Source organism: Delphinapterus leucas, chromosome 5 (genome assembly GCF_059928025.1).
Source record: "Delphinapterus leucas isolate spDelLeu-1000000601 "Yukka" chromosome 5, BTC_Dleu_Yukka2, whole genome shotgun sequence".
NCBI lineage: Eukaryota > Metazoa > Chordata > Mammalia > Artiodactyla > Monodontidae > Delphinapterus > Delphinapterus leucas.
This window is the reverse complement of record NC_143133.1, coordinates 69,668,404-69,812,582: the sequence shown is the minus strand read 5'-3', so window position 1 is coordinate 69,812,582 and position 144,179 is coordinate 69,668,404. Positions and strand designations below refer to the sequence as shown.

At 36.2% G+C, this 144,179-nt stretch overlaps 1 protein-coding gene across 1 annotated transcript; it reads left to right on the top strand.

The window, feature by feature from the left end:
• Positions 1–25,441: 25,441 nt before the first annotated feature.
• COX7B2 (cytochrome c oxidase subunit 7B2) lies at positions 25,442–108,579 on the top strand. The gene is made up of 2 exons (XM_022567140.2): positions 25,442–25,499; positions 107,658–108,579. The coding sequence occupies exon 2, from the start codon at positions 107,717–107,719 to the stop codon at positions 107,960–107,962; it is 246 nt and encodes an 81-aa protein (XP_022422848.1). The 5' UTR covers positions 25,442–25,499; positions 107,658–107,716; the 3' UTR covers positions 107,963–108,579.
• Positions 108,580–144,179: the final 35,600 nt, after the last annotated feature.

Here is a 144,179-nt window from a genome sequence, read left to right as displayed (position 1 = left end):
TTTTTCCTCTTTCATTTCTTTTGTTTATTGGGATCCTCTCTCTTTCTTTCTTGATGAGCCTTCCTAAAGGCACATCAAATTTGTTTATCTTTTCAAAAAACCAGCTCTTGGTTTCATTGATCTTTTCTATTTTTTCGCCTCTATTTTATGTATTTCCTCTCTGATCTTTATTATTTCATTCTTTCTGCTGATTTTGGGCTTTTTTTGGTCTTCTTTTTCTAATTCCTTTAGATGATAGGTAACCTTGTTTTCTTTGAGCTTTTTCATTTTTCTTAGAGTAGGCCTGTATCATCATAAATTCTCCTCTTAAAACTACTTTTGTTGCATCCCACAGAATTTGGATTGTTCTGTTTCCATTTTCATTTGTCTGGAGATATTTTCTCATTTCCTCTTTACTTCTTCATTGACCTGTTGGTTTTTTTCATAGCATATTGTTTAGTCTCCATGTGTTTGTGTTTACCCATTTTTCTTCCTGTAATTGATTTCTAGTTTCATACCATTGTATTTGAGGAAAAATGGTTGATACAGTTTCTGTCTTCTTAAATTTTTTGAGACTTGTTTTATGGCATAGCATGTTATCTATCCTGGAGAACATTCCATGTGTAGTTGAAAAGAATGTATAAGCTGCTTTTTTTGGATGCAGTGTCCTGTAGATATCTATTAAGTCCAACTGGTCTAAATTGTCATTTAAGACTAATGTTTCCTTATTGATTTTCTGTCTGGATATTTCCATTTATATATGTGGGGTATTAAAGTCCCCTACTATTATTGTATTATTGTTAATTTCTTCCTTTATGTCTGTTAATATTTGTTTTATATATTTAGGTGCTCCTGTGTTAGGTGCATACATGTTTATGAGTGTTATATCCTCTTCTTGTATTGATCCCTTTATCATTATATAATGTCCTTCTTTGTCTTTTGTTATATACTTTTTAAAAAAGTCTACTTTGTCTCATATACGTATTGCTATCCTAGCTTTCTTGTCATTTCCATTTGCATGAAATATCTTTTTCCATCCCCACACTCTCAGTCTGTGTCTTTAGCTCTGAAGTGAATCTCTTGTAAGCAGCATATAGATGGGTCTTGTTGTTTTATCCAGTCACCCACCCTGTGTCTTTTGATTGAGCATTTAGTCCATTGACATTTACAGTGATTACTGATAGGTATATACTTATTGCCATTTTGTTACTTGTTATGTGGTGCTTTTTGTAGTTCTTCTATGTTCTTTTCTTCTTCTTTTACTTTCTTCCCTGTGGTTTAATGATTTTTTTTAGTGGTATGCTATGTTATTTTCTCTCTAGTTTTTGTGTATGTCTCATATTTCTTTGATTTGATGAACCATGGGGTTTATATGTTGACCTATAACTGTATGTAACTAATTTCAATTTCAATAGCCACATATGTCTAGTGGTTATTGTCTTGAATAGAGCAAATATAGAGTTCAACTATTGGTATTTTTGAATCTGCTGACTATCTTAACCGCTGCTTACTGTTAGAACTTTCATAGATCTGTATTAAGATGTCCTTTCATATATTCTGTGATGAGAAATATCTTTGTTATTCTATTGCAGAGGTTTTACTAAATTCAATAATACTTTTTCAAACTCAGTGTGCTAATTAGGTAGCTAGTTATCTGAAGTAAATGTGAAAACCCTTAAAAACTGTATGTTGATATATACTGATGCATATGTTATTATATAGTACTATATCTTTTACAAATGATTAAGATGAACTTAAAAATTAGTTGTCTAATTATAAAATAATCACTCTACATTCTGCTCAGTGTACCTTACTACTTTTATTTACGTGGTTAAAAGTAGATTAAAAGAAGTAGAGTTTACTTGAATTATTTGAAAATAAGACATTTGATTCTTCTGCCTTTAGATTTTCTAATTTAACCTATATGAACACCTATAGTTATGTAGAACTGCATGTAGCAAACCTAGGTTCTAGAATTGAAATGGAAAACATTTAAATTTGTAATTTGTAAATAACAGAATCAATTCAGTTGAAATATATCATTAGTGACACTAGTGACACTTCTGTGGGTATATCTTTTTGTATAACTCTGATTCTTGGAATTATAGAGTAATATTTTATATATCCCTCAAATAAACCAATATATAATTAAAATTAATGAAGAGGTGGGGGAGAAGGCAAAATAGACCACAAACTAAAAAATTAACCTAACTACATTGCAAGTGAGTATTTTAACCACACTGAAGAGAGTAGTAAAGAAAATAACCATATTTACTCTGGAGAACAGAATCTTAACTGGATACATATGACAAAAACGTGTACATAAATGCTATAATCTAATTAGTAAAAGTGTTCCTAACAGGAATGGGTTAGCAAAGCACATTTTATACACATATTATATATACTAGAATTTTTATGTATATACTAGAATTGAACAAATAGATAGACTAAATAGACTGTAGGTAATGAGAGCTGGGCTCCTCACTGTTTCAGAAAGAAGTATAAATAAAGAAAGGAGGAAAGGCTAAAGTGAATCCTGTGGTGTTGGATTGGAATCAGAGGTATCAATATAAATTCATTGCTTTTAATATATAAACAGATAGATAAAGAAATATAGCCTGTTCTCATTATTCACAATGGTTATAATCTACGAAGTCACCACAGACAGTGAACTAGTGAATACCAAATCATTGCTCCTCTGGAAAATATAGAATTAGTTTCCTGCAAGCCTTTGTTCACAGTATTCTCATCAACTGATCAATATTTAGCCTTGTTTTACATGTGTTTCTGTTTAAAGACACCTTAGTTATTGTTGATTCTTTAACATTACTCTCACAACCAGTGGTCCTATAACTCATTTTTAATGAAGCTTATCTAACACACATGTTTTCTCCATAAGGCACATCACAGCCTTCTTGTGCTTAGAAACACTAGATGGCACTTCAACATTACCCTTGGGAGCCATATTAAACAGTAAAATCACCAACAAAACGCACAAAAATGCAGAAAAAATAGCACTAAATAGACTGCCCCAAAACACATGTTTATACTGTGAAAGCTGAAACAAGAAGGCAAAAGCTTGTCTTGTTTTATTACCTTAGCTGCAAACATGTATGGCAGGTGACTCAAATTTTTCACTGCTCTCCACATGTCTGAGGATGACTGTGAAGGTGCTGCAAATGTTGATGACTGTGAAAGTGCTACAAGTGCTGCAAATAAATTTTAGCCATTAGGTGATTTTATAAATACAGTCAGATCAACTGTGTGTGTGTGAGTTTGTAGGCACACATATATAACCTAGCTATGTATGTTGAGAGAGTCAGAAGCCATGATGCTCAAGTAACAGTGAGTATACTCAACATCTAGATCTTGGTCCTAAACACCATTCTCCAGTAAAAAGGAACCAGGACTCCTTAGAGAAGTGGTTGATTATAGGCATAGGACAAAAAAACCCACAAATTGAGTCTGCAGCATTGTGTGGTTCCAGGAAGTAAGAAAATACCAAAATAATAATAATAATAAGTTGGTTGCTTTTCCAAAGATGATAGGAGGCAACCTGAAAGAGCCTCTAATGGCCAAAGCCATAACAAATAGAATAAGAAAATAAATAATAATAGTATTGAACTTTAACACAAGAATAAAAGAAATATTCATGCATTCTTGCTGATATTAATAAATAACTCCATAAATAAGCAAATACGTGAGGGAGAAGAGATAGCTCTTCCTCACAGTGGAATTTCAATTAAAAAATGTAGAAGAAAATAGAGAAATAAGAAGTTACTATTAGGCAAACACCACAGTAATACATGTTGCAGATAAAACCCTCTAAAGGTAGTGGGGAGACACTGAGGAGAAACATGATTTGCATAGTCTCAAAGTATGTCCCTAAGATACTTTTCAACAAAAAAAAAAACCTGTGAAAAAAACCTGGCTAACACCAACTTAATCAAATGATCACCATAACCATCATTAGTAATATGACATATTGATAGATATCATGAACCTCTTGGTATTATGCACTGGGAAAGTCACAACATTGTTTTTGTGGTATTTTTCCCAAAAAATGCATAACTTATTATAATCTTGAGAAATTATTGGACAAACACAAATTGAGGGATATTTTACAAAGTGACTGATCAGTACTCTTCAAAAATGTCTAGATCATGAAAGAAAAGGAAAGACTGTAGAACTATTAACTGCTAGAGGAAACTAAGGAGAAATAACAACTAAATGCAGTAAGTGATCCTGGATAGGATCCTGGAACAGTAAATGACTGGTGGTGGAAAAATTGGTGAATATCAAATAAGGTTTAGTGTTTAGTAATAATATTGCATCACTGTTAATTTCCTCTTCATAGTAATTGTACTTTTGTTATGTAAGATGTTAACATTAGGGGAAATGAGTGAAGGCTGAAACATCTTTCTCACTAAGTTTGCAATTTTACTGCATGCAAAAATTATTTAAATAAAAAAGCTTTACAAATACTCTTAAAATTTATTGACTCCATGCTTCTGTGCTCATGTCTGATTTGGAGTTAGTTTTGTTATCTGGAAACTGAGATTCTACAAATGTCTAAGAATACTTTTAGAGAAGCTTGGATTACCTTAGATATACAATTGCTCTAGTTTATCATTTCTGGTTCCCAGCAACTAATACTTCCTCATGTTATCTGAAGATAAAGCTGTTTTCAAGAGAGAAAGAAGGCCATTATATCTTATAAAGGGGTCAATTTATCCAACAGATATAACAATTGTAAATATTTATGCATTCAGCATCAGAGCACCTAAATATATGAAGCAAACACCAACAGAACTAAGAGAAGAAATAAACAGCAATGCTATAATAGTAGGGAACTTTTTTTTGAATTTTATTTATTTATTTATACAGCAGGTTCTTATTACTTATCTATTTTATTCATATTAGTGTTTATATATCAATCCCAATCTCCCAATTCATCCCACCTTCACCTCACCACCCCGTGCTTTCCCCCTTAGTGTCTATACGTTTGTTCTCTACATCTGTGTCTCTATTTCTGCCTTGCAAACTGGTTCATCTGTACCATTTTTCTAGATTCCACACATATGCATTAAGAGATGATACTTGTTTTTCTCCTTCTGACTTCACTCTGTATGACAGTCTCTAGGTCCATCCACGTCTATACAAATGAACCAATTTCGTTCCTTTTTATGGCTGAGTAATATTCCATTGCACCACATCTTCTTTATCCATTCGTCTGTCGATGGGCATTTAGGTTGCTTCCATGATCTGGCTATCGTAAATAGTGCTACAGTGAACACTGGGGAGCATGTGTCTTTTTGAATTATTGTTTTCTCTGGGTATATGCCCAGTAGTGGGATTCCTGGGTTATATGGTAATTCTATTTTTTAGTTTTCTAAGGAATGTCCATACTGTTCTCCATAGTGGCTGTATCAATTTACATTCCCACCAACAGTGCAAGAGGGTTCCCTTTTCTCCACACCCTATCCAGCATTTGTTGTTTGTAGATTTTCTGATGATGCCCATTCTAACTGGTGTGAGGTGATAATACCTCATTGTAGTTTTGGTTTGCATTTCTCTAATAATTAGTGATGTTGAGCAGCTTTTCATGTGCCTCTTGGCCATCTGTATGTCTTCTTTGGAGAAATGTCTATTTAGGTCTTCTGCCCATTTTTGGATTGGGTTGTTTGTTTTTTTAAAATTGAGCTGCATGAGCTGTTTATATATTTTGGAGATTAATCCTTTGTCTGTTGATTCACTTGTAAATATTTTCTCCCATTCTGAGGGTTTTCTTTTCGTCTTGTTTAGAGTTTTCCTGTGCTGTGCAAAAGCTTTTGTTTCATTAGGTCCCGTTTGTTTATTTTTGTTTTTATTTCCATTACTCTAGTAGGTGGGTCAAAAAAGATCTTGCTGCGATTTATGTCAAAGTGTGTTCTTCCTATGTTTTCCTCTAAGAGTTTTATAGTGTCCAGTCTTACATTTAGTTCTTTAATCCATTTTGAGTTTATTTTTGTGTATGTTGTTAGGGAGTGTTCTAATTTCATTCTTTTACATTTTATTGTCCAGTTTTCCCAGCACCACTTAGTGAAGAGACTGTCTTTTCTCCATTGTATATCTTTGCCTCCTTTGTCATAGACTAGTTGACCATAGGTGCGTGGGTTTATCTCTGGGCTTTCTATCCTGTTCCATTGATCTGTATTTCTGTTTTTGTGTCAGTACCATATTGTTTTGATGACTAGCTTTGTAGTATAGTCTGAAAACAGGGAGTCTGATTCCTCCAGCTCCGTTTTTTTTCCCTCAAGATTGCTTTGGCTATTCGGGGTCTTTTGTGTCTCCATACAAATTTTAAGATTTTATTGTTCTAGTTCTGTGAAAAATGCCATTGGTAATTTGATAGGGATTGCATTGAATCTGTAGATTGCTTTAGGTAGTATAGTCATTTTCACAATGTTGATTCTTCCAGTCTAAGAACATGTTATATCTTTCCATCTGTTTGTGTCGTCTTTGATTTCTTTCATCAGTATCTTATAGTTTTCTGAGTACAGGTCTTTTACATCCTTAGGTAAGTTTATTCCTAGGTATTTCATTCTTTTTGTTGCAGTGTTGAATGAGATTGTTTCATTAATTTTTCTTTCTGATCTTTTCTTGTTAGTGTATAGGAATGCAAGAGATTTCTGTACATTAGGATTGTATCCTGCAACTTTACCAAATTCATTTATTAGCTCTAGTAGTTTTCTGGTCGCATCTTTAGGATTTTTTATGTATAGTATCATGTCATCTGCAAACAGTGACAGTTTTACTTCTTGTTTTCCAATTTGTATTGCTTTTATTTATTTTCTTCTCTGATTGCTGTGGCTAGGACTGCCAAAAGTATGTTGAATAATAGTGGCGAGAGTGGACATCCTTGTCTTGTTCCTGATCTTAGAGGAAATGCTTTCTGTTATTCACTATTGAGAATGATGTTTGCTGTGGGTTTGTTGGGTATGGCCTTTATTATGTTGAGGTTGGTTCCCTCTATGCCCACTTTCTGGAGAGTTTTGATCATAAATGGGTGTTGAATTTTGTCCAAAGCTTTTTCTGCATCTATTGAGATGATTATATGGTTTTTATTCATCAGTCGTTAATATGGTGTATCACATTGATTGACTTGCGTATATTGAAGAATCCTTGCATCCCTGGGATAAATCCCACTTGATCATAGTGTTTGCTAATTTGGATTCTGTTTGCTAGTATTTTGTTGAGGATTTTTGCATCTATATTCATCAGTGATATTGGTCTGTAATTTTCTTTTTTTCTAGTATCTTTGTTTGGTTTTGGTATCAGGGTGATGGTGGCATCATAGAATGAGTTTGGGAGTGCTCCTTCCTCCGCAATTTTTTGGAAGAGTTTGAGAAGGATGGGTGTTAGCTCGTCTCTAAATGTTTGATAGAATTCACCTGTGAAGCCATCTGTTCCTGGACTTTTGTTTGTTGGAAGATTTTTAATCACAGTTTCACTTTCATTACTTGTGATTGGTCTGTTTATATTTTTTATTTCTTCCTGGTTCAGTCTTGGAAGGTTATACCTCTCTAAGAATTTGTCCATTTCTTCCAGGTTGTCCATTTTATTGGCATAGAGTTGCTTATAGTTAGTAGTTTCTTATGATGCTTTGTATTTCTGTGGTGTCCATTGTAATTTCTCCTTTTTCATTTCTAATTTTATTGATTTGAGTCCTCTTCTTCTTTTTCTTGATGAGTCTGGCTAAAGGTTTGTCAATTTTGTTTATCTCCTCAAAGAACCAGTTTTTAGTTTTTTTGATCTTTGCTATTGTTTTCTTTGTTTCTATTTCATTTATTTCTGCTCTGATCTTTATGGTTTCCTTCCTTCTACTAACTTTGGGTTTTGCTTTTTCTTCTTTCTCTAGTTCCTTTAGGTGTAAGGTTAGATTGTTTATTTGAGACTTTTCTTGTTTCTTGAGGTAGGCTTGTATTTCTCTAAACTTCCCTCTTAGAACTGCTTTTGCTGCATCCCATAGCTTTTGGATCATGGTGTTTTCATTGTTATTTGTCTCTAGGTATTTTTTGATTTCCTCTTTGATTTCTTCAGTGATCTCTTGGTTATTTAGTAATGTATTGTTTAGCATCCATGTGTTTTATGTCTTTTTTTTACCTGTAATTTATTTCTGATCTTATCGTGTTGTGTTTGGAAAAGATGCTTGATGTCATTTCAGTTTTCTTAGATTTACCGAGGCTTGATTTGTGACCCAAGATGTGATCTATCCTGAGAATGTTCCCCATGTGCATTTGAGAAGAAAGTGTTATCGGCTGTTTTCGGATGGAATGTCCTATAAATATCAATTAATAGTAGGGAACTTTAAAACCCCACTGTGAACAAAAGACAGATTATCTAGATAGACAATCAATAAAGAAACAGTGAATTTGAACAACACAATAGTTCAAATGGACCTAACAGATATATATATAGAATGTTTCATCCAAAAATAGTGGAATACACATTCTTTTATGATAAAAACTGTCAACGTTGGGTATAAAAGTTATGTACCTCAAAATAATAATGACTGTATTTGACAAGTCCATAGCTAACATCATACTTAACAGTGAAAGGCTGAAAGCTCTTCCTCTAAGATCATGACCAATACAAGGGTGCCCAGTTAAACCACTTGTATGCAACATGGTACTGGTAGTCCTAGCCAGAGCAATTAGGCAAGAAAAGAAATAAGAAACATCCAAATCAGAAAGGAAGTAGTATAAGTGTCTGGTTGCAGATGACATTATTTTATATATAGGAAACCCTAAAGACTCCACTGAAATCTTGTTAGAACTAGTAAACAAATTCAATAATTCCAAGATAAAAAATCAGTGTATAAAAATCAATTGTGTTTCTATACACTTATAATGAATTATCTGAAAAGGAACTCAAGAAAACAGTCTCATTTACAATATCATCAAAAGTAATAAATTTAAGCAAAGTGAAAGACCTGTACACTGAAAATGATAAGACATTGTCAAAAGAAATTGAAGAAGACATATATACATGGAAAATATCTTGTGTTCATGGATGAGAAGAATTAATATTGTTAAACTATCCATACTACTTGAAGGCATCAAAAAATTCAATGAAATTCCTATCAAATTTCCCATGGTATTTTTCACAGAAGTAGAAAAAGAAATTAAAATTTGTATGGAACCACAAAGTCAAATTTGGCAACCCAAATTGCCAGAGTCACCTTGAGAAAGAACAAAGCTGGAGGCATCGCTTTTCTTGATTTCAAATTATATTAAAAAGCTGTAATAATTAAGAAGTATAGTCCTGGCATAAAAACAGACACATAGATAAATGGAACATAATTGAAAGCCCAGAAATAAACCCATGCATATATGATCAACTAATATTTGACAGGGGAGCCAAGAATACTCAATGGGGAAAAGGTAGACTATTCAATAAATGGTGTTGTGAAAGCTGGACATTTCCATGGAAAAGAATGAAACTGGACTCCATCTTACACAACTGAGAAAAATTAACTTAAAATGGATGAAAGACTTAAATATAAGACCTGAAACCATAAAACTTCTAGAAGAAAATGGGAAAAATCTCCTTGATGTTGGTGTTGGCATTTTTGGATATGACACTAAAAGCACAAGCAACAAAAGCAAAAGTAAATGAGTGGGACTACATCAAACTAAAAAGCTTCTACACAGCAAAAGAAACAGTCAGCAAGTGAAAAGGCAATCTATGGGATGGCAGAAAATATTTGCAAACCATATATTTAATAAGGGATTACTATCCTAAATATAGAGATTCATACAACTGAATAGCAAAAGATTCTAAATAATTGGATTAAACAATGGGTAGAGGACTGGGATAGGTGTTTTTCCAAAGAAGATATACAAATGGCTAACAGTACCATGAAATGGTCCTTAACATCACTAGTCATCAGGGAAATGCAAATCAAAACCACAATGAGGTATTACTTCACCTGTTAGGATCGCTGTTATCAAAAGGCCAAGAGACAAAATGCTGGGAAGAATGTCGTGAAAAGTAACACTTGTGCCCTATTGGTGATAAAGTAAATTGAGGCAGCCATATGGAAAATTATATGGAGATTCCTCAAAAAATTAAAAATTGAACTACTCTTGTGATCCATCTATCCCATTTCTAGGTGTATAGCCTAAAGTAATGAAATCATTTCCATAGGGAGAGATAGCTGCACTCTCATGTTTATTGTAGCATTATTTACAATAGCCAATATATGGAAATAATTTATCTGTTGACGGATGAATGGATAAGGATGTCCTATACAGGTTTCACTCACTATTCGAAAGCAGAGTGTTCCTATGAAACCTTTCTTAAGCTGAAATGGTGTAAAGTGAAGAAGCAGTTACCTTAGGATACATACATTTTGCTAATGGATGCATGAAATAAATCTGGATATAGCACAGATGCTCACAGACACAGTTCAAACTATACTGGCTTGATGCTGAGATGCTGAGTGTAGTTCATGGGGAAGGAGCTTGGTGGTGCCATTCTTGCTACTCCAGGTACACACTGCTTATATAATGGCCTCACTGCAAAACAAGCGCTGAACACTATTTTTACTTTTTGCCTTTTTTCGTATACGTGAAAAATCCTCCTCAGATTTCTTTTGATTAACAAAAACAGGTTCTAAAAGCCAAGTAGTGTAAAGCAAGCCTTTGAAAAGCAGGAGGTATATATATATATATATATATATATATATATATATATATATATATATATATAAAATAATTAATATAGTGTGTTAATTATTGATATCGATAATATATAATCATTGATGTATAATATGATTATTCATACATAGTATTTTCTAAATAATATAAATAATATTCAGCCATAAAAAAAGAAAAATATCCTACGATTTCCAACAACAAGGATGGAACTTGAGGGCTAAGTGACATAAGTCAGAGAAAGACAAATACTGTATGATACCACTTATATGTGAAATCTGAAAAAACTGGACTCAGAAACAGAGAGTAGAGTTGCAGTGGGAGAGAGGAATTGGGTGATGATGGTTAAAAGGTACATACTTCCAGTTATAAGATGAGTAAGTTTTGGGGATCTAATATATCACGTGCTTGAAAATTGCTAAGAGAGCAGATCTTAAAGGTTCTCACCACACACACACACACACACACACACACACACAGGTAACTATGTGAGGTGATGGTTGTGTTAACTGGCCTTACTGTGGTAATTATTTTGCAATATATATGTCAATCAAATCATCACATTGTGTCTCTTAAATGTACTCAGTGTTGTCAATTATATCTCACTAAACCTGGAAAAATAAGGGTTAAGATGTTTTCTTATTAGAACACAGATGGATTTGTATTGAACTGCAAAGCAAGTGCTTTTGGAGGCCACCTACCTTCTTGGATCCTGTCATAAACCAAAACACCTCCGATGGCAACTCTGTTATCCTCTATGCCTATATTCCTAAGTAATTTTTATTACCTCATTATTCCTCTGTCACTTTCGATTCTGTCACTGCTCAATCTTCCTGTCATTTCTTAGTTTGAATCCAAAGAGAAAAAAGAAGTACATTGGCCCCAGCATTTTTAAAAAATGGAACCAGTTCTCATTTAATGTGACAAACCAACCCAATAGATTCACTGCCCTTGGATTAGATGTCTAGCCCAGGAACACTGACTTCTTGTCCTGTGGGGGCATGGACACGTGGTACAAAGCCTGGCTGCCTAATGATTGCATTCATCAGGGATAATGGCTTCAGCGGCTTGCTGTGGTACTGGCAGGCAATGCATTTGGCCTATGCAGAGTAGCAATTTGTTCTCACTGATAAAACACTGATAAATAACTATACTTTTTTCAATGTTAGTCACTAATTTACATTTTTGCAGTGCCTTATAAGCTAAAATTATGTTCACTTATGTAACTTCATGTGATACTTCATATTAAAATAAAGTCTTACTCTTTAATTTTTTTAAATATCTTTATTGGAGTATAATTGCTTTACAATGTTGTGTTAGTTTCTATTGTACAACAAAGTGAATCAGCTATACATATACATATATCCCCATATCCCCTCCCTCTTCCGTCTCCCTCCTATCCTCCCTATCCCACCCCTCTAGGTGGTCACAAAGCATCAAGCTGATCTCCCTGTACTATGCAGTAGCTTCCCACTAGCCATGCATTTTACATTTGGTAGTGTATATCTGTCAGTACTACTCTCTTGCTTCATCCCAGCTTCCCCTTCCCCCTCTGCGTCCTCAAGTCCGTTCTGTATGTCTGCATCTTTATTCTTGCCCTGCCGCTAGGTTCATCAGTACTGTTTTTTTAGATTCCATATATGTGCATTAGCATACAGTATTTGTTTTTCTGACTTCACTGTGTATGACACACTCTAGGTCCATCCACTTCATTACAAATAACTCAATTTTGTTCCTTTTTATGGCTGAGTAATATTCCATTGTATATATGTGCCACATCTTCTTTATCCATTCATCTGTTGATGGACATTTAGGTTGCTTCCATGTCCTGGCAATTGTAAATAGTGCTGCAATGAACACTGTGGTACATGTATCTTTTTTTTTTTTTTTTTTTTGCGGTACGCGGACCTCTCACTGTTGTGGCCTCTCCCCCTGCAGAGCACAGGTTCCGGACGTGCAGGCTCAGCGGCCATGGCTCACGGGCCCAGCCGCTCCGCGGCATGTGGGATCCTCCCGGACCGGGGCACGAACCCTTGTCCCCTGCATCGGCAGGCGGACTTTCAACCACTGCGCCACCAGGGAAGCCCTACATGTATCTTTTTGAATTATGGTTTTCTCAGGATATATGCCCAGTAGTGGGATTGCGGGGGTCACATGATAGTTCTATTTTTAGTTTTTTAAGGAACCTCCATACTGTTCTCCATAGTGGCTGTACATTCCTACCAACAGTGCAGGAGTGTTCCCTACGCTCCACACCCACTTCAGCATTTATTGTTTCTACATTTTTTGATGATGCCCATTCTGACTGGTGTGAGGTGATACCTCATTGTGGTTTTGATTTGCATTTCTCTAATGATTAGTGATGCTGAGCATCTTTTCCTTTGTTTGTTGGCAATCTGTATGTTTTGTTTGGAGAAATGTCAATTTAGGTCTTCCACCCATTTTTGCATTGGGTTGTTTGTTTTTTTGATACTGAGCTGCATGAGCTGCTTGTATATCCTGGAGATTAATCCTTTGTTAGTTGCTTCATTTGCAAATATTTTCTCCCATTCTGAGGGTTGTCTTTTCGTCTTGTTTATAGTTTCCTTTACTGTGTAAAAGCTTTTAATTTTCATTAGGTCCCATTTGTTTATTTTTGTTTTTATTTCCATTACTCTAGGAGGTAGGTCAAAAAAGATCTTGCTGTGATTTATATCAAAGAGTGTTTTTCCTATGTTTTCCTCTAAGAGTTTTATAGTGTCTGGTCTTACATTTAAGTCTTTAATACATTTGGAGTTTATTTTTGTGTTTGGTGTTAGGGAATGTTCTAATTTCATTCTTTTACATGTAGCTGTCCAGTTTTCCCGGCACCACTTATTGAAGAGGCTCCCTTTTCTTCATTGTATGTCCTTGCCTCCTTTGTCGTAAATTAGGTGCCCATATGTCTATGGGTTTATCTCTGGGCATTCTGTCCTGTACCATTGATCTAAATTTCTGTTTTTGTCCCAGTACCATATTGTCTTGTTGACTGTAACTTTGTAATATAGTCTGAAGACAGGGATTCTGATTCTTCCAGCTCTGTTTTTTTCCCTCAAGATTGCTTTGGCTATTCAGGGTCTTTTGTGTCTCCATACAAATTAAAAATTTTTTTGTGTGCCAGTTCTGTAAAAAAATGCCATTGGTAACTTGATAGGGATTGCACTGAATCTGTAGATTGCTTTGGATAGTATAGTCATTTTCACAGTATAGATTCTTCCAATCCAAGAACATGGTGTATCTTTCCATCTGTTTGTATTGTATTTGGTTTCTTTCATCAGTGTCTTATAGTTTTCTGCATACAGGTCTTTTGCCTCCTTAGGTAGGTTTATTCCTAAGTATTTTTTTCTTTTTGTTGCAGTGGTGAATGGAAGTGTTTCCTTAATTTCTCTTTCTGATATGTTGTTAGTGTACAGGAATGCAAGAGGTTTCTATGCATTAATTTTGTATCCTGCAACTTTACCAAATTCATTGATTAGCTCTAGTAGTTTTCCAGTGGCATCTTTAGGATTTTCTTTGTATAGTATCATGTCATCTGCAAACAGTGGCAGTTTTACTTCTTCTTTTCCAGTTTGTATTCTTTTTCTTTCTTTTTCTTCTGTGACTGCCATGGCTAGGACTTCCACAAGTATGTTGAATAATAGTGGTGAGAGTGGACATCTTTGTGTTTGTTGTTCCTGATCTTAGAGAAAATGCTTTCACTTTTTCACTATTTAGAATGTTGTTTGCTGTGGTTTTGTTGGATATGGCCTTTATTATGTTGAGGTAGGTTCCCTCTATGCCCACTTTCTGGAGAATTTTTATAATAAATGGGTGTTGAATTTTCTCCAAAGCTTTTTCTGCATCTATTGAGATGATCATATGGTTTTCATCCATCAGTTTGTTAATATGGTATATCACGTTGATTGATTTGTGTATATTGAAGAGTCCTTGTATTCCTGGGATAAACCCCACTTGATCATGGTGTATGATCCTTTTTTTTTTTTTTTTTTAAAGAAGATGTTGGGGGTAGGAGTTTATTATTTAATTAATTTATTTTGCTGTGTTGCGTCTTCATTTCTGTGCGAGGGCTTTCTCTAGTTGTGGCAAGCGTGGGCCGCTATTCATTGCAGTACACAGGCCTATCGCTATCGCGGCCTCTCTTGTTGTGGAGCACAGGCTCCAGACGCACAGGCTCAGTAGTTGTGCCTCATGGGCCTAGTTGCTCCGCGGCATGTGGGATCCTCCCAGACCAGGGCTCGAACCCGTGTCCCCTGCATTATCAGGCAGATTCTCAACCACTGCGCCACCAGGGAAGCCCTGTATGATCCTTTTAATGTGCTATTGGATTCTGTTTGCTAGAATTTTGTTGAGAATTTTTGCATCTATGTTCATCAGTGATATTGTCCTGCATTTTCCTTTTTTCTGTAGTATCTTTGTCTGGTTTTGGTATCAGGGTGATGGTGGCCTCATAGAATGAGTTTGGGTGTGTTCTTCCCTCTGCTATATTTTGGAAGAGTTTGAGAAGGGTAAGTGTTAGCTCTTCTCTAAATGTTTGATATAATTCTCCTGTGAAGACATCTGGCCCTCAGCTTTTGTTTGTTGGAGGAATTTTAATCACAGTTTCAATTTCAGTGGTTGTGATTGGTCTGTTCATGTTTTCTATTTTTTCCTCGTTCCACCTTGCAAGTTTGTACTTTTCTAAGAATTAGTCCATTTTTCCAGGTTATCCACTTTATTGGCATACAGCTGCTTGTAATAGTCTCTCATGATCCTTTGTATTTCTGCAATGTTAGTTGTTACTTCTCCTTTTTCATTTCTAATTCTGTTGATTTGAGTCTTCTCCCTTTTTTCATGATGAGTCTGGCTAATGGTTTATCTATTTTGTTTATTTTCATAGAGAACCTGCTTTTAGTTCTTTAGCTCTTGATCTTTGCTATTTTTTCTTCATTTCTTTTTCATTTATTTGTGATCCGATCTGTATGATTTCTTCCTTTCTGCTAACTTTAGGGGTTTTTTTTTTGCTGTTGTTCTTTCTTTAATTACTTTACTTGTAAGGTTAGGATTTTTATTTGAGATTTTTCTTGTTTCTTGAGGTGAGATTGAATTGCTATAAACTTCCCTCTTAGAACTGCTTTTGCTGCATCCCATACGTTTTAGGGCATCGTGTCTTCATTGTCTCTGGGTTTTTTGGTTTCCTCTTTGATTTCTTCAGTGATCTCTTGGTTGTTTAGTAACGTATTGTTTAGCCTCCATGTGTTTGTATTTTTTACAGTTTTTTTCCTGTAATTGATATCTCATCTCATAGCGTTGTGGTCGGAAAAGAAGCTTGATACAATTTCAATTTTCTTAAATTTACCGAGGCTTGATTTGTGACCCAAGATGTGATCTATCTTGGAGAATGTTCCGTGTGCACCTGAGAAGAAAGTGTATTCTGTTGTTCTTGGATGGGATGTCCTATAAATATCAATTAAGTACATCTGGTCTAATGTGCCATGTAAAGCTTGTTTTTCCTTATTTATTTTCTGTTTGGATGATCTCTCCATTGGTGTAAGTGGAGTGTTAAAGTCACCTACTATTATTGTGTTACTGTCGATTTCCCCTTTTATGGCTGTTAGCATTTGCCTTATGTATTGAGGTGATCTTATGTTGGGTGCATAAATATTTACAATTGTTATATCTTCTTCCAGGATTGATCCCTTTATCATTGTACAGTGTCCTTCCTTGTGTCTTTTAGTAGTCTTTTTTTGAAAGCCTATTTTGTCTGATATGAGTATTGCTACTCCACCTTTCTTTTGATTTCCTTTTGCATGGAATATCTTTTTCCATCCCCTCACTTTCAGTCTGTATGTGTCCCTAGGTCTGAAGTGGGTCCCTTGTGGACAGCCTATATACGGATCTTGTTTTTGTATCCTTTCAGCCAGTCTATGTCTTTTGGTTGGGGCATTTAATCTATTTACATTTAAGGTAATTATTGATATGTATATTTCTATTACCATTTTCTTAATTGTTTTGGGTTTGTTTTTGGAAGTCTTTTCCTTCTCTTGTGTTTCCTGCCTAAAGAAGCTCCTTTAGCATTTGTTGTAAAGCTGGTTTGGTGGTGCTGTATTCTCTTAACTTTTGCTTGTCTGTAAGTCTTTTGATTTCTCCATCAAATCTGAATGAGATCCTTGCTGGGTAGAGTAATCTTGGTTGTAGGTTTTTCCTGTTCATCACTTTAAATATATCTTGCCACTCCTTTCTAGCCTGTAGGGTTTCTCCTGGGAGATCAGCTGTTAACCTTATAGAGATTAACTTGTAAGTTATTTGTTGCTTTTCTCTGACTGTTTTTAGTATTTTTTCTTTGGGTTTAATTTTTGTTAGTTTGATTAATATGTGTCTCAGCGTGTTTCTCCTTAGGTTTATCCTGTATGGGACTCTGCGCTTCTTGGACTTGGGTGACTATTTCCTTTCCCATGTTGGCGAGGTTTTATACTATAATCTCTTCAAATATTTTCTCAGACCCTTTCTTTTTTTCTTCTTCTTCTGGGACGCCCATAATTCGAATCTTTGTTCACTTAATGTTGTCTCAAAGGTCTCTGAGACTGTCCTCCATTCTTTTCATTCTGTTTTCTTTATTCTGCTCTGCGGCAGCTGTTTCCACCATTCTATCTTCCAGGTTACTTATCCATTCTTCTGCCTTAGTTATTCTGCTGTTGATTTGTTCTAGAGTATTTTTAATTTCAGTTACTGTGTTGTTAATTACTGTTTGTCTTCTCTTTAGTTTTCTAGGACCTTGTTAAACGTTTCTTGTATTTTCTCTATTCTATTCCACGATTTTGCATCATCTTTACTATCATTACTCTGAAATCTTTTTCACGTAGTTTGCCTATTTCCTCTTCATTTATTTGGTCTTGTGGGGTTTTATCTTGCTCCTTTGCCTGTATGATATCCCTGTCTTCTTATTTTGTCTGATTTACAATATTTGAAGTCTCCTTTCCTTAGGCGGCAAGGTCATAGTTTCTCTTGCTTCTGTTCTCTGCCCCCAGTGCTGGGGTTGATCCAGTGTCTTGTGTAGGCTTCTTGATGGGAGGGAATGGTGCCTGTGTTCTGGTGTGTGGAGCTGCGTCTTTTCCCTCTGATGAGCAGGGCCGTGTCAGGTGGTGTGTTTTGGGTTGTCTGTGTGCTTAGTATTACTTTAGGTAGTCTGTGTATTTATTGGTGGGTTTGTGTTCCTGTCTTGTTTGTTGTTTGGTGTGAGGCGTCCAGTGCTGGGAGGTGCTGTCAGTTGGGTGGAGCTTGGAATCAGACAGCGGCCTCCATGAGAGCTCTTGGCGATTAATCTTCCCTGGGGCCAGCATTCTCTAGTGTCCAGCATCCTGGACTCGGTGCTCCAACTCCAGAGCCTCAGGCCCAACTTCTGGTCGAGGGACCAAGACACCACAGGTCGCTTGTCCTGGCAATAAAGGGGATTTGAAAAAAAAAAAAGAAAAGACTAACAAAACCCCAGACAAATGGTAGAAAGTAAAATCAACAAACAGAAACAGAAACAAGGAAACACACACAGACAAAAGAAACAAAAACAGAGCCAAATAAGTCAAATAGAAAGATAACAACCAAACAAACAGAAGAACCCAAGAGTGAAATCAAACAGTTAAGAAGAAAGCTGACAAAAACCCTAAACCAAAAAACAAAACCAAAGCAGAGTGCCAACTGAAAAGTGAAGCAAAGAAACCAAGCAAACTGACAAAAATAATATTAAAAAAAAAAGAAAATGAGAAGGGGGATAGAAGGGAGAACAACAGAAATTCAACATAGAAACAGAAATATACAAAAAAATGTATATTTAAGAAAAAGAAAAGATAAAGAAAACTCCAGAGAAATGGTAAAAGCAAAATCAAACAAAGAGAAACAGAAACAAGGAAACACACACACAGGTAAAAGAAACAAAAACTAGCCAAACAAATCAAAAAGCAAGAGAACAACCAGACAAATAGAACTCAAAAATAAAATCAAACAATTAAGATTAAAACTGACAAAAACACGTAACCTAAAAACAAAACCAAAGCAATGTGTTAACTGAAGAATAAAGCGAGGAAACAGAACAAACTGATAAAGGTGATTAAAAAAATAATAATGATAAAATAAAATAAAAAGGGCAAAAACAAGGGACAAGAAAGCAAAGTAAAAATAGACATTGAAAAAATAATAAAAATTAAAAATATGTTATAAATCATGGAGATCCCAAAAGACTAAAAAAAAAAGAAAAAACTAAACAACGAACAAAAAAAAACTAGAACCAACAACAGAATGAATCAAAACATAATAAAATTAATAGTGATAATTATGTTTCCCTCGGGTCTCTGCTATATGTGTCCTCGCCCACGCCATGAGTCACAGCCCACCTCTGCCTCTGGGCTGGTGTCTGGACCTGCTGTGGGCCCTGTGGGCACCACTCAGGCTGTGATCTGGCCCACTTCCTGCGTGTGCTACCCCCAAAGTCTGCAGCTGCCTGAGCTTCACCATTTTCATTTGTGGGAACACTCATTGTCTACTTAGATATTCCATAGATGCAGCGTCTACCCAGCTGATCGTGGGGATTTAATCTGTAGCTTGTACAGCTGATGGAAAGATTTTCATTCTTCTTTAGTCACCCTGTCTCTGGGGTTAAGGTTTGGTTTTATCCCTGCCTCTGCGTGTGGTCCACCTACAGGAGTGTGGTCCTGAGGCTGCCTTGGAGCTCTTGGCTCTGCACCTGTGAGGACCGAGTGCAGAGGTGGTATGACTGCTTGGATATTGGGAGCCCCAGTGGCTCCAAATGCACAGGGAAGCCAGTGGCCATGGGCTTAAGAGATATGGCCCTAGTGAGGCCTTTTCTGGTGCCTGGCATAAGGCACGTGAGGGCTAGCTCTGAGGGGGCTTTTCTTTTTATTGCTCGGCAGCTGGCACACAAGAGCCAGCCCTGAGCCGGCTTCTTTTATTGTTGTCAGCAGGCACCGGCGTGTGGGGAGAAAGAGGTTACAATAGTGGCTTCTCCCCCTGTGTGTGACTCAGAAATAGCACCCAGTGGCAGTCCAGTCTTCCTCCATAGGCATTCCCTGCTGCAGATTTCCTCCCTCCCATCCCCTCAGTCTGTCTCCCCACAGCCAACAGCAGTTTTCTCTCTGGGCCTGTTCTCCAATCCCCATGCATCAGCTCCCAGCCCCCTTGCACACCTGTGAACACACATCCCAGTCTGGGGCACGTAGAGCTGTGGTACGGACCATATGTATTTCTCACTCTGTCCCCTGTGCCACGGATCGGCCGCTTTACCTTCTTCTGACAGCCTCAAATGCTTCCCTTTTATCCCAATCAATTTCCCTGTCGGAGAGGGGGTTTCCCCAAATTTGGGAATCTCTCCTCTGCTTCATCTCCCCCACCCTGGGGTGCAGGTCCCATCCCATTTCCTCTTCTCCTCCTTCTCCCTTCTTTTTTTCCATCCTACCCAGTTATGCAGGGATCTTTATAGTTTTTCCAGTGTCCAAGATTTTCTGCTAGTTTTCAGCCAGTGTTCTGTGAGAATTGTTGCATCTATAAATGTATTCCTGATGCACCCATGGAGAGAAATGAACTCCACGTCCACCTACTCCTCCGCCATCTTGAATCTCCCAAGTTTGCTCTTTCGGGGAGTAGAAAATAGATATTAATATTGAGGTATGTTTTTTCATGCAAGATAACCTATACTGTACAAATATATTGTGCATTTGGGAAAACATTTAAGACATGTATGCTCATTTAGCAATCTGCTGTTTTTTTCTTCTGTTCTTGAAAATGCTCACCAACTTGTTCTAATAAATAATAATTATCCCTGGGTATAGCCATAAATAACACAAAGAATGATAGTTGATAGAATCACAACAGAAATTCTGGAAAAAGCTGTATATCTCACTCAATCCAACACATTCATTTTAGCAATTCTGTGTCAATTTATCCATCTTTCTTTAGATCATTAAGGAAGATATGTGCTCTGATTTTTGCTTTAATCTAATTATCTTTGCAATAAATTCTTAGAATTCATCACCCAGGAAAAACATGCTTTCTTTCATAAAATGAAATACTTCTTTTTGTTGGAAATAAGATTACACAATCTGTATTTTGCTGTTTGTAATAGCTGTGAGAAAGCACAGGGCCAGATTTAATTTTCAAATATAGTTATGTGGACATAGTTTTAAAAACAGTTATTGTCTTCAATTCATTAAACAAATTGTTGAGTGGGTTAAACATTTTGTAGGCCCTTTTTATTTAGCTTTAGTTTGTATATGTTTATCTAATGGTGTATTTCCATTTGCTTGTCTAAATGCATATTTCCATTTTCATGCAAGCCACCTCAATCATTTTGGAAAGTAGCTTTTCAGTCAGGTGATGCTTATTGAGAACATACTGTGTGCTAAAAAGTGTTTCAGTGGAAAGCAAATAGGAGTACATTCTATGGAAGGGCATACGTTCAAGTGACAAAGAAGATTAGGAAAGCCATTAGTAATAAAGCAAGTTGAAAACTCCTCCATGCCATGATCTAGTCTTATACTTCCCTTTGTTTCATGGTGCCGAGGACATGACTGAGAATAATGAAGCCTGCTAACCTGAACCGAGTGAAGTACATCAGCAATTGATTTAACTTTTAGCCTTGATGATAGAGCAAAACCTAGGGAAAAGCTGATGATGCAAGGGTTGTACTGCTAGGTTAGCAGAGTATCTACAGATAAATATACAGTAAATATATATATATATATATATATATATACGCACATACATACATGTATATGTGTATACACTATATACCAGGCAGAGTAAATGTATATATATATATGCGTGTATATGTTTATATATATAATTGACCCTTGAGCAACACAGATTTAAATTGCAGAGGTCCACTTATAGGCAGATTTCTTTCAATAGTAAATGCTACAACACTACATGATCTGAGGTTGGTTGAATCCACAGATGTGGAACTGAGAATATGCAGGAAGCATGGATATAGGAGGCTGACTATAAAGGCATAGGAGAATTTTCAATTGCACTGAGGGTTGACACCCCTGACCCCTGTGTTGTTTAAGAGTCAAATGTGTGTGTGTGTGTGTGTATATTTATACACACACACAACACATATGTATACACACATACATTGATAAAGAATATTGAGGACATAAATGAAAAGGGAGATGTTTGGCACATTTTGGATAGCATTGTTCTTATAGAACAGGAACATTGAATACTTGCGCATTTTTTATCTAATTTGCCCCTCTCTGTAACTAAGTGAGTGCTCAGTATATCTTCATTGAATGAATGAATAGGAAAGAAATTGCTTTCAAAGCACTATAGGGAAATAGGATGCTCACTGTAGATAAACCTAGATAAAAGCTGAATACTAGTCACGTTAGGGCACAACATAGTCTTTGATTGTGTGACTGCTTTATAAATAGTATAAGTTTGCATATGAATTATAGATATACAAAAAGAGGCAGGGCAGCTTCTTTCACTGAGCTATATACCTAGTTAATTCAGGGCCTTTCACATAATACATGCTCATTAGATTTGGTTGTATTGATTTAAAAAAAAACACGTACATTAAAAGCCAATCTAAGCATATCTAAAAACAAAAGTTTAAAAATAAGTTATGTTAGCTACTTAGTAATTAAAATGAACTGACTTTGATTAGTATTACGTGTTAGCCAGTTTTGAAATACCAACTTTCAAAGCCTTATAAACAGTGAAGTAGCACAACTCTGGCACTAATTGGGTCTTCCAGGGAGCCTAATAAGTATGTATGTCTTTTACTTAGCAGTGCCAATTGCCACTCTCCTTGGAAGGAGGCTGAAGTGGAGGTGGCTCGGACTTGGCTTCTCATGTCCCTTTCAATGGTGATCACCTATGAGCTGGCTAGACTGCTAGAGCCCACCCCCTCAAAAACATCTGTAGGGAAAATCATCATTGCTAAAAAACAGCTGTAAATGTTTCAGCTAATATTCTTAGTGAATGACCACCTAGAGCAGAAAGAACTGAATGCTTTCTGGCTTCTACCAGTACCCACGTAGAATCACTGGCTCTTACCACTTTCTTCCAGGAAGGGGTAACGTAGAGGACCCCATGGTTGGAATGGAGGTGGCTCCACCTGGCTTCTCGTGTACCTTTAGTAGTGATTACACATGAGCCTCTAGCAGGTCAGGGGACTCAACTTTCTTTTTGCTCTTTATCTATTTGTCAGATTTCTCTGAGGAAGCAGGCAATAAGTCCCTTGGAGAAATGCTTTTCTCTTGGTTTTCCTCCTGCCTCACCAGCCTCTCTTCCTTGGTCTTTTCCTGGCTCTTTCATAGCTCCCTCACCTCTAAATTTTGTAGTATCTCGGGTCTTGCATTACTTTTCTATTGGTGCATAACAAATTACCTAAAACTCAGTGGTTTTTAAACAACAGATACATATTATCTCACAGTTTCTTTGGGTCAGAAGTCTAGTGTAGCTTAACTAGGTCTTCTATAAGACTGCAGTCAAGGTGTCAGCTGGCGTTGGGGTATCATCTGAATGCTTGACTAGAGAAGGATTTATTTCCAAGCTTAAACAGGTTGTTGGCAGGATTTATTTTCTTAAGGCTATAGGAGTGAGGGCTTCATTTCTTGTTGGCTGGAGGCTGGAGACGTTACAAGATGCCAGCTAGAGGCTGCCCTCAGTTTCAAGAGGCTACCCTCACTTCTTTGCCCAGCAAAGGTTGAGGTTCCCCAATATGGCTGCTTGCTTCACAAAAGTCAGCTAGTGAGGGAAAAATCTCCAGCACAATTGGCACTGTAATAATGTGATCACACAGTGTCAGTCACTTGCATGCTGTCATGTATTCTATTGGTTAGAAGCAAGTTACAGGTCCTGCCCACACTCTAGGGAATTGGAATCATACAAGAGCATGACCACCAGGAGGCAGGGATGATCGAGGCACCTAAGAGCCTGCCCACCCCAGGGCTAGTCTCTGTCATCCGTCTTCTCTGTCTGTACTCACTTCCTCTTGTATCTCACGTCTTTAAATACTGTCAGTGATTGGACAACCCTGTTTTATATTTAACGCTTGATATCCTTCTCTAAACTGCACACTGATATAGCCACTGCTTTCTTTATATTGTTCCTCTTCTGATAGACATCTCAAAATTCATATATCCAAAGTCAAAATAATTATTTCCCCTAAAAGTAACCTGTTTTTCCCATGGTTTCCCAGTCCCACTAAATGGCAGCTCTGTTCTTTCAGTTGCTCAGATCAGAAACTTTTATGCCATCCTGACTCTTCCTGTTCTCTCATATCCAACATCCAATTTATTAAATCTTTATTTTTAATTTACCATTTCTTGGTTAGTGTACTTATCTTCAGGTAACACTAGGACCTGATATAAAATATAGGGCACTTGGTGGCTCTCTGGCAACTGGAGTCCTAATGGGAAGAAGTAACCTCTGTCTCCATTTTATACCAGCTGGCTCCGGGCCTGCTTCTAACAGGATGGACCACATGGAACTCCAACACCACCGCTCTCTGACTTCGCTATTGATGGAAACTCTTGTGGCTTTGCCACATGCCAGATTGGTTCATGTCAGATGTTGCCTCTCACCAAACAAGGCTGCATTTGCCTTAATGAACCTCTCCGTACAAAGATTAAGGAGTAATGCCGATAATGGTAGTCACCTAACTCCTCCTAACATACTCTCTCTGCAGGGTTTTCTCCTCTGGGGCCTGTCCTTTTTTCATCCAATGTTCTTTTTTCCTTTCCTTCTCGCCCACATTTTTTTGTTTGTTTTTAATTAATTAATTTTTTGGCTGCGTTGGGTCTTCATTGCTGTGCACAGGTTTTCTCTAGTTGTGCCGAGCCAGGGCTACTCTTTGTTGTGGTGTGCCGGCTTCTCATTGCAGTGGCTTCTCCTGTTGCGGAGCACGGGCTCTAGATGCACGGGCTTCAGTAGTTGTGGCACACAGGCTCAGTAGTTATGGCTCGTGGGCTCTAGAGCGCAGGCTCAGTAGTTGTGGCGCATGGGCTTAGTTGCTCCGCTGCATGTGGGATCTTCCTGGACCAGGGCTTGAACAACCGTGTCCCCTGCATTGGCAGGTGGGTTCTTAAACACTGCGCCACCAGGGAAGTCCCTCACCCACGTTTTGGAAAACTGTGTTAATATCTGTTTCTGGGTAGGTAGGGCTTCCTATCATCCACATATACTTTGGTCTAAAGTAATAAATAAACGTATCATTTTCTCCAGGTGTATTTTTACTTTATAGAATGAAAAATATTGTTCCTGTCACTAGAATTTGAGACATTAGTATGATGGCAAATTTGATTTATGGCACAAACAGTAGAGAAGTTCATGCTTGTTTCCCTGAACTCACGTGGAAGAGGTAGCTCCCTATTCTCCATACACATAAGGTGAACCTTGATCAGAACTCTCCCTATTTGAGCTTGTGCACAGGTAGATAGTAACTCATGGAGGCAGCTGACAGATGAAGGGGGGTGATCTCAAGTACATGGGTTGAGAAAAATTTACAAACTCCTTCTGTATCACTATAGAAAGACAGGTAACTATGTCCTCTTCCTTTCAAATACTTTGCAATTCTTTCCTTTGTACTTTAAGTTATTTCTTAAAGTTTATTTAATCAGGTGTCACTCGTATAAAAATATTTACTGTTGGTGAAGTAGTCTATGGTGATTTTCTCTGGGTAACATAGCCCATCCTTACCTTTTGCCTTTTTCTGTTTCCTTGAAACCTCACACTAATTTTCTAATTATATTTTTAGGAATCTGAATCTTGAACTTTCTGAGGAGAGCATCTGAGCTTCAGAGTTCCTATCAGGTAATGACAAAATATGGAAAAGGCCCATGGTGCTGAGATTAGAATTTCACTATGAGTGTCAATTTTAGATAATGTTGAGGATCCCTCCTTTTTTATGAAAGAAAGAAAGAAAGTTAAAGTTCTGGTAAGAAATTTTGTAAAAAATAAAATTGACAACAAAACCGTTTTAAAAAGTTGTATGTACTCTTAAGCACTCTATATTTATTATTCAGAATTAGCCCAACCACAGAAAGTATAAGAGACATATACCAGTCTAAATAAACAAAGGTTTCCAAAATAAGATATTTCCTATCCGTCGAAAAAGTTTTACTTGATTGACTAACTTGATAGTCTTAATGCAATCAGTTGGATGAAAAATAAAATATGTGTATTGCCAGCAAACATTTTGGAGAGATAAGCACTTGTTGCAAGTACTATACATGCTTAGAAAAATCTTTACTTTGGCCAGCTAAGACCACCACATGTTTTAAAATGTCATCCATCATTTCAGTGTTAAGAGCGCCCCCTGGTGTGATTGTATAATTATGTTTATGAGAAATCTAGGCACTATTTTTTTTTAATTTTTAAAAATTTTTATTGAATTCTTTTTCTTTTTTTATTGAAGCATAATTGATTTACAATATTATATTAGTTTCAGGTATACAGTATAGTGATTCAATATCTTTGCAAATTATACTCCATTTTAAGTTATTACAAGATAATGGCTGTAATTCCCTGTGCTGTACAGTATATCCTTGTTGCTTATCTATATTAGACACTGTTTTTAAAACCTCATTTTGCTATTAGATGGTAATAGACCTTCTTTTTATACTCTGCTGACCTGACCAGTATGGTATGTAACTACCTAGAAATATGAATTTAATTTTTTCCTTGCCGTTATCCATGTTTATATCTGGAATCAGTGGTTAGCTTGAAAGTAGAATTTGGTAATAGTAATCCCTAAACTTCTTCAGTTAAAGTTAGTGACCAATAATATATCCTTTGGTAAATGTGAAATTGTATACTGAGATAAAATTTTATAGGATAATCAAATTCTTTGGTGGTAATAACCTTGTTAAATGGCAAATTTCTGTGAACAGTTTCTTTTTGGTAAACTCATGGGCATTTTAATAATTAAACATGAGAATTCAGACATTACATTTTGATTTTGAAATATTCATTGTTTGGAAAAATTAATCCAAGTTTTAAGATTTTCTTACGACCCAGCAGCTCCCCTATAACCACGGAACTTGCAAATGTAAACATAATAATTCATCCCTGAATCACAATGGACCTCTCATCCATCTCCTAAAATCACCCCCACTCCTGTAAATTCTCATTCGAACTTGGCAGCAGGGTGTCTATTCTATTACTGTCATTTTTCCTTGCATTTAATATTTAGTCCTTTGGGAATAATTAAACCATCCTTGCAAAGTGAAAGTGTGCATAATATTCTAAACTACATTTCTGTAAATTTGATAACTGCAATTATATTTCCCCCTACTGTGTCTTCTCCAAACTTAGATTGTTGTGATCGTTTTAACCATTTCTCATAGGTTCTATGTTCTAAACTTGATCATTTACAGGGCTATCACACTGAGCTGTTTGGAATAGACTGCTTTTACTTTCGTTTTCTTCTGTATGGTCCCTCTTTCAATTAAATTCTGAAGCCATAAGCTTAGCACAGTATTTATATTATGTCCTGTCCTGTTAAAAGGAAATTTTCTAAAATATAGAATAAAAAAAAATCAGAACAGCGAACCCACCATAGTAGACCTGTGTTTGAATCTGGTTTGCAAATTTATTAGCATTGTGACCTTGGATAAGTCAGTGAGCCTCTCAGAGCCTTAATCTCTTCTCCTGTAAAAGGGAAATACAAATCAGTACTTTGCAGAATGTTGTTAATTCATCCTTTATGTTAATATGTATTTGAGATTTATTATCTGCCAGATTTAAGGCTGGATGCCTCATGAGCATTTAGTTCCCACAACAATTCTGTGAAGTAGGTGCTTTTATTTCTATATTATTGATGAGGCTTAGAGAAGCTAAGAAGCCTGTTAAGTGCAAAGGCCAAGATTCCAATCGAGGTCCTTTTGACTTAAAATGAGCTTATAAACACTATGCTTTGTATATGTTTTAATCCTACTTACTCATTTCTGCTAATTTATTGATTTTGTTGTCCTTAAGGTCAGATTATCTCCCAATGCACAAACATACAGGAAACCAATCTTTTGAAAAAGAAGAGCTGGATCTTTTAACATGGATGCTCTTCTTGTCCAAAAACCAGAATTATTTTGAGAATTTATTCTTCTATACAATTTTTTTCAAACCAGGCAGTGCACTAAGAGATCCTTTGTTATTATTTTCGTTGAGCTAATAGCAGTGACAAGGACTATTGGGTTGGTGAACCTTAAGGCACCTTCCTGCAGAATATAAAGGCAGGATAATAGAATGCTAATTTTAGGAACTGTTGCATGCTTCCACCTCACCATTTCTGCTGGTTTTCTCTGGAGCTGGGACCACAATCTATTCCTTTTTGCCTTGCTGTTCTTATTTAAGTATCTAATTACTTGGATTGGCTTTGTGAAGACTGCATCGTTTTCCTTATGGTTTAAGAATTTTTCATCATATTTTAGATACCAGATTTTATTCATTAATTGCTACAGAGGCTATATAATAAGTTTCTGGTTTCGCTAATAAGTTGTTTTGAAGGCTACTAAGTAACTCACCATGGAAACATGGTGTGAACAGGCTTGTCCTTTGCTTAATAAAATCTAGTGTTTCATAATATTCCTTTGGTCCTTGAGATTTGCTCTAGGAAGTAGGCTGTTCAACCATGATTCAAGAGCACATTGTTGGGTTTCTCAATGGCTGAGTGACTGTTTTCTTCTTGAAGTTGCCTCATGTTGTGCTTGGGTCAGATGTATAGGCATTAATGTGAGCAGCTGTGTATATTATTATGTCTTACTGAGGTTGCACATTACGCCAAACACCACTGCCACTAGGAAAATCAACTCAATCATCATTATTGAATCCATGAATGAGTGCAGAAATGGGAGTTGTTTTAGTTTTCTACCCTCATTTCTGCCCCACCTCTACACTTATTCCCCTGACTGCCTACCACACACATGCGCACACACAGCATTTGGTGAGTTTGTTCTTGGACTTGTTTAATGTTTGTGGAAACCGGTCTTTTTTTCCAAATCCTCTGATATTGTTTTGGGTTAAGCCCTCGTATTTTTCATTTGAACAATTGGAACACTCCTTTAACTGAATTCTCTCTCTTCAGTGTTACATGTCTCCAGTAAACTGTCCCTAGTAACACCAGAATAATTTTCCTAAAACGCAGAACTCATGACAGCTTAAAATTATTCATTGTCTCATTGTTCAGAAAGAGCCTTTGGTTCTTGCTTACTCTCTTCTAATTTGTCTCCCTACCATTGTCTTTACCCTCTGAATTCTGTGCTTTGCACCACTGAAAAATTACAAATCCCAGAATGCTTTTCACTTCCTTTGCCTTCCTGTGCCTTTATGCACTAATGCATATGCCTTTATGCCAGTAACACCCTTCTGCACTTCATTTGGCGGGCTCCACTTTCTCCTTCTAAGACAATCCTTCCCTGACAAAATTCTCACCCCACAAGCACATACTCAGCCTAAGTGCTTCTTCAGGGGAATTGCAAGATCCTATGCTCACTTCTGTTGTTACAAAGTTTAGATTAGGGTGGGCAGCTTGAAGGCAAGTATTATGGTATATTATTCAATGTACCACAGAGCCAGATATTTAGAAAATGCTCAGGACAACTTTATTTATGAAGCCCATGAAGAGGCTTAATGAAGAATAGAAAGATACTGTGTTAGGATTCCCACGAAGATCTCATGCCTCAGTCAGGCTTTCAAGCTTATAGATCAAAATGTCTGACTTCTGTCAGCCATTACTGGGCAAGATGGTGAAGCAGCCATCAGTTGACGTTATATGCTCTCTTTCATTTACATTGAATCTTTTACATTGTCACTTAAATTGACTTTTTCCCAGCACTCATATACGCCTCAGTACCCCTCTGTGACAGTGATTTTTTTGTGGCTTAACATTCATTCTCTTCTTCTTTTTACTTGTGGTGTCAAGAGAAAAAAAAAACCCACAAGCCCCCCATTATCTCTTTCTCCTTTTTGCTATGGGAGACAATGTGCCATAATTCTGTCCAATGAAATATAAACAGGAATCTGATGGAATTTCTGGGAAGTCTCTGTGTTCTTGCTGTTGATGGTATCTTGTCTTCCTTCTGGCCCTTTCTCTTTCTTCCTTGCTCCTGGAAGGTACACATGATGACTGGAACTGGAGCAGCCACCTTGCTGCCTTGAAAGGTTAGGAATATTACTGAGATTTTAGCCATGACATACCTGAACTTTCAAATCAATAACAGTAATTTCCTTCCCTTGGAATTCTCATTATATGAGCAAAATTTACCGTTTTGTGTTTAAGCCATTGTTATTTGAGTTTTCTGTTGCATCAACTGACTTACTTCCCAAACTGATACTTCTTACATTTAAAATGAATGCATTAGAAGTTAGTGGTATAAGTTTTCCACCTCTCCACCTATGTTTTATATCTGTTAACTCAACAGCCATGTATTTAGACCTACTGTCACCATGTATGTACTACCCTAGACACTAAGATATAATGACTGGAACACCATGCCTATGTAAATGGCTTACAGTCTCATGGGTGCATAGAAACAAAATTAATTATGATATTGTGTATTAATAATGATTAATTATGACAATATGAGATAGAATATATAATACGGCAAATGCCACAGCAGTATATGTAGAAAAGCCTGAAGGTAAACAGAAGAGAGTATTTACAATTTGATCAAGCTCTCCTAAAAATAAAATCAAAATTTTTAAAATCAGAGAAATGAATCTCTCATCTGGGATTTCAGGCACCCTGAACAGGACTTAATCCTTGTGCCTTTTTAGTGACAGCGTAGGTGGTTACTTACCTTTATGTGTCAGCCTTCTGCCTCTTACTAATAATTAAAATGAGCACTGTCTAGGAGACCAGAGATAAAATCCACACTTTGAATTGCTGACAGGCTGTCTTTGGAAAGCCAGACTGGTGAAAAGCAATTTGTGGAGAAGGAGGGGCAAGAAATGACACAGGTAGTTGCCAAGGATTCTACTGACACACAGAGTAGTAAGCCAAGAGCTGTGAGAAGGATGGCAGTAAACAAGAAACCGAAGCTCAGTTGTTGAAAGGCAAGAGTTAGTTAATGGAGAGAGACATCAAAGCATTAGGCAGCCAACAGCCTGGAACAAACTCACAATGAGGGAGAGCTAGGGAACAAGCCTCCTCAGGAGAGCACAAAAATAGGCTCCAGGACTCCAGGACTCTCGCTGAAGTCTGTGAGGAAGGCCAGAAGCAGATCATAATAAGGACACTATTTATAAAATCACAGCAACTCAAAGGAGTTAAAATGAGAAAATGGTCTCAAAATAAAGCATAAAAATTTTAATCAGTCAATGTTTTGAAAAGACACTAAACACTCAAAGAAGCTGGTTCAAAAAGAGAGTCCAGGGACATTGGCATTGATTTCAGTGCTTGATCTTACGGTGATTATTTTTGGTACAGATTTTGAAATGAAAAAAAGCTCAGGAAAGGCAAAACCAATGTGGAATAAAATTTCTGGAATTAGGCCAAATGCCATTCAGAATTCTCAGGTCTTGGGATAAGCTACAGAACTGAGCACATTACCATTTATTCTAACTGTGACACAGGGTTTTCCCAGAGGATGAATGAGAGGAAAGCTGCCAGTGATCCAGGTTTGAATAATAAGGACTGACCATCTCCAGCCTACCACACACTTGAGAGAAGCTATGAATACCAATAAGGCATCAAGACATGTTGTGTGATCACAGAATACTCCATACTTTTACTCTACTCAGGATTAATGGGCCAAGTTATGCTTGGTCCATTAATGCATGACCACCAGGTTCTGATAGAAAATTATAGATACTCTTCTAGGGCATAAGTCCAATCTTCCTGAAAAAAACAGGGAACAACTAACATAGGTAACAGGTATTTTGGCTTCTGTGACCATATTCCATCTGCACTTTTCATCTAATGAGGGATGCTAATTACCTGTTGTAATGAAATTTGATCAAGAGTGGTTTTCTGAGATATATATATGTCATATATATGAGATATGCTTGCATTTTATGTATTTTTATATCTGAACTATATTGAATCACTTATAATATTACAAATTATCTAAATTATTTCTAATGTAAGACATACAGGTAGTTCATTCATGATGTTTTTTTTTTTACTTTTAAAGTGCTGCCTCTGAGGAAGCATGATTATTTTGCATGATGTCAAATGTCATAGAATGGGGATTTGACCTAAATAACTTTTAACTTTCCTTCATCATTTGATGCTGATCTAGAATATGCAAATTCACCTAAATTTTCCTAGAAGCTATTTTGCTTGCTTTGCCTCATCTGTGAAGCAGTAATGTGCTTTCAAAGAGTATACTGTTTTCTAGATTTACATTCTATGCATCCAGAATTCAGTAAATACCCATGTTCACTTTATCCATGTCTTCTTTGTTTACAGTAATTTCAGTTATTTCAACCTCAGTCTTTCGGAATGAGGAGTTCTGACCTTTGGTATCTTTTTCACTTATAAATCTGTTCTATGGTTTATTATTATTATTGTCCTTCTCCAAACCTTACCTTGCTCTTTGGTATTTCTGAAATGTGGCAGCAAACAGCATGAGGCTGCATAGGAACACATAAAGCAGAATGTTATAAAAAACTCTTTGTGGATATTTAATCATCATTACTTTTCTGAGAGCACTGTCTCATCCTGTTGATGAAACCTATTCCCAAAATTATATATTCCTGATTTTTATAAACAAGTGTGTGATTATAGTAAGCCATTAATATTTGATGAATATGACTTGAAGATTGCATTAGATTTCCAAAAGGGATCAAGGATATATAATAATCAGGAATTACTTACGAATTTGCAAAGGAGTTTGATTTAAAGAGGTATTTTTTTAGCTTCCCAGTATCCTCTTTAGATTACTTATATAGGAAGAGATATTTTTATGCCAGGAGTTTTCATCTATAGAAAACCCAAGTTAATGTTTTCATTAATTTGTGCCTATATTTGTATGTTTGGGTTGGATCTCATTTTTATGGTGTGCAGGCTCCCACAGGTGAGTCTGATGCACACCAATATATGAGAACATTCTAAAATATTCAATAAAATTATGAAGAGAGACAGTTTTTATAATGAGAAGATACTTAGAAATATGTTTAAGGTTCTGTGTTGACTTCAAATTAAATATAATTGCAAAGTATATGTTGCGGACTGAATATTTGTGTTCCCCCAAAATTCATTTGTTGAAACCTTAACTTCTAGTGTGATAGTGTTAAAGGTGGGGCCTTTGGGAGCTTATTAAGTGTAGATGAAGTCATGAGAGTGGAGCCCCCATAGTGGAATTAGTATTAGAGGTATAAGGATTATCAGTATAATTATTATAAGAAGAGGAAGAGACTAGAGCTCTATGTGAGGACACAGCGAGCTAGGACACACTGCAAGCCAGGAAGAAAGCTCTCACCAGGAACCAAATTTGCCAGCACTTTGATCTTGGACTTTACAGCCTCCAGAACTGTGAGAAATTCTGTTGTTTAAGCAACTAAGTCTATGGTTTTTTGTTACAGTGGCCTGAACAGATTAATACGGTATGCATTGGAAGCCAGGAACAGTTTGAAAAATTTCAAATCTTTTTCTTCCTTTTTTAAAAAAAATATATATTTATTTATATATTTGGTTGCACTGGGTCTTAGTTGTGGCTGGCGGCCTCCTTAGTTGTGGCTCGCCAGCTCCTTAGTTGCAGCACGTGGGCTCTTTAGTTGTGGCAGGTGGGCTCCTTAGTTGTGGCATGTGAACTCTTAGTTGCGGCATGCATGTGGGATCTAGTTCCCTGACCAGGGATCGAACCTGGGCCCCCTGCATTGGGAGTGCAGAGTCTTACCCACTGTGCCACAAGGGAAGTCCCTCAAATCTTTTTCTAATTAACTAAAGTTGGCTACTAAACTCACAGCTGCCTTCAAGTGTCAATAAAGAATGGCAGCCAAATGACCAATAGTGGGCATTACTGAAAAGATGCTCTATCAGGAAATAGAATGTTTGGAAAATGTAGTGCAGATATTTTCTATAACTAAATTGAAATATGGAAAAACTTGGTTAAACAGAATGCCTAGAGAACAGTGTTCTAATTTCATTGGATCTTTGATAAAATTTGAGCTGAATGTCCTTTGTGACTCAGTTGTTATTGACAACTTTCTTTATCATCAGTAAAATGCTATCCTATCTTCTCTCCCTTAATGTAATCAGAACTGAATCTTTTTTTTTTGCATTTGGAAACTTTACCCTGAAGCATATTTCTCATTCTGTAGTACGATGGAGGGATAAAGATGAAGAATGCATAGGCTTCGTTTGTAATGGGACTCTCTAATATTAGTTTTGTGTGATTTGCCACCTTATGTTACTAATGGAATATAGAGAATTCTAGATAAAGTTTCAAGTTAATGGTTTTATTGAAAAAAAAACTGTTTCAAATCTTAACTCTTAAAAGTATTTTTCAATAGTTGAATTTATAATGAAGAGATTGACACTTTCATCATAATAGCCATTAATCTAAAGAATTTTGTAAGAGAGGACTTAGGAGATTGATATAATCTAAAATAAACTATTTAAAGCACACTATTTAAAGCACAACTGATTCTGCACACTACTTTTTGAAATTAATGTAGGTCTAAACAGAGCTCTGTCTATAGTTTATGTCATACCACTACGCAGTATGAAGTACTTATTCTGTGCTGGGCATTGAGTTAAATGTGTACATACACATGCATACACATATAAAATCTCATTGCTATATAATATATATAGTCTAATTTCTGTAACAACCTAGTAAAATTAATATATTTGTGAAATTAACATGAGTTTGTGTGTTTGTGGGTATGTGGGTGTGAGTGTTCAGAGCAATAGCAAACAAAATTGTTCTATTTTATTATCAAGTAGAACATATTTATTATTGTTGTTGTTAGTTAAGCTTGTTCTAAAATTTGAGGAAATAAAATTAAAATTTAATTGAACTCTCAGAAATAAGGGCTAAAATAAAAATATGGAAGATATAAAAGAAGCAACACTAAAATTATTAAAATAGTGTCCTCACGGGAGTAAGAATCAGGAACAGGGCAGGAACAGCAGGAGGCTTGTGTTTTATCTCATAAACCTGTTAAAAACCACTTGATTTTTTAAAGAATATGCTGTTATAAATATGAGGTTTAAAATGTAAAAAAATAATAAAATCATTTTCTGAGTTAAAAAAAAGAAATGAAGTGCTTAAAATACAAACTGTCAGAAAGAACCATTCTAGGATGCTTTAGAATCAGGTAGAAAAGCGAGTTCATCAATTAGGTAAGTATAAATTAATTAACTTTAAAATAGCAGTCAGTAGTTATAAGCCAACTTCTGTACACTCATTTTAAAACATTTTTTTAAATGTGGTGACATATATATATATATAACATAAAATTTTCCATTTTTAAGTGTACAATTTTGTGGCTTTAATTACATTCACAATATTGTACAACCATCACCACTGTCTATTTCCAAAATTTTTTCATTGCTCCAAAGAGAAACTCAGTACCCATTAAGCAATAACTCCTCATTCTGCCCAGACCCTGGTAATCTCTAATTTACTTTGCATTGTTACGAATTTGCCTATTCTAGGTATTTCATGTATATGTCTTATGGCCTAAGACATAAACGGACTTACACTACTTAATGCACTTAAAGGCTGGGTTAGTAGTTGAGGTTTCCTTAAGAAGCTATATCCTATTCAGTGAGTTTTTCTTTTTTTCCCTAGTAAAAGCCATTTCTTTCACTTCTTCTAAATCAATAAGAGGACTAGGCATGCTTACTGTCTCAAATGCAGCTAACGGACCATTCTTCCATTGCCTTTCTCCAGTGGTCTGCCCTCGTGAGAATTTACATGTGTGTGTATGTATGAGTGTGTTTGTGTGTGTGTGTGAGAGAGAGAGAGAGAGATGTATTGGTGTATCTCAAAACAATTATTTCATTTGTTCTGATTCTGAAAACAATCCATTTTCATTACAGTAAACTAGAAGAACATTTGGTTGCTAACTTTGATATTATAAACAATGTAGCAATAAACAGCATGGTGCATCATTTCTGATGAATTCTACTTTAATTTAACAATATGCCTTCCATTACCCAGAGAAACAGTGGAAGCCCTTTGTTAAAGACGTAGAAATTGTTAAGCCAAAGTTGCTGAATATCTGTGAAACAGACTCCCTACCCTCTCCTACACCCTTACTAGACTAGGTGAACCAGAAATAAATATTTATTGTGTTAAGCCATTAAATGTCAAGGTTTTTCTGTTACAGCAGCTTCCATTACCTCAACTAATACAATCACCCTTTGAACATTTCCTGTTAAAGTTGCCTTAGGCACTTAAAACTCATTAAGTCCAGAGTACATTTTCTTATCTTCTGCTAAACCCAATGCCCAGAAAGGAAAAAGTCAGGTATTTCCTCACAACTCTAGTACTGCTCTGGCCATCAGACGTGTGTGTGTGTTTTTTTCCCCACAGTAACCAGTTCTCCAACATGTCAGATGTTGATGCAATTCAATTAAATTCTGACACTAACCAAAGTTAGTAAAAATTCCACAGATTAAGGGCTCAGTTCCACAAGACTTCCCCTCACTTCAGAAGTCAAGTGCAAGTCGTAGGTCCCCAGGCTACCCGCAACTTGACTACAAATTAGAGGTTCCCATGATACCCTCCTCATGTTCGATAATGTACTGGAGTGGCTGATAGAACCCAAGAAAACAGTTTAGTTACTCTTCCCAATTTATTATAAAGGATATTTTAAAGAATACAAATGAACAGCCAGATGAAGAGATACATAAGTTGAGCCTAGAAGAGTCCCACGTGCAAGAGCTTCTGTCTCTGTGGAGTTGGGTGTGCCATCCTCCTGGCCTGTGTATGTATTCACCAACCTAGAAGCTCTGTGAACCCTGTACTTTTGGGATTTATATGGAGGCTTTATCATGTGGGCATGATCAATTATTAACTCAATTACCAACCCCTCTGCCTTCTCTAGCGAATGGGGGTGGGGTGGGGTTGAAAGTTCCTAGCTTCTAATCATGACTTGCTTTCTCATGACCAGCCCCCATCCAGGTGCCCATCAGGAGTCACCTCATTAGAACAAAAGGTGTTTCCATCACTCAGGAAATTATAAGTGTTTTGGGAGCTCTGTGTTAGAAACTGGGGTAAAAGACTAAATAGTAGCAGGAACCAGGGGCAAATATATATATATGTATATATATATATATATACACAAATATTTACATTTACTATTATTTCACACCTGGTCTTCCACCTTTTTTTCTTCCTAGCAATGAACTAAGTGTACTACCAGTCACTTAGAATAGGAAAAAAAGTCATTTTAACTTACTTCTTATCTCCCTTACCCAATGGCTTTCCATTTCCTAGAAAAAAATTTCTATGTACATTGTTCCTCTTGTCTCTATTTGCATAGCATCTTCCCTAATTCAAGCTCTCTTTATCTCTTGGTAGGACAATTGTCATAACGTTCTAACCAATATTTCAGTTTTTCTACAAGCTCTTCCCATGGAACTGATTAATATCCCTAACTTGTTTCTGATATACCAGGACCTTTTACCCAAATTGTATGTAATAAAGTTCAAATTCTTTATCTGTGATCTGCCTTTTGACTTAATTTTGCTGTCTTATTTCATATGGCTCCCCATATGGTACAGTATATTGTGTGAACTGAAATACTTGCAGTTCCATTACATACTCTTTATTTTCTTACCTCCCTTTGTTCTCTTTACTTGGAATATCTTGCTCCTCCATCTCAGAATATGTGAATTCTCCATTACATCAAGGTCCAACTTAAATGATATTTCTTCCACAAACTTCTCTGATCCTCTTCTTTAATAATTTCTTCATTCCTTAAAGGAAGGGGTATCATTTATGACACATTGCTTTTCTTACAGTTATTCTTGTATGTCTTATCTCTTCCACTAGAGAAAGAACTTCATGATGACATACTTTAATAAAACTATTATTAATAGAATTTTACCTGGAAAAAATTGCACATGGAAATAAAGATATCAGATATTTTTGTAATAGAGTAAAAGTGGGTACAAGCTGAGGTAGAAAATAGGTCTCCAGTGGACTTGTAGATTATTCTTAGACAACATAAGATGCGCTTACTCCCAGTCACCAAATAATTGTTGTGAAATGAGGGATACTGTTACTTCATAATGTTCATCTAAACTAAATCATGATTCTTGGCATATTTTTCAATGTAAAATGAGATGAGTCTTGGCAGTATGTCACATACCATGATAAATAAATATATTCTCTTTAGAGAGGAATAAGTGATGAAATGATCCTTTGATGTTCCCCAAAGAATGCTATATCCACTTTGATATGTAGAAAGACAGTAATCCAAAGCACATGCTTAGAATACTACTGTTGTCTTCATAGTTTAGGCTATCACTTGAGAAAGGAGTAATAGCTCAGATATAAGGATATGGACACAACATTACATAAGTGTTGAGAAGCATCAATGTAACAAATACATTTTTTCCTTTATTCAGAAAATAAATTTTACTTCTCTGATATCAGTCTGTGCAAGGCCTCTCTCCTTATATACCACATTTTATTCATCTTATCTCCTATGATTGACACTTAGTATTACCAGAAGAGGATTTTGTAGGTCACATGTACATGTAATTTTACTAAGTACTTCCTGATTGCTTTCCTGAAACAATTTACAGGCCTAACAGCAAAACCTGGCAGCTTAATTTCACCCTTATACTTTCTAACATTTCTACTATCCAACTTCCTGATTTTTGTCACTTTGAAAACTGGTATTTTGAAATTTGTATTACCTTAGTAGTGAAGATGAGCCTCTTTTTCATATATGCAGCCTTAGTTCATTCCTTCTTTTGGGTTTCTTGTCTTTCTCTGGTTAATTTTTAGCAGTTCCTTGTATATTCTCAATTAATAGTTTACAAGCATCTCTCCTAGTCTCTAATATATTTTTTCTTTAATGAAAAAAAATTTTTACATCTTTATTGGAGTATAATTGCTTTACACTTTTGTGTTAGTTTCTGCTGTATAACAAAGTGCATCAGCTATATGTATACATATATCTCCACATCTCCTCCCTCTTGCGTGTCCCTCCCACCCTCCCTATCCCACCCCTCTAGGTGGTCACAAAGCACCGAGCTGATCTCCCTGTGCTATGCAGCTGCTTCCCACTAGCTGTCTATTTTACATTTGGTAGTATATATAACTTTTCTTATATTCTTCATTGAACAGAAATCCTTTATGTTTTGTCAAATCAGTAGTTTTTGCTTTATGTATTTCTTAATCAAATTTAATAAGGTATAATTTATATACAGTAAAATGTACCCATGCTGAGAGTACAGTATGAAGAATTTTGATAAGTATATGCATCTGTGTGCTCAGCAGCACAATGAAGATATAGAAAATTCCCATCACACCAAAAACTTCCCTTAAGACCCTTTGCAGTCAATTTCTGCCTTTCATCCCCAGCCCTAGACAACTAACGATCTGTTTTCCGTCACTAAAGATTAGTTTTGTTTCTTCTAGAATGTCATATAAATGGGATCATGCAGTGTGAACACTCTTTTTCACTTCTATTTATACTCAACATAATGTTTTTAAAGAATTAAAAGAAAATTTATATACATACATACATACATATATACGCATGTATACATGTATATGTGTATATGCATACACAGAGATAGATGTATACATAACTATACGTATATGTACAGTTTACTTTTCTTCCTATATATTCAAGTTGCTATTTGGTCTCATTTCTCTTCAATCCTCCAGACTTCCTTTAGCATTTATTTTAGTAAAGATCTGCTGCTAACTCATTTTTAAAAAAGTGTATTTCAACTTCATTTTGGAAGAGTAGTTTCACTGGATATAGATTAGGTCTTAGCTGAATTGTTTTTCCTTTTGTACTTTGGACATGCCATTCTGTTGTCTTCTGGCATCCACTGTTTGTGATATAAAGCCCATCATTGATTGCATCACTGTCAACATTTATGTAATGTATCAATTTTCCCCCTGCTACCAGGGTTTTCTCTTTATCTGTAGCTTTCAGAAGTTGACTATGAAGTACCTGAGTGTGATTTTCTTTGTGTTTATCCCACTGGGAGTTTGTTAAACTTCTTGGATATGTAAGTTAATATTACTTTTTTCTTTTTTTCCTTTATACTAAGTTTGTGAAAATTATTACAGCCCGTATTTCTTGAAATATTTTTCTTTCATTTTTTGTCTCTACTCTCCTGGTACTCCAAGTGAAATGTACATTGAATCATTTGATGTTACCCCAGAGTCTCTGAGCCTTTGTTTATTTTCTACATTTTTTTTGTCTCTGTTGTTCAAATTTTATTCATTCCATTGATCTATTTTCAAATTCACTGATTCTTTCTTCTTCAACTGGTGTTGACCCCATTTAGTAAATTTCAGTTGTACTTTTCAGACACAGAATTTCCATTTCATTCTTTTTTATAGTTTCTATTTCTCTGCTAAGATTCTATATCTGTTCATAGATTGAAGTATATTTTCCTTTAAGTTTTTAATGTCTCCCTTTAATTCTTTGAACATATTTATAATAACTTCCTTGAATTATTTGCCTGGTATGTCTAGCATCTGTGGCCATTCAGAGTCAGATTCTATTAAATGATTATTTCATGAATAGGGGTCACAGTTTCTTGTGTTTATTCTTGTTTTGTTGCTTACCTAATAATTTTTGGTGGAAAAGTAGACATCGTAAGTAATATACTTTAATAATTTAGAAACTCCTTTTTTCTTTCAGTGATGATGATGATGATTTTGTTCTTCCAAAAAAAAAGAGGAAAAGGTCCTTATAAATTAACTTGTTTGGAATCAAATTTTGAAATCTATTTCTCCTGCAGTGTTCAGCAGCTGATACTTTTTTTCAGCTTCCAGTCGCTGTTACTGCCTCTTTGTCCTCCTCCTCTTCTCTCCTGTTCTTCTTCCTTCTTCTCTCTTTATCTTTCTTCGTTTTTCTTTTTCCTCTTTTGTCAAGCCTCCCAGCTCTTACCTGAGCCTGCTATTTAGTAATTAATCAAGAATTTTATGTGCAGAGTTTATATTCAGATTCTGAGGCTCATCCAGTCTATTAGCTTTTTCTTCAGTTATTGACATAATTTTTTCTACTTTATTACCTTATAATTTTGCACTACATTGGTTGGTTTTCAAATGCAAAAGCCCTGATTCTGACCTACTTACATACGATTTATTTTCCTTTTTATATATTTCTAGATTTGACTGTAATATATTGTTAAAGTTTTAATGTTGACTTTTATGTAGCTTTTTTTCTCTAATAATGTTAGTCTAGTTTTGATTTCAGGGTAATTCTGGACTCAAAGAATGAGCTGTGATGTATTTCTTCCTCTCATTGTAAAATTGTTCTGGCAGGGTTGGTATTATTTCTTTTTTATAAGTTCAGTAAAATTATCAGTAAAGCAGTTTGTCCTACAGTAGTCTTTGTGGGGAGCTGTTAAGTTACAAGTGCAATTTCCCTAGTATATATAGGACTACTTAGTTTTTCTATAATTTTTAAGTTAACTGTATTGTAGTCATGAAATGTAATCTTTGTGATATGAGCACTTTAAATTTACTGTGACTAGTTTTATGGTCCAGTGTATGATTTATTTTTAAATGATTGGGTGGAGAGTTCCATAAATGTCAGTTAGATCAGGTTGATTAATAGAGTCATTCAAATCTTTTATTTCCTTAGTAATATTCTGTTTATTTAGTCTAATGCTTATGGAGTCATATGGTAAATATATGTTTAACTTTATGAGAACCTGCCAAACCATTTTTCAAACTGGCTATATCATTTTGAATTCCCACCCTCAATGAATGAGAGTTCTTATTGCTTCACATCTTCAGCAGATTTTGATAGGTCAGGATTTGTTCATTTGTTTTAATTTTAGCCGTTTTAATAGGTATATAGTAATACCTCATTGTAGTTTAAATTTCTTTTCCTAATGCCTAAGGATGTTGAGACTCTTTTTCTATGCTTATTTACCACCTGTATATATACTTTGATGAAATGTCTGTTTATATCTTTTACATCTTTTTAAAATAGTGATTTGTTATCGTGGAGTTTTCCCCTTATTATTGAGGTTTTTTTTTTAACATCTTTATTGGAGTATAATTGCTTTACAATGGTGTGTTAGTTTCTGCTTTGTAACAAAGTGAATCAGCCATACATATATCCCCATATCTCTATTATTGAATTTTAAAAGGTCTTAATATATTATACATACAAATGTTTAATCCACTATGTGATTTGCAAATATTTTCTTTCAGTCTGTAGCTTGTCTTTTCATTAACAGTATCCTTTGCAAAAGTTAAGTTTTAAATTTTGATGAGGTCCTAATTAGCAAGTTTTATTTTTCCTTTTATGTATGTTACTTTTGGTGTCATCAAAATACTTATTACCAAACCCAAAATCTTACAAATAGCATTTTATTTTTCATGTTTTTTTCGAGAAATTTTAGTCTGACAGTTTGCATTTACATCTATGATCTATTACGAGTTAATTTTTGAATAAGGTATTAGTTGTAGGTGGAGATTCACTTTTTTAAAATAAGGATGTCCAGCAGTTCCAGCAATAATTGTTGAAAAGACTATCCCTTTTTATTAATTTGCCTTTGCAAAAATCGATTGTATTCATCTTGGTCTATTTCTAGACTTTCTATTCTACTCCACTAACATATGTCTGTTCTTTCACCAATACCACACTGTCATAATTGCTTTGGCTTTATAGTAAGTCTTGAAATGGGGAGTGTGAATCTTCTAACCTTGTTCTTTTTCAGGATTGTTTGGTTAGTGTAGTTCCTTTGTCTTTCCATGTGAATTTTAGAATCAGCTTGGCAAAATCTACCAGAATGTTTGCTGTGCTTTTGATTATGATTGCATTCAATTTGTAGATTAATTTTGTTAGAAGTTATATCTATTGTCATATCTGTTGAGTCTATCAAGCCACTTGCATGGTATATTTCTCCATTTATTTAGATCTTCTTTAATATATTTTATTAGTGTTGTGTAGTCCTCAATATAGAAATGTGATGGCTAATTTTATGTAAACTTGGCTGTGCCATGGTATACAGGTACATAATCAACACCAGTCTGTATTTCACTGTGAAGGTATTTTTTAGATGATATTAACATTTAAATCATTAGACTTTGACTAAAGCAGATTGCCTTCCATACATACACACACACACACACACACACACACACAACTGGTCTGTTGCTCTGGAGAACTGGACTAATGCATAGAACTTATATGTATTTGGTTAATTTATTTGTAAATTTTTTTTTTTTTTTTCAGTACGCGGGCCTGTGACTGTTGTGGCCTCTCCCGTTGCGGAGCACAGGCTCCAGATGCGCAGGCTCAGTGGCCATGGCTCACGGGCTCAGCCGCTCTGCGGCATGTGGGATCTTCCCGGACCGGGGCATGAACCCGTGTCCCCTGCATCGGCAGGTGTACTCTCAATCACTGCACCACCAGGGAAGACCTTTAAATATTTTTGATGCTATTTCAAATGGGATTTTCTTTTTAAAATTTCAGTTGTTGATTGATGCCATAAAGATATTAGATTCACTTTTGTTTATTGGCATTTACCCTGCAACCTTGCTAAACTCACCTAATAGTACTAGGATTTTTTTTTTTTTTTTTAGATTCTTTGAGGTTTTCTCCATAGGTATCTGTGTCATCTATAAAGCAAGGCAATTTTATTTCTCCTTTTCAATCTGTATGCCTTTTATCTCTTTTTCCTGTCTTATTGCACTTGCTAGGGCTTCCAGTAAAACAAGGAATAAGCTTGGTAAGGGAAGATATTTGTCTTTTTTCTGACTTTAGGGAAAAAAATTCAGTCTCTCATTATTTTGTATTATGTTAACTGCCAGTTTTTCATATATTTTTCATTAAATTAAGGAAGTCTCCTTCTATTTCTGGTTTGCTAAAAGTTTTGTTTGTTCACTTTTATCAAGGATGGATATTGAATTTGGTTGATTGCTTTTTGGTATCTACTGAGATGATCATATATTTTTACTTAAGATGGTAAACTGCAGTGATTCATATTTGAGAATTGAATCAGCCTTGAATTCATAGAATGAACACAATATATATATTGCTTGATTTGATTTACTAATTTTGTTGATCATATTTGCATCTATGTTTATGAGGGATATTGGAGTATGATTTCATTTTCTTGAAATATCTTTATCTTGTTTTGGATAATGCTGGCCTTATAGATTGAATTAGAAAGTGTTTCCTTTTATTTTCTGGAAAAGATTGTGTAGAATTGCTACTATTTCATCCTTAAATGTTTGGTAGAGTGTACAAGTGGAACTTCCTGGGTGTAAAGTTTTCTTTTAGGAAGATTTTTTTTCCCTATAAATTTCTTTTTTAAAAAATAGATATAGGATTAATCAGGTTATCTGTTTTCTAGAGTTTCCTTCTTATCTTTTGGATGCCTGTGTTATCAGTCGTGATGCCCCTTCTTTCATCCCTGATATTGGTAGTTTGTGTCTTCTGTCTTTTCTTATTTGTCAGTCTTGCTATAGATTTGTTGATTTTACTAATTTTCCAAAGAACCTGTGTTTGGTTCTTTGATTTTTATCTATTGTTTTCTGCTTTAATTTCATTGATTTCTACTCTGATCTTTATACATTCCTTATCTTCTGCTGGTTTTTGCATTTAATTTGCTCCTCTTTCTTTAGTGTTTTAAACTGAAAGCTTAGGTTGCTGATTTTACATATTTTTTAATATAAGCATTTAATTCTATGTATTTCCCTTTAACCACAGCACTTGCTGCATACACATATTTCTATATGTTGTATTTTAATTATGTTTTAGCTTGTCATTTAAAAAACTTCCCTTGACAATTCCTTCTTGGTTCATGTGTTATTTAGAAATGTGTTGTTTAATTTCCAAATATTTGGGGATTTTCCAGATATCTTTCTGTTATTTAGTTTAAGTTTAATTCCCTTATGGTCTAAAAATGTCCTTTGCTTTATTTCTATTCTTTTAAATTTGTTAAAGTTTAATATATGGCCCAGGATATGGTATATTTCTTTGAAAGTTTCATGTACACTTGAGAAAAATATATATTCTGCTATTGTTGGGTGGATTGATTTATGAATGTCAATTAGGGCAAGGTGGTTCATAGTGCTATTTAAGTTGTTTACATACTTAATGATTACTTGCTTAATTTTTCTATCAGTTACTGAGAGAAGAATGCTGAAGTTTTCAACTATTATTGTGGATTTGTAATTTTTTCCTTTCAGATCTGTCAGTCTTTGACTCATATATTTTGAAGTTCTTTTTTTCCTCTCCCATTTGAAAACCATTTTTAACATAACATAACTGTTATGTTAGTTTCAAGTATAGAACAAAGTGATTCAGTTATATGTATATATCAAATTACTAAAGGCATTTTTTTCACAGAACTAGAACAAAACATTTTAAAATTTGTATGGAAACACAAAAGACCCCGAATAGCCAGAACAATCTTGAGAAAAAAGAATGGATCTGGAGGAATCAGACTCCCTGACTTCAGACTATACTAGAAAGCTACAGTAATCAAAACAGTATGGTACTGGCACAAAAACAGACATATAGATCAATGGAACAGGATAAAAAGCCCAGAAATAAACCCACTCACTTATGGTCAGTTAATCTATTTTGAAGTTCTTTTGTTAGGTTCATGCACATTTAAAATTCTTTTACCTTCTCATGGAATTGACTGCTTTATAATTATGTATTGTCCCTCTTTATACCAGATAACCTTTCTTGTTATAAGGCTACTTTGTATAAAACTAATAAGACTACAACAGCTTTCTTTTAATTTCTGTTTTCATGGTATGCATCTCTGCATCCTTTTAGTTTTATCCTACCTAAGACTTTATCTTTAAAGTGGCTTTCTTGTAGACAACATACAGTTGGGTCTTGCTCTTTTATCCAATCTGATAAGTTCTGTCATTTAACTGGTTTGTTTTGACCACTCATATTTCAAGTGATTTTCCATATGATTGGATTAAAATCTACCATCATGCTAGCTGTTTTCTACTCATTACATTTGTTCTTTGTTTCTTTTTGCCTCTTAATTATAATTATTTCTTCTCCTTCTCCTTTCTCTCTCTCTCCTTCCCTCTTTCTTTCTTTTCTTCTTTATTTCTTTAGTCCTAGTTTTTACAATATACATTTCAAAATAATTTATGCCTACCTTCAAATACAGTATGCCACTTCACATGTAATGTGAGTACTTTATAATAGTATATTTCCAGCTCCTCTCTTCCATCCCTTGATCTGTTTTTATCAAACATTTCACTTGTACATATGTTATTAAATACAAACTGTATTGTTACACTTGTTGATTTAAACAGTGTTTTTAAAGCAAATAAAAATATGATAAAATTTTACCATTATTCCATTTCCAGTGCTCTTCATGTCTTTGTGTAAATCCAAGTTTATGAGCCCTATCATATTTCTTCTACTTTAAGAACTTTCTTTAACATTTCTTATAGATATCTGCTGGTAATGAATGTCAGTTTTTGTTAGATTGAAAAAGTCTCTCCTCCCCACTTTCCTTTTTGAAGGATATTTTTGTTATAGAATTCTATGTTAGCAAGTTTTTCTCTGTTTGTTTTGTTTTCTCCTAACACTTTAAAGATATCACTCTCTTGTCTTCTTGCCTGTCTGGTTTCTGATGGGAAGTCTGCTGTAATTCTTGTCCATGTTCCTCTGTAATATATTTTATTTCTCTGGCTTTCTTTAAGATTTTCTCTTTATCTTTTGTTTTAGCAGTTTGAAATAAATACATGTTTTTGTATTTTTCTTATTAGGTGTCCTTCAAGGTTTTTGGATCTGTAATTTGCTGTGTTTCACTAATTTTTGAAATTTCTCAGCCATTTTCTTCCTTTTTTTTACCTTATTCTCACTTTAGAGATTCCAATTACACATATGTTAATATGTTTGATATTGTTAACAGCTCTTATGTCACAGCTCAGTTCTGTTGTGGTAGTTTTTGATTTGTTTTGTACTGTTACTCTTTTTTCGTTTTGCCTTAAGTTAAGGTAATTTCTACTGACCTATCTTTCACCTCTCACAGATTCTTTGGCTGTTTAAAGTCTACTTATACATCAGGAAAAGCCTGGCTTCCTTCCTTCCTTCCTTCCTAACTAAACTAACTTTTTTTCTTTCCCTTTCCTTTCTCTCTCTCTCTTTCCTTCTTTCTTTCTTTTTCTTTCTTTCTTTCTTTCTTTCTTTCTTTCTTTCTTTCTTTCTTTCTTTTCTTTCTTTCGCTATATGTCTCATTTTTTGCATTTCCATTTGTTTCTTATAATTTCCATCTTTCTACTCAAATTACCTATTATCCTTGCATTTTTCTATATTTTCCATTATAGTCTTTAACACATTAATTACAATCATTTTAAATTTCTTGTTTGATAGTCCCATCTATGTCATATCTGATTTGGATCTTATTCTGATGATTGTTTTATTTCTTAAACTTTTTTTTTCTTCCTTTGCCCTTTCACACGTCTTGTGATTTTTGTCCTTGTTGAAGACCTAATATGCTATAAAGGACAGTAGATTCTGAAATAAGCTTCTTTGATGTTATTTTTTGTTTGGTTTGTTTTTTGGATTTTTTTGTATGCATAGAAATCAACACACCCTTCCTTCTGCTAAGCCTGTAGTATGGAGTTTGTGTTAATCTAGTCAAGAGTTGTGCTGTATTCCAGTGTTATTTTACTCTATACTTATTAGCATGGTGGTGAGGATTAGGGGAACTGATGATTTTGTCATGTTTTAATTAAGCCTGCTATAGGCTGGCATGTCTTCACAGTTCTTCTTGCCCCTTCTACAGTTGTAATCCTGGAGATAGCACGTATTTTTGTCTCACCCCAGACCCCAGAGATAGAGCTTTTTTTTTTCCTGTTGCCCTTCCCCAGCTTCAGTGTCTTTCCACCAGTGCCTGAGGCTTTAGTTTTATTGCACTTCCCCTTATATATTAAGGCTTTTGTTCCTGAAGAGATATAAGGCATGTGATGGAGTTTTGGTGTTGGCTGCTGTTCTCTCCTTCAGCTGTAGTGACTTTCCACCAGTTCACTCAGGCTACAGATTTTTTGTTTTTTGAGGGATTATTTGGTTTTTTATTTTGTTTTCTCTGTTGTTGTTTTAATCTTCCCCCAGCAAATTAAGGCTTTTGTTCTATAGGAGAAACAATGGTGATATGTCTGGATAGAATTTTGAAAGCAAAACGCAGTTCTCCTCCAGCCAGCATCATGGTAAAAATTCTTTTAGGATTTTCCCAGTTAACAGGTGAGTTTCCTGGAGGAAAAGCCTATGAAAGCTTGGAACACCCCATGCCTATAGGCATCAGGGACTTCACACTAGAACAGTGACCCACACATAACCTTTAAAAATTTGTTAAGTATTTCTAGCTGAATCTTCTTACTAGCTTAAATGGCATATGGTAATATCTGTACCAGGTAAGCAAATGATGGCCTTTTTTTCTCCCTGTAGGCACCTATTTTACTCCAGATTTTGGGTTATGGGCATGCTTCATTTTATTGAAGTATTTATTACAGGCATACTTCATTTACTATACTTTGGAGATACTGCATTTTTTTGTTTGTTTTTAACAAATTGAAGATTTGTGGCAAACCTGCATTGTCAAATTTTGGTTAGTATATTTTAGTAATAAAATATTTTTAAATTAAGGTATGTACACTGGTTTTTATTTATTTATTTTCTTTATTTTCTTTGGCTGTGTCAGTTCTTAGTTGCAGCATGTGGGATCTTTTGTTGTGGCACACGGGCTTCTCTCTAGTTGTGGCGTGCAGGTTTTCTCTCTCTAGTTGTTGTGCATGGGCACCAGGGCATGTGGGCTCTGTAGTTTGCAGCATGTGGGCTCTCTCATTGAGGCAGGTGAGCTCAGTAGTTGTGGTGCACCAGCTTAGTTGCCCTGCAGTATGTGGGATCTTAGTTTCCCAACCAGGGATCGAACCCATGTCCCCTGCATTGGAAGGCAGATTCTTTATCGATGGACTACCAGGGAAGTCCCTACATTGGTTTTTTAGACATAATGCTATTGCACACTTAATAGACTACAGTGTAGTATGAACATAACTTTTATGTGCAGTAGGAAACCAAAAAATTCATGTGACTTGCTTTACTGCATTATTTATTTTATTGTGGTGGTCTGGAACCGAACCAGCAATATCTTTGAGGTATGCCTGTTACTGTTTGTATTGAGATCTCAGTTCTCTGGTGGGTTAAAGAAAATTGTTATTTTGCTTTTTGTCTAGTTTTTGTTATGTAAAGGTAGGAGTGAGGCACTTTCTAGTTTTTTTTAATCACTAAGCTATTATTTTTTAATATATTAGTGTACTGTTATCTAATAATTTATATTTGCCTTCATGAACACTCTCCTTATCCAGTTTTAGAGTCAGGATTTTACTAGGCCCATAAAATAAGTTGGTAGCATCATTTCAGTTTTTCTGTAGTAATTTATATGACATAGATATCATCGGTTTTTTTTAAAACACTGTGATTGTTGAAAACATCTAGGACTTTTTAATGTTTTGGTAAGGGAAGGCGTTTCTTTTAATAAAATTTCATTTTGTTTATATTTTCTATTTTTGTGCCAGTTTGTCACAGTGCTGCTCTTTTCCTGCCTGTGACAATGGTTGGGCAAAAAATTCATCATGAGGAAGAAAAATAATGCATAAGTAGATATTTCTCCCTATCCTATACCCCATAGCCCTTTCCCCACCTGTACCTCCTTTATGTATCTTTTGTCTCCCCAGGGGTTTCTTGTAGTTTTTTATGCTGTATTCTGGGCTCTTTTAGTCATTCCTTCTCACTTTTGAAGCATATCCCATGTTGGTTTTGTGGAAGGGATCTAGTTCATGTTAGTGGTCATTCTTGAGAAACAGAAGCTCCCATATTTTCTGTTAAAAACAATTGAATAAACTGAGTTCTTAAAGTATATTAAACACTTGACAGCTATTTTGGTAATATAATAGAGACATACTTCATTATTTCTGTTTCCTAGGCTTAGTTTATAATATAATATGGTTAATCAGCAGAGATTCCTCCATATTCCATTATAATCCCAAGTATTTGACATGGATAATAAATATTTGTGACAGTGATTATTATTCAACTTCTACATTTGAATAACACTTCAGAGTTTATACTGCTTATGTTCATTCAATTTGATTCTCTTTTCTGCAAGTATGGTATAAGTACTGTTGTTCACATATCCAAGATTAGAGAATTTGATGCTCAGAGGGATTAAATGATCTGTTTAATATAAAAAAGTAAATGGTAGAGCAACCACCGGGTCTGCATATTCCAAATCCAGTCCTTGTATTGCTAAAAAACTGCTGTGTGTGATCACCCTTCTTTGCTTATTATGTTGTGTGTTAATATGTGTCCATTTACACACAGGCTGTAACACATAGAGTCAAAAATACTTAAGGATTCACTGAAAACTTCAAAGAATGTTGCTGCCAAATAGAGTTCATATTTTCTTCTGGAAAAGTAGTTTCTGTCAGTAGGAATTAACTATGCTATCTAATATTATTTTCTTTGATAAGAGTGACTGAATTCTCTCTGGTGCAGTTTTCAAAGTGCCTCTCATGGCTTTTAGCTCATATTTTCCTGTTGAATTTATGACACCTTGTTAAAAAATAATTAAAAGTTCATATTTGAGTTGCATTCAGAGCAGAAGAGCTTCAACAAAAACAACCAGGTATGAAACTCAGATGTAGTTTTTAAGTAAGCAAAGTCAGCATAAGGTAGTGGATTTAATTTCAGTATGCAGAAAACTTAATTGATGAACCTGTTAAAATTAGGTTCCTAGTCTTCAACTGTAGTAATTCTGGTTGGCTTTCTGTGATGGGCTATTGTATATAAATTTTAAACTTTTACCTTAGATTGGACTGTTTTTTGAGATGCACTGCCTAACTTACTGTTCTGTGTAAGTAAAAAGCAAGTCATCAGATTAGAGAGTTATTTTAATCTGTATACCTAGCAATCAACCTTGCAGAAATGGTACAGTACCTTTTGAAATGAAGACAGTTAGTTGCAAGGTCTGGGATTTCGTCCTGATCTCCTAGTTTCTATCTGGGACTAGATCAGGATTTCCTGTCACTACTCTGCTTTGCTTTAGCATTTAATCATGGTTTGTAATTTTTATTTGTTGCTTTTATTGATTTCTTTACCTGTGGACTGTAAGATTCCTGAGAGTGAGGTATTAGTTGCTCTTCTGCTTTCAGCCCTTAGCATGGGAGCTTTAATTATTATTGTTATTAATTACTTAATTCCATATGTAGAAAGAATGAATGAGATGTGATCCTTAAATGGTACCAGAAAAGGGGGTTTTGATGGAAAGGTGAATCAAGAAATTCTCCAAATCAAATTTGCCCTCATTTTGCAATTTTTTCTGTGAGAAGTACTCATTTAATAATCCCTGTTATACGAGGAACTCTATTACTTGTCAGCCCAGACAAGCTAACATGCTATGAAAGAAAATACTTTGTTTTAAAAAGGGCAAAATTTGAAGTGATTGGAAACATGTCAAAGTGACTCTGAAAACACTGTATTCATTTATTCAGTCATTCATTAAAAAAATAGTTATTTAGCACTTATTTAAAGCACCACATATATATTAATAGGTAGAAATAATGGCCACTTCATTTTTGAAGCTTACGGTGTTTGGGGGAAGAAAGACAGCCAAATGAGTAGTTAAAGCAAAGTGGGAGCTTTCTGCAACATTGGAATATCTGAAATATCACAGAATAGAGGCTCCATGTTTATGGCATAGATAAGACAGATACGCCATCTGTGGTGCACTTCATACAGAAGTGTGCATACACATGTGTATGCCATGTCTAAGAGCACTGTTCATAGTATTGAGCGCATTTTTGTGCACTTATTTGTTTTTCCATTATATTGAAAGATGCTTAAAGGAGTCTGTCTTTTATGCTCATGTATTCTTTTCAGAGTTCATTGCAATACACGGAACAGAGTGGACCTCCAATAAAAAAAAAAAAAAAGAACAAAAAAACCCCAACAAGCTGATACTTCCTACGTTAAAATCAGGATTAATAAGACAGTAAATTCAATAAAGGTTACTGAGTACATACAGGAGAATTGAATAATTGAGAATTGACATAATTTTTCTCGTTACTTATTCTCACTTGTACAACCATTCTGGATGTTTTCAAACTGTCCATTCTGGCATGGATGCCAGTGCAGTTACCATTTGTAAGGGGCATAATAAGAAGCCACGGCACAATATTTTGGGAATAAATCTATCTTTTGCAATTTTGAATGTTTCTGAAATTTAAATTTCTGATCAGTTCTTTTTCTGTGTTCTGCTGAGAAATGCATAGGTTCAAAGAGTTATTCAGACATCCCATGTACAAAGCAAGTTTTGAAGTCAAGGGAGAAAACGTGTTTGAAGAGGGTCTCAATAGGGTGAACTTCCAACTCTTCTCAGTACCAAAACTCTAAGCTACTGAGATGATTAGAGTGTCTGGCCTTCTTTCAACTGCCCCAGTTTTCCCCATCTTCTGGTTTTCTTTAAATTTCATTGAGCCTGACTCTGCAACCAGACTCAAGCCTCTTTGTGCTATTTTTGCTTTAACTTCATCATGTTTCCTCAAGAGGGGAAAGTATTTCAGAAAGTCCTCTTTACTCTGTGACCTAGGATTATGCCTTGATTATGTAATTATTCAGAATGTTTAGAGCCCGTAGTTAGACAGTGAATTAAAGTTGCCCAATTAAAGAATGTTAGGGAGAAGAAAAAATTTTTTAAAAAGCACAGTGACAGTGAAAGTGTCAGTATTCAGATCGTACCTGAGTTTATTCAGCATGTTATAGTGGAGAGGTCATGAAGTTGAAGAACTGATGGGATGAACTTTTCACCTGGCTTGTCTGTTGACCTTGTAGCTGTACTTAAATCCCCAGAGCTTCAGCCTGTTCATCAATAAGAAGGGGGAATATGATTCTACCTGTTGTTAGAATAGAATGAAATAATTCATGTATATCACTTAGCAGAATGCCTGGCTCTTGTCAACATCTAACGCGTTAGCTTCTTTCTGATTCTTCCTTTTTCTCTCTTCCTTCCATATACAAATAGACTCTAGCAAAGAACGATGGTATGTTATCAGTTAAGCACTTAATCTGTATATTTGAGGTTTAAAATTCACTTGCTTCCCCTCTATCCCCTTTCTTCTTGTTGTCTGTCTCTTATTTTAACTTCCCACTTATGAGCTGTTGCCTGAAAATACTGAGGTAAGGTTGAATCACTCTCTCCACACACTAAATCTAAAAGGCAAAGTGAAGCAAAATCCTGAATCTACCTCCCTTAAAAAAAAAAAAATTAAAAATAAATAAATAAGTAAATTGAGAGAGTATAGCAAATACTCACTAGCTAGATGCCTCTTATGTAGGTCCACTTCTAGTCCACACATAGCCAGGGTTACGGTGAAAACGAATCAGTGAGATATGTAGTATTCTGCTGCAAGTGAATACTATGCTATTTTATGAATTCTTTTTCTTTTTTTCTTTTGTGGTACGCGGGCCTCGCACTGATGTGACCTCTCCCATTGCGGAGCACAGGCTCTGGACGCGCAGGCTCAGCGTCCATGGCTCACGGTCCCAGCCACTCCGCGGCATGTGGGATCCTCCCGGACCGGGGCACGAACCCGTGTCCCCTGCATCGGCAGGCGGACTCTCAACCACTGCACCACCAGGGAAGCCCCTGAATGTTTTATTATTATGCACTAGACTGATTTTTTCTGGTTGTGGAAAATCATCCTAATGCAAACAAGATATTATTTTTAAATTAAATATTTTTTGAAATTAAATACTATTTTCAACATTTGATTTGTGTTTCTGCTATGTACAAGATATTTTGTAGAGGATTAAAAAAGATTCAGACACCAATCATGATTTTAAGGTGATTACAGTATAATAACAGATAGGATAACTATTTAAATAATTATAATACAGAGTAAATAATTTTAAAAGTTTTTAATAACATACTGTGAGAATTCAGAGAAGAACATGATTACTTCAGTTTAGGTTTAAAGACGGGTGGAATATTTTGAAAAATGGCGGCATTTTAGATGTCCATTAAAGTATAGAAGATTTAGGTCTTCCCTGGTGGCGCAGTGGTTGAGAGTCTGCCTGCCGATGCAGGGGACACAGGTTCGTGCCCTGGTCCGGGAAGATCCCACGTGCCGCGGAGCGGCTAGGCCCGTGAGCCATGGCAGCTGAGCCTATGCGTCTGGAGCCTGCCTGTGCTCTGCAACGGGAGAGGCCACAACAGTGAGAGGCCTGCGTACTGCAAAAAAATTTTTTTTTAAATTAAAAAAAAAAAAAGTATAGAAGATTTAGAAAAAAAGAAAGAGCATCTAGGCAAGGGAACAACCTAAGCAAATAACTGGAGGCCAGAGAAGATGAAATGTGTATTAACAATGGCAAAGAAATCTAATATGCATGAGGCCTAAAGAGAGAATATGAGTTAAGGTTTGGCTATATCATTAAGGGCATTGAATAACAAGCTACAATTTGTTTCCTTCACATATATTCATGAATACAGCAATTTTACTTGCTATTGCAATTACAGGATGTAATCCCAGTCTTGTATTCACTATATATATTATATATGTATTTTGTTGTCCAGTGGACTGACTGAGGGTAGTCAGCATTCATGGAGGATATAAGGGGATCTACATATCTGCTTCTCCTAATGTCATCAAGTTTTTATTTTGATAGACTCTCAGACTTTTTATTTATATTAAAAATCTAACAGTCACAAGTCTCGCTTTACTCCCATGCATGAGACAGAATGGGACAGTGTCACTGATCTTGTAGTTTGACAAATCTTACAAGTATTTATTTGGTACCTTTCCAAAGTTAAATGGCAATTTAACTATTACCAGGGAAACAAAGTGTTATCTACTAAGACAACTAATCTGTATTACAGACATTTTAGAGGTTAAAACTTACTTTCACAGGGCATTGCAACATTCTTAGAAGTCCTGATATCACAAATACTCTTTGTTGAAATAACACTTCCAAGGACAGCTTTAACAATAGAAAATAGAAGGACTGTATATTTCCTCCCACCTGAACAAGAAAGTAAAATTTTTAAGTTTTTAATTCACTATTTGAGCAGAATTGAATCTGCATTTCTGCAGTTGTAGGTGAAGGCAGAACATGTCCTCCTTAATTTGCTGAGATTTCGTTTACTAGAGTCAGGGCTGTCTTTAATTTCCAAGGTTAAGCTCTGGAATTTTCTTGGTTAGCACTAAGGAAAGGTATGGGGAAGACAGATCTAAGATGCACAAAAGGTACAATATAAATAGTGAAAAGATATATTAGAATTATTAACAAATAGGATAGTTAATGATCACATTACAGGCCATGATATAACTATCATGATTTCTATCTAAATAGAGTCAATGCAGTGTGAAGTTAATAGACATAAATTTGTTCATACTTATTCTACAACATTAATTGATAATTTATTGATTATTTTAAAGAAGAGTCTAACTTCAACCCCAACTGGAGATAACTTTTATTTACTATCTGAATAATTTGTATGCCTCTGAATGACATTTTTTTAAACCACGTCTATATATTAACAAATAAAACAATGATAGGATTGCTAGCATTTTTTTTTACCAACACATACAAATTCCCTAACATCTCAAATATAACTACATTAGGAAATCACAACTAATGCTGATGTCTCTTCAACAAAAGTGTCAAATGACAGTCAACTCATCAGTAGTACACAGCCATAAAAAATGACGATGCAATATAATCTTTGAAATCATTCATTGCCGACAACCTTATAACATATCATCATTCATTATTATGAGTTGTAACTCTTACTTTACATATACATGTCTTTAAAGAAGGAAGCTTTTCTAAGGTGCTTTTATTAAAAAATAACTGTAGGCTTAGTTCATTTCCTAAATGAAACATTTTATTTTATAAATATTCTATAGTTTGCACTCAAATCAGCTATGCATTTTTAGTAGTAAGTTTTCAGTAGGAAGATGATTACATCCAGGAAGGATACACTTAAATAGGTGTATTACAGATCACTTTTCCCAGGTTGATCCACCTAAAGGAAATCAGGTGATATATTACTTTGCACAAGGCAACTTCTCTGGTGAACTACAGAAAACAAAATGGAAGTCTGCTTCTGAAATCTGCAGTGCTACAAGTTTGGTATCCGATGACAGACCAATAATTAGGCAAATAAGTATTTGGTTCTGAAGAACCTAGGGGCAGGACAGGAATAAAGATGCAGACATAGAGAATGGACTTGAGGACACGGGGAGGGGGAAGTGTAAGCTGGGACGAAGTGAGAGAGTGGCATGGACATATATACACTACCAAATGTAAAACCGATAGCTAGTGGGAAGCAGCCTCATAGCACAGGGAGATCAGCTCTGTGCTTTGTGTCCACCTAGAGGGGTGGGATAGGGAGGGTGGGAGGGAGATGCAAGAGTGAGGGGATATGGGGATATATGTATATGTATAGCTGACTCACTTTGTTATACAGCAGAAAGTAACACACCATTGTAAAGCAATTATACTCCAATAAAGATATTAAAAGAAAAAAAAAGTTTGTCATAGGACTAAAGAGGTATCATCAAATTGACCTCAGAATTCAGATGCAGCTAATGATATTGTTATAGACATTGCTGGTTGCTGACCAAAATCCATGTTTTAATCTTTTTCCTAGTCACACTGGTAGCATTTGCCAAACTTTCTTGTGAATAGGCATGGCCATGTGACAGTGCCAGAAAGTGGAATGGGAGCAAAAGTAAAACATGCCACTTACAGGCTTGAAAATGAAATAAAACATCTCATGTAGGTGCCTCCCTGCTTATTGCCCCTTTCAGCAGCCTGGAATTGAGACTGCATTTTTCCATGGGAGGTCAGTCCTACTGTTTACCTGTCTAATGCTTTTAAGTGAGAAAGAAATAAATTTCTAATATGTTTCACTCATACTGTATTATGGAGTGTATTTGTTATAGTCATTACAAATGACTCTAACTCATATAAATATTTATTATAGTAATTAAACAGAATGCTATTCTGATTCAATACTAAAAATAGGGAAGTCATACAGTTTAGGTCCACATTTATTAAAAAGAACAAAAAAAACAAAAACAGAACTAACTCATAAAGGTTACCTGAAAATACGTATGTAAGCATTTTATGGAAAATATTTATGTAACCATTCCTTTTATATTATCTTTTAATTTTCATGATATGGAAAGTCAGTCATTAGCATTGTGATTTTATTTTTCCATTTAGAGGCCCTAAGCCATGCTTCTTGTCATTTGACTGTTGGTTATTAGAACATGAAATATTAAAATGGGGTATCAAGATATAGATACCTTGTTACCTGTTACCATAGAGATGAATAAAAGGAGGAAGATTGCAAGGGCATAATTAGGGCCAGTACATTAAGGGCCAGCATGAATCCATGTAACATAGAATAGCAGCAAAGAGATAAGATGAATGCACAATGACAAGAAGATTGAATTTGAACCAGACAAGCATTTCTTATGAGGTAAATTACAAAGGCACAGCCAGTGCATCTGAGATGTGTGTGTGCATGTGTGTATATGTGTACGTGTGCACACGTGTGCATGCCTGTCCATATTGATTAAGCATACATGCTCTGCCAAGAGTTAGGAAGAAAAAGGAAGAGGAAGAAAAAGACCTGGACCCCAGGTGATCAAATTATAAAGGTATTCAAGACATCTGGTAAAGAGCTTGTATCTTCCCATTCCTTCAGATATTTAAAGGTTACCTGAAGACATGGAAGGGTATTCTTCTTATTTTATTTTTTTTAAAACAACATCTAATAGAAGCGGAAAAGAGTAAAACACGTCAAAGATCTCATTTACCTATGAAAATCCACAAACTGGCTGAAAATATGAGGGGAAAGGAAGACATTGCATGAAGATAAATGAAGAGAACCAAACCAAACAAAAAGGAGAAGGAAACAAAAAAGACATCATTAAAACATTATATTTGAAGTCTTTTTAAAAATTTTTTTAAAAAAATTTTACTAAAATGTAGTTGATTTACAATGTGTTAGTTTCAGGTGTACACCAAAGTAATTCAGTTATACATATTTATATATATGTATATTCTTTTTTTGCGTTCTCTTCCATTGCAGGTTATTACAAGATATTGAGTGTAGTTTCCTGTGCTATACAGAAGGTCCTTGTTGGTTATCATCTATTTTATATATAGTAGTGTGTATATTTTAATCCCAAACTTCTAATTTATCCCCCCTTCCCCTTTGGTAACCATAAGTTTCTTTTCTATGTCTGTAAGTCTATTTCTGTTTTGTAAATAAGTTCATTTGTATTATTTTTTTAGATTCTGCATATAAACTAAATTATACTGTATTTGTCTTTGTCTGATTTACTTCAATCTCTAGGTCCATCCATGTTGCTGCAAATGGCATTATTTTATTCTTTTTTATGGCTGAGTAATATTCCATTGTAAGATTTGAAGTCTTAAGAAATCTAGGTTTAGCCCCTGTATCTCCCATTTGTTGGCCATGTAACTTTCAATTTTACCATTCTTACTTTTAGTAGTTGCATCTGTGAAAAAGGAACAAAAATTCTTGATATATTTATCTTGCAGGATTATAATGAAGATGAAATAAGATAATGGGTGTGAAAGAACTTTACAACCTGTAACATAGTCTTACACACACGTAGTTTTCGGAATATATTCTTTAATTAACATGTAGCATTTTGAGGTTTTTTGGAAGGAGTATATTGATATTTTCCTAACAGAGACCTCAAAGGTAGCACAAAGGCAAGATCGCTTTAGAAAGTCTCATTCTGATTTTTTTTAAATGAGGAGGGTGTAAACTGTAATGAATATTTGACTTTCTTTGTGGACAGCTTTATATATTGGAAAATAGAAAAAGCAGTCAAGTAAATTAAGTTTAATTTTTGGCCAAAGAGCAAGAACAGTTGTGATATGAAAGCACTGGGAAAAGAAAGAAAGTGGAAAGAAAGTGTCCGAGTTACCTGAGAATAAAGATATGTACTATATTTATAAGTGCTAAACATATTTAGGGTGGGGGAGGAAGTGGAAGAAAATGTAAAGATACGAGTTCATGGTCTGAGACTCTTAAAGGAACATTGGCTCAAGACAGATGAGAATCTTAAAAATATTGACTCTAATGAAATAAAATATTTGTTGGAGAAGTCAGAAGCATGGTAATTGGACAGGGAACACTAATTGAGCTCAGATTTTTTGTGAAGATCCAGAGAAATGATGAAAAGAGCATCAATTAACCACACAGCATGATGAAGGAATAGCAAACAGAGCTCAGAATGAGCTACAATTTGAGAAAAGTGCTAAATATAAGAAGCAGGGGGCTTCCCTGGTGGCGCAGTGGTTGAGAGTCCGCCTGCCGATGCAGGGGACATGGGTTCGTGCCCTGGTCCGGGAAGATCCCACATGCCGCGGAGCGGCTGGGCCCATGAGCCATGGCCGCTGAGCCTGCGCGTCCGGAGCCTGTGCTCCGCAACGGGAGAGGCCACAACAGTGAGAGGCCCGCGTACCACAAAAAAAAAAAAAAAAAAAAAGAAGCAGGGAATTTATCTGTAATAAGAAAAGTTGGACAGGATCCTAGCTATGTATAGATGTAATGATGTTAACACATGAAGCAAGAAGTCAGAATACCATGGTTTTATTTGAATTCCATCTTCTCCAGTAAGTAGGAAGTGGTTGAAACATAGAACCTCTTACCTCCACATAGCATATTTAGAGCAAGTAGAAAAAGTTACCCCAAAAGAGCCACCATGAAAGTTGGGACATGCTATAAATTTTCAGTAACTGAAAATCTGATGGTTTAGCCTAGAAGGTAGTGAAACTTCCATTTCTAGAAGTACTCAAGTAAAGGTCATATTGTTAATATTATTACTGAGTGGAACTTAAGTTGGAGTAATTCTAAATTCCCTACCAGTGCTAAGATTCTGCAGTTCTAGTTAGGATCAGGGTCTGTTCATTCTAGAGTGGAGTTGCCAAGTTTAACAAAAATACAGGACACCTGGTTAAATTTGAATTTTAGATAAACAATGAATAATTTTTTAGTATAAGTATATACCAAATATTTTATCCAGCAACGCTTCTTCTAGACATTTTTTCCCACTGATTCTCTGACTCAATTTTTCCCCTTTTCTGAGGATGTAAGGAATAGAGAATAAAGAAATTGCCGGCACAGCTGAAAACTACTCATAGACCTGACCTCAGGGGTTTTGTCAAGATTTATAAGTGCTAGAACCCATGGAATCACAAGACTGAAAGGAACCCCTATGTGACATCTGGGAAATTCCTTAATTTTAAGAGGAAAATGAATGATTGGACTTCTCTTAGAACATGATATAGAAAGTTGTTTGCCACAGTTATTGGTTGCTAAGAGAGTTTATGGAATCTCCTTTATTGTAGATGATTCAAAACCATCTAAAATTCATCCTTCCTGTGCTTGTGGGAGTGGAAGATAAACTTCTCCAGGTACCTTTTTGCTCTGGAAGCCTATTTTTAAGCCTTACCAGAATTCCCCTCAGGTATAATCCCTTCACAGTTTTATAGGACTAAGATTTTCAGCTCATCAGTCCCTGAAGCTCCAGTAACTTCACTACAGATAGTTGTGGGGATAATTTAAGCAAGTCCCATATCCCTCCAATTTCCTTTTCCACAACTCCTCTACAAGATAACCAAGCATGAGACATTTTGTAGATGTGGCAGCCTAGTTTTCAGCCTCTCCTGTAGTTAGAAGCTCTTGTGGCTAACCTTTGGAGAACTAACTCAAAGTAGAAATCCCTTAAATAGATTGTGATACTGTAATTCATTCTTTGTTCCTTGAATAACTTATATGAAATGATAATAATGTTGCTGGGCGTGGGTGGTGGGGTGAGTACCTGACTTATAACTAGAGCCATGTGCCAAGAAAAGGGCATTTTAAAATAGCCTGCAATAAATGCTGGAGAGGGTGTGGAGAAAAGGTAACCCTCTTGCACTGTTGGTGGGAATGTAAATTGATACAGCCACTATGGAAAACAGTATGGAGGTTCCTTAAAAAACTACAAATAGAACTACCATACGACCCAGCAATCCCACTACTGGGCATATACCCTGAGAAAACCATAATTCAAAAAGAGTCACATTCCACAATGTTCACTGCAGCTCTATTTACAATAGCCAGGACATGGAAGCAACCTAAGTGTCCATCATTGGATGAATGGATAAAGAAGATGTGGCACATATATACAATGGAATATTACTCAGCCATAAAAAGAAACTAAATTGAGCTATTTGTGATGAGGTGGATGGACCTAGATTGTGTCATACAGAGTGAAGTAAGTCAGAAAGAGAAAGGCAAATACCGTATGCTAACACATATATATGGAATTTAAGAAAAGAAAATGTCAAGAAGAACATAGGGGTAAGACAGGAATAAAGACACAGACCCACTAGAGAATGGACTTGAGGATATGGGGAGGGGGAAGGGTAAGCTGTGACAAAGCGAGAGAGAGTCATGGACATATATACACTACCAAACGTAAGGTGGATAGCTAGTGGGAAGCAGCCGCATAGCACAGGGAGATCAGCTCGGTGCTTTGTGACCGCCTGGAGGGGTGGGATAGGGAGGGTGGGAGGGAGGGAGACGCAAGAGGGAAGAGATATGGGAACATATGTATATATATAACTGATTCATTTTGTTGTAAAGCAGAAACTAACACACCATTGTAAAGCAATTATACTCCAATAAAGATGTTAAAAAATTTTTTTTGAAAGATTATAAAATATGTGAAAAAAAAGACTCTTCACTTCCACTGCAAGGGGCATGGGTTCAATCCCTGGTCAGGGAACTAAGATCCCACATGCCTCTGGAGTGGCCAAAAAAAAAAATTCTGATTTGGGTGATCGCAATGCCAAATGTTTCATTTGGGTTATGCAATATATTAAAGGTTGCCAGTGCCTAATAAATCGTAGTTTCTTTGGCTTCTTGGAATCTGGAATGGGAGTAATTGATCTTGAGCATATCTTGCAAAAATACCTGGCTCAAGCAATATAGAAGTAATTTCAATGACATCTCCTCTGGGTCAGTATAGACTCAAGACCCTTGTTAGAGTCTTGTTTAAGCATCTAAAGGTCATGGTCTTAGGCAATCTGATTGAGAATCTGAAAGATTCTAATTAAAGTATTTGCTATCCTAAAGGATTCCTGATCTATCAAGGGTTAGATAGACAATAGGGATTCTTACTGCAGACGTTGAAATCTACTTCTGGAAGTTAATCAGGCATGTTTCATTGGATCTTTGTGATAACTGAAATATTGGGGGAATTTGAGGTGCTCTTTGGCTCTGTACCCATTTGAGCAATGTTATCTCATTTCACTGGTATATACTAAAGTCAGAATTGAAAATAGCTGTTAATTATAATGCCATCTTTTCTTGTAGTGTCTAAAGACTTGGGTGTGTACCAATATGCATCACTGGGTGCAAGCTGGAATTTATAGGTGGGAGAGTCAGCAGATAGAGAGGTCCCCTGTTCTTTCAGAGTCCTGTAGAAAGGAATGCTTGGATAAGAGTGCAGCTGTATGTTCCATTGGTTTGGATTCTGACAGTTATTGTTTTCTTTAACTAGGGCAAATATGAGAATAGCTTTGCATGGGAAGAAATTGACAGTTTGGGCTTAGGTGCTAGGCATTTAATTGTTAGAAAGCCAGGTACCTAGCACTTTGAGATCTTGGAAGCTCCTGGTCCCTTTGGGAGTTTAGTTTGGAAGAAGGAGAGCTACTTGGTCCTAGCACTGCAAAGCAGTCTAGAGGAACGTCCCAATGTCATTCACTAGATAATCCTATCCAATGTGAAGTAAAAGAAACAAATGGATATCTGAAAGTTAGTTGATTCACCTACGAATCTATTTAAAACCCAACACTTTTGTTCAAAATAATATTATTTTGTTAAAAATAGAATTATAAAATGTTGTATGTATTCCCTGATACTATTTCTACTCAGAAAAAACTGGGTAATTAGTACATATTATTAGGACTTCAGGCATTGACTGAGGGTAAAACGAAGTACCCTTATGAAACAAACTGAAGTTCACAATGGAATTCTACTCTCACTGAGGGAGGACATTTTGGAGAAAAAATCAGAAAAGTGAGAATAGGCTAGGGCTTCATTCATAAGCAACAAGAATGGGGTGTCTCATCAACAGAGTAGGGGCATAATAGATGGTTCCAAATGATGGTCAGGCATGTGCCCAGGGCTCATCTAGTAGTGTTTACCTTAGCAGACCCCAGTGAGACTGGTATGTATTGCTTTCTTTGGACAGATTTGTCAGGAATAGTAAGAGCCTGAGCTTTTTAGAAATTCCAGGAGGATATAGGAAACTAGAACAGGTATGGGCTGAAAATAATTAAAATGTATTGGAAGGTAGGGTACCAAAGGCAGGGAATACAGTTTGGGGTGACCCTGATTGTCTTTGTCTGAATGGCACAGTCTTGATCTGGGATGGAGCGGTGACAATGAAAGAGGCACAACAATAAGACAAGCATAGCAATAATAAAGTAATAAATTACCTATATATATAATTTGAGTTTTGAAAATGAAGTGACCAAACTATTGATCAAAAAATATTATTCAAAACACTACAAATGTTAAATGTATGCCTAAAAGACTCAGGAGTTTGGCTTTTCAAGGGCTATTTAGCTGCCCACCTCCAAATGAAATAAAACCCATACATTTAGGGTATAAGCTATGAGTCATCTGTAGAGCTTAGCCTTAGGTCAGGGCTTAATAAATATTTGCTGAGTAAGTTAATAGAATCATAAAGAACACACCTGAGACAGATAAATTGCTTACTCTGTTTCTGCCTCAAATGTCCCAATGTTTCCTGATTGTAAGTAGACATTGTATAAAAAGATGTGCTTAGATGACAGACATAAAAATTAAAGACATTATACCTTTTCACAGAAAGTATACTTGATTTTAAGATATAGCATGTCCAAACCAATATATTTTTTGCTACCTTTTTAAAACAAACCTACAAAAATAGTTTTTTTGATGAAAAATGTATGATAACCTTTGTTTCCTTTAGTTACTAAGTGGCAATTCCACAGAGGGTCTTACTTTTCTCATGTTGTCTTTAAAATTCCAAGAAGTGTCACCTATATTATTAGAAATGTTTGCTGAACCTGAACTTTCAGAATACTCGTAGGATACACTTTAATTGGATCTATAAAAGCAGTTCCCCAAAGAGTATAGCTCCAACCAGTTTACAAAAACCAATTCAGGGTTTACAGAGAGAGGCCAAAAAAAAAAAAATAACCACTGAAAAACTACGTCTTCCTTTGCCCAGCTTAATGTTTAGGGGAAAAACAGGGATGAAGTTTCAGTGATTCATTTGGATGACAATTCATATTTTTTTCCCCTTGGATTGGATGAAATATCGTCTTATTTCATTTTATGTAGTTTTCTCCAGTGCTCCAGGATTATGACATTATTAATGCCGTGAACAGTAATATGCCCACCAGAAATAGCTCATTCTAGAATTTTCAGGTAATGGTAAACAGTGGTAGATCAATGAAATTGACAGATAACTCAAAAGGGTCTTTTTATTCAATAAACAATTTCAACATTCCTGAAGAATACAACTTTTTAAATCTATTTTCTGTTTCGAGATTTTATTTTTTGTAATGGTTGTTTTTAACCAGTAGTAACATAACAAGTAGGAGAGGCACAATATTGATCTGTTCTATGATTCAGTCGTCTCGTTTACTTATTTTGGACTTTGAGAAGTAAATGGCCTCCATAATCCATACACTAGCTAATCATACACCTCATTTTTGAGCGTTGATTGGATTCACAGGCCGTGAAATGGAGTCCTGTAAAGTTTTTCTGACTAAACTTCAACTTATTTTTGCTTCCCAGTAAAAAAACTTTGTGAAGTTCAGAAACCAAATACTAAGTTCGAACACACCAGAGGTGACTTAGGGCCCAAAGCAGAAAATAGAAAAGCAGATATTTGGGGAAACTAGCTGAGTCAGCACAGTGCTTGTTAGAAATGGTAGCTTCCACACCTGAGTCTCTCTACAATCCTGAGGATAAAGTAGTTTGTTCCATGGATCATTCAGGGACTGACTTAGGCCAACACTTTTCTCTGCTTTACACTAAGATAGGCAAAATCATGTTTTCCATGAACTTCTCATTTTTTTTTTCTGTAGCATTTCTTTAACCTGGAACAATATGAATTTACTACTAGTATTGCTTTAATTAGACTACTCCTTTTGTGACTTTTAAAGTTTTATTTATTAATTATATATATATATACACACACACACACATATTTTTTTAACACGGCAAGAATCAATCCTGGTGCTTCTAAGGATTCTAAAAATTATCATTTAGGTCAAAATATGCTGGTTAGAAATTCTTTTTGAATTTCTAACTCCTTAGTTTAGCTTTCTGACTCCTTAAAAATAGCCATTTCACTTGATATGGATTTTTTAACTGAGAAGTGACCCCTAGGTATTTAAAAAATACCATGGGTTTAACAAAATAAATCTTTTCAAGGACACATTAATGTCATCAAAACTCTCAAAAGGCAACTTTTGCCTTTTGTTATCCTGCTATGTATAATGTTTTTATTGTCTGCCATAGGAATAAAATTGGTTTTTCAATGCAGTTTTTAAGTATTATGTAATATCCAGCCTTGCCTGGTTTCATTTATATTGATTTAAATATAACTGGACTGAATATATATGACCAAGAACATTGAACATGTTAAGCTATGAAATTTGGGGCATCTCTCCTATCTGATACTTTGTTCTACAGTGCTGTTCTACAACTTTTCCCTTTACTTTTCTTTCCTGGGTTTTTCCTTGTGCTATTTTCTCAATTTGGAAATATTCTGGAAAGTCCAGGTACCCAGCTCAATTTGTTGAAAGCCTTGTCTCTGAAGTCCCAAGCTACAAGAGAGATAGCTATAGGCTGAAGAGTTGGTATCATTTAACAATATTGTATGGTACATATAAAGATGTATTAAGAGGGTAGATCTCATGTTAAATATTCTTAGCACAATTTTTTTTTTTTTTTTTTTTTTTGCGGTACGCGGGCCTCTAACTGCTGTGGCCTCTCCCGTTGCGGAGCACAGGCTCAGCGGCCATGGCTGACGGGCCCAGCCGCTCCGCGGCATGTGGGATCTTCCCGGTCCGGGGCACGAACCCGTGTCCGCTGCATCGGCTCTCAACCACTGCGCCACCAGGGAAGCCCAGCACAATAATTTTTTAAAGAAAAACCAGGAGGGAGAGATTTAAAAAAAAGAAGGAATTGGGGATCATAGGCCATACAGATCAGGACTAAAAGCCATTCAAGAGACTTGGAGTGAGGAAGATAACACTTCAGGTGGTGGGATTACATGGGTGGTCAGGAACTGGATAGGCTGAAGTCACTAAAACTAGAGTAGACTAAAATCCCAGGAAAGAAAATAGGGAGAATACTTGAATACATAGAGCCAAGGCAAGGTATGAAAGTAATTTCAGAATTCATTTCCAGTTTCCTTACAGCTTGATGAAGTCCTGCTGAGCAGGCGCTGAGGTCTACGTATATCAAGGCTCTGCCAGACACTGTCTTCTAGGATCCTCATCTCAGATGTTTTCTCTTCAGTAAAATCTCTTCGGTATCCCTCAAGCTACAGTTAATATGTCCTCTCAATATCCACCAATATTCCCATTGTATTTTTACTTTCTAATTCAATTTAATAAATATTGAGTGGCTGCAATGTTTCAGGCATTCTGCTAGGAAATTGCTTGTCAGTCTTTCTTGGTCTCCTGTTCTCTCCTAACACCACAAAAGGAGAATTTGCAATGATTAGAAAATGGAAGAAGGCCCCTGACTGGTCTCTTTGTCATGATTGTTAGTATGATCATCTTTTCCAAGCCCACAGCAGACACTTGAAGTTCAGGAACTTTATCTATTTTCCTACATTTTTGCTAGGATTCAAGTTTCTAAGATGTGGTCTCCTGCCACTATACCCTCTTAGGTCTGGCCACCTTGGAGACCAACTATAGTCTATAATACCAAAGGAACCTATAGACATCTTTTTCTACAAGCAGGCATCCTTACCTTACTGTTTCCCACCCTAGGATACCTGGCGTAGTCTTCTCAGTGATTTTAGGCTTTTTATAAAGGACAGCCCTCTTAGGCTGCTTCCACTTTCTACCAGGCTGTAAACCCTGAGGGGAAGAAGTACAAAGCCAGATTATCTCAGTAAAATGGGGGAAGGGAAAAGAAAAAATGTATCTAAAATTCTCAAAAATTTACTTGCCAGACAGATATTGAACAAGTAACTATTATAGATGAGAAAAATAATTGTAGTTATAGCTACCAAATATACCTAGAGGATTTATTTATCCCAAACAATCAAGCACACTAGTATTTAGCTACGTTTATGCCTATCACAGAATCACTTATTAGAAAAAAAAAAAAAGAATCAGCATTAGTGCTCAGCGGTGGGAGAGTAGTCAAATAAAGTGGTCAGATAAACTTGCATCAGTACAAGGATGTACTACATGGGTACATGAGCATTAAAATGATGTTGATATTGACATTAGAAAACGTTCACAATATTTATTTAGATGCAAAATATAGTTTATAAAGAATATGATTGACAAGATACATCCCCAAGTTTGTTACCAGTGGTTATGACTAAGTAGTCCTTTTAGTGGGAATTCAAGAGTTTTCAGCTTTATTCTTTTTGTTCACTTGCATTTTTAAGTTTTTCTCCAAGGAATGTGTATTTTCTTTTCACCATGAAAATAAAACTAAAAAGAACGATTTTGAATTTCAAAAAGATCTAATTGCTTCCATGTACTACTAAGTGTTTGCTGTGTGTAGTCACTTTGGTAAGCACTTTACATACATTATATTTATTTTTCTCACCAGTCCAGAAACATTGGTATAAAATGGATTTTTTTTTCTGTTTATTTCCCTTATTTGTTCCTAGAGAAGGAAGTATTAATCAGATTGGTAGATGGAAGAGCCGTGTTTCCTTCTGGGCAGGATTGCCGTGTGGTAACAGGCTCTTCTCTCATGGGTAGCCCCTCTTCTACTCCATCCATATGGTTAGGTGAAGAAGATCCCTCAAACCAAAGCTTTCTTTTTTCCTTTCTCTTTGATTAATGTCTTAGCATGCTTGCCATTGCTGTTAATTTGGGTAGAATGTAGTGATGAAGGGAGAGCAAATGGACTTTAAGCATGAGAATGAGAAGAAACTTGATTTTTAAGAAGATAACTGTTGAGAAATTTCCACACAAATTGCTGGATTAGATTACCTGGAATGCTTTTGTGTTCATTTCCCAGCAAGAGGAGAGATTTCTCAGGAAAGCAGCATTGTGTTAGGTCTAAACCTTTGGCAGTATGTTCCACCTCAGTGATGGTATTAACTTTCCTTAACAGGGTATCATCCGCTCATTTAACAGGCATGTGAGTGAACCTCTACTGATTTGAGAATCAGACAACTGCACAAGCAATGAGACATAAAGTGATAAAATATGTGCCTCATCTGATGATTTTTAATGCTACTGAAATATATTTTTAGAACTCAGAGTAATAAAATAGATTCTGAAAGTTTATTGGGATACTTTAATTTCTTTTATTTTTACAATTGGATGCCTAATTCTTTTCATGTATCTTTAGCATATTATATTACTGTGTAATTGTTCTCTTTAATAAACACTTTTACCTGATAAATAAGAAATTAACTTGTGTGAATTGAAAGATGATAACAATCCTATCAGGATCAGGGAGTTAATAATTGATGATCTTTAATACTTTACAAGCATAATACTGTATGAGCAGCTCTTCTAGATGGTAGTAAAGGTAAAGCTAAGTAGTCAACACTTATTGATAAGACACCATTGAATTATGAGAATTACAAACTGTCATGGCAGAACTGATCCTTCTATGTCTGACATAGATCTTGCTGAGAATTCTACTCCAGTTGGTTTTTAATAATATAGAAATAGATAATTCACTTGATTCACATAACTTGTTTTATTTCTCTAAGCCTGTTCAATCTTTAGTATCTAATGCTAAATTTGTATGATACTTTATATTTCGCAATGTAGTATTTTTTAATGCACAGTTTGATTTTTGTCTACCCAGTATCAATTTTGCTAATACTGGTACCATCTTCTTCATACTTTGCCACTCTTCTACCCCATGAGGTTCTGATGGGTTGTGTAGGAGGCTTGTAATGTAACTGAGATCTGGCTGTGATTGGGATGAGCACATATTTAACATTTAATGAAATATTATATACAGACCCTGGGAAATAGAAGGTAAGTTTATGATATTATCTGTCATGTCCTCTACCAAAGAGAGGACTCCCACCATTAGTAGAAAAGATGAGGAAACTAAGGAGAGGAGCCAAGCTGTCAAATTCAGAGACCTGGCAATGTTGTCTGATTACTCTATGTCTGATATAGGTACCATCTCTAACCTTCCCAGTTAAGTAAATTGGTCATGTTTTTTTAGTTTGCTTCATATCATTTGCACACAAAATGTGAGTTGACCTCATTAAATAGGCCCAATATATGTGAGTTTTCATTAGTAAGACCCTGCTTCAAAGAAAGGTAAATAGGATGACGTATTTTGTAGGTGCAGTCATTCTCCTTCCTTTGTCAACCCAGGGTTTATTCAGTGGGGTCATTTACAAAATGGAACAATAGGGTGAGTATGGAAGTGATGGTGTGTTCAATAATATGGACTTCCTCTTACCAAGACCGACCTGGCTACGGCTACTGAGAGTGCCTAATTTTCCTAAATCGTTGATAAGCATCAGGGCCCTAATATGAAATGGTATTTCTAAGAGATCAGCCAGCTGCCTGGTTATAGGCAATGTTTCTGTCAGATCCTACCTATAATGTTTCTGTCAGACCCATTACTCATAGGCTAACTGAATGTTCTAAATATTGTCAAAATATTCCACACACATCATCTCTCATCTTCTGTCTCACTTCACAGTGGAACAAGGAATGCAGTGGACCAATGCTGGTGGGTTCCCTAGTCTTTTCATGTACCCCACTTGAGGTACCAGGTTAGAATTTATAACTATTTTAGTAGTGAAAAAAGAACTGTCAAACAGAATATGTAGGAAAGGATTGATGAGAAGATTTGAAAACCAAGCCTTGAGATGGTCAGAAACTAGGGCAGCTCTGTTTTTGTCTACAGTAGATGATGCTGACTGAATCTCTAAGGCATTGTTATCAGAAACTAAGCTCTAATTTTGTTTTGTGTGTGTGTGTGTGTGTGTGTGTGTGTGTGTGTTTCCCGAGACTAACATTTCTGGAGGAGAGAATCTGGTTGGCTTAGTTTGGGTCTGTGATCACTCCTATGATCAGGGTGGGGAGGAGTCCATTATCAGAAGAAAGAAGTATATTAAATATTAGGCATCCAAGGACTGGACTGTAGTAGCTACTACTTTTGCTTTCTCAGTATGTTTCCTGTGTGCCTCCCTCTTATCCCTAATGCCCACCATTTAATAGAAAATCTATTCTTCTAGATATATGGTTGAACATATGATCTGAACTGTTGATAAGCATATGTGGCTGTTACTGGGGTGACTGTTTCTAATTTCAAAATGATAATTGTCATCCTATGTCATATTGAAATTCATCATCAGCTATAAAGTCTCCTTTGCAGGGATAATTATAATGGAAAATATTTTCATATGTTTAATAGTTTAATGTTTTCTTAAGTGCAATAAATGAAGACATTGGCTTCACATCATAAAAATGATGTAGTGTTCTGGAATAATTTCATTAATTTTATAGAGAAAATGTGTATGGACTAAGTCCAAATGTTACTTATGGTATAATATAAAAATGAAGATTTTGCTGTTGTTCAAATAGGTAATAAATGGGAGCAAAAGAGGGTCTTCGTATAACACATAGATATATAGGCATGCCAACCTGAGGACAAAGAAAAAGGCCAAAGCAATTAGGGTTGTATTTATGTTTCAAGTGTATGTAATCACAGATTTGATGTTTTCAGTTCTTAGGGAACCAACCAAATTCTCTGAGATTGTATGCCTGCATCATTCCATACTTTTTCCTTAGAGTAATTTATTATATTAGTTCTGAAATTTTTGGTTTTATGTTCTTTGTCCCCCTATCACACTGTGAGGCAGGGACTGCGTCATTCATTTCTATATCTCATAATCTCCTCTTTAGTTGGGGACATGATAGTCACAGACTTAGAACAAGGCTTCAGTGATAGCTGAGTTTGATTATTGGATTTACCATATTCTAGCCATGTAATCATGGGTAAGTCATTGAATCTAATCAACTTATTATATTTTTATATGTGATTTTGGAATAACATTGCCTCTTTGGGTAGTGTGAGAATTAGATGTGATAATGTAAGTAAATTTCTAATCACAGTTTTGGCAGATAAGTTTTGGATGAAGTATAGCTAGTAGCATTGGTTATTCAATAAACATGTGTGGCTTCTTAAGTGAATGACTACCTAATTCTTCTTGGTAAAAGCCATGTTTTTTGTCAAAAGAATTATATCAATGAATGTAAACATTTCCAGTATCTACAATGCAAGAGTAATATCTTTGTTTAATATAGTATTTTTGAATGTATGCAATTATGAAAACTCGGTGTTATTGAATAAGAACATGTGCCTGCTATGTAAAATATCGTTATTTGAGAAGAATGGGTCTTGCAGTTGAATAACATAGGCAGATGGACTCTTGAATTTCTGCAGTGAAAGTTTAATTTCATTGATTATTCTACTAGCTGAATTAACAAATGCTAAAAATACTAGCAAATATTTTAATGCTGATGGAGCTGATTGATATATCAAATTATTCAATGGATCATCAGTTCATGTGATTAAATATGCAAGATATAAGCTATGTTTAAAAATGTCTACTGATTCTATATGCTTAATCTCCCACATTAACACCAAATGCACATTTTTAAATTCAAGTGTAACAGTGGGAGACTGTTTAAGTAGGTCATTCATAATTGAATTTGATAAATACGGTGTTTATTTTTCTTGTTTTACTAGTCAACAAACATTTTGGTTGGGTAGTCATGAAAAATAATGAAACTCAAGATCTGCATGCATTTACCTGTAACTACAGTACTACCAGGAGAAAATACTGATAGCCTAGAAAATTCAGAAGATAATTTGGTTTGCCGAATGCATGTTATTGTAATGGTTACTATGTATTGAAAAAGAAAATTTAATGAGAATAGCAGATACTGTAACTCCCTCTAGGAGACATATAAACAGTAAGGATAGTGATAGGAAAGGTTTTAGCCTTGTTCATGGATACTCCTGAGAGAATCTGGAAGTTTTCAGTCTATTACAGAGCTTGATTTTTAGATCACATCTTTCACACCCACTCTCCCCCCATCTCACACACATGTTAACCACAGGGAAAGGTCCCTTGTCTTTATCATGGAATGAATCATTTCACTCTGAATCAATGAAGATGCTGTTAAAATTAGTAACTGGTGGTAATAATAATAGGTCACACTTTTTGAACACTTACTGTATGTCAGGTACCATGTAAGTACTTTTCAAGTGTTATGGATGCCTACTAAGTCTTGGACACAAACACTAGGGATATAACATAAAAAAGGAAAACAAAAAGATGGAAATTCCTGTCCTCATGGAGGTTATATTTTATTGGGAAATATATTGGAAAACATATACATTGTGTCATTTAATCCTTTTCAACTTTATTCATTTGGTGCCAGTATTATCTCCATCTACCACTGAAGAAATCAAGGTGTAGAGAAGTTTGGTAATTTGCTTTTAGGCAAATGGCTATTTAAGGACTGAACCAGGAACTAAAGCCATGCAGTGTCTTGCTCTACCATGATATTCTGCTTTTCCTAGTCTACTGATTCTTCCTTTACAGCCCTGTGCATTTCTTGAGAAAACTGAAGTTTACCTGCCAGCATCTGTACCCACATATTCTGCCTGCCTTCTTATGATACAGATGAATTTTCTAAGTGACACTCTGAAACCAGCCCCTCCATTTGTACCTAGGATCCCTTTGCTCTTATCTAGTTAAGGACCTTGTTCTGGCAATTTTCTCCTTTCTTTTCTGCATTAGTTTTTTTCCCTCTCTCTCTCTGCTGGATCATTCCCAATCAGAAGACATAAATGCTATTATTCTCTATTATTTAAAACACCCACACACACATGTGTACACGTACTTTCTCTTTACCTCACTTTACCTTTCAGTTACTGACTCATTTATTTGTTCTTTGTTAAAAGCAGAATTTCTCACGAATAATCCATGCTGGCTATACTCAATTGTACTTCTTCCATTTTTTCTTAAAACCATTGCATTCAGGCTATCACTCCCTTTCACTACACTGAAATTTCCTTGTGTAAGTCCAAAGTCTTCCAGATTCCTAAATCCAGTGGTCATTTGTCAGTTCCCATTAACTTGTCATTGACTTTTGACACAAATAATAATTTTTTCCTTGAAATTCCTTCTATGCTTGATTTCCAGTTGACCACACTCTTCTGCTTTGTTATTTTAGTGGTAGCTTTTTCTCAGTCTCTTTTATCGATTTTTCATCTAGTCATCCTTCTAATGATAGAATGAGCCAGGGCTCAGTCCTTGATAATTTTGCTTCTTTTGCTATACTCACTTATTTGGTGATCTCATCTAGTCTTGAGGTTTTAAATAGAAATATATAATCTGTGATACACTATACCATTGCACTCAGTCACTCATTCCCTGTGTCCCTGCAACAAGATGTCACATTCTTTTCTCTTGTAGCCTGGCTAGCATTGAATAGCGCCTCCTGTAAGTACAGTATGTATCACTACTCCTCTCTCTGGCTTGATCATGTGATTGTGTTAGGCCAATGAAATGTGAGTGGAAGTGACAGTATGCCAGTTCCAACTGGAAGCTTTACCTGTCCACACTCTTGCTCTCTTGTTTTTCTCATGAGAGATAAAACTAATATGTCTTAGAAATAGGTTCTTCTTCAGCCAGGGTGCTGGAATAAGAAGACAGAAACAGAAGTGCAGTATGAAGCCCATATAGCTACCAAGAAGTAATGTGAGTGAGAAATAAATATGTGTTGTTTTAACCCAAAGAGATTTGGCTATTTGGAGAAGGGGTTGCTACTGCTGCCGAGCTGACTAAAATACCACCTGAGTGCTAAGGACTCCCTAATTTCTATATCTAGCCCAATCTTTCCTTGTACTCCCAACCTATCTGAGTGTTTGCTCAATATTTTTAATTGGATGACTAGCAGACATCTCAAACCTAACATTTCTAAAACGAAATCCCTATTCTTTCCCCAAATACTCCTGATGCTTCCCTATGAGTGCCACCCTTTCATTTGCTCTGGCTAAAAACATGGAATCATCCTTGATTCTTCTCTTTATCATTATCTCCACATTCCAATCAGGAAATCCTATTAGCTGTACTTCAAAAGTATATCCATAATCCTGACACTTGTTATTTCTTACATCGCTACTATCCTAGTCTAAACCACAGTTATTTAATGCATGGACTTAAAAGAACCTCCCTGCCTCCACCTTTACTCCTCCATGGCCTATTTTCACATGGCAGTCATATTTTGAAATGACAATTGAAATGTCATTCTTTTGCTCATTACTTTTCATTAGCTCCCATCTCATTTAGAGGTAGACCAAAATCCTTAAAATGGCTTGTAAGCCCATACCTAATCTTGTCTCTTATTTCCTTTCTAAATTCTACCTACTCTCTCTCTCACTTGTTTACTTCCATTCAGCCACACTGGCCTCTTTGTTGTTTTGGAATATGTGAAGATCACTGTGCTATGAGGATTTTTACCTGCTTTTGCCTCTATCATGAACCTTTTTCATCCAGTTAGCCACACTGTTTACTATCTCACCTCCTGTTAGGTCTTTGCTCAAATCCTGTCTTTTTAGTGAGGCTTTTCTTCAACACCCAGTTCCACATCACACTACTTGTAGTCTCTGTGCCCATCCCTTTTCTTTTTCTCCATAGCATTTTCCATCTCTGTTATATTAGAGGACATATTTTGTTGGTTGTTTTCTCCTCCCCCATTTGAATGTATGCTATAACACGGCAGAAAATTTCGTTTGTTTGTTCACTTCTATATACACAATACCTGGGCATATAATAGGCACAATAAATATTTGTTAAATGAATATTTTGAGGTCTTTCTTGATACTCCCACATATACTGTTATAGATTGAATGTTTGTGTCTCCTGAAAATTCATCTGTTGAAGCTTTAACCCTCAATATTATTGAGGTTATTGTTATGAGGGGGTGGAGCCTTTGGGGCATAATTACATTTATAGAAGGTCATGAGCATAGAGCCCCTGTGAAGAATGAGTGTCCTGATAAAAAGAACTGTCCTGATAAAAAGAAGAGACAAGGTCTCACTCTCTCTCCATGTGTGAGGACACAGTGAGAAGGCAACAGTGTGCTAGCCAGGAAGGGGCTCTCACCATGAACCAAATTGTCCAGCACCTTGATCTTAGACTTCCCAGCCTCCAGAATTGTAAGAAATAAATGTCTGTTGTTAAGAAATAAATTTTTTCCACTCAGTATATGGTATTTTGTTATAGCAGCCCAAGCTGACTGAGACAGATTTTGGTATTAGGAGTAGGGTGCTGCTGTAACAAATAGTTGACTGTACGGAAGCAGCTTTGGAATTGGGTAGAGGCTGGAAGAGTTTTGAGGTGCATACTAGAAATTTGGATGTTAAGGGCAATTCTGGTGAGTTTTGAGATGGAAATGAGGAATATGTTATTGGACACAGGAGGAAAGGTGATCCTTGTTATCAAGTGGCAAGGAACTTCTCTGAACTGTGTTCTAGTGTGTTATGGAAGATGAAACTTGTGAGTGATGAAATTTGATATTTAGCTGAGGAGATTTCTGAGCAAAGTGTTATAGGAGCAACTTGGTAAACTGTAAAGAAAGAGAAATGAATTGAACAAGGGATTGTTAAGCAATAGGAACCAGAATTTGAAGACTGGAAAATTCTCAGCCTAATTTTATTGCAAGACTGAAAAATCATGTTCTGAATAGAACCAAGGGTGTGGCTGGACTATCACTTGATAAAGTGACAGAGAAAGCTTATGGAATTACACATGCAGAAGCTCTGCCAGTTTGAACTGAAGGGGGCAGAGATGGGATGAAATGAAGGAAGACTGTTGGACTCTGGATTTGACAAGGTTGAGAATATAGTTACTCAGCTGTGAACGTGTGCTATTCTTCAAAAAGAGGAAAAAGTTACCCTGAAAGTGATTTAGAGATGGGACACTGCCTTGGTGTCAATAGACCAAATGGCCTCCATTCGAAGCTTGGGGCCAGGACCACCCTGCAGAACTTTGAGGCAGTGCCATGGAGACAGGACTACCACCCCAGTGAGCCTGGAGGGCAGAGCATCAAACCAAAGAGGATTATTCTCAAGCCTTGAGATCTTTTGGAATTCACCTTGCTAGATTTTGCACTTTCTTGGGACCCATCACCTTTCCCTTCTTTCCTTTTTCTTTCTTTTGGGATGAGAATGTCTGTCCTTTGTCTGTCCCACCGTTGTATTTTGGAAGTACATAACTTGTCTGGTTTCACAGGTTCACAGCTGGAGAGAAATTTTGCCTCAGGTTAAATAATACCTCAAGTTTCATCCATATTTGATTTAGATGATATTAAAATGAAACTTTGGACTTCAGATTTTCGAGTTGATGCTGGAACGAGTTAAGACTTTAAGGACTGTTGGGGATGGAAGGAAAGCGTATTGTTTGTGAAAATGACATGAATTTTGGGAGACCAGGGGCAGAACAGACTGAATGTCTACATTCCCCCGAAATTCTTATGCTAAAGCCTTAACCCCTGATGTGATGATGTTTGGAGGTAGGGCCTTCGGGAGGTAATTATATTTATTTATTTATTTATTTTTAACATATTTATTGGAGTATAATTGCTTTACAATGGTGTGTTAGTTTCTGCTTTATAACAAAGTGAATCAGCTATACATATATCCCCATATCTCTTCCCTCTTGCATCTCCCTCCCTCCCACCCTCCCTATCCCACCCCTCTAGGTGGTCACAAAGCACTGAGCTGATCTCCCTGTGCTATGCAGCTGCTTCCCACTAGCTATCAGTTTTACATTTCATAGTGTATATATGTCCATGCCACTCTCTCTTTGTCCCAGCTTACCCTTCCCCCTCCCTGTGTCCTCAAGTCCATTCTCTAGTAGGTCGGTGTCTTTATTCCCATTCTGCCCCTAGGTTCTTCATGACCATTTTTTTCTTTTTTTTTACATTCCATATATATGTGTTAGCATACGGTATTTGCTTTTCTCTTTCTGACTTCCTTCACTCTGTATGACAGACTCTAGATCCATCCACCTCACTACAAATAACTCAATTTCATTTCTTTTTATGGCTGAGTAATATTCCATTGTATATATGTGCCACATCTTCTTTATCCATTCATCTGTCAGTGGACACTTAGGTTGCTTCCATGTCCTGGCTATTGTAAGTAGAGTTGTAATGAACATTGTTGTACATGACTCTTTTTCAATTATGGTTTTCTCAGGGTATATGCCCAGTGGTGGGATTGCTGGGTCATATGGTAGTTCTATTTTTAATTTTTTAAGGAACCTCCATACTGTTTTCCATAGTGGCTGTATCAATTTACATTCCCACGAACAGTGCAAGAGGGTTCCCTTTTCTCCACACCCTCTCCAGCATTTATTGTTTCTAGATTTTTTGATGATGGCCATTCTGACTAGTGTGAGGTGATACCTCATTGTAGTTCGATTTACATTTCTCTAATGATTAATGATGTTGAGCATTCTTTCATGTGTTTGTTGGCAATCTGTATATCTTCTTTGGAGAAATGTCTATTTAGGTCTTCTGCCCATTTTTGGACTGGCTTGTTTGTTTTTTTGTTATTGAGCTGCATGAGCTGCTTGTAAATTTTGGAGATTAATCCTTTGTCAGTTGCTTCATTTGCAAATATTTCCTCCCATTCTGAGGGTTGTCTTTTTGTCTTGTTTATGGTTTCCTTTGCTGTGCAAAAGCTTTTGAGTTTCATTAGGTCCATTTTTGTTTATTTTTGTTTTTATTTCCATTTCTCTTGGAGGTGGGTCAAAAAGGATCTTGCTGTGATTTATGTCATACAATGTTCTGCCTATGTTTTCCTCTAAGTTTTATAGTGTCTGGCCTTACATTTAGGCCTTTAATCCATTTTGAGTTTATTTTTGTGTATGGTGTTAGGGAGTGTTCTAATTTCATTCTTTTACATGTAGCTGTCCAGTTTTTCCAGCACCACTTATTGAAGAGGCTATCTTTTCTCCATTGTATATTCTTGCCTCCTTTATCAAAAATAAGTTGACCATATGTGCGTGGGTTTATCTCTGGGCTTTCTATCCTGTTCCATTGATCTGTATTTCTGTTTTTGTGCCAGTACCTTACTGTCTTGATTACTGTAGCTTTGTAGTATAGTCTGAAGTCCAGGAGCCTGATTCCTCCAGCTCCGTTTTTCTTTCTCAAGATTGCTTTGGCTATTTGGGGTCTTTTGTGTTTCCATACAAATTGTGAAATTTTTTGTTCTAGTTCTGTGAAAAACGCCAGTGGTAGTTTGATAGGATTGCATTGAATCTGTAGATTGCTTTGGGTAGTATGGTCATTTTCACAATGTTGATTCTTCCAGTCCAAGGGCATGGTATATCTCTCCATCTGTTTGTATCATCTTTAATGTCTTATAGTTTTTTGCATACAGGTCTTTTGTCTCCTTAGGTAGATTTATTCCTAGGTATTTTATCCTTTTTGTTGCAGTGGTAAATGGGAGTGTTTCCTTAATTTCACTTTCAGATTTTTCATCATTAGTGTATAGAAATGCAAGAGATTTCTGTGCATTAATTTTGTATCCTGATAATTTACCAAACTCATTGATTAGCTCTAGTAGTTTTCTGGTAGCATCTTTAGGATTCTCTATGTATTGTATCATGTCATCTGCAAGCAGTGACAGGTTTACTTCTTCTTTTCTGGTTTGGATTCCTTTTATTTCTTTTTCTTCTCTGATTGCTGTGGCTAAAACTTCCAAAACAATGTTGAATAAGAGTGGTGAGAGTGGGCAACCTTGTCTTGTTCCTGATCTTAGTGAAAATGGTTTCAGTTTTTCACCACTGAAGACGATGTTGTCTGTGGGTTTGTTATATATGGCCTTTATTATGTTGAGGTAAGTTCCCTCTGTGCCTACTTTCTGGAGGGTTTTTATCATAAATGGGTGTTGAATATTGTCGAAAGCTTTTTCTGCATCTATTGAGATGATTATATGGTTTTTATTCTTCAGTTTGTTAGTATGGTGTATTCCATTGATTGATTTGTATATGTTGAGGAATCCTTGCATTCCTGGGTTAAACCCCACTTGATCATGGTATATGGTCCTGTTAATGTGCTGTTGCATTCTGTTTGCTAGTATTTTGTTGAGGATTGGTCATTATATTTAGATGAGATCATGAAGGTGTGGCTGCCATGATGGGATTAATGTCCTTACAAGGAGAAGGAAGACCAGAGCTCTCTCTGTGAAATGAGAGGGCACAGTGAGAAGGCAGCAATCTGCAAGCCAGGAAGAGGGCTCCCACCAGGAACTGAATTGGTCAGCACCTTGATCTTTGACTTCCCAGCCTCTAGAATAATAAGAAATAAATGTCTGTTATTTAATCCACCTTCTTATGGTATTTTGTTATAGCAGTCCAAGCTGACATAAGATATATATCCTCTTGAATTCTAATTAAACTATGGTCTTCTAAGTTGCCAAAATAATTCCTCAGGCTTTATTCTTACCATGCAAGAGGATGAATTTCAGGAAAGGATCACTCTAAATCAGTGGATTTTGACACATCGAACCAAGATTTTCTAAAAACTCTTAATTTTCAATTATGTAGATACTAAGTGAGCTTAATATCTATATAATAGCACATGACTTTGTCTTTCAACCTAGCAGTTGGATTTCCTTGTGCACGGGAACAAGAGTCTCTTAACGGTAGGGTAATTGTATTCAAGATTCATGTTTTTCTCCAAAGGAGTAAAATTTTCAAAAAATATAGTTCTCAGAGACAGAAAATACATCTTTAAGACAGCTTAGTATTCTTAGTTCCATTTGGACTAGCTTTTCTCCATCACTTAGACTTACTAATTCACATACACATTGTATTTACTCTGGGTAATGCAACAGTCTTTCTGTGTCTGTAAAATGTTTGTATTTAATATGCATCCAGAGGAGTGGCATAAATGGTAAGAAGAAATTAGGATGTTGCCTTAAAAATAAGGTTGACTAGGACCACCTTACTGCCACCTGTTGCAGATTACTTGTTAACATGTAGGTTAAAAGAAGGAAAACAGTCTATGGTACTTAAATTTTAAATTAGTTATTGTATGGTAATCAAGAGAAACCTGAATGTGTGGGATAGGATTCTTGGTGAGCCTCTCTTGCTTTTGTAGGGTGCAGGTAAGGGATGTGGTTCACAATCTTTACTGAGCTCCTCCTGGGTACATGGAGAAGTCCAAGGCCTTATTTTATTGCTTCCTCTCCAGCTGCTCAAGGAAGGAGACAGAAATCCAAGAGACATTATTACTCCTCTTTTATTTTCCTTCTTTATAATCAGTCAGTCACCAAATTCAGGAGAGGCTAATATTTCTTGATCAGCTCCTCTTCTCTGCATTCCCATTGCCACTACCTTAAGCCCTGAATCATTTCCTGCTGAATTTATTACACCAGTGCTCATCTTGCTTCTGGGTCTTCCCCTTTCCACTTTGTGAATATAGTTGTCTTTCTGTAATTTATAATATCATGAGACTACTCTCCAGCTTAAAATGCTTTAGTGGCCCCTTACGGCCATCAAGATCTAGTCCAAACACCTTACCTGGAGATGGTAAAGTCAGTCCAAAAATAGCTATGTTTTGCAATCCTGACAGCTTTGCTGTTTTATATCACATGCAGATTCCTTTAAAAGCATCTTTTTTTTTTTTTTTAAATTTTGGTCCCCTGCTTTCCTGATGCTGCAAGCTGGAGCTTTGTCTATTAGATAGTCCTTCACTGCCCCATAGTCATAGAACCTGGGGGGCATATGCTTTTCAATCTGTCTGTAATTGTCTGTTGACAGTTTTCTCCAATGGACTATAAACTTTATGAAATCAGGAAATATGCCTTTTTTGCTGTTTTATCTCCAGGGTATAGGAAAATTCCTAACACAAAATAAATATATGTTAGATAAATTTTCTCCAATTAAAATAAATATTCTGCTATCTTTTCTAAAATTGCCAGTTATTGGCATCTCATCTTTTGACAATGACTTGGAAACAGTGGTGGCCATTGCCCTGGTTAGTATTTGAATTTTCCATCACTTTCAGCCTTCTTTGAACACCTCAAATAACAGAGATCTCACTACCTCCCAAGATCCCCGTTTCCTTATAAGATAGCTTTAATATTTATAATCCTTTTCTTCATATTGAGCCAAAATCTACCTCTAAAGTTCTGTTCTAATTTGTCTTACTTTTGCCCCATTAAACCCCATCTATTGTTCTTGCAGACATCATAAATAATGGAAGGTTTTGGCTCTCTATGTATCTTGCTGCTGTAACAGATTTTACTTTGTATGTGGAGAAAAAGATATTATTCAGGAGCTTCCTATTATACATCAATACTTAATGGAGGGGGCTGTTCATTGCAATATGACCCAATTAGACAAAAGCATTTAAATGACATATTCATCACTGAACAGTGAGAGATTACGCTAATAAAAGTAGTGTATAGTTATGTTCAGTATACTTCGGGGAAATGTAAAATTCTAAAGACTGGATATTATGCTTTCCATGATGAAAGATTTAAAGTCATCCTAAAGTACAATGACTTTTTGCAATTGTATTAGAACACCAAACTGAATAGACATGATTCCATTAACAATATATGACTGTAGTGCTAAAATTTGGCTCCAGAAACCCTGATACTCTGGTTTGCAAAATATAGTCTTATAAGATAGGCTTTTCATAACATACTGGAAGTCCTATTTGTACTTTCCTATAAAGAATATAGCTTGTCTTTTCTTAGACATTATCTTTAATAGTACTAAATAACGAGTAGCAAACCAAGTATATTTATAGTGTATTTTTAAGTATCAAGCAGTACCGCATATAATATCTAGAGTAGGGGTAATTATGTAGTTGAGGTAACTAATCAGAATATTAAAACTTACAGAAGCCTAATTTTATTTCAAAGATATAGAAATATCAGTTGTCTATTTGATGATTAAATGGTACCTTTTATTTATATTTCAAAGTAAACATAACCTGTCTTCTTATATAATGCCATATGTTTCTGAGTGAATGACTTGCTGTGTGAATTGAATAGTGAAAGTGTAAATTTTACATTTTGTCAAATCTCTGATACATTTAAATTGTTTTCATTTTGGAGTCAGGATCAACCCTAGGAAAAATAATGCCTTCACTACTCCCAAGAGGGTTTATTGTCAGCTACCATTTTTACCCACCAGCAATACGATTTGAGGGGAGGAGGAGTCCAGGTAAAAATTGAACTTTCAAAATAGATGGTGATATGAAAGAAGAGTAGGGTGTGTAACAGAGAAGGAGGAAAGAGAAGTAATGGGTAAACTTTCTATAGCCATCAATCCAACAAATGATAGTTTACACGGAATTAGGAGAAAGAGACAATAGTCTTCCGATGGAAAAAGGGTAAGACAGATATCACCTTCCTTTTAAAGTCAAGTATTCCACTTTGTGCCAACATAGTAAGACTATCCACAAAAGATTTAGAGTGGAAAATTGGTGATAGGCATGAAAAATTAAAACTAGAGTACTAGAGCAGTACTGAGTATAGGGAGATGGGGAGTTAGTACAATTTGTCTGGATATGAGGACAAGGTCAGGCAAATTTGAAGTCCAGTACAGAATCTTTGAAAGTAGCCATTAATAGAAGAATCAAGTCTTCAGATAATGAGTTATAATTGTATGGCGAGCCTACGCAAGTAAGGAAGGTGGCGTTTTCAAAGAGAACCATCTGCAAAACTTGGAAGCACCTTTCAAGAAGGGATTAATGGCTACTTGAGCTATTGAAAACATTAAAAGGTGAATGTTTTGACTGAAAGGTAACCATGAAAAGCATAACCTAACCAAATCTGTACCAGACTTTTTAGAAACTGTTAATGGGCTGGATTCCTGAAAACCAGAGCATGAGAGCAAATATCCAGGTCAGTCCAAAGAGAAAAATGGGATGAGGGAATTAGGAGGGTGCATGTTTCCAGTTACTATAGGAAGTATAGCCTTCTCTGGATCATGAAATCAAGTTTAGTGATTGTCTGGCTGAAACATCCTTCTCAGTCCATTTGGGCTGCCAGAACAAAATACTACATGTGGCGTAGCTTATAAACAGCCCTGGAGGCTGGAAGTTCTGAGATTTATTTCTCACAGTTTTAGAGGTTGAAAGTCTGAGATTAGGGTGCCAGCATGGTCGGGTAAGGACTCTTTTCTGGGTTGCAGACTACCAACTTCTTGCTGTGTCCTCACATAGTGAAAGGGGCTAGGGATCTCCCTTGAGCCTCTTTTATAAGGTACTAGTTCCATTCATGAGGGCTCCACCTTCATGGTCTAAGCACCTCCCAATGGCTCCATCTTATAATACCATTACTTTTGAGGGTTAGGATTTCAACATATGAATTTTGGGGGGACACAAGCATATAGACCATAGCAACATTCCTCTAGATAGGATCTTACAGAAGCAGTTCATAGACTGAATATGGCCCCCAGATGTGTTTTGTTTGCCTTACCCCTTATTTTTAGAAATTAAACCTACTACTGAAAATCAGAATATCTCACATTCATCATCCAGATGGTCAGCTTCTCTTAAAAAATTAGATCTGGAAACCTAGCTCAAGTTCTAACAAGGCAACAGTGAAATACAGTTTCCTTTTGTGGAAAGAATATGATTTCATTACTTTACCACGGTTTCCAACATAGCCTATCTCTCCCCAACATTAAGCATGGTGTCAGTTCTCAATTTTTATCATGCTTACACCATGGGTTTTCTTTGTAACAATATAGAAATATTTTTCTGTGCCCACATCTCTATCTAGAATGGAAAGTCCAATCAGTGTAAAAATAGACATTGTATTTCATGTACTACAAGAAAACAGAGAATACCTATATTTTTGTTGAAATGTAAAAATTTTCTACCTAATTCTTATGAAAACCTTTAACCCCTTTGCTACTTTTCCATTATTTTTCTAGCTTCTGTGGACATTTAAGTCTATGCCTTGTGCTGGACTCTAAACAATCCAAAATTTTAAAAAAACAATCTTACTTAAAGCTCACCACACAGACTCCTTAAGTAATTCGGTGTCCTTGAGTCAGGTACGCTGAGTATTGCACTAAGGAGGCACTAGCAGTAAATCATCCAGGTGTCTAAGACCGTGAGTTTGGACAGTATTGTTTAAACATCTGAAACCTAAACAACCTGCATAAGTTGTTGAAAAAAAAAGACTTTCTGTATGAATTAAGATCAGGTACTGGATTGTGATCTCTCCACTTAAGCACATAATATAGCTGACTATTCTGTTCTTTGGCATTTCTTTAAGTGAAAAAATGCATTTTGTTGTTTTGAATTTTTTGCATGTTAACATTTCTGAAATCAGAGTTTATCTGACAAGCAATGTATACATTTGATGTGGCAATATTTTCTTTTTAAATTTCTAAATAATTGTTATTAAATTGATAACCAACTAAGCAAACAGGAAATTAAATAGTACTCATTGTCTTAATATATACACTTAAAGATCCTAAATAGTAAGAAAAAAATGCTAAAGAATTCAGGCATAGCAGCAGCTAGAGAAAGGAAACAGTTTTGGAAAGGTAATCTTTCAGATCACTTCAAATCAGTTATGTTGGTGGTTACCTACTTCTAAGTGAGGCTGTTCTTAGTGTGTTGTCATTGGCCATATTTTTAACTCCAAACTATATTGTCTTCCCTAATATACTGCAAGAGTTTGAATTACCTTCTTTGTGTAGCCAAATTACATTTGAACTACATGAAGAGATTCAGATACTCACATAAGTAAAACCTGGGCAGAGAATCAATTTGTTGCCGAAGTCTTTAGTCATTTATCTATTTTGTCTGTATATGTATATGCATATATCTTTATATATAAACACATATGTGGATGCAACTTCAAATATAAATGATATTTGAATTCTCTGGTGGCTTCATACTTAGTTCATATAGTTGAAACTTTGATTTTCCACTTAAGAAATTATATAGAATATACACCTCATACCTGCCTTGTGCTGGATCTCTTGCCTCTTAAGTTCCTATGATTTGGCAGGGGTGGAGAGATAATTATTGAAGTACATATAGAGTCCGTTAAATTAGGGTGAAATTAGGTTGAATTAAGATCATGTTCATGAACTCTGATAGAAATGGTCAGGAGCAGGATGAAAGGCCTTATTTTGTGCTTGAAGATTTAAATGTAGTTCTATGGAAAATATATCAAAGACAATTTGAAGTCTAACTAAACCACCTGAGTCACCATTGGTAGGAATAGGATTCTATCCTTGGGTCTGCTCTAAGACCATTTAACATAAAAGATCACATACACACAAAAACGCGGAAATGGGACATTTCTTTTTTAAGTTCATGAAGTTATACCCTTTATAGAAAAGAAAACTGAAGCAAGCAGCTATATATATCTATATGTCTATATGTATATGTTTCCATTTAACTGATGTGACATATGAAAACTGTGATGTATACACCCCCATTTCCTTGTCATCTCTGGTATGGTGCTATAGTTGGACACCTATCTTGATTTAACTCTATCAGAATTTATTCACTCAGCAAACATTTATTGAGAACTTTTGTATGGAAGATACTCCATAAGTGCTAGAAGTGCAAATATGAATAAAAGACTCCCTATTATTAATGTTTTTGATTAAGTGGGAAAAAAATCAGAGGGCAGGCCTTCTTAATAAAGTTTAGAATATGCAATTATAGAGCTAAAAGCCCTTTTGTTCTCCTCTGTTAGACACTGTATTCCATTGTCACCTATTCCTACTCTCATTAAACCTCTTATAAGCCATTTCCCCTTAGACTACAATAGTTATCATTATCCTTATCTATATACAAGGAAAATGAAGCAAGGAAATTTTGCAACCTGCCCAAGATCACATAGTTAATGAAGTTGCAGAGCTGAGACTAGAATTTCCTGGATCCTGCACCCAGGATCATACTGTTCATGTGGTTATTTGCAGTCTCAGAAGTAGTTTTAAAAAATACAGACAATAGATGAATATATGACAGTCATGATTAAAGAAATCAGTAAGTTGCCTTAATAAATGATGGGATTTTTAGGTCTTTTGTAATTCACTCTTCTCAACAACTTATGACCTGTAGTTAGAATTTCTGATCTCTCCTGGGCTCTCTTGATTTTTATTCCCTAATGCTTCCAAAGGTCTGAGAAGGGCATAACCAAAAGCAATTCATCATGTTTGGCCAGCAGAGATCCATATTTCCCTGGGGCAAAGCAATGAACCTTTGAGTTTCAAACTGCTTGGGATATTGAGTCCAAGCATTCAGATTACAAACATAAAACTAAAAGAAACTAGTAGTTCTGGAAAATGCATTCTCAGCCTTAATTCTGTCCATACTTTCTCAGCAAGAAACAGTGGTACCATAACACATACAGGAACAGTTCATCTCTCTCCCCTCTCTTGGGACTAGGAAAACACAGTAGGAATGAATGACCAATTAAAGCAGTATAATCTGTATGTGGAAGGAAGAGGAGACTGTGTATTTAGTAAAGGCCATTTCTAATGTGGCTCTGGAAGCTGTGCCAGATCTTTAGTGGATACCTTGGCTGCGTGAAAACAGCAGGAAGCTATATTGCACTTCAGATGCTACCATTTAGGTGGCCCCCTGCTACTGGTTCTTCTGACAAGCAAGTTGTACACATAGAAGGAAGGGCAATTTTTCAGGGATCTCTGACTTCTGCTGGCATCGCATTCTTTTTAAAGCTTTTTCTACTCACTGAAAAAAAAAAGCCTCTGATTGAGCAAGGGCTGAGGCCCTGCTAAGAGAATATTTAGCTTCCTATGTAAGTAACTCACCTGCCTTCCAAGAAGTTTTTCCTGTGTTTGATTTGCAGGCAGCTCAAGTGACTGAGAAATTAAAGGCCGGATTGGTTTTAAGGGTCAAAAGAAGGAGGAAATCTCTGAGAGGCCCAGTTGGAAGGCATATTTTACTGTAATTTGCTGCCATGTACACTCATCAGTGTGGTCTGAGTTCTCTTCTAGGCATCTGAACACATCAAAAACCTTTCTTCATACTTTTTTCTTTGTTTCTCTCTGCTGAATTTTGAATAATTTCCTCATAGTTATCTTCTTCTTCACTAATTCTCTCTTTAGTTGTGACTAACTGCCATTAAACCCATTCATTGGGTTTTTAATTTTATTTATATTTTTAGAAATTCTTTTTGGTTCCTTTTCAAATCTTCTTAGTCATTCTATATAGTTTCTTGTTCACAGTATATATTTTAAGATTAAAAAAATATTCAAATGTCATAAATATGTTTATCAGGGAGACTATCTCTGATAATTCCATCATCCAGAGTACTCTTGAGTCAGTTTCTTCTATTATTTCTTCTGGTGCTTGCCTGTGATGCCTTGTTTCTTTTGTGTTTTGTACTTTGTTTATGAGCTGCTCATTTTCCTTAGACTTTTAATTGTGAAAATCCTTTGAGATCTGGGGTAGAGATGTGTTCTTCCAGAAAGGATTTACATTTACTTCTGTGAGTCTAGGCTCTCTTAATTATATTCTCAGTTTGTGGGCTTTCAGATGACCGTGTGAAATTGGGCTGTAAACCTGAGAGAAGCCAGTTTGTGGTTCTAAAATCTTATCCACCATTTTTAACCAGTGCTCTCTAGGCAGTTTCAAGGTTTGACAGAGTTAGTTTTCTTGTAGTTTTCTGCAGAGTGGGTTATTTCTGGCCTACCCTTTCCCTGAAGATATAACCCTTTAGAATCTCAGTTGTAAGAAGACAGATTTCTGCCTTGGACAGATTTGGGCTTTGGATACTAGTTTTCATACACAATGGAACCATGAAAACTGAAGTTCCAATTCACTTTTTGGGGAAAAGATCTCAGAATAAATGCTGTCCAACCTCCTGTGCTTATTTGACTGGCTTCCTCCATCACTAAATCTCTGCTTTGAGATGGATATAATTCTGTGTATCCTGCCACATTACTGCAAATATAAATCTTAATTAAAAACACTCTATGAAAGAGATTTTGACTCAACACACAGCTATTTTTACAATTTCCTTTTCTTTGGCTGAGGTGGAATGCCTTGTTATTCTTTTCTTCATGTAATACCAGCTTTGTTACCTCCACTTCTGGAGATGAAAATATATTAAAGTTTCACCAGAAAACACATAGAGACTGTCTGCATGTTTAGGCACTTACCTGAATGCAGAGACATGAATTGACTTGTCATCTAATTCCTGGCAAATATATGGCTGAGATAATGGCTTTCTTGAGAAAGAGAAGAAGATTGATTGTCTTCAAGGGCCCTAACACCACCCACTTCTCTAGATTATCTGTGCTCTATTACTCTCAGCTTAGAACATTAGACAGCAGTATATCTAGACTAGATTATCTTAATTGCTATAGGAAAATTTTCACTGAATTCTGATTGAATAGTACCCCAATTTTTATGGAGCAATACTGTAACTAATGGTTATATATAAAAATTAAAGTATTGTACTTATAAATAAAATCCAAAATCCCCTTGAGGCTTTCAAAGTTCTGCATTACTGGCTTCTACCAACATTTCCTAACTTTCATGTGCTGGTTTCCCTCCAGTTCACAGTTCTCCAGTCACACTGAGTTTCTTTCAGTTTCTAGCTCAGGGCCTCCATGTGTGTTGAGCCTTCTTAGACATTCCTTCCTTCTCTTCTACTGGAACATTTCTAGTCATTGTCTGGTCTCACCATAAATGTCTTTTGCTTAGAGAGGTCTTTCCTGCCCACTGATTATAAAATAACTTTAAAGTTATTAATACTTGGCATTTTATAGAATTTATCCCATACTGCAGTTGTATCTGATTGTGGTTGTTTAATGACTTTCTTTCCCAGTGACCTGTGTAAGCTCCTAGAGGCCAGAGAATGTGTCTGGTTTTTTACTGGTATTTCAATAAATACTCAAATTTACAAATAACAGCATAGCATAAAATCTTCTCAACTTCATCTGCTCTAAAATGAAGATTATAATTAACTTCCACATTTTCTAATGGAAGTTAAAAGAAAATGTTGGCATAAGAAGTAGATCGTGGGCTTCCCTGGTGGCGCAGTGGTTGGGAGTCCACCTGCCAATACAGGGGACGCGGGTTCATGCCCTGGTCCAGGAGGATCCCGCGTGTCGCGGAGCAGCTGGGCCCATGAGCCGTGGCCGCTGATCCTGTGCGTCCGGAGCCTGTGCTCCATGGCAGGAGGGGCCACAGCAGTGGGAGGCATGCGTACTGCAAAAAAAAAAAAAAAAAAAAGAAGTGGATCCTAAAGTAGACATACAAATACTCACTATATACCATGCCACGAACTCCACCACCAACAGTAACAAATTCATATGTGTGCTTCAATAAAATTCCAAGTGAGTCATGTCATAGACCTAGTTTTTGTTTTGTTTTGTTTTGTTTTTAAGTAATTGAAACAATCAATGAGAAAATATAAAGGTCTCTCAGAGGACAATTTGAGCTCATAACAGAAGGATGAGTTAGAATTGGCTACATGAAGTAAGAGGAGAAAACTCAGCAAACACAGTGGAGAGAAGGAATAGGAGTTCCAAAAACTTAAAGAAGTCCACATGTAACTGGAATGCAGGCAGTGAATAGAAGATTTGTATGAGATGTTGCCGACTAAATGGTCAAGGATCATATAAGCCTTATAGGTCATTGTTATGGACTGAATGTTTGTGTCTCCCTAAAATCCATATGTGGAAGCCCTAACCCCCAGTGTGACTGTTTTTGGAGATAGGGCCTGTGGGGTTATCAAGGTTAAGTCAGGTCATAAGGGTGGGGCCCTAATGTAATAAGGCTGGTGTCCTTATAAGAGGAGAAAGAAGATAGCAGAGCTTGTTATGTCTCTGCCATGTGAGAACACACAAGGAAGTAGATATCTATAAGTCAGGAAGAGAGCCCTTACCAGAAAACAAACCCTGCTGGGCCTTGGTCTTGGAATCTCCAGCCTCCAGAACTGTAAGAGAATAAAATTCTGTTTTTAAGTTATGCAATCCATGGTATTTTTTCATGGCAGCCAAAGCAGACTGGGATAGTCATATCAAAGATGTAAGTCTTTATCTTACAAGTAATAAGAAACTATTGAGTGGTACTGTGTCCTGACCTAAAACAATTTGGCCTTTCACCATTGTCAGGTTCTTTTGGTAAATATTTGTATTCACTAATAGTTTGAGTAGGTTGTTCACATGGATGGTATTATTATGAAAGAAATTCTTCAATTTAATACTATCAGATATATGGAATTGAATAGAAAGAAGCCATGAGAACATAAATTCAGGCACTATCCTTAGACACTTTGGCATACTTCTTACATTAAAACAAGGCCGATGATATTCTTTTTAAATGCAGGAGCAGCCAACCGGATTGTTTAATTACATAGTAGAATTCTGCATACAGTAGATAAACTCAGGACCAATAGAACTCTAGAACTAAAGGGCTGTTCCCAGTTTATCAGGCTACTATGCTTGCGAGATTTTCATTCTTCATTAATGCAAGAGTATTAGCCCTAATATAACATTTCTGGTGAACCATGTATCTTGAATACAACTCATATTATCAGTGAAAAATTGTTTCTAACATTCTTTATGCTAATTAAACCCTCTGATATATATTTCTATGGTTATATGTCAGGTGCATATGTAACCATTCCTGAAGTGTGCATTTCTGATTAGTGTACTTCAAATGCTAGCTAACAACCCCTAAACTGTAAACGAGGTTAATTTATTCACATGTATATCATACTATTTGTATTTAAACATTTTAAAAGCAAATCATCTGAGAACATAACAGAGATTTGTCAGTGTGGATGTGATACAGTCATGTTTCTGCTTTTAGATCCCTGGTGAAGGAGGGTTCAACATATATAAACCACTAAATGTGATATGGACATTAACAGAATGAAAAGATAAAAATCATATGATTATCTTAGTAGATGCAGAAAAAGCATTTGACAAAATTCAAAATCATGATAAAAACTCTCAAAAAGTTGGGTATAGAAAGAATGTACCTCAACATAATAAAGGCCATATATGACAAGCCCACAGCTAACATCATACTCAATGGTGAAAAGCTGAAAGTTTTTTCTCTGTGATCAGGAACAATGCAAGGGTGCACACTCTTGCCAGTTTTATTCAACATAGTATTGGAAGTCCTAGCCAGAGCAATCAGGCAAGAAAAATAAATAAGTAAATAAAAGGCATGCAAGTTGGAAAGAAGTAAAAGTGTCTCTGTTTCCAGATGACATGATACTTCACATAGAAAATCCTATAGAATCCACCAAAAAAATTTTAGTAAAGTTGCAGGATATAAAATCAACATGCAAAAATCAGTTGCATTTCTATACATTAATAATTAACTATCTGAAAAACAAATAAAACAATCACATTTACAATATCATTAAAGACAATAAAATACCTAGGAATGAATTTAACCAAGGAGGTGAAAGACCAGTACACTGAAAACTATGGCATCGATGAAAGAAATTGAGGAAGACACAAATAAATGGAAAGATATCACATGTTTATGAATTGGAAGAACTTATATTGTAAAAATGCCCATACTACCAAAGTGATCTATACAGTCTATGCAATCCTTACCAAATACCAGTGACATTTTTCAAAGAAATAGAAAAATAATCTTAACATTCTTATGAGACCATAGGGACCATAATTAGCCAAAGCAATCTTGAGAAAGAAGAACAAAACTGGAAACATCACAAGTACTTATTTCAAACTATATTACAAAGCTATAGTAATCAAAACAGTATGTACTGGCATTGAAAACAGTCACATAGATCAATGGAACTGAGTAGAGAGGCCAGAAATAAATCCACATGTATGTGGTCATCTAATTTTGACAAGGGCACCAGAAACACACATTGGGGAAATGATAGTCTCTTCAATAAATGGTATTGGGGAAACTGGATATCCACACACTAAAGAATTAAACTAGACCCCTATCTTGCACCACTCATAAAATTTAACTTGAAAGGGATTACAGACTTAAATGTAAAACCTGAAATCATAAAACACCTATAAGAAAACATATGGAAGAAGCTCCTAGTTCTTGGTCTTGGCAATGTGTTTTTAAAATTTGACACCAAACCACAGGCAGCAAAAACAAGAATAAACAAGTAGAACTACATCAAAGTGAAAAGATTCTGCACAGCAAAAGAAACAACCAACAAAATGAAAAGGCTACCTATGGAATGTGAGAAAATATTTGCAAACCATATTTCTGATAAGGGGTTAATATACAAAATATATAAAGAACTTTTACAACTCAGTAGTAAACAAACAAACAAACAAATAATCCAATTAGAAAATGGGAAAAGGACCTGAATAGACATTTCTCCAAAGAAGATATGCAGATGGTCAATAGGTACATGAAAAGGTGTTCAACATCACTAATCATCAGGAAAATGCAAATCAAAACCACAATGAAATAGCACCTCACACCTGTTAGGATGACTACTGTCAAAAAGACAACAGATACCAAGTGTTGTAGAAGATGTGGAGAAAAGGGAATACTTGTGCACTGTTGGTGGGAATATAAATTGGGGTAGCCATTATGGAAAACAGTATGGAGGTTCCTCAAAAAAATAAAAATAAAACTAATACATGATCCAGTAATCCCATTTCTGGGTACATATCCAAAGGAAACAAAATTAGTATCTCAAAGAGATATCTACTCCCCCACGTTTTTTGCAGCATTATTCACAATAGCCAAGATATGGAAACAACCTGTGTCTGTTGACAAATTAATACATAAATAAAATGTGGCATGTATATCTGTACTATATCTATGTGTGTATGTATCTATCTATCTATGCATAATGGAATATTATTCAACCATAAGAAAGAATGAAATCTTGCCATTTGGGACAACATGGATAAACCTAGGGGGCATTATGCTGAGGGAAATAAATCAGACAAAGAAAGACAAATTCTCTGTGATCTCACTTATAAGTGGAATCAAAAAAAAAAAACAAACCACACACACACAAAAAACACCTGATCTCGTAGAAACAGAGTAGATTGGTGGTTGTCAGGGACAGGGGGTGGGGGAGATGGGGAGATGTGTGTTAAAGGGTGCAAATTTCCAGTTACAAGTTCCAGAACTCTAATTGATAGTTTGTTATACATATTAACAATATTGTACTGTAAACTTGAAATTTACTAAGAAAGTAGATCTTAAATACCCTCATATCTCTCTCTCTCTCTCCCTCTCTCTCTCTCTCTCTCTCTCACACACACACACACACACACACGATAACTATGTGAGGTGATGGATTAGCAAACTTTATTGTTGTAATCATTTCACAAAGTATACATACATCAGATCACCACATTATACACCTCAAATTTACATGATGTCATATGTCAGTTATACCTCAGTAAAGCTAGGGAGGAAACAAAGACGCAAAATCCCAAGCAAACAGAAAGAGATCACTTATGAGCAGTTGGGAGAATAGACGGGGGATGGCAGAGATGTTGTGGGAATGCCATTTAAGGAAAGCATGTGAAGAAAAGTTGAGCTATGATAGATACACTTTAGATAGAAAGAAATTAATGGATTTGAGATGTCTTTAGGATGAAAATTTCTTTGAGAAGATAAACAAAATTGATAAACCACTAGCCAGATGCATCAAGAAAAAAAGTAAGAAGACTCAAATTAATAGAATTGGAAGTGAAAAAGGAGAAGTAACAACTGAAACTGCAGAAATACAGAGGATCATGAGAGATTACTACGAGCAGCTATATGCCAATAAAGTGGACAGCCTGGAAGAAATGGACAAATTCTTAGAAAAGCACAACCTTCTGAGACTGAACTAGGAAGACATAGAAAATATAAACAGACCAATTACAAGCACTGAAATTGAAACTGTGATTAAAAATCTTCCAACAAACAAAGGCCAGGACCAGAAGGCTTCACAGGTGAATTCTATTAAACATTTAGAGAAGAGCTAACACCTCTCCTTCTCAAACACTTCCAAAATGGGAGGAACACTCCCAAACTCATTCTATGAGGCCACCATCACCCTGATACCAGAACCAGACAAAGGTGTCACACAAAAAAGAAAACTACAGGCCAATATCACTGATAAACGTAGATGCAAAAATCCTCAACAAAATACTAGCAAACGGAATCCAACAGCAATTAAAAGGATCAAAAAACCCCATGATCAAGTGGGGTTTATCCCAGGAATGCAAGGATTTGTCAAATATACGCACATCAATCAATGTGATACACCATATTAACAAATTGAAGGAGAAAAACCATATGATCATCTCAATAGATGCAGAAAAAGCATTCGACAAAATTAAACACCCATTTATGATAACAACCCTCCAGAAAGTAGGCATAGAGGGAACTTACCTCAACATAATAAAGGCCATATATGACTAACCCACAGCTAACATCATTCTCAATGGTGAAAAACTGAAACCATTTCCACTAAGATCAGGAACAAGACAAGGTTGCCCACTCTCACCAGTGTTATTCAACATAGTTTGGGAAGTTTTAGCCACAGCAATCAGAGAAGTAAAAAAAATAAAAGGAATCCAATCGGAAAAGAAGAAGTAAAACTGTCACTGTTTTCAGATGACATGATACTATACATAGAGAATCCTAAAGATGCTACCAGAAAGCTAATAGAGCTCATCGATGAATTTGGTAAAGTAGCAGGACACAAAATTAATACACAGAAATCTCTTGCATTCCTATACTCTAATGATGAAAAATCTGAAAGAGAAATTAAGGAAATGCTCCCATTTACCATTGCAACAAAAAGAATAAAATACCTAGGAATAAACATACCTAAGGACATACCTAAGGACAAAAGACCTGTATGCAGAAAACTATAAGACACGGATGAAAAAAATTAAAGATGATACAAACAGATGGAGAGATATACCATGTTCTTGGACTGGACGAATCAACATTGTGAAAATGACTCTACTACCCAAAGCAATCTACAGATTCAGTGCAATCCCTATCAAACTACCACTGGCATTTTTCACAGAACTCTTAACAAAAAATTTCACAATTTGTATGGAAACACAAAAGATCCAGAATAGCCAAAGCAATCTTGAGAAAGAAAAATGGAGCTGGAGGAATCAGGCTCCTGGACTTCAGACTATACTACAAAGCTACAGTAATCAAGACAGTATGGTACTGGCACAAAAACAGAAATATAGATCTTTGGAACAGGATAGAAAGCCCAGTGATAAACCCATGCACCTGTGGTCCCCTTATCTTTGATGAAGAAGGCAAGAGTATACAGTGGAGAAAAGACTGCCTCTTCAATAAGTGGTGCTGGGAAAACTGGACAGCTACATATAAAAGAATGAAATTAGAACACTCCCTAGCACCATACACAAAAATAAACTCAAAATGGATTAAAGACATAAGTGTAAGGCCAGACACTATAAAACTCTCAGAGGAAAGCATAGGCAGAACACTGTATGACATAAATCACAGCAAGATCCTTTTTGACCCACCTGCTAGAGAAATGGAAATAAAGACAAAAATAAACAAATGGGACCTAATGAAACTCAAAAACTTTTGCACAGCAAAGGAAACCATAAACAAGATGAAAAGACAACCCTCAGAATGGGAGAAAATATTTGCAAATGAAGCACCTGACAAAGAACTAATCTCTAAAATTTATAAGCAGCTCATGCAGCTCAATATCAAAAAAACAAACAACCCAATCCAAGAATGGGCAGAGGACCTAAATAGGCATTTCTCCAAAGTAGATATACGGATTGCCAACAAACACATGAAAGGATGCTCAGCATCACTAATCATTAGAGAAATGCAAACGAAAACTACAATGAGGTATCACCTCACACTGGTCAGAATGGCCATCATCAAAAAATCTACAAACAATAAATGCTGGAGAGGATGTAGATAAAAGGGAACCCTCTTGCACTGTTGGTGGGAATGTAAATTGATGCAGCCACTATGGAGATCAGTATGGAGGTTCCTTAAAAAACTAAAAATAGAACTACCATATGACCCAGCAACCCCACTACTGGGCATATACCCAGAGAAAACCATAATTCAAAAGGAGTCATGTGCCACAGTGTTCGTTGCAGCTCTTTTTACAATAGCCAGGACATGGAAGCAACCTAAGTGTCCATCGACAGATGAATAGGTAAAGAAGATGTGGCATGTATATACAATGGACTAGTTCTCAGCCATAAAAAGAAAAGAAATTGAGTTATTTGTAGTGAGGTGGATGGACCTAGAGACTGTCATACAGAGTGAAGTCAGAAAGAAAAACAATTACCATATGCTAACACATATATATGGAAATAAAATAAAAAGGTTCTGAAGAACCTAGGGGTAGGACAGGAATAAAGATGCAGACGTAGAGAATGGACTTGAGGACCCGGGGAGAAGGAAGGGTAAGCTGGGACGAAGTGCGAGAGTGGCGTGGACTTACATACAGTACCAAATATAAAATAGATAGCCCAGGGAGATAGTCCAGCTGCATAGCCCAGGGAGATTAGCTCGGTGCTTTGTGTCCACCTAGGGGGTGGGGTAGGGAGGGTGGGAGGGAAATGCAAGAGGGAGGAGATATGGGATATATGTATATGTATAGCTGATTCACTTTGTTATACAGCAGACAGTAACACACCATTGTAAAGCAATTTTACTCCAATAAAGATGTTAAAAATAAAAGTAAAGTAAATAAATAAAAGAAGCCAATGGATATATTAAATGTTTCAAGGGAGTTGAAAGTATCACAAAGGATTTTTGAGCTTAACTTTCTCAACTACATGTGTGGAAGTGATGTGTAGTGGTTTGGGGAACATTGGTAAAGACCAAGTTTGAGAGTGGAAGGGCATGGTTGTACACTTATGCCTATTGATTTTTTAGACATCAAATTATCTTTGAATTATGTTTGAATTATTTTGGAAGTTGAATTATCTTGGGAGAGATGTTAAGAAGGCAGTTTAATGTATTGCCCAGGATCTAAGAAGAGGGTTTATATGTGGAGATGTAATTTGGGAGTCGTCTAATTGCCCTTTGATGATATCGTTTATTAGCATGCCTAGGAATACCGAGAGAGAGAGAGAGAGAGAGAGAGAGAGAGCGAGAGAGCATATAAAGTGAAAATCAAACCTATGTCTTAGCCTTGAAGAGCTCCTTCACTAAGGACCTGTTACAGAAAGATGAGTTTGTAAAGAAGAAATAGCCATAGAAACAGAAATAGAAAACTAAGGGAATATTATAGAAGCTAATTGAAGAGAAGGTATCCAGAGGAAGAGTGCGTCATTGGTATTATTATAGTGGAAAATTCAAGAAAAGTGACTTAATATGTCCATTTTAGGGACAGAGGGGCCATTATTTATCTTTGTAATATCTATTTATGTTGAATGATGAGGTAGAAACTGGATGGGGTGCAAGAAAAAAAAATGGAAACTCAGGAATTTTCCAAGGTTCATTAATTGTTGTTTGAAACTAGATCCCATTTTCCATGGAATAGTGTCCTTCTACACATTCTCACGTTGTGTACAGTTCACATAATATAAATTGCTCTTTTGGCTTAAGGTATTTTTGTTGTTGTTGTTCTGGAACTATTTTCTCCAGTTAAATAAATGAATGTTTTATGTAGGGAATCCCCAGAATCATCTAGCTGCTGGGTGTATGTTGTATCAATATTTTGGGACTTTCGCAATATTTTGGCAAATACCATTTGTAGGCTCTTACATAATATGTGACATTGATTATAAGGCATACTTAAAGGAAACATTTTCACAATTTAGCTTAAATCCAGTCCTGGAGGGAGCATGTGCTTCTGAAGCATGGCTCTGGTTTATTTTCCCAGCATTAATTCCAAGATTTTCTTAGTTATTCCTAGTTATTCTCTCTGGCTCTTTAATATAAATTATAAAGTTATAGGTGAAACTGCAAAATCATGAACTATGAAGTAAAAGCAGGAAATTGCTTCACTTTGGATATTATTAATTCAAAACACAATTAGATTCTAACAATCTTAACTCATTATTTTGTGTCTACCCAGTCTTATAAATTATCTACATTTGTTCTCAAAGAAGTCTCTCAGGCTTATCTGCTATTATTTCTTAGTAACGTTAACAGCACATTTTTATGATGATTATAATATGATGTTCAATCTACAATTCAATTAATGTGATAAAATACATTATATAAGAAGCCCACAGATCCACCATCAGCTATCGTTCTAAGCTGCATAAATTGTATGTGTAATCAAAATTATGGCCTATTTGCATGTTAATCTCACTTCTCCCTTAACAAATGTTCAAATGGTTAAATTATGCCAATTTAGTTTAAGCATACCCTTTTAGTCTATGAAATTTTAGACTCCATTAGATTAAAGAAACTGAAAGTAACCTCTTTGAAACCAGAATTCTAATTGGAAATCTTAAGACTTCAAAACAAGAATCTGTTCTGAATTTCTGTTGTATGTGTTTAGATGGGTAACTTCCTTCAGGCTTGCTTTCTTCTTTAGCCTTTTTCCCTCAGGAATTTAAAAGAAAAACTAAAATGAAATATCAGTTCACTAAAGCAGGCACCCTGCCCCAAGGTTTGGCAAAGTGCATCCTGTCTCACTGTTTCTTCTGAGGATCTACAAAGAAAAAAATCAGTTTACTAAAGTCAGCCCCTCTGGCCAAAGTCTTTCTCACTTCCACATAATGAATTCTAAATGGAAAAGAAAACAAAAAGTAGAATGCCAACATCTTGTTAAGAGTTTTCAAGAAGTTTCCAAAATTTTATGAACGTGAAAAGAAAAAAATAAATTATACTGAAAGACAGAACTGGCCTGGTAAAACAACTTGCAAAGTGATCACAGTTACTACTTCAGGGCTGTGAAGTGCTCTTCTCATCAAATGGAATTTCTCTGCAAATGCTCCATAAGTTGCCCAGGTGATGGCAAAACAAAAGCCTTACTCATAAAGGTTTTATTTACAGATATATTTTGAACAGAGTTTAGGAGGGCAGAGATAGTCCAAGTAGGAAATTTAAAAATCTGGAGTTTTCGGAAACAACAGGGAAAGTATTATTTTGCAGCACTAAGTATTCCAATCCAATGTGGATTTGATCAGAATTAACTTCTGGAGTAGACCCCTACTAGCCTAATTTCTGGTTAGCACCTGAAAACAATTTTCATGAAAAATAGAAACACTTGGAAAATGTGTCTTTCAAAATTAAAATGCCTTTGATATCTAAAAGTTAAATATTTTATTTTTTTCTTTATATGACTATATCAGTGACATACTTAAAGACAAGAATGGCTTGTACATTTTCATTTCAAGATTTAGATGAAAGATTCAAATTATGCAACGAGGGGTCACTGATGCAACTCTAATGGCCACTGAAGAATCATACAGTCTTTCTGCTCATAGAGTGTTTAATGAATAAAGGTAGATGTGGAGAGGAGAAAAACATCTGCACAAATACTAAAACTGCAAAAGTTAGACTCACATAACGAAGGCAAGAGTTAATTGCTGTGGGTATTGCTATGATACCCTAGGCTTACCACACACTCTGTACTCCCTGAGTCATATGTTACAAGTCCCCACAAGGAAGTGATTTAGTTTGTGAAATGCCTCCTGGAACTATTAAACAATTTAAAATGAGTACAATCGTGTAACAGCCTTGAGAACACAGAGACATCCTTTGGTATTCCCCAAAATGTGTTCTGGAAAACACGAATATGGAGATATGCTCCAGAGGGAAAAAAGCATGGCATGCTCAGCTAAGTTTGGAAAGCACCACATGGTATCCCTCTCAGAGAATCGCTGTATGCATTAGCACCATAGAGGTTTGGGAAATACTTCCGTAAAAAAGAATTTGACTTTGTTACCTGCATATTTCTCAAACTTACGTGACACAGAAGCCCTTTTTATAAATAACACCCTCTAGCATCAAACAGAACTACTGAAATAGGCACGTGTTTGGGGAAAACTGATAGAAGGTTACTTCATGATTTGGAATCAGTGTCAAGCCAGTTAAGCTAAAAGATAAATTATGTATTCCAGTCACTGGAATGGAATATTCTTTTTTTAAAGTTAATAAAATAAATTCTCACATTCCAGTTTATATGTCAAGTTCTGAGAGTTCCAGTGGCCCGAGGTGGATCCTCAGAGGCTCTCACCTTTGTGTGTGTGTGCAAAAGAATTGTGGTCTGGCTCTGCAGAACAAAGGATTGGATGCAGAAATATAATGACTGCAGAAATAAGGGACTGGCACATTTTAAGATCTTGACTGGGTGAACTGTACAAGTGCTTACTATTTAACATCTGCATTATTCCCCTGCAAACTCTTCCCCACCCCAGAGTAATGTCTCAGCTGCAAATTTGACCCCATAACTCACGTTCCTGATGTCTTTCAATGGCTCCATATCATTTTCTGGATAAACTTTTCAAAGTTTCTAGAATTTATTATAACCACGATCTCTTTCTTTTCCAAGATTAAGTTGGAGAAATGCTATGCATTTATCCAGATGTTTTGATTTGCCAGATCCACTGAAATAGACTCTTCTAGCTGGACATGACTATATCACAACCTACAAGCCATGGAATGTAGTTAATGTAAAATCTTTTGGGAGTAAGCACAGCAGCCCACTTTCTAACACTTAATACATTGCTTGAAATAACAAGGATTTGTTATTCTGTCCTTGTAATTTCCAATATTTGAAATGACCTGTAATGTAAAAATAACATGGGCTCTAAGGAAATTTGCTGGGCCTACTAAAGTTTAATAGAGAACAAAATAAAGTTTAATAGAGAACAGTCATGCCTTTGACGTGCAGTGTGGCATGGAGAAAAGCTCCCAATGTCTCTGTTATTGTTTTGTTCTCTTACACATAGCTATCAGAAAGGGAAAAAGTGAGTATAGTTGAGAGCACTTTGTGACTAAAAAAATGTAATGGGATTCATGAGTGAACCACATTAATGTAATTAGGTTCATAAAAGGAATTGCCTGAATGAACACTGTGGTTATTCCCAGGATGGACATTATTGAATACCTTCAGCATTCTATATAGGATAGAAACAGTCTGTTCATGGGAAGCAGTACCTGAGGGAGAGTACATACCTTATATCCCTTCACTTTTCAAGCAACATGTGCCATTTAAGGACATTGATTCGTGAGTTGTCCGCTCTGTCATTTCTCCCTCCTGGCATAATAATCCACCGCTGTAATCTGCCTGTTTATTTGTTGAGGTAACATCCGTTATGTCACTTTTTAGGCTTAATAAAGTGACATAATCTACAGCCTTAATCAAATGGCTGTACCGGCCATTGATTCATTGACTCAGGAGATGATACCATCACATCTGAAACAGAACCATTTTTCAGCATTTCCACCAGCAGCATTGCTTGTGCAGGGTTCCCAGATTTCCTGTTACAAAAAGGCTGAAGGCTTAAGTAATCCTGATGGGAGACACTGCTCCATGTACACTTAATCCCTCCTTGAGCAACCTACTTTTCTGAGAAATACATAAATGAACGGAAGGCACTGCAGGCTAGGTGCATTTCATTTCAAGAAGATTGCCTTTTTACTGTTTCTTTTTTTCTGTTGTTCTGAAGCTGTCAAAGAAGAGTAGAAATAAAAGGTGGAAATAAAGATGTTACAGTTGAGTAATGGAGTCTAGGAGCCTTAGCTTTGAAAGTGTATCATTCGTTATACAGCAGAACACCAGTGTTACTAGTGCTTTCAATATTTTTAAATGCCGCCAAATGTTTTTGTTGACTAACTTATTCCCAGGGGGTCCCTATGACTCTTTCAGGTTACTCGGGTACTGCTTCCTAAATTACCATGGTGGTGAATTCAATTACTACTGTACTCTTTCAGTGGCCTAAAAGAATAAATGGTCTTCCTAAAATGTTTTTCTCTTTGAAAGGTCTAGAGTATTAGAGCTGGATAGGACCTTAGAGATTATCTGATTCAGTGTTCCATAAACTTGTCTGATGACAAGACTCTCCTGAGAACTTGTTTAAAAAAATATAGATTCTCAGGCTACTCCCCTGGATACTCTGTTACAATACATTTGACATGGAGCCCAGGAATCTACATTTTGTAACAAAGAGTCCAAATAACTCTTAGGATCAGGCAGGTTTGGGAAAAGCTAAATTAGTTCCACTTTTTAATTTTATGGATGAGGAAGCAGATGCCTAGATAAAGTGATTCATCTAAGTTATACTGCACAAAAAATTTGAAAAATTGAGATTAGTTCAGGAAAAAAAATATTGTTGGGCAACCTTCATGCATCCCATAGTAGGGAATGTATTTTCTTAGAATTTAAGCCTTCTGTATTGAATAGAACAATGCTATTTAGAAGATTGTGGGAGAAGTGATGAGACACTTTGCTCTGTATATGACAGTGGAATTCTCTGTACACAACAGGGAATGATTTTGCTCCACAAGTGACATTTGGCAATGTCTGGAGATAGATTTTTGGTGTCACAACTAAAGAGAAAGAAGTACTACTGGTATGTAGTGTATAGAGGAAGGGATGCTACTAAACCCCCTGCAATGCACAGGACATCCACCCACAACAAAGAATTGCTTGGACCACAATATCAATAGTGTCCAGGTTGGGAAAGCTCGGTATTGATTGCTTCTTGAACATTATCTCCCTGTGAGATACTTAACAGTACTATCTGAACATATTTGAGGAGTAGGACACAGTTTCCAATTTTCTTCCTGAAATTAGATAGAAAGCCTTATATCATAGCTAAGCAGGTCATTTATTGATCCATGTTAGGCTATACTTAGACTGGATGAAATTTTTTTTTCCCCCCTTAGGACCATACAGTAAATCTTTTAAGGATTCCTCCTCTTTCTTCTACTCACGTATCTAGACCTGTCATTCCTAGCACACCTCAATTACGTCTCCTTTGACCTTTCTGCATTCTGTATCTAAATCACCCAAACTCTAATTCCCTGGGATCAGCTAAAAGCTACAGTGTCAATGTCTGCTGATTTTTAACAGAAATTGAGACAGAGTTTTGGTCATAATCTTAATGCAAAGGCTAAGTGAATAGAATACACAATTTACTTAGAGTAACTTATTTTCCAAATCAGTATGATTTTCTTTTCCTAATATTTCTCAATTCTGTCTCCTCTCTGTCTGTTATCAGTACTTAATTCAGATCCTCATCATCTTTTTAATAAACCATTGAAATAAACACTTAATTTTTTCCTCCAGATTTTTTCCCACCTTAGCCTTTTCCTGATTAAACCAATCAGTAATTTCTCCTCACCTATAAGAATGTTTCTCAAATGTGGATTACATATGGCATCTTTTTTTTTGAATTTTATTTTATTTATTTTTTTATACAGCAGGTTCTTACTAGTTATCCATTTTATATACATCAGTGTATACATGTCAATCCCAATCGCCCAATTCATCCCACCACCACCACCCCGCTTTCCCCCCTTGGTGTCCATACATTTGTTCTCTACATCTGTGTCTCTATTTCTGCCCTGCAAACTGGTTCATCTGTACCATTTTTCTAGGTTCCACATATATGCGTTAATATATGATATTTGTTTTTCTCTTTCTGACTTACTTCACTCTGTATGACAGTCTCTAGATCCATCCACGTCTCTACAAATGATTCAATTTCGTTCCTTTTTATGGCTGAGTAATATTCCATTGTATATATGTGCCACATCTTCTTTATCCATTCATCTGTTGATGGGCATTTAGGTTGCTTCCATGTCCTGGCGATTGTAAATAGTGCTGCAATGAACATTGGGATGCATGTGTCTTTTTGAATTATGGTTTTCTCTGGGTATACATATGGCATCTTTTTAAAGAGGAAACATTGTTTCATCTCAACTTGTATCATCTTAAATTATTTGATTATAAAATCACATATATGTGTAAACATAAAATCAAATTCATCCTCTTTATGCTTAAAGCTTAACACAACTATGAAACCAAAACAAATTTTCAAATTAAAAATGAATCAAACTATTCAACAAAGAATAGTTGAATATTATTTTCTTGTATTTCTTTATATTACTGTGAAGGGAAAAATCACAGAATTAAGAATTCTCTTTGTTAACTCACATAAAAGGCTTTGAGTTTGAGCATGGTTTTCTCAACAACAGGAAACACTGACAGAATCGAGTCCAGATGCCACAGCAAGGCATATGAAGTCCTCAGTGTCCGTTGTGGTCCTTTTCTCATCCCTCCAGGCTCATCTGTGGGCATTTGCTGCTTCAGCACTTATTACTTAGTGTTACTGAGCTCATCGGGCTGCCCTGCCCCCATACTATTTCAGCTGTCTGTGCTTTCGCTTGTGCTACTTTGTCTACGTTTTTTTTCCCACCAGTTTTGTGTTTTATGTTTCTTAATCATCCTTCAAGATCTAACCTAGGTGTCATTTCCTGTAAAACCATTCCTAGAACCCCAGGTTGAAATGTACCTCTCCTCTGTGGATTAAGGGCACCCTGTGCTCTTCTGTAGCCTTGTCTCCTCCCTTATAACAGTGCTCTGTCCATCCCCTCCCTCTACCATGAACTACCATAAGAGTAGGGGTGGTACCAATAGCACCCAGACCAGGCCCTGCCATGCCAGTAGTCACTCCATAAATATATAGTAAACTGAAGTGAAACATTTTCAACTAAAGACCCATCTCTGGTAACCACATTGCTTTTTGTTTCTTTGTATGTTTGTTTGTTTCCAGTGCTTAGAATTGAATATACTTTAAGAAAACATGATATAGTTGAAAAATGCACTGGATTTAGAATCATAGGACTTGAGTTCACATCTTGTCATTTGTTCTTGTGTGTAAAATGGAGATAATCACCATCTCACATTCTTTTTGCAGATGTGCAAAATTCTGGCATGATGTTTGGCAAACAAGCATATATAATAAATATTGGTTTCCTTCCTGCATTATGCTTTACTTCTTTTTATGGACTTTAGTGATTTAAAATTATTATTACCAGTGAAGCTTCAAATCTGTATACCTCCCTATCGCCATTAGATTGAGGTCCGGTATTAATTATTTTTTCTGAACTGAGCTTCAGCATTGCTGTATAAAGTAGATGAGACAATCAGTCTTTCCTTTTCATCCTCATAGGCTGCTTTGCTCCCTTTAACTATTTATATTTATTCAGAACATATTTCTTTTCTTTTATTGCCACAGGCATGAGAGAACCTCTGCTTTGTTCTTATTACTTAGAGAAATCTGTGTTCTTCCTTCTCTTTGTAGGTTGTTTTCATCAGAAAGCATCCACTTTGAGAAGCATTTTCTTTACCTGCATTATATTATTGAATTTACCTTTTTTATGCTTTCATATGGTTGTTAGAATCTATAGCTTCAGTTCTTTGGGTAATAGGCTTAAGGCTCCTAGATAACACAAAATTTATTGTAGAAGTAAGTCATGTGGAGTTCAGCAAGATAGAAAATTTCTCTAATCAGTGGGTTCCTAGCTCTTACATGTGTTTTATAAACAAAAATAGATCAAAGGTACTACAGAAGGCATTCCTAATAAAAAATTCTTAATAATGGATACATTGGTACAAGCAAATTCAGACTTAGATGGCAAAGAAAATGTTCACAGATATGGGAATAGCCAGAGGATGAACTAATCTACAAAGGGATGCCATCATTGTCACTAGAGACAAAGTATTTGAACTTCAACTTAACATTGAAAGGATAGGAATAATGAAACCAATTTGTCATAAAGCAGCAGGCATGAGTTGATGATCCACAAGAGATCCCTATTATCACAAATTATTCTCTGGTTCTGTGCCTTCCTAAAGACTGAAAGCTATGTGTGGCACAAGTGCTTTTGTATTGGATTAAGGCTGCACCTGTCATACTCTGATCCATTTCACTTTCAACCAATTCTTTGAATTCAGTTCAAATTAAACCTGTAGTGCCTTTTGGTGAAGAGATTCATGACTAACAGGAAAAAACTTTGAATGTTTGGAACCTTAGAGGAAATGCATTTGGTTCTGTTTTAGCCCTGTTTGTCACAATCACGAAAAGTACCACTTTACCATCTGGTAGGAAATAAAAGAGAACCTTAGGGTCTGGTTTTCTAAGTTGGGAATAAAATCATTTGCGTTAGCAAATCTCAGTGAGCAGTTATAAGTTTACAAGTACTGACCTCAGGCCCTTTTGTATCCGTGTTGCCTGCATTTGGGCCACAGTTAACATATGTCATTGCTAGAGACTGAGCACTGTTTGCCAGTTTGCACTGAGAAGAGACATTGAAGGAAAGAACTCCTCTATGTGTTTCTGCTTCTATATCTCTTGTTCAGTATAATTATCTGTTTAAAAAAAAGAATTATTAGGGCTATTATGGACATGTACATCTGATTTCATGATTTTTTTGGCTTGTTCTCAGTTGGTTTTAACTTCTTATGAGGACACCAACGTCCATTTATATTTCAGATTAGCTCAAAAATGTTCTTTCTTTGCTTTTGTGTCAGCTATTGTGTATGCAAAATTACATCTTTTGATCTTGAAGATTTTGCAGACTATTGGAGGAGAATGTAAAGATAATTCCTCAAGAGAATGACAAGACAAGCCACAGGCTGGAAGAAAACATTTGCAAAAGACATATATGATAAAGGACTGTAATTAGGTTCATTGATTGTAACAAATGTGCTACTCTGGTACAGAATGGAGAAGGCATGCATGTATGGAGTCAGGAATTATATGGAGACTCTGTGCTTTCCATTCAATATTGTTGTGAACCTAAAACTACTCTAAAAAAATTGTTTTTAAAAATGATAAAGCGAATGCATCATGTCACATGGTGTGAAAGAAGGGTTATAAAAGTGTAGAAGCTCAGAGAAGAGTTGGCTTATTCAGCCTAGGGAGGTTTCGAAAGGACTTCACAGAAACGGTGGCTTTTAGACTGGGATTTAAAAGGCAAGTAGAATTTCATCTGTAGGAAAGTTCAAGGCAAGAAGTACTGGTAGAAATGAGAAATGGGGAGGAGGTTAAAAGGAATGGAGAAAAGGAGCAAGAAGAAGAGGAGGTGGTATGACATACCCTGTGAATGCCTTGTAATTCTGACTGAAACCAGAGTTTATAGTAGACATAGGCAGGTCACTGGAGTAGTGGGGCATGTTGGCATTTTAGCCATTTTATCAGCTGGACATTGCTGTCTCAGTTTGCCATTGAATTTTCCTTTTTTATGCTTTCATATGGTTATTAGAATCTATAGCTTCAGTTCTTTGGGTAATAGGCTTAAGGCTCCTAGATAACACAAAATTTATTGTAGAAGTAAGTCATGTGGAGTTCAGCAAGATGGAAAATTTCTCTATTCAGTGGGTTAACTAACTGCACAAGTTCACATAGATAATCAGTGGCAGAGCTAAGACTCAACTCCAGACATCATGATGTCAAAACTTACCTGCCTGGCCACACTGCAAGACGTGGTGTGGGTGAAACCTTCAAAGTGAGAAGAATTAAACGTAGATCAGATGTCATCGCCTATCTTTTGTTTTTGCAGGTTTCTTTGCAAGGAAATAGACCAGCAGCTTCAATCAACTGCAGTTCTGTCATACCTCCATGATGTTTCCCTTGGTCAGAAATGCACTAAGTAGCCTCAGGATTCGAAGCATTCAGCAAATTAGGGCAAGACAGAGCCACTCAAAACACTCACCAGATTTTCATGACAAATATGGTCATATTATACTAGCCGGTGGAACCGCTTTCTGTGTTGTTGTGTGGGTGTTTACAGCCACACAGGTTGGAATAGAATGGAACCCCTCCCCTGTTGGCAGAGCCACCCCAAAAGAGTGGAATGATGAGTAAGCATCACAGTTACTGTAATACAGAAGTGTCTCAAAGTCAGCTTGTCATTTAAATACTCTGCTGTGCATTGAAATATAGCATAATCGAAGAAATAAAATGCATTTGAAAACATTAAAAAGTTGTTGAAAATAGTCATTATAGTGCCTGAAAGCAAGGCAGTAGCAGTGGGTATAGATTACAGGGGATTATGAATAATAAATATTTGAAAGTAGAATTAATGAAGCATGTATTTTTCTGGCTTAATGATTTATGCTAGGTATCTTTCAGTGGACATACACACATAGGTACTTAACTAATTTAATTGTTTGGCAAATCCTATTGAATCTTTCTTAAAAACATATTCATAATTGACCATTTTTCACATCCTTTATCTTTCCTTCCCTGACCTGAACCACCATACTTTTGCTGGGATTATTATAATAACTCTCTAGCCAGTCTCCTTTCCTTTACACTTGATGATCGTCAAGCCTGCCCTGAATCCCCCCCAATGCAGTCACACACAATCTTTTTTAAGCACAACAGTGACAATGATAATTTTTTTTTAATTAGTTTAGTAATATCACTCCTCTTTTCAAAACACCATGGCTCCCCATTTTACAAGGACATGAGTGCCTCAAGTCAAGGATAATTGGGACTATCTTATGGGTGACTTATCACAGTTGGCAATGGAGACCACCTCCTACTCCTGAATGATCAGCTTCAGGGTAAGTGTACTGTTCCTCAAGCTCAAATATATAGAGATATCATTATTCTCTGGATAAAAGACATGTTCCTAAGTGTATAATTTATAGGCCTTAGGGAATGCTCATTTTCAGCTTTATCATTATTGCTAAGTTATTCCCCAAAGTGGTTACATTCTCACCAGCAATGTGTACAACTTCCTCTTGTTCCACATCCAAACTCACTCTTAAGAGTTTTCATGCACTTTAATATTTGCTACTTTGATGAACATGAAACAATAGCTCATATTTTAATTTATGCTTCCCCGATTACTGATCAGGTCAAACATCTTGTGTTAACTTTTTGTGTTTCGGGGTTTTTTGTGTATATGACCTTTCTTTTTTTTTTAATCATTCTTTTTTTATGATTAATTAATTTATTTTATTTTTGGCTGCGTTGGGTCCTCGTTGCTGCTTGTGGGCTTTCTCTAGTTGTGGCGAGTGGGCGCTACTCTTCATTGCGGTGCGTGGGCTTCTCATTGCGTTGACTTCTCTTGTTGTGGAGCATGGGCTCTAGGCATGCGGGCTTCAGTAGTTGAGGCACGTGGGCTCAGTAGTTGTGGCTCGCAGGCTCTAGAGTGCAGGCTCAGTAGTTGTGGCACGCAGGCAACTGCTCTGTGGCATGTGGGATCCTCCCGGAGAAGGGCTCGAACCCATGACCCTGTGTTGGCAGGTGGATTCTTAACCACTGTGCCACCAGGGAAGCCCTGACCTTTTTATTTGTTGCTTTTGCCATTTTTCTATTCAATTGTTTGTCTTAATCATTTGTAGAATTTTTTTGTATATTCTTTGTACTAATTATCTCAGTCAGGATTTAATCAGAGAGGCAGAAGCAGTGTGAATAGTATAGAATATAGGATTGATTTTGGGAATTAAAACTAATACAGCTGTGAGAGCTAGTAGAGAAGTTTTTACAGGACTGTTGCCTTTGTATCTGGTACTAAATATGTTCACAGTAAAGGAGGAAAACTGAACATGAAGTAAGGGAGAGCCAGGGCCAATGGGAATTGAGAAGGATGCACTGGGATCATGACTGTAAACTGGAACCTGTGCCTGTTTCTCACTGTCTTTAACTAAGATGACATGCATGACTTATGGGAGAAGCTGGTGCCCTTCTCTGTGGAACTACACATTCACCTTGCTCAGGACTCAGAAGAGCTGGAGAAGAACTGGTAGGAGTTAAGGTAGCTATAGGCCCAGGTGCTGTTTCTGATCAATCAAGCCGGAAGGTCAGTAGCAGCATACACAAGCTGCTGCAGCGCAGGGCTGCTGTTCTACACCAGCCTTCCAAGTGTAAAATGGATGCTGGTTCATGTCCACCACCCCTATCTCATGCATTCTCTCTTGTGGCCAATCCTAACCTGAAACCATAGAGAGGAGGGAATTCTGGAAAAAGCAGTTCAAGCCTGGCTAAGTTGACATTTAGGAAGCCACAGTAATCCACCCCTTGTCAACTTGACATCAGTGCACATCTTTCCTAACTGTACCTATATTTCAAAAAAAGACAGTAGCAAAAATAGGCTTTCACCTAACATGATGCAACTTTCTCTCTTAAAACTAATCCTATCCCCAAAAGAGGACATCACAAAGACCCTTTATCCATGGCAGTGTTGCACTCTCAACTTCCAGTTTAATGGAACCATTGCTGTGATCTCTAATGAAAGCCTAAGACTTCTAGACCAGCAAAGCTCAAAGTTATAGGGACAGGAAACAAATACTTCTCTAGTGTGTTGCTAGGGGTAATTGTGAAGAAGCCACTCTGATCTCCACCTCTTGATTCCCAGACCTGTAAATCTCACCTCTAGGAAAATAGCACTATATATCTGTTGGTTATTTACAGGATGTCCAACATCTTACAAGACATTACCTCAGCCTGGCAAGGTGGTGTTACCCAGCTGTCGCAGTCACTAACACTTCACAAGGCCATTGTACCATTTTATTAGTGATGGGATACATGGTAAGATCAGTGACTCCCATAAGCATAAGCCCATTACTATACATTATTTGCTTTTTATTATAAAACATAAGCTTCTTGGTCAGAATCAGTGCTGTGTTGCACACCATGGTAGTAATTAAGACATTTTGTAAATTCATGGATGATGGTATTCACAGGAAAGTCACAGAGAGAGAAAGTAAATCTACATTGTTACTAAGTGTGTATTAAAGTGAAAACAAAGTATTGCCTTTTCCATGATGGAAATGGTCTAATGAAATCAACCTGGCACTGATGATTCCCTTCCTTCCTTCAAGGAATAGTGCCAATGGAGGTGCAGTGTTGGTCTGTACGTTTGGTAGATTGGGCACTCAACAGTGACTATAGCCAGACTAACCTTGATGAGTGCAAGTCCGCGTTGTTGAGCACACACATAATCTCCATCCCTGCTGTGATGACCACTTTGTCTCTGAGCCATTGTGAAAGCACAGGGTGGCTGAGAAAGAGAGTGAGAGCCATAAGAAGGGGTCATCTTGTCCACCAGAGTATTAAGATACTCCTCTGCTGAGTATCCTTTTGGTGAGTATTTATATGGAACCTGAATATCTTCCTACTCTGTGCTCATTTAGAGAAGCCTGTTCACATAATCCATCCCCATGCTTGTCACCAGTTTTCCAGTAGTGTTCCTTCTAATTCCCTGCCCAGCCTGCCAAGCCATTAGCTGGCATCTATGGCTTGGTATACAGTTGTACCTCTGGCCAAGCAACAACTCTGTGTACTATTTCATGTACTGCCCACCAGGAAGATTTCCCTTCCTCAGGGCCAATTTGGAATTAAGCTGTATTACTGAAGCTATCTGCTTTCAGGTATGGCCAGCATATTTTGTAGAACCAGATCCGAATTCTTTCTTCCTTGGTCAAATGGTTTACAAACCTATAAATCCTAGGTTTGAAGTGACATGAAACCTTCCCAAACACAAAACTTGTAAACAGTGGAGCTTGGAGTCAAGCTTTAGAATATGTTCTTTTACTTCCAAGTTACACTGTCTGTTAGTCTTTCTTCAAGTTTACAGGTTGAAAGTTCTGGAGAAGGATTCAAGCTGGAGCTAGAGAAGATGGGGAGCTATCTAGATTGTTGTGAAAACCATGGGGGTGAAAAACATTATCAAGAGAGTATATCAACAAGGAAGTAGATATAGGGAATGCATGAGGCATGCAATGAGTACTATATTTTAAAATGGCAATTTCTTTCTTTCTTACCCTCGCCCTGAATATTTTCTGATTTGAAGTGAGGATTAAAGCCTACCTCTTTAGGTTTATATATGTATGTGTAAGCATGTGCCCGCATGCGTGCGAGTGTGTGTGTGGGGTGTGCATACGTGGGTATATCTGTATAGATATAGATATGTACACACACATATGTCTATACAGATATATACATATATATATTTAAAAAAATTATTTTAGGAATGTATATACACATAAATATATAAATTATTTTATATTAAAATTTGTGACTGCTGGTTTCTTATAAGAAAATTGAGATATTGAATCTTTTGCTATTTCTGACTTTTCTCACTGGATTATTATAATTTGATCATACATAAAACATCAAATACAAGCTGTTTTGTTGTTCTCCATGTGTCTTAAAACTAACTTTTGAATGAAGTTATCAAATTTCCAGCCATAATGTAATTCTTATAGTGCCTCATACACTTCTTGGAAAATTATATTATTATATATTATTATGAGGAAAATATTACTTGGCAGTTACTGAATACATTTGCTTGCTGTCAGCAAAGGAGGAGAACTTCATTTTGACACATACTCCCCCTTTACTTGGAAAAACTGGGCTACTAGGGCTACACTTTGGTACTGGGCTTAAGTATGAATAATAAGTGAAGAATGAATAATTAAAGCTTTCTATATCTATGTGCTGTTATAGTTGTTGAAGGATTGAATGCTTTTCTCATTTGAAATTTATAGTAATCCTGTAGAGTACATAAGCTGGTCATGTATCCTATTGAATATATGTATACACATGATTAGCCATGGGTTGGTTAAGTGACATGGAAGCCATCTAAAAATGAAGATAGAAATAGAATCCACATCTCTTGGCTTTTGGTCTACTGTTCCATTAGAATATTTCATGCTTTCTAAGAAAAGACAACCCTGATCTTATCCTATGTGATGATGGTAAATTGATAAATAACTGGGGTGGCTGCATGCCAACTATTGGGAGGGTTGGTAAGTTAAAGAGTCAGGTCGGAGAACAGGACTGAAAGGGTGGTGTGTGTTTGATCAGCCTAATTTATGTGCAGCCACTTTAATGGGATTTGAATATGAGGTCCAGTGTTTACTAGTTCTTGCTTCATGACACAACCTTATAGATAAGTTAATAACAATGACAAGAACTATCCAAAAAAAAAACTGTATAAATTCTGGTCTCAGGTGTAAAATAAAGTAAGAGGTATCTCTGTGTTAGAGTTTTCACTCACGTCCTTAACTGATCTAACAGAGGCAGTGTGTGCCATCTTCAAAGATGTAAGAAAAATGAAGTGGAGATAGCAAGCTAGTTATTAGCAGCCATTGTTAAAACAGATTTCAATAGAGAATTCCCCCTTTTAAGAGAAATTTCTGTGAAATTTGGAAATTGTTTAAGTATTATGTTAGTTCCTCATTTGTTATGAGTATAGTAAATGGCATAGATGTACGACATACATCATAAAATCTTTCATGTTTTGCAGTAACAGCAGTTGCTTTCCTGGGGGAATGACATTAATTTGAGCAGTATCTCTTATTTTCCAATAACCTTTTATGTTACAAAAAAATTGGCAACTTCATTTTCTTCCCCTATCTGGAAACCATAGAAACCAATGTGAAATTATAGCTAAGAAGTTCGTCACTGGGCTATCTCAAGCCGATCTCCATGGAAACATATCACATTTTCTTGAAATGAAAGATCTTCCAATCAGACACACAACCATAACTGATGGCTGTCTGACAAATATACCAACAACAACAAAAAAAGTATATGGATATTTTATTATATAATACATTCAGAAGAGTTTTAAAACTGCTTCATAAATGAGAACATTTAAATGGTAAGTATTATGCCAACTACAGAAATAAAAATACAGTTTTGAAAACAATATTCTGTCGCTCTATTTAAATATTGTTCTTTCTAGATTTTTGCATTAAAGGCAACTTTCTAAACTCATACGGACTTTGAATTCAGAAAAATCTGTATTCAGAACCTAACTCTGCCCCTTAGCTATCTGGCTCATCTCTCCCAATTTTTTAATTATAAAGTTAAGGGATATAATACCTGATTTACAGATTCTGTTTGCTAATGAGTTATGGTAAATGATTAGTAAGCAGTTATAAATTTTTTTTTTTTTTTTTTTTTTTTTTTGTGGTACGCCGACCTCTCACTGCTGCGGCCTCTCCCATTGCGGAGCACAGGTTCCGGACGCGCAGGCTCGGAGGCCATGACTCACGGGCCCAGCCGCTCCGCGGCATGTGGGATCTTCCCGGACCGGGGCACGAACCCGTGTCCCCTACATCGGCAGGCGGACTCTCAACCACTGTGCCACCAGGGAAGCCCAGTTATAAAATTTTATCTAGTTAAATGAATAAATGAGTGATGGAAGTATTGCTGAAGATGAGGATGAGATTGAGGATTATAATTTCAGCCCTTTAATAAATGGTTAAGAGATAGTATTGTTCTAGGTGAAAGAGACTAAATAGGAATGTCACTGTCAAGGGCTTTGACTGTGATTTAACTTTGATAATACAAAGACTATCCCTAGTTCAAAATTTGAATAATCTCCAAAAATTTATTTTTAAGACTGTTGTTTGGAGCTTGGATCATATGAATGGGGTGGGGAAGGGACTTCATCATATTATAGGAGTAGGCTCTAAAATAAGCCCGTAAGGTAAAAATCATATTTTCAAAATTACCTTAAATTACACATAAAATTCTGTATTCATTTAATGTGGCGTTCTGTTATATAAAGAATAGATACAGTAATATATGTTTACCAGACATACACATGACAAATATAATTGTACAATACACCCCACACAGAGTGTGAGGACATGTCCTTTTGTGAGAGCAAAGTGAACCACTCAAGAATACACAGTCTTATGGAGCAGAACAAGAAATGGAATGTTCTGCCCTGTATGCACTATTTTTCTTTTTTTTTTTTTTGTCTCTGTCATTCTGTATCTGCATCACAGTCTCTTAATTTCTCCCCACACCTCTTTCCATTTTCCTTTCCTCTGTTCCTGTCTCTTTGTCTCCAAGTCTACAGAGTTGAATCTGATTAAATTAAATACATATATGATGTGACTCCACTATATCACCCCGGAAACAATATTAAAATCAAGCAGCTTTTAAACTTTCTCTGCTGCAACGCATGCTGAATGATATACAACAAACTTCTATGCCTGTATTCAGAATTTTATTTTTCCAAAAATAAGGAAAGTAAGCAATAGAAACATTAATGTTTTGTGGATTAAGAAGTCATGGATATTCATAAAAGTATTTTAAACACACGTGATTTCATTGATTATAGAATTTCTCAAACTGTTTTTAAGGAAATAACTAAATATTCATAAGCTGTATGATAATTTATATACCTCAAGTATGTTATAATTTATTTACTTCAAGCATGTTAAAGAACTATATTTTAAAATTTTGCTTACCTCAGGCTAAGATATAGGCTTTCAGTTATGTTACAATTTCAAGTGCATTACATTTGACCACACACCTTTTTTTCTCGATGAAACACGTTCAAATGTTAATATTTATGAGGGACATATGCTAGCAAAACCTTAAATTCACTCCAATTTCTTTCTTTTTCTCTATATACCTACTTCCCCTACCTACTAGATAATTTATGAACCTGAGTTTTTAACTCTTAGGACTGTAGTAATAAAGACATTATGTGATTTTTACATCACTCAATGTTAATGAGAATGCTGGTTAGGATCATATGCCACCCTGCCAAAGTTTGTTTATTTCATACATTCTCTAAATTGTGATACTAAGAAATTGTTTCAGTTCTAGTAACTGTAAAAATTACTCCCTAAGAATACTGAAAAGCAATAAAAGCTGTTATCCCCAGTGGAATAGGGTAAGACTTCGGACCTTACAATTATTTTTAAAAAGTTATTCATAAATTAAGCTTGTAAGAAACTACCCACTTCATATATGAGTGAAAATTAATTTTCAATGTACTTTCACAATATTATATCTGAAATACAAATAAGTTTGAAATATGCTTGTTATTTTCCTAATGTGATAACATAGAATGATTTGTTGAACATGAGAATCATTCTGTAAATTTAAAAAAATAATAATTTAACTTCACCTTGTTGGAACAAATAGCATTAAAATTTGGCTAATTAAAGAATCAAACCAACAGGAAAAAATAGCGTTTTCTTTATTTGCTAAATGTTATCCAACTTCGGTAGTCAATTCTTGAGTTATTACCTAAGAAGTGAAGAAATTTAGGATGGTTGCTTCTGTAAAATGAAACAAAAATGCTATTACTAGCACTTAAAAGGAAGATTCCAGGACAGTTGGATGAAGAGGAATTTTATATTGCACACAACTACAACTACTTTTTCTGAAATATTACATAAAAATTTTAAGCAAGATTATTTTCTTGGTCTTTACTTATATGTCACATATTTATATAGTTGTTTAATTAATACAATGCTACAATAGAGTGAATGTTTGTATCCCTCCAAAATTCATGTTGAAGCTTAATCCCCAGTGTGATGGTATTTGAGGTGGGGCCTTTGGGAGATGATTAGATCATGATGGTAGAGTCCTCATGAACGGGATTAGTGCCCTTATAAAAGAGATCCCAAAGAGTCCACTTGCCCTTCGGACATGTGAGAACATAGCCAGAAGAAGCATCTTTAAATGAGGAAGCAGACTCTCATCAGACACTGAATATGAAAGCAGCTTGATCTTGGACTTCCCAGCCTCCAGAACTGTGAGAGAATACATTGCTCTTGTTTATAAGCTACTCAGTCTATGGGATTCTGTTATAGCAGCCTGAATATACTAAGACAAATGTTTTGAATACTTTACTCATTCAAAATTTATAATTTATTGGGTTGCATTATGAATCTCCTCAGAATATAATATAATTAACTAGTCTGTGGAATAGGATTATTAGAATTTGAAGTGACTGTGGGAAAGAGAGTGGCAAAATAACAAAAAGCATCTTCTTTTATGAATTAGTCCCAAATACCTGCCACACCTTATTTGTATTAGTTGGAACTGACCGTTTTGTAAAGCTCCCTGTCACTGAGCCAAATCTCTCTTCAGAGCTAAACTTTATAAACTTGTTAAGTTTGTCTGTGGTTAGATACAGTAAGGCTGCGCTCAAGAGAGAGATCTAAAATGCAGTTTCAAGAAAATTGAAATTTATTTCTCTCTGATTTAGCAGTTCAGTGTAGGCACACGGTTCAGGGCCATAAGCAACACTATAGCGACAACAGAGGCCACTGGAGATGCAAGGACAAAAAAGAAGCATTAATAATAGGAAGGAGATTTACATATCCCTCAAGTCAAAATAAGTTCACTCTTTTCCCCCAAAACAGTATGGTTATAGAAACAGTAAGATTATGTTTGTGTTGTGTGTGTGCGTGATTGAAGGAATATAAATACTATGACCTTATTACAATTAAAACCAAAAAAAAAAAAAAAAATCCCAAAATTATAAAACAGAAAGCCTTGTTCACCTGGAATGAATTATATATATATAAATGGCAATGTTTCCTTCGAACTGAGGAAAAAATATAACAGATTATTCTGCATATTCCTATGCAAATATATTTGAAAATCTAGATAAAATGAATAATTTATCAAAATTCATTAATCCTAAAGGATATAAAGTCTAAACAGACCAATTACCATAGAATAAACAGAGGAAGTAGAGCGATGGCTCCAATTTAAAAAAAAAAACCCTGAATAGGCCCAGTTGAAAATTTTGCCAAACTTTGAAAATAAGAAAATCTTCAATCTAAACTATTCTAGAACAGAAAAAAAAGAGGAAAATTCCAAATTCATTTTAGGAATGACACGAGTGTATTAGAGACTCCAAACATTACAAAGATTTTACCTAAAATAAAATTACAATCCAATCTCAATATTAGTATGGGAATAATACATGATGATCATGTGGATTTATTCCAGGAATGCAATGTGCAATGATAGTTAAATATCAATAAACATTTATATAACCCATTGTATTAATAGAGCTAGGGAGATAAATCATCTGCTCATGTTCATAGATGCATAACAATATTTAAAATGTGTTATGCTTTAAAAACAAAATAAAAATATGATTCATGCATGTGAGGGTGTACACACACACCCCCTACAACCCTTGACCCTAAAGTCAGCATCTTACCTAATGGAAAAACATTTGAGACTTTTGATTACTATCAAGCACAAAGCAAATATGTTCTGTATTTCTATTGTCACTTAACATTTTTATTGCAGGAATTAGTTTATAAAATTAAAATGCATTTAGAGGCATAGGAATTGGAAAGAAAGAGTTAACTTCTATTTGCAGATGATAGAAGTATGTATGTGGAAAACCAAAAGACACTGATGGGGTAACTACAAACAATAAGAGAATTCCAGGGTGGGATCAGATTATAAAATCATAAGATCAGTGTTCGAAAGGATAATGTGGATGAGGCAATTCCGTTTACAAAAGGAAAAATAAATGAGCACATAGAACACCTAGATATAGACATATGTCCAACATATATGTGTGTGTCTATATAAACGAATGAAAATACATACCATGTTCTTGGACAGGGAGACTTAATGTCATATAGAGTTTAATCTTCCTTGAGATAATTATAACATTAAAGCTTTTCCAGGAAATACTAATAAACTATATTTCTTTGGGACTTGGCAAGTTAATTATAAAATTTATTTATCAGAGCAAATAATCAGGACACATGAAAATCCTGTAAGTGTGTGACTGACTCTCTTAGTTATTAAAACATTTTTCAGAGTCTGTATTTCTAAAGCCCTGTGCTATCGTGTACAAATGGAAGCTCAATATAAGAGAATAGGGAATCCATAAATAGACCTTATTGTATTTAACATATGACAAAGGTAGTGATTTCGGCTGGCCTCGGCCTGCAACGGCTTGAAGGAGGGTTTCGGTTCCCGGCCAGAGATTGAAGTCAGGCTGGGGCAGTGAGAGCGCTAAATCCTAGCCACTACACCACAAGGGACCAGTAGCCAGTGACAAGGCCTTGGCCCATCACTGTGTGGAAATGAATTTTCACGTAGAGACGGAAAGTAGTGAAACAAGTGAAGTGTTTATTAGGAGGAAAAATGGTACGTGTGGATAGACACATGGGCTGGCTCAGAGAGAGTTGCAGCCTTGTGGTAGTTTGAATCACTTTTATAGGACATTTCTTCCGGGTCTCCTTTGGCGAATCATTTTGATTCGCCTGGTTCTGAGTCCATATTTGGTATATCTCAGGAACCTCCCATGTGTGCACATGCATCTCTTAGCCAAGATGGATTCCATCGAAGAGGCCTATGGGTAGCTTAACATCACTCCCCTTTTGACCTCCAAGAAGCTTTATAGTCAGGAAGGTCTCCTTGACTTTGAGAATGAGAAGTATGTGGTTTCTTATCTTTTATCTGGGCAGAGCCCAGCCTCCTCTCTGGCTCCTGCTGACAGGGAGTTTCTGTCCACAGGGAATGAACTCCTGCTGCCCACCCTGGGGCCCATCTATCTCTTGCCTCAGTAGCATTTACACAGTGGGGAGAAGATGAATTTTTAATGAATAGTGTTGGGATAACTAGTCAACCACAAGGAAAATAGATAAAATTGTATCCATTTCTGACAGTGAAGACAGAATAAATTCTGACTGGTTTGGATCTCTAAATACAAAAAATGAAAATATAAAACAAGAAGAAAATATAAAACAAGAAGAAAACATGGGGGAATTTATAAAGCAAGAGTGTGAAATTTTTCCTAATTATGAATCAAAGTCCATATGCAAGGAGAAAAAAATATTGATACATTTAACCATATAAAGAAATAACTTTTACATTGCAAAAATTCCAATAAGCAAAGTAAAAAACACATGATGAATCAGAAAAAATGTTTGAAAATTATGTCAATTTAAAGAGTTACTATCCCTAATATATAAAAGCCTTCTGAAAGTAGAGAGGTAATTGAACAATGGGCAAAAGAGATAGGAACAGACAGACAGTTCACAGAAAAAGAAATGCAAATAGCTCTTATATACATGAAAATATTCACAACTTTCCGTAAGAAATGTGCTAATTACAGCTAAACTGAGATACTGTTTCTCACCAATCAGATTGACAAAAATCCCAAAGTTTGACTAAATGTTGATGAGGTTGAGGGAAAACAGGCACTTTCATAGATTGCTACCGGGAATGGAAAATGGTAAATTTCTCTGAAGGAGAATTTGGCTATATTTTGCATTTATCTTTTAACCCAGCAATCTCATTTCTAGGAATCTATCTCAGAACGCACTGGCAAATACATGAAAAGGTATATGCAGAATGCTATTCATGGAAACACTTTTGAAATAGCAAAATACTGCAAATCGCCAGTTACTGAACTCTTTTTTTTTTTCTCTGCTTCAAAATCCACCCTCAGATTTGCAGTCTGGGCCTCTGCTAACCACCTGTTTGCTCCCTGGCTTCCCCAAGTCTATATGCCTGCAGGGGGCACTATAGCAAAACTGGAACTTGAAAAGGAAAGAAAGGACGCCAGCCTTTCCAAAGGGTCTAGATGATGCTTTGCCTTTACTTCCTCTGAGTGTCACAACAGCAACACTTCTTCACTCCAGCAAGAGTTTGTTCCCCACTGATTTAAATACTGCCTTTAGCGCACACTAAATGCTTTTGTCTGGAGCTTGACTTGTGGATCATACAATTTATTTGGAAGAACAAACAATATCCAAGAAAACTTGGACTTTTTAAGTAGTGTGGGACTAGCTGGTTAACCATAGGAAAATAGATGGCATTGATTCCATTTACGGCACTCTTCATAGGTTTGATTCCAAATTGTTCTGAGATTTAAATATTTAAAAAATGAAATCTTAGAACTAGATGAACATGAGAACACTTATGTGTCACACAGGTAGTAACTAGAGGGAAAAACAATACCCATGACCAGGGAAATAAAGGGAAAAAAAGCTGCACTTACGAGAACTTCAAATCATAAAAAGGGTGGTGGATAGAACTGTTACTTAGACCTCCGAAGAAGGGACACTGCTTGGCTGGCACTGGCATCTTTGATCTTGGAGTCCGGCAGAGCTGGCATCCAGACCTCCAATGAGGGGCAACCAGCAGGCTTGTGCTGGTTGGTGTCTGTGATAGCATAATCTTGTGTCTGTGAGAATCAGAAAAACTCTAAAATGGAATTAAATGTTCCCTTCAGAGAATATTAGGAAACCATCTCGTTATTTCAGAAATTGGAATAAAAATTTTAGCATTTATATTTTTCTAGCTAATAAGTAAAGAAAAAAGACAGAGTTAGAATATTACCACTAAAAGAATGGATCTAAGCAATAGTAATTAGTGACTACTTACATCACAAAAAAAGAGAAAATAAGACAATATATGCCTACTGGTGAGAGTACAAACACTGTCTCTGAACTACTGTTGCCAAAAAAACCCAGAGTTGAATATCATTCTAACTACCGATTTACAAGAAATAAGGAGACAGAGAAACATTTTGGACAACACCATGGGGCTGCGGTATGCAAAATCAAGACTGGGAAACTCTTTTGGACAAATATATCCAGTTTCCTCTGCAAATAACTGGCAAGGAGAAAAAAGAAGAGAGTGGGAAGGAACATATATATTAAGTGAGACTTAACAGACAAAATAATTGCAATATATGGACCTTCCTTGGATCTTAACTCAAAGAAACAAAAAATATATGAGACGATAGGGAATTTAAATACTGACTAGACTGGACGTGAGATGATTTTAAAGAACTTTTTTTAGATGTAATGATATTTTGGTTATGTTAAAAGTAAAAGAATGCTCGTATTTTAGAAATATACCCTGAGACATTTTTAAGTAAAATGCTGTCTAGAATTTGCTTCAAAATAATCCAGTGTGTATGTTGGGAGTGGGTGCATAAATGAAATGATAATGGCCATTTGTTGAAAACTATTAAAACTTAGAATTGTATGCATAGGAGTTCATTTTCTTATTACTTCTATTTGTATATTTATATATTGTTTTTGACATTTTCCAAAATTAAAAATACATTTAGTATACTTATTTATACTTATTGTTTATGCACTTATTATAGTGCATTATAGTGCATAATAATGACAATGTGTCTTTCATTTTGAGAACTGTGTTGTTTAAATGCACTTTAAATGCATTATTCTTTAAATTTCCCCAGTAAATATGTGATCTTTTTATGATTATTTCCATTTGTTTGATTTGTTTGATTTCAAAGCCTTTACCCTTACAACTATTTGCCTCTCTGCCATTCTATTTAATTAGTGGTAAAGGTGATAAAAATTTCAGTTGCAAGTTTGGCAGTGAATAAGTCCTTTTAATATTTAATAATTATGAAATAATAATGCTTGCCTATTATTATTAAGTGCCAGGCACTGTTCTAAGGACTTTGGGTGTATTTATTTGACACCCTTAACTACCTTATGAAGTAAACTACCTTATGAAGTAAAAGTTTTATTAGCTAAATTCATTTTATCATGCTTGGAAACTTGTGTTATTTGAGAGTCACCTATCCAGAATCTATTTAAATATTTATCTTCTGTTAGACCTATAAATTCCTTATTTATTACTATTAGAAATAATACTGTATGAAGCAGCCTATACACAAATCTTGAATCTTCACTTCTGGTATATATATATATTTTTTTGCGGTACGCGGGCCTCTCACTGTTGTGGCCTCTCCCGTTGCGGCGCACAGGCTCCGGACGCGGGGGCCCAGCGGCCATGGCCCACGGGCCCAGCCGCTCCGCAGCATGTGGGATCCTCCCGGACCGGGGCACGAACCCGTGTCCCCTGCATCGGCAGGCGGACTCTCAACCACTGCGCCACCAGGGAAGCCCACTTCTGGTATTTTTAAGTAGCGTCTTATAAGAGAAATTGCTAGGTATAACCCTTTTTAAACTTTTGTTATATATTGATATGGATATTGACAGAAGTGCTTTTTAGAAAAATTTTGCCAACTTCCACCAGTTGTACATAGCAGTTTCAGCATTATGTGGAGTTCAGTACACTTGAGTCCCACTTAGTAATCTCATTTTTAAAAAGCAGGATTGAAACCTGAGAGGTAAAGAAATGCCATGTCATTTGTGTGTTAATTTTCATTTATTTGATTGTTGATAGTATGGGACATTTTAAAATAAGATAATATTGTATTATGCAACTGTATGTATGTGTGTATATGTATTGTCCATTATATTCCTTCATCTGCTTTTTGACTGACATTCTCAGCCTATTTAATTGTAGGACTTCTTGATACCGTAAAGTACCAGTTATTTTCAGTCATATGTGCTGCAAATGCTTTCTTACTTTAGTTTTTGCCCTTTAAATTTGTTCAGGATATTTTTGACAGGTGAATTTTTTCAGTTTTGATGTAATCATTTAATCAGTCATTTCCTTTGACCTTTTCCAGTGAGCTTTTTCACTTGGATAGTCTTTTGGGATCACAACATCAGAGAAACATTCACAGGCTTGTGCACTAGTTGGTTTGTTTTTGAGACATTATTCTCCCCTTTGTCCAAAATGCTCTAGTCAACTGATTTCCTTTCATATCCTTGAATCTACCAAGCTCTTTGCCAATTTAGTCTGGGGAAGGGATATTGTAGTGCCTGTTCTCTAGGCAGTTCAGAGCTGGACCAACTTGTTTCAAGGCTGTTTTGTAGTCTGAATTGGTTGAAGAACCCTGGCTGTCAAAGGACCTGATCTCAGCAGGAAATTCCCGGCATTGAGCTGAAGAGCGTTATTAGTCTAAAGGCTGCGGAAGCCAGCTTGTGACAAGAGGATCACCAATGCCTTACAGTGTGAACGCATGGCTTTGACGCAGATAGGTCATGAGAAGAAAATACAGAAGAGAATTAATTGAAAAACGTCCACATTTTAAAAGCAAGGTTTAATTTTTGTTGTCATTGCCTCTTTAATGATGGCATAGGAGACATTTAGCAAGATGCTTGGAGAATTTCATTCACAGACATAGCTTATCTAAACCACCGAAATCCCAAAGTTTCATCCCACTATTTAACTCACATCAAGTACATATGTGACTACAGACTTTCAGTGACAACAACAAAATAAATCATTCCTGTTAAAACTTCAGAGATGATTCTCCATTTCTCTTTTCACTACTCAGAGAGTTAAAACAAGTGTGAATTTAGAAACCTGACTTTTGTTTGGAAATCTTGTTATTTTGAGAAGGAACATTTTGAAACAGATTTTTTTCCCTTTTATTTTTAACATTAGTTTTTATTTGTAACGAAGTAATACAAGTACATGGTTTTAAAACTCTAGCAGCGTAAAGGGCTTAACAAAATAAACAGTCTCCCACACGATTTCCTTCTATCTTCAGTCTCTCTTTCATTAGAACCATTTTACAGTTTTCTAATTGTTTTTCTGTTTGTTATTTCTTCTTATAACTCTACATCATTAAACTTAAATTGATATGTCTTGATTAATCCATTTCAGACATTGTCTGTGGATGTCTTTGTATGATACATGAATATCTAGCAATTTTTTCTTTGTACCACACTTTTCTCATTTTGGGGATTAGAAAATCTTTTCAACATTTCATGTTTAGGGTTAAAGTTCTTTATTTTTTTAAAGTTCTCTTCAGTTCCCTGATAATTGATATTTCTACTGGACTAACTTTTTCAAATTTGTTTACCCTGATCTTTCTCTTGCTACAGGTTTTTCTTCAATTTCTAGCATTTTTCTTTGATAATGAGAATGACTGACAATGTCAGGTGTATGGATGGGACCTGTGAACAGACTTCGTTTTGAATAACTGAGCAGGGGACTGGAATTTTTCTGAATAGTAGAATTTGAACAGTTTTTCTTTTGAGGCAAATAGCCACTTATCCCAGCTTGCCCATGGAGAGCCACTTCAGTTTCATAGAAAGAAGTCTTCTTCCCCCCACCCCAACACTTTGGGTAGGTTTGCATTATTTAGGGGTCAAGGTAAATGGGGAATATTTCACCTTTTCTAAAACTTAACAGTGAGGTGTTGTATCTAGAAGGCCAGCTTCCTCAATTTCTGGGCCCTTCTTAAATTTTAGGATGGGTGTGTCCTCCTCTGTTTGTCCATATTTGATAAATCTTCTGTCTGCTGAAAGCCCTTATCTCACTTTATTATAGTTGTGTATACTTTTTTACTCTTTACTGACCCTTTTTGAGGATCTTGAGTTAAGAGAAGAAAAATTTTTATATTCAGTCAGCTGTCCTGAACCAGAAACCAACTTACTTTTTAAAATAAATTTTATTGCATTTTATTTTAAAAACAAATACATAATCATTGAAGAAAACTTGTAATACTCAGGAACATATAAAGAAGGAAGTAACCATCAACGATTGCCTCATTATTAATAATAATGACATTTTGCTACTTTTTTTTTGCAAATCTGTATCTCCTTTTACTTCTGTATCTATAACTCTAGTGTAGATTTGGTCCAACTTTGATCACAACATGGTATGGTAAAAATTTTCCATGTGAATAATAATTACTCTTAAATAAATTTTATAGGAAATATAATTCTCCATTGTACACATGAGTGTATCATAATATAATTTACTATTCCCTCATGGTTACAGTGTAAAATGCCTTCTCTTTAATCACTGTTGTAAATAATGCTGCAGTGAGAATTCTTTACATAATCTGTACCCATTCCTGATTATTTCCTTGGGATTTTATCTTAAAAGTAAAAATTCTGAATCAAAGTCTATAAAAATATCATATTTCACAATTCATGTGCCAAATTGCTTTACAAAAGTATCCATCAGCAGTATATAAGGGGCCCATCTCCTCAATGTCTCTACATAATATGGTATTAACTTATTAAAGTCCAATATCACATATAGAACCTGCATCTTATTTTACTTGGCTTTTATTGAATCATTAACAAGGTTGAATTTTTAAAATTTTATTTGACTATTTCCATTTCTTCTTTCACAAATTATCTCCTTGGATCCTTTGCTGTTGTTTGAGATCATGATATGTAACGGTTGCATTTTAGAATTTGTAACAAATCAAGATGTGTTCCATATCAAAGCTACCTCTATACACCACTAGTTTTGTTCTGGAAATTTTGTAGTGTAGAGCCTGCCTGAAATGTCCAGTCAACTTTTGGGTTTTCTGTTATCATCTACATACGGTTTTGCATGTTGCCAAACTTTAAAAAATAAATCATAAACACAATAGGAGCATAAAGAAAAGAAACATGTAGCAAGAACGATAACAGTAATATTCTTAGCATGGGAGAAATAACTGGAACACAATTGCAAAGTGCAGTATCTACTATAGTGCTGGCTGAGAGGCTGTCCCCCTGTACATATTTTGTGAATGAATGAGTCAGGGAATTATGAGTCAGGGAATTATGAGCAGAGGACTTCAGACATCTCCTTCTTTCAGTCTTTTCTGTGATTTGATAAGTAAATAAGGCAGATCAGGAATTCTTCTTTTGTTTTAGTTTTTCTGTATTACTGAAAATAATCATATCCACAACACTTCAAGGTGATGTTGTATTTATTAGCTAATGTTCAAAAATGGTCTGGACTCTTCAGAACAGAGTTGGGTAAATACAAGCAGTTCTTATCAAGATATCATACATAATGGAAAGGGTATTAATTCATATTCAAGGCAGATACAGTTGCAAAAGTTAGTATTTCTTTAAATAGCAGGTGGTGTGATTGTTTCTATAGCAATAAAACAACCTTCAAAATGTTTAAAAGTTATTCTCTTTTTGGCAAGGAATCTTTTCTTCAAAACCTCTTAATTGTAAAAACAATATCAGAATCATATTAAAGATAATTTTGGAAAAAAAGAAACAAAATTGTTTCAAGTGCAGCTGTTGTTAATTTACATTCCATTTATGCAACTGTTAATGGATATATATTTGTTAGAAGCTATTGTAGGCACTTCAAACTAGATTTGAGAAAATAAATTTTCAGTGAATTTGAACTCTATGTGCAAAAAATAAATACGAAAAAAATGAAGTTAGGGGTCATTTCAGTTGTCTATTTTGATTGCCAAAAGTCATTATATGAACATTTTTTGAGACTCTCTAGGTTACCATGGAATTTATCTGTGACCTTTACATCTTGGAATTTATCTGTGACCTTTACATTTTGTCTGTATTCCTTCCTTTGGGTGAGTTCCTGTCCTCTATATGTGAGATTCCTGGCTATACAAGAAAGAACATAATCCAGGCTGACCTGTAAGAATAGCCCTTACTGTTGGGAACAATAACCTCTCCAAAACTTTTCAAGGGATTACTATAGATGTTGGTAGTAAAGGGATCATTATATTTTTGTGGCAGGAATTTTTGGTATAAGGAAACAGCAAAACCCAGGGCACCCATCTTTGTTAAGATGTGGATAGTCCGTTTGAGAATGAAAAGACAGTACCATCTTGATAACATCTGAACATTTGGATCTAGCCAAGCCTAAAGCAAGAACCACCACATTTATTTTCATATTAAATGAGCCAGTAGGTTTCCTTTTTAGCTTAAGCTAATTTGGGTTGGGTTTCTGTTTCTTGTTAAAGAACTGTGTCCTGGTGCCTTGTGTAGACACTGGGTATGCAGCTTCCATCTTCAAGTGAAATGAACAAAAACAGACTGTTGTCACCCAGTGTAGATGAGTGTAGATGTTGGCAGCAAGTGCACAGGAGCCCAGATCGACAGAGAAACTTGTATAAAGGCACGGAGGTAAAAGAGATACCAGGACACATTAAGAAAATCAACAACATTTGGGGGATTTAGGTCTGGCATCTAAGGAGCTTGGAAGTTGTCACTGTCCTAAAAACAAGTAAAACGCTTAACAGACTGAATATCCACAACTCTTCTACATCCATCGGAGAATTGAGGTCACAGGGCAAATTTCTGCCCCCCAAATTAGAGAGACAGGAGGACAGAGAAAATCACAATTTACTGGAACAGAAATCTAAACTGTACTTGACAAATTGCTAGAGTTTCAGTGTGGGCAATCCTGAGGTTTAAAATGACAAGGGGACCCAGGCTTAGGGGGGAACCTCACACTAAACTTACTACCATATGATCCAGCAGTCACACTCCCTTGATGTATACCCATCTGAGTTGAAAACATGCCCACAAAAAACTTGCAAACAGATATTTATAGCAGCTTTATTCATAATTCTCACAACCTGGGAACAGCTAAAATGAACTTCAGTAGGTGAATGGATAAATAAACTATGGTAAATCTGTAAAATGGAATATTATTCAGCACTAAAAAGAAATAAGCAATCAAGCCATGAAAAGACACGAAGGAACCTTAAATACATATTACTAAGTGAAAGAAGCCAATCAGAAAAGGCTACATACTGTGTGATTTCAACTGTATGACATTCTGTAAAGACAAACCAATGGAGACAGTAAAAAGATCAGTGATAGCCAGGGATTAGGGAAGAGAGATTAAAGAATAGGCAGAGCACAGAGGATTTTTAGGTAATGAAATTACTCTGTATGATACTATAATGGTAGATACGTCTCACTGTACATTTGTAAAACCCATAGAATGTATGACACCAAGAATGAACTCTCAGGTAAACTGTGGACTTTGGTTGATAATAATATATCAGTGTAGGTTGATTGATTGTAACAAACGTACCTCTCTGGTGAGGGTTGTTGATAGCTAGGGAGGCTATGCTGTGCATGTGTGCGGTCAGGGGGTATATGGGAACTGTACTTTCTGCTCAATTTTGCTGTGAAACTCAACTGATCTAAAAAATAGAGCCTATGGGAAAAAAAAACATCTAGTATTAGAGGAATAAGGTATGTGAGAAAATGACAGAAAATTAAACATGGAAGTTATGCAGTGTCCTTAAATATTGTGATAACAGGTTCAGGTTTTACTAATAAAATTAGTTGGGGGCTGATTATATATATATGTATGTATTTCATCTTTGAGACTCTATGATTTTACTGAAAGTCTCACCTAACACAGAGTGACTGAGGTATTTTCAGTCTGCTACTTCCATCACCCACCACCATTACAACCACCACAACTACTGCGGTGGGAATGGGCTTAGTTTTACATATTGTTTTCTTATGTCTATTTGTGCTGATTCCTGATAATCACGGCGTTTTTTCCTAAATGTCTGCCAACATCATTTTATATATATATATTTTTTAATTTATTTTCATTGGAGTATTATTGACATACTGTGTAAGTTTATAATGTGTTGATTTGATACATTTGTTTATTGCAATATGATTACCACCATAGCTCTATCAGGTAACATAATTATGAATTCTTTTTTTGTGGTGGGAACAATTAAGATCTAGTCTGTTAGCAACTTCGAAGTTTTTAATACAGTATTGTTGCCTATAATCACTATGCTGTACATTAGATCTCTAGGGCTTCTTTATCTACTAGTTGCAAGTATGCACTCTTAAACATCTCCCTAATTCCGACAACCCCCAACCTCTGGTAGCCACCATTCTGCTCTCTGTTTTTACAAGTTTGGCTTTTTTAGATTCCATGTATAAGTGATATCATACAATATTTGTCTTTCTTTACCTGACATATCTCACTTAGCGTAATGCCCTCAAGGTGTTTAAGTATTTAAAGCAAAGTAGTGATATTGCTTATTTGATATGTAGAAAAGCTACTTTTGGTATTGTGAAAAATAGATTTGATAGGAGTGAGGACAGAGGAGATGAGACCAGTTAGAGGACTGTTGTTATTATCCAAGTTAAATCCATGAGGATGTGGACAAAGGGAGGGGAAAGATTCAAGAAGCGGTTAGGTGTTGGTCTAGCAGGACTTGGTGAGGGGTTGGTGTTAGAGGTGAGAGAACAGGAGGGGGCTAGAAGGAGGAGGCTGGCCCCTCACATTTCAGGTCCCAGTGCATAAGTCAATGCAGACCAACATATCACAAATTTTTAGAAGTTTAAGTTAACAATCCAGTAATGAAAACATGTTCTGTCCTTCCATCTTGAAAAATATAATTCTGTAATGACAGATTAACTATAGTGTTAATCTATGATTTTTATATAACAGTGTGGCAAAATATCAACAATAGCTAAATTTAATTATTATAGTACATATATGAGTGTTCTGGTAAAGAATTTTTCATGAAAACAATGGCTTAAGAGATTAAAAGCTAAAATGTAATTATACTCAAAGTATATGTAATTTAATATTTTTTCAATAAAATGGCAAATTGAAGTAAACGTAAAAAAATTACTTTTCATATTTTTGGGAAAGATTTTTCATCTAAAGCAACCCAATTATTAAAATTAAGATGTGAAATGCAAATTATAATGAATATTATATTTAAAGGACAATTCTAGCATTTAATGTCTAGTTGGTTGCCAGTATGAAGAATTGGTGTCATACTTCATTCCTATTTCTTCTAGACCTTTACTGATACAAATTTAAAATCAGTATGAATTGTTAATATTGCTAAATATTCCACAGCCTCCATTGAACAGTTAGTAATATGATACTAACGCTTGAGTACCTCTGGAACTACAAATTGGAACATGAAGAGAACATGAAAATGTATGCTTAGCACTAATGAGAAGTTATTGCCAGAATCCACTGTACCTATGCCATCTGAAGGAACATTTGATAAGTTCATTAATTTCTCTTTTCATTTACCTAAGCACATCCACCGCTGAAATCTTCATCCTCCTCCACAGCAAGGCCTCTTTCTGAAGTCAGTAGTGACACAGTCCTCACACCTTCCCATCATTCAGAAGTAGTTCCCAGGGCAAGAGATATGAGAAACATTGTCATGGAAACTTAAGGGTACTTGTCAAAAGGAAAGATATTGGTGGCACAGGTCACCTTGTGCCAGTCTGGGTGCCAGACTCAGAGGGACAGAGGTGCCCATGACTTCCTTAATAGTGTCTCCTTGTGTGCCTGTGTATATGTGTGAGAGAGAGAGAGACAGAGATCCAGTGTTTTTTAAAGGGTGTGGATTGGCATAAGGGTTCCTCTTGCCCTGCTTCAGTGATGCTTGGGGGACCACCATGACATTTTTACCTTAAGTGTCTAGGTTCCTGGGGGGGTCCTTAACCAGGACAGGGATTATCATAGCAAGAAGAACAGATATAGGAGAAAATTACAGGTTCCATTTGGGACAAGTTAATTTTAAGATGATGGTGGGATATTCAAATTAAGAAATTTAGTTGACTTAGAAATACAGTCTGGGCGGGCCTCTGAATAAAGGAATGAGTTTGCAATATAGACTTAAGAATTGTTAGCTTTGTAGTGTCTGGGGGAAAGAAAGATTTCAAGATTCCACCCTCATACTCTTCTTTTTTCTTCTAAAGGAGACATCTGTTTATTGGATGTCAAATACTGAAAAGGCTGTAACAACCAATGAGTGAAATTAATCTGTGGATCAAATGGCTAGCTCCATTTGAATTTTTCTCTCATGCCTCCTCAAGTCTTACAGTTCAGGAACTTGGCCATTTCTACAACCCTGAAGCTCACTTTTTTTTCTTTCTTTGCATATTTTTTGCCTCTTCCTGCCATGAAATGCGATAATACTGAAAACCTGCCTTAGGTTGGGTAGGTGTGTGTGGGAGGAGAGTTTGAGTGAAATACAGAAGGTGACAGGTTAAGCTTCAGAAGTTCCAACATAAAATGATTACAAGCTTTGAGGTTTAAGGCCAAATATAGCTTCTGCCAAAAGCTTCCTTCTTCCATTTGATATTGTTCGTTGTGTATAGTCTCATGAGAAGGGTGATGTAGTGCAGGTTAAAATTTCAGTTACTCCTGGATAACCAGTCCATCTGAGATTGGTGAAATCCCGCCATAATATTAAACTTCAGGATATTAGATAGTAAAAGTCCTATGATCACCTGCATTATTATTAATTAAATGACAAATTCAAATGGTAACATTTGAACACGTGTGTAATAAAAAAAGAGGTTTCCATTCCAGTTTAGGTCTGGGTCCCACATGTCAACACAAATAGGAGCCATCCCAGCCTACTGCTCAGTGCTTTACTTTCCTCGCTAACAATATACTGACAGAAAACAACATTGTTAATAAATGTCAGTGCATCCATTTTTGTGCACATGTGTGTATAAGAATAAATTCCAAGAAGTAAAATTTCTAAACCAGAAAATATGTGCCTTTTATTTCTTTTTTTTTAACATCTTTATTGGAGTATAATTACTTTACAGTGGTGTGTTAGTTTCTGCAAAGTGAATCAGCTATTCGTATACATATATCCCCATATCCCCTCCCTCTTGCCTCTCCCTCCCACCCTCCCTCTCCCACCCCTCTAGGTGGTCACAAAGCACCATGCTGATCTCCCTGTGCTATGAGGCTGCTTCCCACTAGCTATCTGTTTTACATTTGGTAGTGCCTTTTAAATTATGTGATTGCCAAATTGTTCTCCAAAGAAGTGGAGCCAATCTTCACCAGCATTTGAGATTTTTGGATGAATATTAATAAATATTTTCACTTTCGTCAGCCTGGAAGGTAATGATGGTATCAGATTTTTTTTTTTAAATTGCATTTTGTTGATGATGAGAGAGGTTTATAAATTGGTGATATTTCTTCTTTATATAATCTACCCATGTTTTTATTGGGTTGTTACTTTTCTAATGTGTAGAAATGCTATATATCTTTAGGAGACATAGCCCTATTTTTAGTTTATCATTTGCTTCTTTTACTTTTTTGTAATATTTTTTCTGGACTGATATTTAATAATTTTGTTATATGCAATTTAACAATATTTTCTTTTATAGTTTCTGGGCTGTATGTCTCATGAAGAAAGTCATTACCAACACTAAAATAATGAATAAATATACTCATTTTTTTTCTATTTCCTATGAGACTAATTTTCACATTTTCTACTTTGATATCTATAAAATATACTTTGGTAAAAGATAATAACATTGGGATATAGCTGTATTTGTTCCTAGTGACTAGCAGTCATTCTAAACACTTTAAGAAAAAAATAATCCATCTTTTCCCTATTGAAGTGAAATGCCACATTTAGCTATTTGCTGAAACCCCATATGCATTTGCTTCTATTTCTGTTCTCTCTATTCTGTTCCTTTGATCTGTCTACCTTTCTCACACCACAAAAGATCAAGTGAACAAAACTTTTGAAATATGAAAGATGTAAATAAAGCCCATAAGGTATATTTTATATAAATACACATACCTACACACAAATATACATAAAACCAGCAAAGCTTATGTACAGATAGTCTATAAAAGAAATGCAAATGCCTTATGAAAATTTGAAACATCCCAACTTCAGTCGTAATCAAAGATGTGCAAATTAACACAATGATGTTCCATTTTTGGTCTATTATGTTGGCAAAAGTTAAAATGTTTGGTTAACACAGGTACTCCCTTACTGTTAATGGGATGTAAATTGGCACATTTTCTTTGATTAACCACTTGATAAGAACTCTCAGGAGTCTAACTGCACATATCTTTCAACACAATAATTTCCTATAGATGGCTGGTATACATTAAAAATATATGTACAGTGTGATATATGCAATATTAAAAGACCAGAAACAATCAGGGGTAAGGGATCTTTTTAAACAAAATATTACCTACATACAAAGGCAATGTTATCAGCCTTTAAAAAGTGATTTAAATATGTATTGACAAGGTAAAATCCTCTAAAAATATATTGTAAATGAAAAAAAATATTTTAAATGAAGTAAGCAAATAGTGAAGAGTTTGTAAGCTTCCCTGTATGTTAAAGAATATACATCCCTTATATGAAAACAGCACACATATATTTGGCTCTATATGGATAGGAAATTTCTGAAAGAATATATAAGAAAATACTAATAGTTGGTGCTTCTGGTAAGAGGCAGGATGAAATGTTTCCAACATAATTGACAAAGTTTATTTAATCATAAGCTGTTTTTATAAGCAAGAGAGAATACCAACAACCCTTTTCAAAAGTGGAAAGTAAAACAGTAAGTATTTCACATGGAAAAATTAAGTACAGTGTTCAACCTTACTACAAAATGTACATTAACATGAAGTTCCATTCTTTACCTATCAAATTAGAAAAGTTTGGCAATGCAAAATGTTAGTAGTTTTTTTTTTCTCATAGTTTGCAATTTGAGACCTTTATTTCTAGGGATAATTGAATAGTAAAGTCGTGTGTGTGTGTGTGTGTGTGTGTATGTGTGTGTGTTTGATTCTGCTAATTTTAACCAGAAATCATTGACTTTCTGTCTGCTGTTAAAAAAAAGAATAAAGAGAAACCTCAACTAAATAGAGTCAAAAGACCAGAAGGGGGAGCTCTCATGTCCTGTGATGATAGCAGAGCTCAACAGGAAGAAGAAAGACTTCTCTTCTTTCCTGGCAAGGACTCGGCCAATGAAAACCATGGACTCTTTATTTACCAGAACCCTCTCAACTTCCTTTCTATAAAAGCTTTCTTCTTCCCTTGCCATGTTGGAAAGTATACATGGCTTGCCATGTTGCAAACCCTGAATTGCAATTCTCTGCTGATCCTGCATAAACCCACCTTTGCTGGAGAAATATCTGGCAGTTTCTTTGTTTCAGGGCAACATTTTGGTCACCCATATGGAAACCAGAGAAGACCCCTGAGGGCTCTGGGGCTGGTGAGCAGATTTGAGCCCTTTGTCACTCACTGCTTTTCTTACCAACTCTGGGGTTTGGAGGTATGTCTTTCTCCTGGATCTGAGCTCACACTATGTTTGTGTTTGAAGCTCTCCAGGTTATTTGGGATCTATTTAAGGGTTTTGACTTTCTGGTTAAGACCTTGTTCCGTATCCTAGTACTCGTTTGGCATGTCAAGCTGATCTTGAGATCAGACTGTTTCAACTGAGAGTGGCTGGAACTGCTGTTGGCCCAATTCCTTCAGGAAGGGACTGCTTCAAAAGAAACTGTGCCAAGTTTTTCAGCCTTCAGACTATTCCTTTGGAAAGACTATCCTCTGCAGACTGGCCAAAAAAAAAAAAAAAAAAAAAAGCCTTTGCCTTGGCCCTTCCGGGACCAAGCTGTCTTCTTAGGACTGGCTGGAATTGGCTTGCAAGCTGTTTGAATTGAGCCATTTGTGCTGTAAGCTGTTGGAGCTGCTTGGAAATTGTTTTTAATGTAGAGAGAAAAACCGCTGAAAATGGGACCCCAAGTATCTAAATATTTTGAGGGTGCCCACCCACATGGACTGTGGCCAATGTTATGTTTAAAAACCGAGGTCCTTCCTTACGTGCATTTCTAACTAAATGGACCAACCTGACCAAAGGCAATTTAGAATATCACTGGTCATTATGGGGAACTTTTGTAATCCCCAGACAATTTCCTTACTACTAAATTGGACCACAATAACTCAGAAATTTCCAGAGCTGAGTGGAATGCTTGTTTTGGTTGGTATTTTGAGAGTTCCTTACATTATCAGGAGTCTAAAAGTGCCTCTCTGCAAAATAAGATTTTAATATTAACTGAGGCAAACAAATGGTTAAGAAAGATAAAATAACTCCCGAAGCCTCACATTCTTCTTCCTTGACTTCTTTGCCTCAGGCTCCACCTCCAGAGCCGTCTTGTTTCTCTCCCTTCACTCTTTCCTGGTCTGAAACTGTCACTGGCCCCATCTTCTTCCTTTCCTTCTACACTGCCTGTGCCTCCACTATTCCCACAATTCCCCTGCAATAATTATCACACCAAACTTCCCCTTTTCTCAAAACTTGCCCCATTCCGTTTTCCTCTGAACTTGTCAGAACCTGTCTATTTAAATTTAATCCTTCTGAGGCTCCAGAGACTAAACTCTTAATTTCTTAATACAGTAAGTCCCCTACGTATGAACTTTCAAAGATGCGAACGTGTGTTCACATGTCCAGTCACATAAGTTCATGTGTCCGGTGTACATTGTCACATGTGTGCATCCTCTACAAGTGGCTGTGCTTTTGTGTACTTTACTGTACAGGACTGTGTAGAGTACAGGAGTACAGTGTCTTTATTTCTAGTCCAGGACGTCCGGAAGCAAGCGTAAAAGAAGCGGTGATGTAGCTGAAGAAGTGAAGAGATTCATGATACAGGAAATTTTCTTTATTTGGGGAAGCGCTGTTAGTTTTTGAGGCACAGGACCCGAACGTAGAATGGTATATGAAGGTTGCAGCAGACGTTCGGAATGCAAACCAGGGTGGGGGGAAGGGATAGTTAGGGAGTTTGGGATTGACATTTACACACTGCTATATTTAAAGATGGATAACCAACAAGGACCTACTGTATAGCACAGGGAACTCTGCTCGATGCTATGTGGCAGCCTGGATGGGAGGGGAGTTTGGGGCAGAATGGCTACATGTATATATATAGCTGAGTTGCTTTGCTGTGCACCTGTAACTATCACAACATTGATAATCAACTATACCCCAATATAAAATTAAAAGTTTTTTTAAAAAAGAATGCCACCCAGTGCTATCATGTCATCTATGATGAGAAAAAAAGTGCTACTACCCAGACATCACTGGATCGTTTTTTCAAGAGGGTAGATAGAATGAATCCAGCGAGGAACCAGAACCTGTGCCATCAACGTCAGGCGTGAGTGAAATTGCAGCTTGCCCTCTGTCTCTTATTTCTGATGATCCTTCAGCTCTACCATCTCCCACCTCCTCTCCCTCCTCCAGTCAGTAACTCTTCTTGCCTCTTCACTTGATGCCAGCCCCCATATGCCAGCTGTTATACTGCACTACTGTACTTTCCAAGGTACTGTACTGTAAGATTTAAAATGTTTTCTTTATTTTTTTGTGTGTGTTTTTTATGTATTATTTGTGTGAAAAGTATTATAAACCTATTACAGTACAGTACTATATAGACGATTGTTAGTTGGGTACCTAGGCTAACTTCATTGGACTAAACGAATAAATTGGACTTACGAATGTGCTTTCGGAACGGACCTCATTCGTATGTAGGGGTCTTACTGTATTTTAAGGTTTAAGAAACTTTGTATCTTTTTTTTTAACATCTTTATTGGAGTATAATTGCTTTACAATGGTGTGTTAGTTTCTGCTTTATAACAAAGTGAATCACTTATACATATACATATGTTCCCATATCTCTTCCCTCTTGCGTCTCCCTCCCTCCCATCCTCCCTATCCCACCCCTCTAGGTGGTCACAAAGCACCGAGCTGATCTCCCTGTGCCATGCGGCTGCTTCCCACTAGCTATCTATTCTACGTTTGATAGTGTATATATGTCCATGCCACTCTCTCACTTTGTCACAGCTTACCCTTCCCCCTCCCCATATCCTCAAGTCCATTCTCTTAGTAGGTCTGTGTCTTTATTCCCGTCTTACCCCTAGGTTCTTCATGACCTTTTTTTTTTTTTTCCTTAGATTCCATATATATGTGTTAGAATACAGTATTTGTTTTTCTCTTTCTGACTTACTTCACTGTGTATGACAGACTCTAGGTCCATCCACCTCACTACAAATAACTCAATTTCGTTTCTTTTTATGGCTGAGTAATATTCCATTGTATATATGTGCCACATCTTCTTTATCCATTCATCCAATGATGGACACTTAGGTTGCTTCCATGTCCTGGCTATTGTAAATAGAGCTGCAATGAACATTTTGGTACATGACTCTTTTTGAATTATGGTTTTCTTAGGGTATATGCCCAGTAGTGGGATTGCTGGGTCATATGGTAGTTCTATTTGTAGTTTTTTAAGGAACCTCCATACTGTTTTCCATAGTGGCTGTATCAATTTACATTCCCTCCAGCAGTACAAGAGTGTTCCCTTTTCTCCACACCCTCTCCAGCATTTATTGTTTCTAGATTTTTTGATGATGGCCATTCTGACCAGTGTGAGATGATGTTGCATTGTAGTTTTGATTTGCATTTCTCTAATGATTAATGATGTTGAGAATTCTTTCATGTGTTTGTTGGCAATCTGTATATCTTCTTTGGAGAAATGTCTATTTAGGTCTTCTGCCCATTTTTGGATTGGGTTGTTTGTTTTTTTGTTATTGAGCTGCATGAGCTGCTTGTAAATTTTGGAGATTAATCCTTTGTCAGTTGCTTCATTTGCAAATACTTTCTCCTATTCTGAGGGTTGTCTTTTGGTCTTGTTTATGGTTTCCTTTGCTGTGCAAAAGCCTTTAAGTTTCATTAGGTCCTATTTGTTTATTTTTGTTTTTATTTCCATTTCTCTAGGAGGTGGGTCAAAAAGGATCCTGCTGTGATTTATGTCATACAGTGTTCTGCCTATGGTTTCCTCTATGAGTTTGATAGTTTCTGTCCTTACATTTAGATCTTTAATCCATTTTGAGCTTTTTTTTTTTTTTTTGCGGTACGTGGGCCTCTCACTGTTGTGGCGTCTCCCGTTACGGAGCACAGGCTCCGGACGCGCAGGCTCAGCGGCCAAGGCGCATGGGCCCCGCCGCTCTGCGGCATGTGGGATCTTCCCGGACCGGGGCACGAACCCACGTCCCCTGCATCGGCAGGCGGACTCTCAACCACTCTGCCACCAGGGCAGCCCGAGCTTATTTTTGTGTATGGTGTTAGGGAATGTTCTAATCTCATACTTTTACATGTACCTGTCCAGTTTTCCCAGCACCACTTATTGAAGAGGCTGTCTTTTCTCCACTGTATATTCTTGCCTCCTTTATCAAAGATAAGGTGACCATATGTGCGTGGGTTTATCTCTGGGCTTTCTATTCTGTTCCATTGATCTATATTTCTGTTTTTGTGCCAGTACCATACTGTCTTGGTTACTGTAGCTTTGTAGTATAGTCTGAAGTCAGGGAGCCTGATTCCTCCAGCTCCAATTTTCATTCTCAAGATTGCTTTGGCTTTTCGGGGTCTTTTGTGTTTCCATACAACTTGTGAAATTTTTTGTTCTAGTTCTGTGAAAAATGCCAGTGGTAGTTTGACAGGGATTGCATTGAATCTGTAGATTGCTTTGGGTAGTAGAGTCATTTTCACAATGTTGATTCTTCCAACCAAGAACATGGTATATCTCTTCATCTATTTGTATCATCTTTAATTTCTTTCATCTGTGTCTTATAATTTTCTGCATACAGGTCTTTTGTCTCCTTAGGTAGGTTTATTCCTAGATATTTTATTCTTTTTATTGCAGTGGTAAATGGGAGTGCTTTCTTAATTTCATTTTCAGATTTTTCATCATTAGTGTATAGGAATGCCAGAGATTTCTGTGCATTAATTTTGTATCCTGCTACTTTACCAAATTCATTGATTAGCCCTAGTAGTTTTCTGGTAGTATCTTTGGGATTCTCTATGTATAGTATCATGTCATCTGCAAACAGTGACAGCTTTATTTCTTATTTTCTGATTTGGATTCCTTTTATTCCTTTTTCTTCTCTGGTTGCTGTGGCTAAAACTTCCAAAACTATGTTGAATAAGAGTGGTGAGAGTGGGCAACCTTGTCTTGTTCCTGATCTTAGTGGAAACAGTTTCAGTTTTTCACCATTGAGGATGATGTTGGCTGTGGGTTTGTCATATATGGTCTTTATTATGTTGAGGAAAGTTCCCTCTATGCCTGCTTTCTGCAGGGTTTTTATCATAAATCGGTGTTGAATTTTGTCAAAAGATTTCTGTGCATCCATTGAGATGATTGTATGGTTTTTCTCTTTCAGTTTGTTAATATGGTGTATCACGGTGATTGATTTGCATATATTGAAGAACTCTTGCATTCCTGGAATACACCCCACTTGATCATGGTGTATGATCCTTTTAATGTGCTGTTGGATTCTGTTTGCTAGTATTTTGTTGAGGATTTTTGCATCTATGTTCATCAGTGATATTGGCCTGTAGTTTTCTTTCTTTGTGACATCTTTGTCTGGTTTTGGTATCATCAGGGTGATGATGGCCTCGTAGAACGAGTTTGGGAGTGTTCCTCCCTCTGCTATATTTTGGAAGAGTTTGAGAAGGATAGGTGTTAGCTCTTCTCTAAATGTTTGATAGAATTCGCCTGTGAAGCCCTTTGACTATATCTTGCTACGCATATAATACAAATCTATTTTGCCAGTGGACCACGTAACTAAATCGGCTTGAAATGGAAGTATTGTTTTCTATGGAATACTTCCCAAAGACAGGGACTTACTGTATTCCCTGGACTAAAGCTGAACTGCAAGCCATAGTCAAAGATTTTCCCAAAGTAATTGAGGATTCTCACAGATTTGCTGAGAAATGTAACACAGTCACTCAAACTTATTCACTTGGTTTCTCTGATTTATATCAGCTAGTTCATATGCTTGTCCGTGTAGGCCAGGCTCAGCATTGGATAAAAAACACTAATTGGGAAAGCTCTGAGAGGTCTCTAGAATTACAGCTGAGAGTAACTAACATACTATCAGGTTTGGGTGATCGCTGGGTGACTTCATCAAGAAATTTCTAGAGCTTTTCCAAAGCCTGGTCATTGGGACAAAATTCAGGCCTGCACACAAAAATCTGATGAACCTATTCATGATTATTGCAATTGACTTCAGATTATTTTTTAAAGAAAATTATGGTCTTCCTTCAGATGTTGAATCTACCCAAATAATTTTTAACTCTATTTTTGTTAATGGGATGAACTGGGACCCTTCCCTTCTAGTGAAAAGGACCAGTGTAAAATGGGAAACTGTGTCCACTCCAGATTTAGTTCATCTGGCAAATCAACTCTCTGGTACTTTAGATGAGTTACCTCCAAGGAAAACACCAAAATATTCAACTCCAACAAATGAAGGCTCCTAAAGGAAACCAAAACCCTCCTAGTTTCAGCTGCTATTGCAATGAGTCAGGACATTGGAAGAGAGATTGTTACAAATCTACATGCTTTAGGTGATTCCAGACCTCTAATCAGCCTTTCCAGTGTCCTCCGAATTCTCAGCCATGCGGCCCAAGGAAGTACAAGGGCCCTTCCCAACCCTCTCTCTTAATTGTCTTGGAGAAACATTTCTTCAGGTTGGGGATGAATCTCTCGGTGCTCAACCCCACTACTCTAAAATGTGCTTGTCTCAGAGTAATAAAAAAGTTTGAATAATGGAGGTCTCTACTAAACCTCAAGTGATTCCAGTCTCTGAACCTATTCCCTTTTGTTTAGGCCCTTTGAGTGATGCACACAATTTTCTCCTTAGTTCCTCCACCCCTATCCACTTATTAGGCCAAGACTTCTTAGAGAAGTATGCCAGATTTTCTTTTTCCCAAATGGAAATAATTCTAGAAATTGACAGCAGTTATCAAAATAACCCACCAGGTGAATTAAGTGACCCTTTGACATCTTTTTTTGGTTCAGTCTCTGATGGTACTAGAGCAGATTCTGAAAACACTGATCACTTGTCACTATTGGATCAGCTGCCACTTTCCTTATGGGCGAAATCGCCAAGTGGTTTTGGCAGAATTCACATAAAAATTCAGAGACCCCTCAAAACCCCAGAATTTATCAATACTCTATAAGTAAAGAAGCCCTTCAAGATATGAAGCCCTTCAAGGCTTAAAGCCTATAATAAAAGATTACAAGGCTCAAAGCTTCGTTATCTCTTGTACTAGCCCCGTAACACTCCTATTTTACCAGTGAGAAAACCTAAGGGCTGAGAGTGGAGGTTTGTCCAGGACCTGTAAGCCAGTGGTCCCCGACATTCTTGGCACCAGGGACTGGTTTCGTGGAAGACAATTTTTCTACGGACTGGGTGTGTATGGGGGGATGGTGCAGGTGGTATTGCAAGCGATGGGGAGAGGCTGTAAATACAGATGAAGCTTCGCTCGCTTGTCCTCCGCTCACCTCCTGCTGTGCGGCCCGGTTCCTAACAGGCCAAGGGCCGTATAGGTCCAGAGGTTGGGCCATGCTCTAAGCAATGAACAACACTGTTATTCCTCGACATCCTGTTGTTCCTAACCCTTATATCTTACTAATATGCATTCCCACTGTAAGTAAATTCTTTACTTGATTTATGTAGTGCCGTCTTTAGTATTCCGGTTGATGAAGCTAGACAATGCCTTTTTCCTTTCACTAGGTAAGAAAGCAGTAATGCCTCAGGGTTATACTGAGAGTCCTTATTTTTTGCAAATCCTCAAGGCTAACCTGGATGATGTAAAGTTCCGTAGAGGTTCTACTTTGTTGCAATATGCGGATGGTTTTGCTTCTTTGCTTTCCTTCTCAAAATTCCTCACAGGAAGACAGCATCCACTTGCTAATAAAGCTTTTAGTCTTAGAAAAACGTAACGTCACAAAAGAAAAATTGCTGTTTGCCCAAATCCAGGTTTGATGTTTAGGCCATCTGATATTAGAACAAGGGCTACACCTAGATCCAGGTAGACTTCACAGTGTCCTGTTTCCCCAAACCCAAAACTAATGCCAACTGGGAGGTTTTCTCAGGCTAGTAGGTTATTGCCAAAATTGGATTCCATATATCTCTCTTATGGTCAAACCTCTGTATGTTTTACTCAACAGTAACAAACCTGACCCAATTTTATGGGAAGAATTGAATGACATAGCCTTCAGGGCCTTAAAGGAGAGTTTGATGAACCCACTTGTCCTTGGGTATCCCAATTATTAGATTCCCTTTTCCCTTTTTAGATGTGAAAAGAAAGGGAATGCCCTTGGGTAAACACCCAAAAACATGGGAACCACCATCAATCCATAGGGTATTATAGCCAGCCACTGGGCCCTGTAATGCAGGGATACCCCACATGCCTTAGAGACATTACAGCCACTGCCCTTTTGGTTAAGGCCAATGGGAAAATTGTTGTTCCCTTTAATCATTTTTGTGCTTCATGCAGTAGAAACTCTCATGAATTCTCGTGACACTCAACATTTCTCAGCCACTTCACCTCCTATGAAATCCTTTGTATTAAATGCCCCTCAGATAACTATTTTACATTTTAATATTTATTTATTTGGTTGCACCAGGTCTTAGTTGCAGCAGGCAGGCTCCTTAGTTGCAGCACGTGGGCTCCTTAGTTGTGGCACACAGGCTCCTTAGTAGTGGCACACGAACTCTTAGTTGCAGCATGTGAGATCTAGTCCCCTGGCCAGGGGTTGAACCCCGGCCCGCTGCATTGGGAGCATGTAGTTTTATCCACTGTGCCACCAGGGGAGTCCCCTATTTTACATTTTAATAATCTTAGCCTGGCTACTTTTCTCCCCTCTGTCACCAACAAAGTCCATCACAACCTCTTAAATCTGGTGGACCACCTCCCGACTCCTCATAATGACCTACAGGAAATTCCATTGGATAAAGTTGACTTCTCATTATTCACTGATGGTTCTTATTTAAAAGGTGACAATGGCAAATATTGTACTGGGTATGCTATTATAAATACTTTTGACACTGTGGCTAGTTTGGTTCAACAGGCTGGATTATACACTCTTACACAGACTTGTACTTTGGCCAAGGAAAAACCTGCCAATATTTATACTGATAGAAGATATGCCCTCAGAATAGTTCATGATTTTAGAATGTTGTGGAAGCAACATGGCTTTCTTACTTTCTGTAGAAATAGAATTAAAAATGGCCCCAATGCTCAGGAATGATTAGCTGCAATACCTTTTCCAGCCACTTTAGTGATTATTAAGATTCCAAGGCATTCTGAACTTGGCTGTCAGGAAGCTAGAGGAAATCACCTTGCTGATATTTCTGCAGGGAATACTACCCTTAAGGGGACCAAGAGCAGCCAAACCTCTCTCATGGTCCAAAGGGATATTTCCCCAAATAATAATTTGGAAGAACTGTCCAGAGAGGCCCAGAAATTGACCTCAGAAAAGGAAAAACAAGATTGAAAACTTGACAATTGTTTTGGCAAAAAGAGAAAGCTCTGGTTTAGGCTAAATAACAATCCAGGCCTACTGGAGACTCTAAAATTCCCACTCCTCGCCATTATACACACATTAAGCTATTTGTTTATGGACAAAATGATAGCTTTCTTGAATTGATATTGGTGGGGAAACATTAACAAGGCCACAACAATGACCTACCCCGCTTGTCCTACTTATCCAAAATACAAGTCAGGGAAGCCTGTTCCTACTGCTCCTGGAACACTTTAAACTGTCTAGTGGACCATTTGAAGTCTGGCAAATAGATTTTATACAACTCCCTCTGTCTAATGGGTATAAATATGTTTTAGTCATGGTCTTTATATTTTCACACTGGAGTGAAGCCTTCCCTTGCAGAGAGGCTATTTTCTCTTCTGTGGCTAAAGTTCCTTTGGAAAATATTATCCCTACCCGGGAAACTCCTCTTGAACTTCACAATGATTAAGGGACTCATTTTACTGGCCAGGTGCCTCTGCAAGTCTCTGTTGTTTGGCTGGTTTTACACTTTCACTGTGCTCACCACCCTCAATCCTCTGCTTTAGTC

Coding starts and splice junctions, on each gene's coding strand:
- COX7B2 (XM_022567140.2), top strand. CDS start 107,717: ATGATGTTTCCCTTGGTCAGAAATGCACTAAGTAGCCTCAGGATTCGA.